This window comes from Geotrypetes seraphini, chromosome 11 (genome assembly GCF_902459505.1).
Source record: "Geotrypetes seraphini chromosome 11, aGeoSer1.1, whole genome shotgun sequence".
NCBI lineage: Eukaryota > Metazoa > Chordata > Amphibia > Gymnophiona > Dermophiidae > Geotrypetes > Geotrypetes seraphini.
The window spans coordinates 38,656,140-38,778,035 of NC_047094.1; the positions used below are offsets into that span (position 1 = coordinate 38,656,140).

The 121,896-nt window shown below is 43.9% G+C and overlaps 1 protein-coding gene across 1 annotated transcript; it reads right to left on the reverse strand.

Moving 5' to 3' along the window:
• Positions 1-30,585: 30,585 nt before the first annotated feature.
• Positions 30,586-98,896, reverse strand: C11H16orf72 (chromosome 11 C16orf72 homolog). The gene is made up of 4 exons (XM_033963190.1): positions 98,669-98,896; positions 97,555-97,635; positions 86,826-87,101; positions 30,586-31,722 (listed from the first exon to the last, which is right to left on the reverse strand). The coding sequence occupies exons 1-4, from the start codon at positions 98,862-98,864 to the stop codon at positions 31,478-31,480; spliced, it is 798 nt and encodes a 265-aa protein (XP_033819081.1). The 5' UTR covers positions 98,865-98,896; the 3' UTR covers positions 30,586-31,477.
• Between the last annotated feature and the right edge of the window lie 23,000 nt (positions 98,897-121,896).

Sequence of the window (121,896 nt, forward strand, 5' to 3'; positions counted from 1 at the left end):
CAGACACTATGCAAGATGCCTGTAATTCCAACACCCTTCTAGATGAAGTGATAGCGACAAAGACAGTCTTCACGGTAAGATCCCTAAAAGAAGCATCTGACAGTGGCTCATAACACAATGTTGAGATTCCACATAGGGACTAGCTGTACTAAAGGGCAGAGCCTGAGAGCACCCTTCAAGAACCTAGAAACATCTGGGTGAGAGGCCAAAGACTTTGACCACTGAAGCTCTAACGCAAAAGCTCAGCTATTTGCACCTTTAAAGATGCTACCGCCAGATCCTTCTTCAAACCTTCTTGTAGGAATGACTGCACCTCAGACATAAGGGGTCTGCTTCTACTTACACTACTGCTGAGTTTCCACACTTTGACACAGGCCACTGTCACAGGTGATCTTGTCAGTCTATGTCTCCTCTCAGTCAGGGGCATCTGTACAAAGGTACTTCACTGGTGACACCAAGTCACAGTTTAAAGGCTCTAACCGGGCTTTGTGACCCAAATCTTGACTTTCTGCCCTTCCTAACCCAAGGAGTGACCAGAAGGGGCTAAGCTCATGACTTCTGGCCTCATGTACCCTGTGCACACAGAACATGGACACTCCACAGCTGACCATCCAGGTAAAACTGCCATGATGTGTTCTAAACCACCTGAGGGGTCCATAACAATAGATTTCCACTAAAAATGAGGCAATTTGAAACAGGAGGCAGCTTTTAAAATAGAATCAAGAAATCTCATGTTTTGGTGCCAAAATTGGTCAATGGGAGCAAAACAAAGTTCAGAATTACTCAAAATAGAATTTTTGAGGTGAGAAACCCTTGGGACAACCTCAGAAACCCTAGATCAGACCCACCCAGATTTTCCCCTAGACACAAGATAATGGTTACTGCGGATGATCTTTATCTGCCATCATGTTTCTATGAATGCACAATGAGCTCTACTCACAGACCTGCCATGTGCTGTGCCTGCATCAGCTTCTCACTGCAGTAGAGAAAGACACGGTGACAAAATTAATCACTGTTCCCGTCACCGAGGATAACCGCAGGAAACCATCTCCATGTCATTCTTTAAGGAGAGAGGGTAGAATCAGAGAATGAATGGGCCCAAAAGCCTTGCATTGAAGAATGCTGGTGTAGAAGGACTGCAGTTGAGAGACACTAAAGAATGACACGGGATTGTTTCCTGCAGGGACAGGAACGGTATTGAATTTTGTTACCGTGTTATTCTCTACACTGCAGCTGGAAATGGAGAAGGAATTTCTTCCTCAGCAAGGGTGACTTCAGCAGTTTGTCTCTTCCAAAACCTTGACCCCTCACAGTCCCACACAATTCTTCCGGGGGGGGGGGGGGGGGGGGGGGGTTTGCAGCTGACCTCCACCAAGCCTCCCAACCAATCACGGGGTCAAATCAGCCTGTGCTCAAGCTCCTGGTTCTGCAGGGGCGAGTACTGCTCCAAGGGGACTTAACCCCAAGCTCCTAAGTGTTAAAAAGAGCACCTGCCTTGCTTCACCGTAAAATAGAAAATATTGAGAATTTTAATCGTCGACTAAGAGTATTGAATTTTCCTAAATCCTCTGGAATTTCTCCATATGATATGTTTAAAAAGTACTTGGTGGAAGTCATGAGTTATTCTGTAAAATTTATACCTCCATTAAATAAAATTTATTACCTTCCACTACCTACAACAAAAATCCAGGGGAATATGGAAGCAGGAAAAAATGTTCATTCTTTAAAAATATTTCTGCAATCCTCAAGGAATCTACTACGGAGTCAGCTATAAGAACAACATTATTGATATCTTTTGTTTTCCAACAGGATTTGGACTCATTTATGAAACAAGTTTTCAAAACTTAATTTTATGGTAAAAGAATATGGGCATACTTAGATGTCACTAAGGTGACTCAGGAAAGGAGAAAGCAGTTCTTGCTCTTGAGACAAGATGTAATTTCTTTAGGGGCCACTTTCCTATTAGCTTACCCTTGTAAGTGTGTTATAAAGTATGCTCAAATTAAATGTCTTTTTTCTTCCTGACCAATTGAAGACCTTCTTGGAGATGAAAAAGAGAGCCTGAAGCTGGACGCAGTGTTTAGTTAGATAGTAAACTGGCATTATTGCCTTACCTTTTGATTTCTTAAGTTGTATTAATAATGTACTTCTCTTACTTTTGAGCCAACACCCCCTTTTACTTGGGGGGGGGGTCTAAGGAAGGGTTTTTCAGTTATACCTTGTACCTTGTGAGATGCCTATTTAGAATATTTTCCTGTATTTCTGTAACAAGAAATTTGTTTTCTTGTAAGCTTTTTTGAAAAATTATAAAGAAAAAACAAAACAAAACACACCTGCCTGGCTGGCTTGCATTAAGTGTTGCCCTCCCGGCTACAAACCCTGGCTTCTGACCCTTCTCCCAGGCAGAGATGTCCCAGTAACTCACTTTACCTGTCTCATCCCAAGTTTTGTCACTGTCCCATTCCTGTAAGCTCTGCCTTAACTGCACAAGCCTCAAACACTTATGATTTTAAAGTGTTTGAGGCTTCTGCAGATGAAGTCAAGAGCTTGTAGGAATGGGGCAGGAATAGGAAAAGAACTTGCCGGGACGGGAAAATGAGCTCCTGAGCGGACATGGAAAATTTGTCCCCATGTCATTCGCTAACAGATAAGCCTCGAAGACTGGATTAAATAAAAAAAATTTAAAAATCCAGTGCACAGCAGAGCAAATGATATCTTCTCAACTTGCTTGCAGAGTTTAAACAGAGGACACTGCCAGAGCAACAAGGGGGTGAAGAAAATTACTGATGTCTTCTACAAGCAACTCTCAAGTTGGGGTACTTAACACATCCATAAGGAATTGTTTGCTGTTTGCATAGGAATTTCCTTTATATGCATGACTAGCTGCACATTCTCCTAAAAAAAATCTCACTATACATTCATCCACATCACAATATTCATTGAGAAAGTGTTACTTAGCACAGTACAACTGTTGGTGGCAGTTTCTGCCACAGGCCAACACTATCATGAAACAGGACTTCTCATGCCCTGTGGTTTTAATGGTAACAGCACTTTCTCCTGTTTGGGTGACAATTCTTCCTAATTGAATGTCAAATGTTGATGGCACTTCATCCATATTGATGAAGTCCAGTGCTACTGCATATTTTTAAAAGTTTTTGTTTAAAAAAGTTCCCTAAAATTCTGAATTTTCTGCAAATAATTTTTGGTAGCTGCTAGCCAGATACTTAATTTATTCCTCATCATGAAATGATAGCACCAAGTAGTGCCATTCTTGAAGTCTTCTAAAATTTGTTCTTTGGCAATGGCAACAGCTTTTAGCCACACCTGTACAGTAGACCAAGTTCCTATGCCCTCTGCTCTACTACAAATTTAAGTAGGCTTTCCCAAAATTCAGGTCACCTTGCTTTGCAGCCACGATTTGCATTCTTGTTGTGTTTCATTAGAGCTATAGTACGAGGTCCGACAAGTTTGCAAACTCATCCTAGAAAGCACAGTTACTTACCGTAACAGGTGTTATCCAGGGACAGCAGGCATATATTCTCACATGTGGGTGACGTCATCTACGGAGCCCCGATGCGGAAGCATTTTCAAGCAAACTTGATTGAAGATTTAAGTTTGCTCTGCTGCTCCACGCATGCGTGCCTTCCTGCTCCACTAGGGGGTGCATCCCCTCGTGGTCTCCAGTTCACTTAACTAGCCAAGAAGCCAACCTCGGGGAGGTGGGTGGGTTGTGAGAATATATGCCTGCTGTCCCTGGATAACACCTGTTACGGTAAGTAACTGTGCTTTATCCCAGGACAAGCAGGCATGATATTCTCACATGTGGGTGACCTCCAAGCTTACTGAAGAGGGATGGAGGGAAGTTGGCAATTTAAGCAAATAGATTTCGCAGCACCGATTGGCCGAACCGGCCATCGCTTCTGGACAGGGAGTCCAGACAGTAGTGGGAGGTGAAGGTATGAACCGAAGACCATGTGGCAGCCTTGCAGATTTCCTCAATAGGTGTTGACCTGAGGAAGGCTACGGAGGCTGCCATCGCTCGGACTTTGTGTCCCGTTACTCGACCATGCAGCGCGAGACCAGCCTGAGCGTAGCAAAAGGAGATGCAATCGGCCAACCAGTTAGACAAGGTGCGTTTGGAAACTGGGTGACCTAACCGGTTTGGGTCGAAGGACAAAAACAGTTGTGGGACTTTCCGGTGTGGCTGAGTGCGTTGGAGGTAAAAGGCCAACGCTCTTTTGCAGTCAAGAGTGTGGAGCGCCACTTCTCCGGGGTGAGAGTGGGGCTTGGGAAAAAACACAGGTAAGACAATGGACTGATTGAGATGGAAATCAGACACTACTTTAGGTAGGAACTTTGGATGGGTGCGGAGTACCACCTTGTCGTGATGGAATACCGTGAAGGGTGGGTCCGCTACCAGAGCTTGTAGCTCACTAACCCGCCGTGCGGACGTGAGTGCAAGTAGGAAAATTACCTTCCAAGTGAGGAATTTTGGATGGCATTTGTCTAGGGGCTCAAATGGAGGTTTCATTAGTTGAGCCAGAACCACGTTAAGGTCCCAAACCACCGGGGGAGGTTTGAGAGGGGGGTGGACGTTCAGCAGGCCCTTCATGAAGCGAGTGACTAAGGGATGGAGCGAGAGGGCTTTCCCTTCCAGGGGCTGATGAAAGGCCGCAATCGCACTGAGGTGTACTCGAATGGAGTTGGTCTTTAGGCCGGAATGAGATAGTTGAAGTAGATAGTCCAGGACCAGGGGGACGGGGACCGACACCGGGTCCTGGCTGTGGGAGGAGCACCAGGTTGAGAATCTGGTCCACTTTTGGGAGTAGCAGGTTCTCGTCGAGGTTTTTCTGGAGGCCTCCAATATCTCCTTGACTGATTGAGACACGGGGAGGGCAGTCAGGGGGAGAGAAACCAAGCATTCAGATGAAGAGATTGAAGATTGGGATGTAACAGTGAACCCTGACCCTGTGACAGTAGAGAGGGAAACAGAGGCAGTGGATCTCTGACACTGAGTTGAAGTAGAAGGGAAAACCACGGCTGGCGTGGCCAGCGAGGGGCAATCAGGATCAGGGTGGCTTGTACTGTTTTCAGGTGGACAAGCGTCCGCAGTATTAGAGGGAACGGCGGGAACGCATACAGGAACCTTCCCTCCCAATCGAGGAGGAAGGCGTCGGCCTCGAGCCGGTCCGGGGAGTATATCCGGGAGCAGAAGAGAGGCAGCTTGTGATTGTGAGGGGATGCGAACAGGTCTATTTGAGGCGTCCCCCACCGTTCGAACACTCCTCGTAGGGCCTGAGAGTGTAGTGACCACTCGTGTGGCTGGAGGAGGCGGCTGAGTCTGTCCGCCAGGCAGTTTTGTTCTCCTTGTATGTACACCGCCCGAAGGAAGGTGTTGTTGGAGATTGCCCATTTCCAGAGGCGCAGGGCTTCCCGGCAAAGGGGCCAAGATCCTGTGCCCCCTTGTTTGTTTACGTAGTACATCGCTACTTGATTGTCGGTTCGGATGAGAACCACTCGGTCGCGGAGCAGATGTTGGAAGGCTACTGCTGCGAGGTAGATGGCCCGAAGTTCTAGCACGTTGATGTGGCAACGGCGGTCTTGTGCTGACCACATTCCTTGGGTGCGCAGGCCGTCCAGATGGGCTCCCCAAGCGTACTCCGACGAGTCCGTGGTGAGTACCTTGCTGTGGGGTGGGGTGAGGAAGAGCAAACCTTTGGAAAGATTTGAAGAGTCGGCCCACCAGCGGAGCGATCGTTGCAATGAAGGAGTCACTGTCACGGAGCGGTCGATCGGGTCTCGGTCTTGACGCCATTGAGACGCCAGGGTCCATTGAGGGATTCTCAGGTGGAGGCGGGCGAAAGGTGTGACATGGACGGTGGAGGCCATGTGGCCCAGGAGGGTCATCATCTGTCGGGCTGATACTGAGGTCAGCCGAGAGATCCTTCGGCTCAGACTTACTAACGCCTCCAGGCGCGGAGGGGGGAGGAAGGAACGGAGGCGAACCGTGTCCAGCGTGGCCCCGATGAACTGTAGGGATTGTGAGGGGCGTAGTTGAGATTTTGGGAAGTTTATTTCGAACCCCAGACTTTGTAGATAGGTAATAGTCTGTTGGGTCGCTGAGATAGCCCCTTCTTTGGACGGGGCTTTGATTAGCCAGTCGTCCAGGTAGGGGAATACCTGGAGGCCCTGGGAGCGTAAGGTTGCTGCTACCACCACAAGGCACTTGGTGAAGACTCGAGGTGATGATGCTAGTCCGAAGGGGAGGACTCGGTATTGTAGGTGCCAGTCCCCTACTTGGAAACGCAAAAACTTGCGGTGAGCGGGGTGCACTGGGACATGTGTGTACGCCTCCTTGAGATCGAGGGAGCAGAGCCAGTCGCCCTCGTCGATCAGGGGGTAGAGTGTTGGTAGTGAGAGCATCCGAAACTTTTCCCGTACCAGGAATTTGTTGAGGCGTCTCAAGTCTAGTATTGGGCGTAGGTCTCCCGTTTTTTTCGGTACCAGAAAGTAACGGGAGTAGAAGCCCTTCCCCCGTTGGTCGGGGTGGACCTTCTCCACTGCTCTCAGGCGAAGCAGGTCTCGAGCTTCGGAGAGGAGTAGAGGTAGCTGAGTCCTGTTGGGAGGGCAATTCCTTGGGGGGTTGTCCGGGGGAATGGCCCGAAAGTTGAGAGAGTACCCTGATGAGATCACGCCAAGGACCCATGCGTCCGTCGTGAGTTGTTCCCAGCGAGGGTAAAAGGCTTTGAGTCGACCTCCGATGGGAAGGCGGCCTGGGACTATGGCGGAGGGGGCCCGCCCCCTTCCGCGTGTCCCGTCAAAAGGACAGGGATGGTTTGGTGGTCGCGGGCGGTTGGGACTTGGGCATGGCCCTGTGATGGGCTTGCGGACGTCTGGGTGGGGGCCGCGAGAAAGCAGGGGTGGACTTTTGTGGGTAGCGGCGCGGAGGGGCCCTGTATGGCCTGGGCGCTGGCGGTTTGGGCTTTTGCCGGACAAGGGAGGCAAATGAGCGTTCATGTTCGGAGAGGCGTTTTGTCGCCGCCTCGATAGTGTCATCGAACAATTCCTTTCCCACGCAGGGGAGGTTAGCTAACCGGTCCTGTAAGTTGGGGTCCATGTCGACCAGGCGCAGCCAAGCTAGTCGGCGCATGGCGATAGCGAAGGCTGCTTCTCTGGAGGAGAGTTCGAAGCCATCGTAGGCCGCGTGGAATAGATGAAGGCGCAGGTTGGAGAGGGATTCTAAAAGCAGGCCGAACGTTTCCTGCCGGGAGGCCGGTAGGTCAGTCTCAAAGGCTCTCAATAGTCCAATGAGGTGTTTGAGGTATGATGTGAAGGTGAAAGTGTAGCTTTGCACCCTAGAGGCCATCATTGCGTTTTGGTATAGTCTCCTGCCGAACTTGTCCAGGGTTCGGCCTTCCCGGCCTGGGGGTACCGCTGCTGAGACCCGGGACGGGTGAGCCTTTTTCAAGGAGGATTCCACTAGCAGCGATTGGTGGGAGAGCTGTGGTTGCTCGAATCCCGGATAAGGTACTGTGCGGTACTTGGCCTCCATTTTGGAGGGTACGGCCGTGACCATTTAGGGGGTCTCCAGGTTCCTGAAGAAGGCCTGTTGGAGTACCGGGTTAGGTGGTAAGCGAAGGGACTCTCTGGGCAGTGATGGCATATCCAGCTCCGCCAGGTACTCCTTAGAGTATCTGGAGTCGGACTGGAGATCTAAGTCCAATGCGTGGCCCATGTCTTGGACAAAGCGAGTGAAGGATGGGCGAGATGTCCCCGGAGCCCCGTGCGGGGTCAGGGAACGAGACCTTCGTCGGGTGGAGAAGGATAAGGAGGCTTCCCTCGAGTATCGAGGTTCATGCTCTGATCCATGCTCCGAGGTTGGGGAAGCACTGTGAGAGTGTTCCGGGGTTGTCGATCTTCGGCGTCTCGAGGAGCCCCTCGGAGACGATGCCGGGGTTAGGGGTACCGATCGATGTCGGATTGGTGACCTCGATCCGGACTCCCTCGGAGAATGCGTCCGAGGGGGAGTTCGGAGGATACGCGGGTTGGAGAGTGATAACTCAGCCACCCTTAGTGGTCCTGTACGAGGTGTGGGAGAACGGCCTCGTAGGGTTGGTGAACCTCGGGCCTTCTTGGAGGTACGGCGGTTCGAGGTTTCTGTCGTTCTAGCCCGACGTTTTGCCCCTCGGCGGTCCGCAGAGGGGGAACGTCTCGGGCGTCTCGGCGAGGAGTCCGAGGAGGATGGGATGTGGCGAGGATTGCGCACCTTTCCTCGAGGTTGTTCGGTGTGAGGCTCAGGTTGGTCTGGCACATTCGAGGTCGAGGCCGATTGAAACTGGGCCATTGCAGCGGACAGCTCCGACGTGATCATCGCTCGGAGTAGGTCCTGGAAGACGGGCACGGACAGCATCGAAGGCATGTCCTCTGCCTCTGTGCGCTCCACCGGGGGCGACCTCGTATCAGAGTATTCCCGTGTGGTGGAGGCACGGCCCGAAGGCTTGGAGGGCTTAGACGGGGCTGTAAGCATGGGGCTTCCGCCATGCGTCGCCGTTGTCCCCGAGGCTGGCTTCTTCGCTGTTACAGAACCTGAAGAGGGAAGAGGGGACTTACCCGGAGCCGAGGCTTTCTGTTGTCCCGAGGACTTCGGGGTCGAGTCTCGAGGCGATGCCGAGGTTTCCGGGGCCGAGGTCAAGGCCGGGGCCGAGGCCAGGGCCGACCTCGAGGCCGAAGTGGAGGGTTGGTCCGGGGTGAAGAGATCCGCCATGCGGGCTTTTCTTCGGCGGAGGGCCCGGTTTTGGAAAATAGCGCACTGGGGGCAGGAGTCGGTTGGATGAGTCGCCCCCAGACAAAGGATGCACCGGCGATGCGGGTCTGTGAGAGAAAGAAGCCGCTCGCACCGGGTGCACTTTTTAAAGCCGGTCAAAGGCCGGGACATTAAATCGAAAGTAGCCGCGGCTCGATTAGCCACGCGGCCACGGGGACCCGGAAGCCTCCGGGTCGTTGAAACGAAGCAGGAATCAAGTAAAAAGGTAAGGAATTCGCGCACAGCGACTTAATCGTGAAAAAACAAGAAAAAAATCGCGGTGCTAGAAGGCAGTTGGGGCAGAGCCTGAAAAACACGTCTTCTAGGCTCGCGGAAAATTTTGAACTGGAGACCACGAGGGGATGCACCCCCTAGTGGAGCAGGAAGGCACGCATGCGTGGAGCAGCAGAGCAAACTTAAATCTTCAATCAAGTTTGCTTGAAAATGCTTCCGCATCGGGGCTCCGTAGATGACGTCACCCACATGTGAGAATATCATGCCTGCTTGTCCTGGGATAAAAAGTGCTACATACCTCATTACTGAATATCACTACAGGTCACCTTCTAAATACTCCCCTTGAGAAGCCATGCACCAACACCAGCACCTAATCCACCCTTCAAAGCAATTTTGGAACTCTTTCTGGAATGCCCATCAGAGCTGTCGTATTATCCTTGATGTCCTAAATGTCATCAAAATGTCTTCAATATTTCCTTTATATTCAGGTAAAGAAAAAAGTCATTGGGGGCCAGATCAGGTGAGTAGCGAGGGTGTTCCAATACAGTTGTTTTCTGGCTAAAACTCCCTCATAGACAGTGCTGTGTGAGTTGGTGCATTGTCATGATGCAAGAGCCATGAGTTGTTGGCAAAATGTTCATGTCATTTTTGTATAACTTTCATGCAATCTTTTCAGCACTTCTAAATATCCAGTTGGTACAAATTCATAATGAACAATCCCTCTGATATCAAAAGGTTAGCAACATCGTTGTGGAGAATTGGCTGACTCCATTGTGCACTTTGATGCTTTGTTTCAGGATCGTATTGATACACTCATGTTTCAACACCAGTGATAACATGGCCCAAACCATTGTCTTGCCAAACTTTGACTCTCCTTTGCTTTTGTACACCAGTGAGCTTCCTTTGGGAACTTTTTTGCACACATCTTTTTCATGCCAAGATTTTCCTGTTTCTCAATCAATGTTTACTTGGTCTGTTATGCTTCTCCATGCTACACCATTTTACAAATTTTTTGCAATGTTTTCATCAGTTCCGCTCATTACTGACCACCCTGACCTTTCTTCATTTGTACACTGCCATTTTCGTCATGGCATTGTCCCCAATTTCACTTCCACTCATACCAAGTTTAACAAGAAATTTAATGTTTGTTCATTGCTCTAATTCAAAATGACACTCACGATGGCACACAAAAACACACAATGAACGCCACACTGCCACACGTTAACACAAATTCACATGTGAGACACTGATATACCAAGGTTATGAAACGTTCAACTTCAAGAAAGGGAACTATGATGCTATGAGAGCGATGGTAAGGAAAAAACTCAGAAACAGCTCAAGGAAAACAGAAACTGTAGAGCAAGCCTGGTCTCTATTCAAGGGCACAGTGCAAGAAGCACAACATATGTACATCCCCAGATTTAGAAAAGGGTGCAAAAAAAACCGAACAAAAGACCCCGCATGGATAAACAATGAGGTGAAGAAAGCGATAGGAGACAAGAAAAAATCATTCCGGAAATGGAAAAAGGACCAAACTGGGGAAAACTGGAATGAACACAGGAAACGCCAAAGAGAATGTCATCAAGTGGTTAGGAGAGCGAAAAGAGAATACGAAGAGAGGCTGGCCAGGGAGGCAAAAAACTTCAAATCATTCTTCAGATATGTTAAGGGGAAGAAACCGGCGAGGGAGGAAGTAGGACCGTTGGATGATGGAGACAAAAAGGGAGTGATAAAGGAGCAAAAAGAGGTAGCCGACAGGTTAAACAAATTCTTCTCATCAGTCTTCACAAGCGAGGACACATCCAGTGTACCAGAACCCGACGTGATCTTCCATGGTGATCAAGAAGAAAAACTGTCAACAATAGAGGTGAGCCATGAGGATGTCCTCCAACAGATAGATAGATTGAAAAGCAACAAATCACCAGGCCCGGACGGAATCCACCCTAGGGTACTAAAAGAACTAAGAAATGAGATAGCGGGAATACTCCAACGAGTTTGCAACCTATCCTTGAAAACTGGAGAGATCCCGGAGGACTGGAAGATAGCAAATGTTACACCTATCTTTAAAAAGGGGTCAAGAGGAGACCCGGGAAACTATAGGCCGGTAAGTTTGACATCGGTTCCAGGCAAGATGGTAGAAGCACTGATAAAGGACAGCATCTGTGAGCACATCGAAAAAAATGGGCTGATGAAAGCGAGCCAACATGGCTTCTGCAAGGGAAGATCGTGCCAAACAAACTTACTGCACTTCTTTGAGGGGGTGAACAGCCAGTTGGACAAAGGGGAACCCATAGACATCATTTACCTTGACTTCCAAAAGGCCTTTGACAAGGTACCCCATGAGTGGCTACTTAGGAAGCTGTGGAACCACGGGGTGGAAGGGGACGTACACAGATGGGTCAAACACTGGTTGGCAGGCAGAAGACAGAGGGTTGGAGTGAAGGGTCACTACTCGGGCTGGAGGAAGGTCACGAGCGGAGTTCCGCAGGGGTCTGTTCTCGGACCGCTGCTGTTCAATGTATTTATTAATGACCTGAAAACGGGGACGAAATGTGAAGTTATAAAATTCGCAGATGACACTAAACTCTGTAGAAGGGTTAGAACTACGGAAGAGTGCGAGGACCTACAAAGGGACCTAACAAACTGGAGGAGTGGGCGAATAAATGGCAGATGAACTTCAATGTAGGGAAATGCAAGGTCATGCATATAGGGAGAAAGAACCTGATGTTCAGCTACCAAATGGGGGATTAGTATTAGAGGGAAGTAACCTTGAAAGAGATTTGGGTATACTGGTGGATACAACAATGAAGTCAACGGCACAATGTGCAGCAGCCGCGAAGAAGGCAAACAGAATGTTGGGTATTATTAAGAAGGGTATTACAACCAGAACAAAAGAAGTCATCCTGCCGTTGTATCGGGCAATGGTGCGCCCGCACCTGGAGTACTGTGTTCAGTATTGGTCACCGTACCTTAAGAAGGATATGGCAATACTTGAGAGGGTCCAGAGGAGAGCGACACGAATGATTAAGGGCATGGAAAACCTTTCATACACTGAAAGATTGGAGAGGCTGGGGCTCTTCTCCCTGGAAAAGCGGAGACTCAGAGGAGACATGATAGAGACCTACAAGATCATGAAGGGCATAGAGAAAGTAGAGAGTGATAGAGTCTTCAAACTTTCAAAACATATAAGAACAAGAGGGCATTCGGAGAAATTGGAAGGGGATAGATTCAAAACAAATGCTAGGAAGTTTTTCTTTACCCAGCATGTGGTGGACACCTGGAATGCACTTCCAGAGGACGTAATAGGACAGAGTACGGTACTGGAGTTCAAGAAAGGATTGGACAATTTCCTGCTGAAGAAAGGGATAGAGGGGTATAGATAGGGGGCTATTGCGCAGGTCCTGGACCTGTTGGGCTGCCGCATGAGCGGACTGCTGGGCATGATGGACCTCGGGTCTGACCCAGTGGAAGCATTACTTATGTTCTTAGAGTTGTTTGTACAGTGCTGCCAATGTAAGCACATGGAGACAAGCTTGAGAACTTATAGGACCTCATTCTGTGACTGTCTCTAATCTCAAATGTTTCACTAATCCCAAAATTTCATTCTGTGGTCCTATTTCCATATTCTTCAGTGTATGTAATTGTCTTAAAGTTTGATATAATAAGCCGAGAGCAACTTCAACATTGGTCTACAGTTCCTAGAAGCTTCAACTAAACAAGAGGTAGGGTCTACTTTTTTGCTGTTTGTATATAATCTTCACTGTGTAGTTGATGATCATTTTGCCTACTAAATAAGCTCACTATTTTGGATACAGCTTATTCTTGTTTCTGCAGTTCATCTGTATGACTATTGTATGCATCTATACCTGTTTATAGTGAATTGTTGATGCCAGAGGCAAGTGCTTCTAAGCTAACACAGATCTGCATCGGGGTCTTTTTTAAATTCTTGTGCTAGAATTTGTCTAGGCTACCTCTACTCTTCTGTTTTTCCAAGGTTGCCATAAGAGGAGGATTGTCTCTTTTTCTTTCAAGATGCTGTTGCAGAATATTTTCCTTCTTTAGTTTGGAAGGATTTGGAGTTTTATTTGTATTTTATTATTAGCCCTGGCTAAATTCTAAAATCCGTTACATAGGCTCCTGTGCTAGGACTGAACGGCTCTGGCTCAAATCCCGTGCTCATGCCAACTTCCTTCCAATCTGATCTCTCATGTGCCAAACAAGATTACAACACCCACTTGACTCAGTTCCAACCCTTGTCACCTCTTTGCCACACTGAACTCCTTACTCAAGGTCCCCTCACCTCCAACCCCCCCCATCATTCTCCCCCAAGACTATGGCTGAGTACTTCAACAAGGTTCACAAAATTAACCTTGAGTTCTAATTGAGCTACCTCCTCCAACTTCCTCTACCAATCCCTGAGCCCTTGCTATCTTATCTTCCTTTCCTGAAATTTCTGAGGAGGAAACTGCACATTTTCTTTCCTCCTCCAAACTCACCACCTGTTCCTCTAATCCCATCCTCACCACTCTCTCCTATTGTCATCCCCTCTATTTGCCATATCCTCAACCTATCACTCTCCACTGCAACTGTGCCCAATGCCTTCAAACATGCTGGTTACACCACTCCTCAAAATAGCCCTCACTGGGCCCTACCTGCTTTTCCAACTATCATCCAGTCTTCCTCCTCACCTTCTTATCCAAGCTACTTGAACATGCTGTTCACCACCATTATCTTGACCTGCTTCAATCAGGCTTTCGCCTTCTTCATTCTACAGAAACTACCCTTACAAAAGTCTCCAATGACCCGCTCCAAAGGCCTCTACTCGGTCCTCATCCTTCTTGATCTATCAGCAGCTTTTGACACAGTAAATTACCACCTACTCATTGATACACTATCTTCACTTGGATTTAAGGGCTTTGTTATCTCATGATTTTCTTCCTATCTTTCCCATCACACCTTTAGCGAATATTGTGGTAGATCCTCCTCCACCACCACCATCCTGTTGTTGATGTATCTCAGGGCTCTGTCCTGGGGCCACTTTTTCCATCAACAGTTCTCCCCTTGGTGCTCTAATCTCCTCTCATGGCTTTCAGTATCACCCCTATGGAAACATTTCACAGATCTCTCTACACCTGAAATCTCAACATTAAATCCTGGGTTTAAAAAGCACAGTTACTTACCGTAACAGGTGTTATCCAGGGACAGCAGGCAGATATTCTTAACGTATGGGTGACGTCGCCGACGGAGCCCCGGTACGGACCTTTTTAACTAGAAAGTTCTAGTTGGCCGCACCGCGCATGCGCGAGTGCCTTCCCGCCCGACGGAGGAGTGCGTGGTCTCCAGTTAAGATAAGCCAGCTAAGAAGCCAACCCGGGGAGGTGGGAGGGTCGTAAGAATATCTGCCTGCTGTCCCTGGATAACACCTGTTACGGTAAGTAACTGTGCTTTATCCCAGGACAAGCAGGCAGCATATTCTTAACGTATGGGTGACCTCTAAGCTAACAGAGAGGGAGGAGGGATGGTTGGCCATTAGGAAAATAAATTTTGTAACACAGATTGACCAAAGTGTCCATCCCGTCTGGAGAAGGCATCCAGACAGTAGTGAGTAGTGAATGTGTGAACTGAAGACCAAGTGGCCGCCTTGCAGATTTCCTCAATAGGGGTGGAACGGAGGAAAGCCACAGAAGCAGCCATAGCTCTGACCCTGTGGGCCGTGACAGGTCCTTCCAGTGACAGGCCGGCCCGAGCATAACAGAACGCAATACAGGCAGCAAGCCAATTGGACAGCGTTCGTTTAGATACAGGATGACCCAAACGATTAGGATCGAAGGTCAGAAAGAGTTGAGGAGAGGAGCGGTGAGCCCTGGTACGGTCGAGGTAGTACGCCAGGGCACGCTTACAATCCAGCGTGTGAAGAGCCTGTTCCCCAGGATGAGAATGGGGTTTAGGGAAGAAAACAGGCAGCACTATGGACTGGTTGAGGTGAAAGGCTGAAATCACCTTAGGAAGGAATTTAGGATGGGTACGCAGAACCACCTTGTCATGGTGAAAAACAGTGAACGGTGGGTCGGCGACCAGTGCATGCAGCTCGCTAACCCTCCTGGCAGAGGTGATGGCAATGAGGAAAAGCACCTTCCATGTGAGAAGTTTGAGCGAGGTAGAAGCCAGAGGCTCAAAAGGAGGTTTCATGAGGGCTGACAAAACCACGTTGAGGTCCCAGACGACTGGGGGAGGCTGAAGAGGTGGTTTGATATTGAAGAGGCCCCTCATGAACCGGGAAACCAGGGGATGAGCCGTGAGGGGTTTTCCAAGGATAGGCTCATGAAACGCAGTGATGGCACTGAGGTGGACTCTGATTGAGGTCGATTTGAGGCCAGCGTCGGAGAGAGAGAGCAAATAGTCCAGTACGGTTTCCACCGCCAGAGAGGTGGGATTGTGATGATGAAGGAGACACCAAGTGGAGAACCGGGTCCACTTCTGATGGTAACATTGGAGTGTGGAGGGTTTCCTGGAGGCATCCAAAATGCGACGGACTGGCTGAGACAGGTTTTCTGGGGAGGTCAGCCCGAGAGAAACCAAGCTGTCAGGTGGAGCGAAGACAGATTGGGATGTAGTAGAGACTGCTGTTGCTGTGTAAGAAGAGTAGGAAACACAGGTAGAGGAATGGGATCCCTGGAGCTGAGCTGAAGCAGGAGGGAGAACCAATGTTGTCTGGGCCACCGAGGGGCGATGAGAATCATGGCGGCCCTGTCCTTGCGGAGCTTGAACAGAGTCCGCAACATCAAAGGAAGTGGAGGGAAGGCATAGAGGAACCGATCCGTCCAGTCGAGTAGGAAGGCATCCGGGGTCAGACGGTGTGGAGAGTAGAGTCTGGAGCAGAACTGGGGCAGCTGATGGTTGTGAGGAGCTGCAAAGAGGTCCACCTGAGGAGTGCCCCATCGAGCAAAGATGGAGTGGAGAGTGGGAGGATCCAGGGTCCACTCGTGAGGTTGAAGGATGCGGCTGAGTTGGTCGGCCAGGGAGTTCTGTTCGCCCTGGATATAGACCGCTTTGAGAAAAAGATTGTGGGCTGTGGCCCAGGTCCAGATTCTGAGGGCCTCCTGACAGAGGAGACGAGATCCAGTGCCGCCCTGCTTGTTGATGTAGTACATGGCGACCTGGTTGTCCGTGCATAGGAGGAGAACCTGAGGGCAGAGAAGGTGTTGGAAGGCCTTGAGAGCATAGAACATGGCTCTGAGCTCCAGGAAATTGATGTGATGTTGACGCTCCTGAGGGGTCCAAAGTCCCTGGGTGCGCAGATCCCCAATGTGAGCCCCCCATGCATAGGGGGAGGCGTCCGTGGTGATGATCATGGAATGAGGAGGTGGATGCAAAAGGAGGCCCCTGGAAAGATTTGCAGAGTTCAACCACCATTGAAGAGATTGCTGAAGAGATGATGTCACAGAGATGGGATGAGAAAGAGGGTCCCTGGTCTGTGACCATTGGTTGGCGAGGGTCCATTGCGGTATCCTGAGGTGGAGTCGCGCCAGAGGAACCACATGGACTGTGGAGGCCATGTGACCCAGAAGAATCATCATCTGGCGAGCTGGGATGGATGGTCGGAGGAGCACCTGCCGACAAAGGTGAAGCAGTGTCTGGTGCCGATCGGCTGGAAGGAACGCTCTCATGGAGTTGGTATCGAGAAGTGCCCCGATGAACTGAAGGCGTTGTGTGGGAAGCAGATGCGACTTGGGATAATTGATCTCGAACCCCAAGAGATGGAGGAGAGAGATGGTGTGGTGAGTTGATTGTAGCACAAGAGGAGATGTTGCTGCTGTCACCAACCAGTCGTCTAAGTAGGGGAACACTTGTAGGTTGTGGGACCTGAGACAGGCCGCTACCACAATCAGGCACTTGGTGAACACCCTGGGTGATGATGCGAGACCAAAGGGTAGCACTTTGTACTGATAGTGGAGATTCAGTATCTGGAATCGGAGGTAGCGACGTGAAGCCTGATGTATTGGAATGTGAGTGTAGGCCTCCTTGAGGTCCAGGGAACATAGCCAGTCGTGTTGAGACAGAAGAGGATAAAGCGTGGCAAGGGAGAGCATCCTGAACTTTTCCTTGACCAAACACTTGTTGAGGTTCCTGAGGTCGAGGATAGGGCGAAGATCCCCCGTTTTCTTGGGTACCAGGAAGTAGCGGGAGTAAAATCCCTGACCTCTTTGGTCTGGTGGAACTTCTTCGATGGCATTGAGTAGGAGGAGGGATTGGACCTCCCTGAGGAGGAGTGGAGTTTGGGAGGAGTGAAAAGCAGACTCTACGGGAGGATGATCTGCAGGAAGAGTCTGGAACCTTAGTGAGTATCCGTGACGGATGATGTTTAGAACCCACAGGTCTGAAGTGATGGCCTCCCAGCGTGGTAGGAAGATGGTGAGGCGGCCTCCTATAGGTTGAGGCAGAGGCAGCGAGGGTTGGAGACTGGCTATGCCCTGGAGAAAGGAGTCAAAAGGGCTGGGGAGGCTTGGTTTGAGGGAGAGGCTTAGCTGTCTGATGAGATTGTGAGCGAGCCTGGGAGTGTTGTTGTTGCTGTTGGCGAGGCCGACGAGATTGCTGTTGAGGCGGGTTAAGTGGCCTAGCAGAGAAACGACGCTGATAAGAAGACTGGGGTCTGTATGGGCGGGACGGCGGAGTCTTCTTTTTAGGCTTAATGAGGGTGTCCCATCTTGTCTCATGAGCCGAAAGTTTTTGGGTGGTGGTATCTAGAGACTCCCCAAAAAGTTCATCACCAAGACAGGGTGCGTTGGCAAGGCGGTCTTGGTGGTTCACATCCAGATCAGATACCCTCAGCCAGGCCAGGCGTCGCATGGCAATTGCCAGAGCAGAGGCTCGAGAAGAGAGCTCGAAGGAGTCATAGATAGAGCGCACCATGAACTTCCTAAGCTGAAGGAGAGTGGAAATTTGTTGCTGAAACAACGGAACCTTGCGTTCAGGAATGTACTTCTGCAGAGCTGAGAGTTGTTGTACCAGATGTTTCATGTAAAAGGAGAAATGAAAAGAGTAGTTGTTGGCTCTGCTAGCCAGCATGGCATTCTGGTACAGGCGTTTTCCAAATTTATCCATTGTCTTACCTTCTCTGCCAGGAGGGGTGGAGGCATAGACACTGGAACCATGAGATTTTTTGAGAGTGGACTCTACCAGTAGGCTCTCATGTGGCAACTGGGGTTTATCGAATCCCGGGATAGGGATAACCCGGTATAAACTGTCCAGTTTCTTAGGGGCACCTGGCACAGTAAGGGGGTTCTCTAAGTTCTTATAAAATGTCTCCCGTAGAATATCATGAACGGGGAGTTTGAGAAATTCCTTGGGAGGTTGATCGAAGTCCAAGGCTTCTAAAAAGGCCTGGGACTTCTTGGAGTCGGACTCAAGTGGGATGGAAAGAGCCCCAGACATCTCCCTAAGGAATTTTGTAAATGAGGACTGCTCTGGTTTGGCGGTGGATTCAGCCATAGAGGGTTCCTCATCAGTGGAAGAGGCATCCTCCTCGGTACCGAGAGGGGATTGCTCCCATAGGTCAGGGTCTCTGACAGCCGGTTCCGCATGACGGGTCTTAGACAGGGATTTACCAGATCTCATGGATACGGTGCCGGGGGATGAAGACCGGTGCCGATCTCCATCCCTGGAGGAGTGGTGCCGATCCCGGTCCCGAGACGATCGGTGTCGATCCTGGGGTCGGGATGGGTCCTCAGCCGCGCAGGTTTGGAGCGTAGGCTGTGCCGATAAGACCGGCATCGAAGTATTCATCGGTACCGAGGGGGTGGCCACTGGCGTAGTGGTGCGGGGCTCGGGCCGGACCGGTACCGGAAGGAGCGGTGCCAGCAGGGTTGGAAGCAGTTCCTTAAGTTGGTGCTGGAGCTGTTCGTGTAATTTAGTTTGGAGGATGGCCGAGATACGGTCCTCCAATGGGGGCACCGGTACCGTTTTACTTTTCTTCGGTACCATCGGTGCTGCTCTACGCTCCGGTGATGAGGAGGCCGATGAAGAGGCACTCACCGATATCGGAGCGGAGCGCTTTCGGGACTTGCGGGACACCGGAAGGACTGGTGTCACTGCTGTAGCTGGAGGGCGCTCGAGGGAAGTGGGAGGCTTCTTAGCCGGCTTACCTGGCGCCATCGACTCCGTAGAAAGGTCAGGAGGTGTTGATGTTGACGGTGCCGATTTCGGCGGTGCCGTTGACGCCGGGGTCGGGTCCATAGCGGAAGCGGTGCCGAAGAGGAGATTCTGCTGTATTTGTCTGTTTTTAAGGGTGCGTTTTTTAAGAGTCGCGCAGCGGGTGCAGGTGTCAGCCCGATGTTCCGGACCCAAGCACTGTAGGCACCAATTGTGCGGGTCCGAAAGGGAAATCGGGCGTGCACACCGCTGGCACTTCTTAAAACCCGGCTGAGGGGGCATGAAGGGAAATACGGCCTCAGCGAAATCAAAGCCGGAGGCTTGTATGATGGCAACAGGCCCCGCCGGGGCCTGCTGAAAAATAAAGGAAAAAAGAAAGTTTTTTTTTTTTTTTTTTTTTGGATTAGAAAGAAAACAACAAACCCGAAGGAAAAAATGAGATAAAATTAGAAATAACGCGAGCGGGAAGGCAAAAAAAAGGAGTTTTCAACAGCCGTTGAAACCACATGCGTCTTCTTCGCTCCGCGGAAACGAAAAAGCTGGAGACCACGCACTCCTCCGTCGGGCGGGAAGGCACTCGCGCATGCGCGGTGCGGCCAACTAGAACTTTCTAGTTAAAAAGGTCCGTACCGGGGCTCCGTCGGCGACGTCACCCATACGTTAAGAATATGCTGCCTGCTTGTCCTGGGATAACCTGCTTGTCTGACATTGTTACCTGGATGTCTCACTGCCATCTAAAATTAAACATGGCCAAGACAGAGCTCCTTATCTTTTCACCTAAGCCCATCTCTCTTCCCTCATTCTCTATTTCTGTGAACACCGCTCTCCCTGTGTCATCAATTTGCAAACTCGGGATAATCTGACTCATCTCTCTCCTCTTTACCTATCCAACAAACTGTCAAAACCTGTTTCTTTTTCTACAATATCGCTAAAATCAGACCCCATCTTTGAGCGCACTGCTAAGATGCTCATCCATATTCTCATCACCTCTTGCCTAGACTACTGCAACCTGCTTCTCACTGGCCTTCTGCTAAATCATCTCTCTCCTTCAATCTGTTCACTCTGCTGTACATCTCATATTCTACCAATATCATGCCATTACCCCTCTCAAGTCACCTCATTGGTTCTCTGCTTCTGCAAACTCCTCATACTAACCTACAAGTGTATTCACTTCACAGCTCCTCAGTATCTCGCCTCTCATTTCTTCCCACATTCCCCTCCCCCCCAAGGCACTCTTGTTAATCAGGCGAGTCTCTCATCTGCACCCTTCTCTACTGCCAACTACAGACTCCGTCCCTTCTACTTTGCAGCACTGTATGCCTGGAACTACCTGACTTGGCACATCAAGCTCCGTCTGTTAGTATTAAAATCAGACTCAAAGCCCACTTGTTTGAAGCTTCTTTCAATTCCAAACTCCAACCCACCTAAGCACCAATATCTGTCTTATTCCCTCTGTAAGTCCCCCACTTGAGCACTGTGGATAGATGCAACTTCTTGTCCAGTCTGTCTGTCTTGACTAGATTGTAAGCTCTTTTGAGCAGGGATTCTCTATGTTTTGATGTACAGCACTGCGTATGCCTAGTAGTGCTATAGAAAAGATAAGTAGTAGTAGTAGATATTAGGCTTGTCAATGTATGTTTCTGAATTACTTGTTCTCTCATATGCAAGCCCATATTATGGGCTTAAGATTTTTGTTTATGGCATGATTTTTCTAGAATTATTGTATTTACTTTTTTCTTTGTAAATAAACGTAATAAAAATTGCAAGTGGCACATGCAAGAGCTATGTTTTTATATTTGATAAAGTAGATAACAAAACTATGTGAATACTGGCATAAAATGCACATCTGTCTTTGTACTTCCCCAAAACTAATTGCATGCACAGAACTTTACACACATCTGAGCTCTAATAGATCTATTATGTCATAGCATGCCACAAGAATGAACCACCAGTTATATGCTTATTTAATTCTGCTTGTTGAGTTCAACTATTTTTACCAGGCAAGCAGCACTCATGTGGAATGGATCTGAAAGAAATAAGCATGATAGGTACAAACTCATCCAATATAAACTAGAGAGAAAACTTCTGGAAAATGAAGCGTTATTCTACATATAAGAAATGTATGAAACCCTATTCATAAAATCTTTAGATAACACTTTGTAATAGCATAGCTTATCCACTAATTTGAGAGTTCATCTTTCCTTTGAATACCTTAAAAGAAACCACCACAAAAAAGTCCTGTTTGCTGTGTTTGTTTATTAGATTGATGGCTTTAAATGTACCAAGTTAAGTATGCCATAATTAAAATTAATAAAAGGTTGTATAGACTTTTCTGTGTAAGTCAAAAACACTTACTTAAACTATACAGCTAAAAATCATGTTTCAAAGAAAAGGTTGGAAAATGGACATTGATATTGCCCAGTTTACCAACAAAGAGGACATGAGCAACAACATGAAAGAGACAAGGTCTATAAACAAAAATTTTTTGGAGCCATAACAAATTTATAACTTACAGAACTGCACTCACCCACCCATTTCGAAAAGAACTGCATTCTATAAAGTTAGCCTTAGCACAGAATAAGTTTGCTTACATTTTATGTTTAAATGTAGGCAATGATTGTTGTGTGACCATCTCCATGCCCCAAAATAAAAACTGGTTTAGTTTTCTAGCTGTACTTTAATGTGATAGCAATCTAATGTATTTTGGAATTTTACTCTAAGAGGGTAAAACCAACTGGTGTGAAAACCTAGAAATAAGTTGATAGATAGATAGAGAAAGAGAGAAAAAGAGAGACAGAGAGAAAAAGAGAGAAAAAGAGAGACAGAGAGAGAGAGAAAAAGAGAGTTTTTTTTTTTAAATTCTCTAGGTTTTCACAGCAGCACTATCACTTTAAGACCCAACTAGAGAAGTTGGATCATTCCACAAAACTTAAATACAAAGCACTGAAAAACCTGAAGTGCTATTATATAATTCTGTATTGAAAATACTAAAAATATTCCCGTTTTACAATGAATTATGCTCTTGGCACAGAAAGTGATACTTGAAACCTGAGCTTTACTTTCAATATGCACCCTATAACCAAATATTCTGCTTTAATTTTCATTTCTACTTTAGGAGGAAGCCACAGTATATTAGAAAATATCAGGAGTTTAACACTAACAAAACAAGTAGCCAAGTACAAGAAGCCTTCTTTACAATCCCATGGTACACACAAGAAAACTGTTGCAAAAGATCTCAGTCCCAGAACAGGAGGGCTCTCAAATTGCAGTGTGTAGGGGACAAAGATAAAATTAACCAAAAAATAAAGTGAGGCCTGCAGAGGAAACAACATGAAAATCAAAAGGAAATGTCAGAACTCATGAGATCTGCAGTCGTTTACAAGTCTAAATAGATAGTTTCCAACCCCTGACTGAAGCATAGTTCGAGTATTTATGTAAGCTTGCCCAAAAAATGGTGCAGTCTCAGCAAAGTTTTTGAATCTGGAACTGAATTACCAGTTGTAAAGGATTTATGCTAGTTTACTACTCCATGTAGCCAGTTTTGCTTAGATTGAGTGATGTGGAGTCCTGATGGCAGTTACAGAAATGTTACTGAGAAACAAAGTTCAAAAGATTCACAAATGCATCCCAAATTGATGAACGAAGTTTTTTATATATACAGTGGTACCTCAGTTTGCGAATAACCCGGTTTGCGAGTGTTTTGCAAGACGAGCAAAACACTCAGCAAACTTTTGACTCGCACACCGAGCACTGCCCCAATCAATGAGCACTTACAGGGGATTCCTCTTCCGTCTTCCGCACAGCGTCAATCATCGGCGTTGTGTGTGTCGTGCAGGTGGGGCGGCGCTCGGCTGCATGGGCTCGGGTGGGGGCTCTCCAGCATGCGAGGGGCATCCGACGTGGAGGGCTGGCCGGCGGATGGAGGAAGCATCCCTCTGAAGGCACTGCGAGGTTCTCTGGCGGCTGGCATCCCCCCCCCCCCCCCCGAAGCGGCACTGTGGGGTTCTCTGGTGGCTGGCATCCCCCTCCCCCCCGAAGCGGCACTGTGGGGTTCTTCTTCAGATGACCCACGGAGGAGGCAGACAGAGGAGATGGCGCTGCAGCACCCGGCACCCAACAGGTATAGACCCCGGGTTCTAGAACGAATCGTTGCCGTTGCCACTATTTTCTATGGGGAACTTTGTTTTGATAAACGAGCATTTTGGATTACGAGCATGCTCCTGGAACTGATTATGCTCGTAATCCAAGGTACCACTGTATGTATGTGTGTGTGTGTATATATCTATATATATATCTATATATATATAGATATATATATATATATATATATATATCTATATATATATATATATATATATATATAGATATAGATATATATATAGATATATATATAGATATATAGATATATCTATATCTATATATATATATCTATATATATATAGATGTATCTATATATATATAGATATATCTATATATATATCTATATATACACATACACACAAACGTGTGTGTGTAATCAGCACCTACATACAAATTCTTTATATGAATTCTAAAGTCACTGTTGCAGTGTTAAATGCCCTTTTGCTAAAGTGCAGTTTGTTTTTGCCAAGGCAGTGCAGTAACTGTTGGGGATATGCCCATCATATCCCCTGTACTTGAACAGAAAAAGTTCTTTACTGTGTTATGATTATATCCAATTAATGCAATGTGCTTGCCATCTTCTTTTGAGGAAACAAATGCATCTCTGCTAACTGCACTAGTGACAACATTCTCTGTTCAGTTACTTACTACCCCTTAACACAAGGAGCCGTTAATAGTGCATGAGTTCACATGCTGATTAACACACTTTAGTAAAAGAGCATCTTAGTCCTTTATTCAACTCTGCCATAGTAATTTCTCTATTAGTGGGTCCATGTGCTAATGAATAGTACTGTTACAAAGATGGTCTTAAAGTTCTAAAACTACAAGTTAACCTTCAGAAATGTACAGCTTTAAAAAACTTGAAATTTTGTTATGCTTGCATGCTTTATGACTGATCTCAAAAGGTGTGTGGTCATTCCTATTCTAGCCCCCACTTCTATTAAACTGCGCTAGCAGTTTTTAGCGCAGAGAGCCGTGCTGAATGGCCCGCGCTGCTCCCGACGCTCATAGGAACTCTGAGCTTCGGGAGCATAGCGGGCCATTCAGCGTGGCTCCCCACGCTAGAAAACTGCTAGCGCAGTTTAATAGAAGAGGCCCTAAATTTTGACTGGTGGTATAAAAGAAAATAATGAAATACTTTCACCTACTGAACCAACTCTAGTCAAAAAAATGAAGAAGTGGATCTTAAAAACAAAAAAAGAGATTATGTACTTACTCTTTTCCAATAGATAGGTGAGACACTCTAGACAGATGGGTAGTGTCCCCAGGGCCACATGCCATCTGCAGAAGGAATCCACTCTATTTTTCCCTGTGCCCCTGCTGTACTTCACTGGGCTCCTTAGTACCCAATCACTAAGGGCCACCAAAACAATGTGAAGTAGAAACACACATGGCAATTTAGTTCAGCAACAACCGTTCTGCTCAAGAATTAACATTAGATATGAACTGCAAACAACCAACCAACCAACAAAGGTCTCACAGGAGCTCAGAAACTACTTTCGCAGAAAAAAATAACATATATACAGTATTCTTCCCAGCCCCCAAGGTCTGACAGGCACCTAAGAAACAACTTTGAGAAGCAAACAGACTGAGATAGTAGGCAGGCGCATGAAGGATATGGCAGGAGTTTAGAATGTCTTACTTATCTTCTGAAAAAAAGAGCTTACCAGAGTAAGTGCATAATCTTTTTCCAGTGCAATAAGTAAGACATTCTACAGCGGGCTTGCTGCACCAGCCCTTAAGACCTAGGATCCAAAGGCAGAGTCCTGTCTCGCCGCCACATTCACTCTGTAAAACATGGCAAATGTGTGTAGAGAGGGCCACATTGCCACTCTGCAGATCTCCTCAGGGGAGATAGCTCTAGTGTCAGCTCATGAAGCATCCATACTCCTGGTACAATGTGTATCGACAGAAAAGGGAGTTTACCAGAAAGAATATAGGCTAGCAATATGGCCCTACAGATTCATCTGAAAACCATGGCCTTTGAAGCAGGAGCACCCCGCTTAACAGAATGAGTCAGCAAACAGATGTCAGAGATAAAATTTGTTACGGACCTCCAGGTAGCAAAGAAGTACTCTACACACATCCAGTTTCTTCAAAAAACAATCTAGTGTCCTGGAACTAGTAAGCTGAAAAGCTGCAAACGCTTCCTGATTAACATGGAAAGTAGAAACCAATTTTGGCAAGAAAGGAGGAACCGTATGCAGGGAAATCCCAGCCTCCAAGATGCGGACGAATGGTTTCCTAGAAGGAAGAGCCAAGAGTTCCGAGACACACTGCACTGAGGTAATAGCAACCACAAACACGGTCTTGATCATCAAGTCCAAGAGGGAAGCATTCCGAAGGGGCTCAAAGGGAGCCTTGGTGAGACTAGACAGCACCAAGTTGAGGTCCCAGGAAGGGAACGGCTGCTTGACTGGTGGTCTGATACAAAGAGCCTCTTTCAAAAATCTAGTGACATTAGGATGAGATGCCAAAGAGGAACAATGATCCTAGGCTCTAAAACAAAAGAGTAAGGCTACCTTGACTCAGTCTCACTGTGGCGTTTCTTCATCAAGTCCAGCTTGCAGAAAGGCAAGAATCACCAAGATAAGAGTGGAATAAAGGTCTACCTGGTCCTGAGTGCAGCAACGTTGGAAAGTCTTCCATGCTTTAGTGTAAGCAGAAACTGTGGACGACTTCTTAGACTTGAGAGGAGTGTCAACAACCATAGCAGAATAGCCTTTGTGTTCTAAGGCTGCTAGCTCAAGAGTCATGCCATAAGAGCAAGGCGACTTGGATCCTCCATTGAGACCGGATCCTGCGTAAGCAGGTCTGGATGGGAGCTCAGCCGAAGACCACGACCCTTGTGAAGACACATAAGATCTGTGAGGCCAGTCTGGAGCCACCTGAATGACACAGTCTGGATGGAACTCGGCCTATCATGGACCAGAGAGGAAAGAAATACAGAGAATCTCCTGAGACAACAGCATCTATACCCTCGCTTCCGGGCTCAGATCTTCAACTGAAGAAATGGTCCGCTTTCTTTCTTCCCCATGGTCATGAGGTCGAAGCAGGGCCAGCCCCAGCTCCGCACTATGACTCAGAAAACCGTTGTGGACAGGGCCCACTCGCCTGGATCCAGTCTGTCTGCTGAGAAAGTTGGCTTTAACATTGTCGACTCCCACTATATGTGCTGCTGATGGCGCCTGGGAGGTGATATTCCTCCCATAGGAACAGAAGATGGGCTTTCTGAGCCAGGGGGGTGCTCTTAATCCCTCTCTGGCGATTGACATAAGCTACTGCTGTCGCATTGTTAGAGAAGACCCTGACTGCTTGGCTCTCCAAAGTCTGTAATCTCATCAGCACCAGCCGAATGGCTCTCAGGTCCAACTGGTTAATTGACCATTGCCTATGAGAGCATCCAATTCCCCTGGATGGGACAACGATTTCAGTAGGCTACCCAGTCCCAAAGGCTGGCATCTGTCATCACCATGACCCAGGAGGCAATCTGCAGCGGAACGCCCCTGCAAAGCAACTGCAGGAGAAGCCCGAGCCTCCAAAGTCCAGGGAAGACAGAACTGTAAAGCATCCCTGTGTGGAGCCCAGCGAGAGGCTTGCTGGAGAGGACACATGCGCCCTCGCCAAAGCACTACATCTATTGTGGCCGCCATGGACCCCAGGACTTGAAAATAGTCTCACGCCAAAAGAGCTGGCAGCTCCAAAAGGGAAGAAATCTAGGTACACAGTTTTCAGACTGTGCATCTCTGAAGATACACAGCCTACAGCCACATCAAAGAGAACTCCCAGATATTCCAGAAACTGCATGGGCATCCGTGTGCTTTTTATGTAGTCCACAATCCAAACAGTGGATCAGGTAATTCAGCACCTTTAGCCAATGAGAGCGCTCTGATCAGCCAGCCGTCCAAGTAAATGTGAACCTGCAGACCCATTTTTCGCAGGTAAGCTGCTATGACCACCATCACCTTGATGAAAGTATGGGGAGCTGTTGCCAGTCCAAAGGGCAGAGCTGAGAATTGGTAATGCTGTTTCAGGACATGAAACCGCAAGAATTTGAAACGTAAATGTAGACTTCCGTGCTATCCAGAGAGACAAAGAACTCTCCCGGGGCCACCGGTGCAATGACCAAATGCACCGTCTCCATGTGAAAGCATGTGAGAGCCGCATTCACTTGCTGAAGATCCAGAATAGGCCTCCAATCTTCGGAGCCTCATTCAAGAAAAACCTGAAGACTCACCTCTATGACAACTAACTGTTTCAGCTTCTGTCTATCTCCTCTCCCTCCAACTAGGTCCCTCCTCTTGCATTTTCTTGCCCCCTTCCTTCCTCTTCCTATTCCCTCTTCCTCTCTGATCCGTCACCTTGAGTTTGTATAGGTTTATGCGACTCACAAATGGAAGATTAGATTAAAGTAGATAGAGTATCAGCCTGAGCCCGAAAGTTTGGGGGGCACCGGCTCTTTAGCTTGAATATCCAGCAAGAATTTAACAGTGGAATGAACCCCAAACGCCTTGTCCAGCCACCCCATTAGAAAGTCCACAAATCAGTCCGTCAGAGGTCAAGCAAATTGAAGCCTGACTGAATAATGTCCAAGACCCACTGATCAGACGAAATGCACCTTTTTGGCAGAGGGTGTAGGACGGACACGGAAGGCTGGGTGGCCTGTAGCTAGCATACCTGGGACAGGAGCCCTGGGAAAATCTCCGCAACGTGGCACTTGTACACAGTTGGGATCGCCAGGAGAGACAAAAATTAGAGCAACCAGAATCTCTAGAGGATCTGGGACTCTGATAGACAGGGTCTTAGAGCGACAGTCCACCACAGAATTCATGAGGTTGTCCAGACCCTTGCCAAACAATAACTTCCCCTTAAAGGGAAGTCTAGCCAAAGTAGCCTTGGAAGTGGAATCACCAGCCCATTGCTTGATCATCCTGCAGGCAGAAATGGAGTACCCAGACACATTTGTCAAAACTCACATAAGGCCATACAATGCATCAGCAACATAATCTGACTCAGCCATAAGAAGTTGAGGAGGATCCACAGCATCATTCTCCAGCATGTGCAGATGAGCGAGACTGGCATGTGCGACAAAGGATGCCGCCAAAGAAGCCTTTATGCCTAAAGTAGTTGCATCAAAAAATCTCCGAAGGACCACATCCACACTGTGGTCTTGCATATCTTTAAATACCACACCATCTCCATTGAAAGGCACGTTAGTCACCTGCACAATCAAAGAATCCAACCTAGGCTGACCCAGAAGCTGTTGGCACTCCTGTGCCAGAGGATACAAGCGAGAAAATTGCCCTCGCTATCTTAAGAGCACCTTCTGGAGAATCAAATTACTCTAAATTAGAATGCTCATATCAGGGTGCCAGGGAAAGGTGGAAGACTGAGCGCACACCACAAAGCCAGGAAGAAGTGGATGGAGCTGGCTGAATGACTAAATTCGACTCGTATGAAGGACTCTAAAATAAGATCCGGCAAAGCCGCAGACTTAAACGCAGAACCATGGGATCATCCCCAGGTTCCAAAATCCCAGAAGGATCCGCAGATCCAGCACACAATTCCCGAGTTCCCATCCCAGGAAGCGCAGCACCTGTAAATAAGGGGTCAGCAAATGGATCATCATTAACAGGATCCTCCAGATCAGGTTCAGGCAGCGCAGGAACAGTGGTTGACAGAGAAGGACATATCCATAGAAGTTACGCCATTAAGAAGCATCTGAGGTGGAGCAGGACTGCGTAGGGGAAGAATGCCAGCTATGAAACTCATTCCACAAATGTTTCATAAATTCAGAGAAAGCTTAAACTCCTGGGGTGTAGAGTCCAAGCCCCAAATATAAAGAAGGCCATCCCACCGGGCTAGCCGAGCATATGTCACCTGCTTCAATATGGGGGAGGCTAAGCTGGATGCTGCCGCCTCTCCTGGGTGCACCACACAGCACAAGAATGCTTTTGATGCACTAAATCAGCACAATCCTGGCAATAATTCACAACAGGAGAGCCCAAGGACTCCATCCCAATAAGTTTTGATACAAAAATTGCAGTTTTGGAGAAGCAGGGAGCTTTTGGAAAAAATAAATCGCTAAAAATGTAAGATGGTCGCAGTTTAAAAATAAATAAATCACACCACAAATATTTTTTTTTACATTATATTAAACTAACTTAAAAAATGGCGATTTTAGGATTTTCAGAAGGGGGTACACACAGGGTAACATGCAGAAACCCTCAAAACTTCTCATTTTAAACCTCCCCCAATTCACCTCACAGGTTGTTACAGCCTTTACTTACTGTGACCTGTGCTGAAAATGTGCTGCAGCCTGCCTCAGCTTTCTTTCAGTAGCTGGAATCAGACAATCACTGCCTTATGCTGGGAATGCCTCTGCAAGGCTGATCTTCAGGCTGCCAGTCAGACCTTATGCCTGACTGTACCTCCACCTCTGCAGACCGACAGAAGCACTCAGGGATGGCCGGAGGTGAGAAGACAGCCAGCAATCTGCAAGACACCGAGTTTCCAACAGATGCCAGTCTACACTCAAACCCTCGTTTGGCAAAAGGAGAAAGATGGGGATGGCCCAGAGCTCCTATGAAGTAAATACAGACTGGCTGACAGATACCATCAGGTATTGACCTGTCAGCTGCAGACTGAAGTCTATGAAGTCTTAAAGCAGGCAGAGCTGAATAATCGCTCCAAGCATCAGAAACCCTAAAAAAGGGATGAAAAGTACACCAAATAAAATAAATTGTGGAGAGCAGAAGTACAATCTTGAAGGCACATGTGCAGAAGGGAAAACCTGTAGGTGGAGCTAAGGAGCCCAGTGAAGTACTGCAGAGGCACAAAGAAAAAAATCCAGTATGGATTTCCTTCAACAGATGGCATGCAGCCACAGGGATACTATCCATCTGTCTAGAATGTCTCACCTATTGCACTATAAAATACAGTTAGTTAACAATCTTTATGTCACAAGTTTTTCACCACAGATAGCATACCATTATCAAGACAGCAGCAGCTGAATAAATCTTCAAATTGTATATGCTTGGAAAACACAATCTAGGTTTCTCTAACTTCAGCACAACTTGCATGTTTTATTGGAGGGGGTTGTGGGGGGGAAGAGGGACAGGGCATGAGAAGGATAATACAGCATTTTAAAAAATGCACCTTGATCAGAAATCTTAGTCTTAGCAAAATGTATACTTTCAACAAAAAAGTGTGCTTACCTCCAAAAAGAATGAAGAATTACAAGTCATGTATAAAAGGGATAACTGCATATAAATATCTACTATACAATGAAAATGAAAACAAAATGATAATTTAACTAGAGATTATTTTTTTTTAAAGATCAAGTAGTATCTAGTGCAGTCTGTACTGTTTACATTTATAACCACAAGGACACCAGCACATACATGGGTGCATACACATTCTTAGACTGACAAAAATTTAAAGCCTACAAAGTTAATTGGGGAGAAATTTAATATTACTTTAGAGCACTAAAACACACAAAGTGAATCCAATAAAGATCCTTGTATTGATTCAATATTAAGTATTAATTGCATGACCATCATAGCACCTCTCTACATTATCACACAATCACCAGAATCATAAACTGCTTTTTAAAAATAAAAAAGGGTACAGTCCAATATTTATATCTTGCACACTGTTACTAGAAACTAGGTGCATTGTAGTACAGTGCTGCGAAAATGGAAGCCTACTGATTTGACAAAAATGCCAAGTCATGTTTTAGACAATTTCAGTCAAATTGGCAATACTGTTGAAGCAAATACTCAACACAGCGGGAAATAAATGACGGGAAAAAAAAGCATTCTATAAACCAAATAAACATCCAATATTTCCTGTCCCTTTAAGGATATAAGGTCACTTTAGCATTGGAACAGATAAATGTTCGCCTATGATGATCTTGCTACCTACTACACAATATCCGACGTCCTCTGCCATGAATATAGTTTAAAGAAAGCCATAGCTACAAAAAGGCATCTATTGTAATACCTAGAACTTCCTTTATCGCAATCATTATTGAATTCACTAGTTTTCAACAGTGAAAAAGGGAAGATGGCCTCATGTTTCCTTTTCAATAGTATGTTGAGGATCAAGTGGCTTTCAAGCAGCATGGTGAGTTTTGAGATTTTGTGCAGTTTAGATCATTCGGTTCCGTTTATGGGTTGGTGAGTCTGTAATGACATCGCCACACTGGGCAGAGGTACGCTTTCTAGTTCCACCATTGTCCAAGTGGAGTGCCATTTCTTCCGATATGAAAGTGTTCAAATCAACATCATGAAGTCCATTTCTCCTACGACTAGCATTAGAACCACCGCTAACATGAGTAGGAGAGCCTGGGGTACTTGAGCGGACGCTTATACTAGCCATTGCACCACTGAGACCTGTAAAAAAAAGGAGAAAGAAAATATTTAAACCCTCATTACCTTGTTAACAGTTACAAAACAAAATTCAGTTATCAATTGAATACAGTTTTGACCCTTACTTCACCTCATCATTGCAAGTTTACAAGGACTCCTACTTATTTATACCACTAAAAATAAATTTAAAAGAAAAGTCAGGGTACTGGGTTCACATCAGATGGGCCCCAACTGTTTCCATAAGTTCTGCCTTTTCCAGTTGGCTTAGACCACCACCATCCCACGACTAGAGAGACACCTCCTTAGAAGCATAATCACCAGTGCTGCTGGTTGGTGAGTAAAACCTATTGTAAAAGAAACATTCTAGATCCAAGTGTGCCATCAATTCTGAAACAGAAGCTATGCACTGGGACCCTAAGCAGCATTAGGCAGCTAACAAGTTTTACTGCACAATAGACATTTTAGCATGAACCTATGCTTTCTTCTGCCCCCCCCCCCAAAAAAAAAAAATTAAAAAAAAAAAATATATATATATATATAAGTTGGGCATGACATATGTAGGCAGAGGAATGGCTGTGACAGCTAATGCACAGGCCATTATTGCATACTAGTTGTCAATAGTGCAAAAGGAAGAGTAAGTGCAGCTGCATTACTGCTAGTCCATTAGTACAGCTGCTACAATCATAGGAGCATTACGATGGTCACTTTGGATCCCAGTACAGTACTGTATAGGGCAGCAAAAGGTGGGTGGCTCAGCTGCCATCTAGGTCCCAGGAGACAGTAAATATCAAAGGTGAGGGATATCACTGCAGCAATAGCACTTTTTTCTCAAACCCATACCACTAGCCGATAGGAGTATCCATGCTATGCTGCCACTGAATTTAACAGTGCCTACTGTACAGCAGTATCTACCCTGTGTGGTAAATGCAGGGCAGAAGCTGGACACACCATCAGCATCTACTACAAAAGCTTTGCACTTACTGCACCTTTATATTTGCTGTTAACATGTGGTTATGGTCAAAACAACATTTACCCCACCATGTACTTGCAAGGAAAAGATCTACATACATACCCTCCCCCTTAAGGGTAACTTCCAAGGCCCTTAACAGCAAGGAAGGAAAGGTAAAGCTGCAAGTCAAAATAGTATCTGCAGTACTTCAAAAAGAAAAGTAAAATGGGCAGAATATATGGTTCCTCCCTGAACTCTCAGGCCTTGAGCGTGAACTCTCAGGCCTTGAGCATGCGCACATGCTCAAGGCCCAGCACAGGAGGCAGATCTTCAGGCCCCGGCACCAGCACAGGACATGCTGGTGCCGGTGCGGAGGCTACATCAAAGTATGAAGAGGGTTCGGGTGGGTTGGGGGGACCTCAGGTCACGGCGGGGGGGAGGGTGCCAGTTCGCGGGGGGGGGGGGGCGCTCGCAAATCGAGGCGCGCTCGGTTTACGAGGCACCAAGTTTGCAAATGTTTTGCTCGTCTTGCAAAACACTCGCAAACCGGTGCACTCGTAAACCGAGGTACCACTGTAGTTCTAGTTTATCCCTCCACTTTTGAATCTTTCTAAACTATACACTATTCTTTATAGTAGAATAGTAAAATGAAAAGCAATGTGATTGGGGGTAAACAGGCCTATCAGGAGGAGCCAAAGACAATAGAAACATGACAGCAGATAAAGGTCAAATGGCCCATCTAGTCTGCCCATCCACAGTAACCATCATCTCTTTCTCTCTCCGAGAGATCCCATGTACCTCTTGAATTCAGACAGAGTCTCTGTTTCCGCCACCTCTTCCGGGAGATTGCTACATGCATCTACCACCCTTTCTATAAAAAAGTATTTCCTCAGATTACTCTGGAGCCTATCAGCTCTTAACTTCATCCTATGCCCTCTCATTGCAGAGTTTCCTTTCAAATGAAAGACTCAACTCATGCACATTTATATTGCGTAGGTATTTAAATGACTATCGTATCTCCCCTCTCCCACCTTTCCTCCAAAGTATACAAATTGAGATCTTTAAGTCTGTCCCCATACACCTTATCATGAAGGCCACACACCATTTTAGTAGCCTTCCTCTGGACCAACTGAATCCTTTTTATATCTTTTTGAAGATGAGGCCTCCAGAATTGTACACAATATTCTAAATGAGGTCTCACCAGAGTCTTATTCAGAGGCACTGATGCAGAAACCCACAGAGAATGACATGGTGACAGAATTTATCACCATCCCTGTCCCCGCAGATAACCACGGAAAACTATCCCGTGTCATTCTGTAGTGTCTATCTCAACCTCAGTCCTTCTACACCAGCATTCTTCAATGCAAGGTTTGAGGGTCAGTGGTTGTGCCCATTCATACTCTGATTCTACCCTCTCTCCTTAAAGATTGATATAGGGATGGTTTCATATGGTTATCCACGGAGACGGAGACACATTCTGTCTGTCATTATTGCTAAAAGAAACGAGCAACACAATGTAACTTTACTGGTACAGATATTTGCAGTGAAACTACTGTCAAAGCCATATACAGTAATTTCATATATAGTCTCCATATTTTTCTGACTTGCTTCATAGAATCCCTTGCATCCAGCATCCAACATCCCAATCAGGGATGTGACATCAGTAGGTAAAAATGTACCAACTCCAGCTTCAAAATAATAACAAACATAATGGCAGATGGAAGGATAATGAACCACCCAGTCTGCCTATCCATCCAAAGCAGCTACTGCCCATCCAGTCTGCCTATCCATCCAAAGCAGCTACTATCTCCTCCTTTTCTCGATATCTGAAGTGCCTATCCCATGCTTTCTTGAATTCAGTATCTCCATCACCTCTAATGGGAAATTACTCAATGCATCTACCACCCTTTCTGTAAAAAGTGTTTCCTTAGATTACTCCTGAGCCCATCTCTTAACTTCATTCTATGCCCTCATTCCACAGCTTCCTTTCAAATGAGATTCACCTTATGTGCATTTATGCCACATAGGTATTTAAACATATCTATCAGATCTCCCCTCTCCTCCCACCTTTCCTCCAAAGTATACATATTGAGATCTTTAAGTCTATCTCCATTTTAGTAGCCTTCCTATGGACAGACTCCATCCTGTTTAAATCTTTTTAAAGGTGCAGTCTCCAGAATTGTACACAATATTCGTAATGAGGCCTCACCAGAGTCTTAAACAGGGGCATCAATACCTCCTTTTTCCTACTGGCCATACCTACCCCTATGCACCTTAGTATCCTTCTAGCTTTTGCAGTCACTTTTTCAACCATTTGGAGAACCATGGTAAATAATGCACACTGCACCTTAGTAAATAGATTCCCTACAATTGATATATTAAATTTTGGTCTAGGTGTCGTCAATAGAAGGGATTGGATGATTTCCCTATGAGGAAAGGCTAAAGCGGTTACAACTCTTCATCTTGAAGAAGAGACTTCTCAGGAGAGATATGATGGAGGTCTATAAAATACTGAGTAGAAAAGATATATGTGAATCACTTGTTCACTCTTTCCATGAGACATGTGATGAAGCTACTAAGTAGTAGATTTAAAACAAACTGGAGAAAATATTTCATTATTCAACATGTAATTAAATGCTGAAATTTGTTGCCGGAGAATGTGGTGAATTAAGTTAGCTTAGCACAGTTTAAAAAAAGGTTTGGATAATTTCCTAAAAGTCCATAGACCATTATTAAGATAGCATGGGGAAATCTACTGCTTATTCTTAGGATAAGCAGCATAAATCTGTTTTTCTCCTTGGGATCTTGCCAGATATTTATGACCTGGGTTGGTCACTGTTGGAAAAAGGATACTGGGCTCGTTAGGACCTTCAGTCTGTCTCAGTATGGCAACTCTTATGTTCTGCTTCAAACAATCACCTGACTTGGTCCACATTTTAGCTAATATTGGGCTGCTTCAGAGGTATAACACTAAAAACAATCAAAATAGTATAAACAGACAATATAAAAATTTTCAATACATTACATTAAAAGTGAGCAGGATCCAGGAACAACATGTGTACTAACAAAGTTAAGACCACCAGCTATAAACTACAAACCTAAATCTTGCAAATCATCATCATAAATGATCAAACAGCAAAACAAGCAAATAGCCTTTTAAAACATTTATACCATACTCTGCCAATTAAGCTACAAAATAAACTCAGTAATATACCTTTAAAAGGACAAACAAAAGTTACCATGCTCAAAAATGCTATTTGCCTTGAATATACAGTAGTTTGTGATAAAGCTGCTACAAAGCACTAGTAGTTTTTGTAACTGCTCCTTTGGAATCTGGAGTTTAATGGTTGTAAGTTATGTCTGAAGAATGGATATTCTGTTTTAGAGCATGAGCATGGGATAGGAAATAGATATAAGATTTTATAGGGGGGGTTAAGAGAATGTTCTCAAATAGACACCCATCCTTTTTTTCACGAGCACATTAGGAAGGAAAAATTATGTTCTTACCTGTTAATTTTCTTTCCCTTAGACGCAGCAGATGAATCCAGAGACCAATGGGATAGCTCACATCTACCAGCATGCGGAGATAGAGAAACTGATTAACAGGTGGTCCTATTGGCTGGCACTCCTCCTGTTTATCTAGTATAGCTCCTTGCCCAAGCATCCGTAACCATCAATAGGCATAGCATGTAAAAAACTTCTTTCCATTAACAAATCTCAAAATGCAATAATACAGAAAACAACCTGCCATAATAACAAACTGCGAAAGTTGCAAAAGAAAAAACTGAGAGACAATATCCAGAAAGGGTGGGGCTCTGGATTCATCTGCTGCATCTAAGGGAAAGAAAATTAACAGGTAAGAACATAATTTTTCCTTCCCTAGCAACAGCAGCAGATGAATCCAGAGACCAATGGGATGTAGCAAAGCAATCCTCAATCTGGGTGGGAAGCAAACGCCGCCTCCGCAACAACCGAAACACAAAACACCCCTACCACATGCGCCCCCACATCCAAGCAGAAATGCGGAGAAAAAGCACTCTCGGAAGACCAATTAGCCGCGAGACAAATCTCCTCCAAGGAAAAAAACCTCTGGGCCGAGCCCAAGAAGTAGCCATCGCTCCGGCGGAATGGTCATGAAGTTCTTTCGCCACCCGCTTCCCTGCCAGCAAGCAAGCATAAAGAATGTCCTCCTGGACCCATTGAGCGATGGAGGCTTCGGACGCCGCCATACGTTTGAGGCGTCCCTTGAGGAATACAAAAAGGAGATATAAACAACTAAAAGTCGTTAGAAACCGAGCTCGCGGAGAACGCTACGTACGTATCAAAAAATGCAGTGAATAAAAGCACTGCTCCAATTTCTCCTCCCAGGAAGAAGGAAGGAAAAGCGAGCATGACATAAAAGAAAGGATGACACCCCCCTAGAAAGAAATAGTGGTACCATCCGAACTGATATCCCATATTTCAGAAATCAGAAATAGGAATCCCCGTTGCACAAGGCCTGCAACATAGAAAACTGCAGAGCTGAAGCCATGGCCACAAGAAACCCCATGTTCAACGGCACAGCCCTTTAGAGTCCCAAAAGACAAGGATGAAATGAAGCCTTCGGTAAACTTAGAAGAAGTACGTGAAGATTGTACTTTCTAAGAGGCGTATGAATATACCACACTCTGTTTAGGAACTGAACTACATGAAGCTGAGAAGTAAGCGAAGAGCAATATACCTAGCCCTTGTAACAAGCCAAGAATGGCACCAGAAGCTGAAGGGAATTGAACGCTAAGCCCTCGGCAATACACTTGTGCCAAAAAGGAACTCTGGAGTGGTTCAAACGTTAAGAAGTACCCAAGAAAGGAAAAACCTCCAAAAGGAAGCAGAAGCCACAGGAGAAGACATCCGTAGCACCTGGATAAGAGAAGAAACAACCTGCTTCGCATAACCCTTACACGTCAGCCAAGATTTTTCAAAAAACTAGGTCGTAATACTAAAGTAGTACAAATATCCATGTTGATCGGACCCTAGGCGAGCAAAGCCAGAGATACCAGGAAACTTCTTAGTCCGGCTGTCGAAAGACTCATCAAATCCGCATAGTAAGGATGGCGCCGCCAATCCAGAGATTCTACAAATACTGTGCCCGGAAAGCGAGCTCGAGATGTCAAATCCAAGCCATCATCAGCCAGCGGAAAACACTGAAAAAGAGAAGGCAGAGGCGAGAAAGGAGCCATGCAGCTACCCCCTCTAACTCCCACTCCCTGGGCCCACCGAAGAAGCTAAGAAGCTTAGAATTGAGAGACGAGACCATGAGGTCTAGGTCAAGGAGATCTCACGTTCATAAAAGGAGCTAGAACGCCTGAGCCACAAATCTCAATATCCAGGATGCAGAAGATTACACTATTACTAACAAGCACACTTTCCAGAGCGTACACAGCGCTGTACACTAACATACAAGAAATGGGCCATGCTCAGATTTCGCCGAGAGAAAGTCTATCCAAACTCTTATCCTGATCCATAAAAGGATCTGCCAACAGAAGACGAAGATGAGAGTCCACCCATTGAAGCAGACCAACTTCACCTGCCAACTGAGTACAACACCTACTGCCCAAGCTGTAGAGAAATACCCCCATCCTAATACTGACCAAAAGGACCCTCAGCGGCAATCCGGAAGAATGATCTGAAGCTCCAGAAAGGTAGCCTGACCCTGCTCAAGAGTATACTCCCTTTTCTAACTTACCCTTTCCACCTAATCCATTTCAACTTATCTTTACACTATCTTCTTTCTTCATCTTGATTCAACACGATTTCGAATTTGTGGCATCTGTTCCTTCATCTTCTACTTCAAATACAATGTCCTCCATTCCAGTCATCCTGGGCCGCCGACTTCCCGAATCTTTAGGTTACAAAACTAAATCCACTAATCAACCCAGACATTACATTTCGATCCCAACACTTCCCACCCCCAATCTTCACCCCAATCAAGCCTACTCTTCTTTTTCACTTAAATCTGGTTTATTAAATGTACGTTCTATAAAAAATAAACATCATTTAGTTCATGACACCATTACCCAACATAATCTACAAATTTTATGTCTTACAGAAATATGGTTAACTCAGGGAGAGGAAGCCTATCTTACTCAAGCCTGTCCACCTAACTATAAAACCACATTTCTACCCCGCCCAAACAAAAAAGGGGGCGGTCTTGCTATTATATATCATTCCTCTATCCCCTTACAGGTAAATACCTCTAATTCTTTTTCTCAGGCTCCTATCGAATCACTTCATTTCTCTATTAAATCTTCCTCCACCCTTAATAATTCTCTGAACTTTCTTCTCATCTATCTACCTCCACCAATAACTAAAACCTCTCTCCTATCCCTTATTTCCACTATATCTGACTTCAATATTACCTATCCTGACTCTATAATCTTAGGAGATTTCAATATCTATTTTAATCTCCCTAAACATTATAATACTCTAGAACTATTAACTTCAATAACTGATTTATCACTATCACCTCTCATTCACTCACCCACTCATTCTGCTGGAAACACTCTAGATATGATCTTCTGTCCAACTAATTCGGTTCATCTTTTCCATAATTTCTATTACATTTCTATACCATGGTCCGATCATTCTTTGATCACTTGGCAATTTGATTATCCTATTCACTCAAATTACTCTCAACAATTAAGTAATTCCCCTTCCACACGCAATTTAAATAATATAACTCTTCCCGCTATTCAATCTTCATTCGATCTAAATATCAATGATTTTTCTTCTCTTTCTATTTCAGATCAATTTTCTAATTGGGAAATGTCTACAAAATCCCTATTAGACTTACTTGCGCCCAAACTATCTATACTAAATAAACCAACTCACAATTCTCCCTTCAAAAAAAAAAGCCAACCCTGGTTTAATGATAATTTGATCCTTCTTCGTCGACAGGTCCGTTCTGCCGAAAACAAATGGCGCAAAACTCATCATAACAATCATCTTCTATCTTTCAGAGAAAAAGCCCTTTATTATAAAATAACTATTCAGCAGACAAAAAAAGATTATTATTCCAAACTTATTTCTTCAACCCGAAATACATCCACACTCTTTCGCATAGCGCAGTCTCTATCAAAATATTCAAAAAAAAAACTCTCCCCTCCCGAATCAACTTTACCATCAGCCGATCAACTTTCCAATTTTTTTGACTCCAAAGTCAAAACAATTAGAACAAATCTAGGACCTTCTCTACCTACGTTCTCATCCCCAACTAACGATAATCTTACTTCTCTATCTTTTAGTACTTTTTCCAATTTCAAAGTCCCTTCATTAACTCATCTTCACACTATTCTTCAAACTATTAACTCCCCTAACAATATTATGGAATGCATTCCCCCACTATTGCTTAAAAAACATTTTTCTTTCTTTGGTCCCTTTCTACGAGAAATGATTTCCAAATCTTTCTCGGAATGCCTTGTTCCTATCGCATGGAAAACATCTTTAGTTTTTCCAAAACTCAAACAATATAATACAGATCCCTCCCTCCCTAACAACTACCGTCCTATTGCTAACTTACCATTAATTACTAAACTTACTGAAAAAATTATTCATTCCCAACTATCAGAATTTTTTGATCAAACTCATGCCCTACATCCATATCAAACCGGTTTTCGCACCTCTCATTCTACTGAACTATCACTACTTGGTCTTACTACAACCATACAATACTTTCATGATCACTTAAAATCCGTTATATTAATTTCTCTCGATTTATCAGCAGCCTTCGATACCATAGATCATTCCCTACTCTTGGCTAGACTTTCGGATTGTAATATCACAGGTCATGCTCTCCAATGGTTTATATCCTACTTTCACGACCGAAACTTTATAGTTTCTTCAAATAATCAAACTTCTTCTTCGGTAACTCAAACGTTTGGAGTACCCCAAGGTTCAATTCTGTCTCCTTTACTTTTTAACATCTTCTTATCCCCTCTTCTCTCTCTAGCCCAATCAATAGGATTTTCAATTTTCGCCTACGCAGACGATATACAGCTGCTCTATCCAATCAATACATCAAATCCTTCAGATATTATAGATCTAAATATCAAATTAGATATTCTAAGTGATTGGCTCCTTTCCAACAAACTCTCACTCAATATTGAAAAATCCTGTGGTCTTTTTCTCCCGATTAAAACTTCAGAATCACTACCAGGAACTATCTACATTAAATCTATCCCATTACTTATGAAAAATCATATAAAATTATTAGGTGTCATTTTTGACAGTACGCTTTCTTATCATGACCACATAAGTTCTGTCGTTAAAACCTGCTTCTTCAAATTACGTATCATCCGCTCTCTCAGTACTATTCTAAATACAGATTCAATTAACATTCTAATCCACTCATTAGTCATCTCACATTTAGACTATTGTAATTCCCTTCTTAATGGTCTGCCTCAAAAAGAAATTCGACGCTTACAACTCATACAACACACAGCAATCAAATTAATAAATAAAAAAGGCAAATTCGAACATGTCACTCCTCTCCTTAAGGAGGCTCATTGGCTCCCGATCACTCACCGTATAACTTATAAAATTATTCTCCTCTCTTTCAAAATTAAAAAAACTCTCACCTACCTTCATTTCTTGATAAATTATTAATACCCCAAAGTTCACCTCGTTCTTTAAGATCTACTGATCAAAAACTTCTCTATATACCATCCTTAAAAGAATCCTATTACACTAGAAAAACTAATTTCGCAATAACAGCACCCACCTTATGGAACTCTCTCCCTCAATATCTTCGCGATGAACTACAACTACCAAAATTTAAGGTCAATCTCAAAACTTTCCTTTTTCAAGATGCGTACGATAAATCCTAATCATAAAACAATAATATATTTTTATTTTTTTTTTATTTTAGAGCAGTCCACCTTCTTTTTTATTATACCCCCACCCCTTATGTGTCGTCCCCTTTTCCCTCTATATCCTTTTTTCCTTCTACAATTATGTAACTTTTTCCCACCTCCCCATTTTTCCTCACTTTCTAGTTTGTCTGTAAATGTCATACGTGTTCATTCTAAATACTCTTTTACACTCTTTTTATTTCTCTCTATTCTATATTAAATTCTTTTTTAATTTTTAATTATTATATAATTGTAAACCGGTCAGATATTCATTTTATGATCGGGTTATTAAAAACTAATAAACTTGGAAACTTGGAAACTAGAAGAATGAACAAGCACTGAGTCGCCTCTGAAGACCAGAATCCTGGAGCTGAGGATGGAAGCCACCGAGCCCCCCAACCCGACAGCCCGGGATGGTCGGTGGTCATGAGCTAGTCCAGCAAAGACCGAGGCATGCCTTGAAAAGAGAAATCGCACTGAGCCACCAAATCATACAGAGCGATGCAGGAGGAGCATACCAAATAATTGGAGCCCTGAGATACCGGGAACCACCGGAACAAAAGCGACTGCTGTAGCGTAAGAAGGGGAAAGCAAGCCGAAGTTCCCAGTGGAGTCAGCAATATGGATCCCAGAAACTGTACAGAATCCCATACTCTTGGTCATGGTAAGCAAAGAAGAATACCAATCTGAGAACGAGACCCCACGCCCCAGTCTCCGGAAAGAAACACATGTCTCTCCTATATGAATAAAAACATTACCCCGATATACCTATAAATAGTACAGGAGAAAAGAGCGCTGTGCAAATTCGAAGATGCACGTGTAAAGAACTGAGGAAAAGATACCACCCTTTTCGTGTCAGTCAAATGGCCCGACTGGAAATCATCCGAATCAAGCAGGCAGTCAAGAAGAAATTAGATGAATTGCCTGGTAGCGCCAAAACGGTACCACCGCCCACATCACCTAAAATGTTTGTGAAGCCTTGGGTAGACGAAATGGCATGTGCCAAAACCGAAAGCGCTGCTCCAAGAGAGGCAGGCAAACCAAGTGCCGATTCAGAGTCCATAGAGAAAATGTAAATATACTCCCAGGTTGTCTGCAGAAATGTGTAACCCCGAGAAACTAATTCAGCAGAATGGGATCCAGTCTGCCCAATGCCCCCGTCTCGGGCACCATGCAGTAAGTGGAACAACGTCCCTTAGTTCCCGAAGAACTACAAGAACTGTCCTGAGGATCAGTAACACTGAAAAGGGAAACACAAAACATAGAGACTCCAAGAACGAACTGGAAAACCTGAGGAGAATGCAAAGATGCAAGCATCCTGAAAAATCTACACCGCTCTCTGACCTGACATTATAGTGCCTTCTCCCTCATGAGAAAGCCTGAAGAGTCATTGGAAGAAGTCAAGATCCCCTCAGAATGAAGTGCAGAAGGTCAGGGAATGGCAGGATGAGACTGTAGGATCTGCAAGAAGATTCTCCTAGGAAAAATCAAGTTTCACAATGTAAAGAGGAATATACTGGAACCATGAAAACAGTACTAACCCCATGCAACATGAGCGAAATACGTATTAAAGTGAATACGTACTAGACTCAATCAAGATGCTGCATCTACCGCCCCGTGGAAAACAACAACATCCTTACAGGTATCAGACAAAGCTCACATCGTTAATGAGAGCTTCAGGATGAGGCTAACAGCCACATAGTGCGTGATCCTCCGTGGGTTTGATAGAATAGGTAACTGGCTCCTGGTTAAAAGGAGCTGTATAGCCCTTTCTGTCTGGTCGGGGGGCCCGTCTAGCATGTGCCATGAGAAAATGGTGACAGGAGAAACCAGCGTGATAAGCATGGAAATCTGAAGTCCAGGCCCCCTCAGAAATAGAGAAAGAGAGTCCTGGCCGCAGGAATATGCGCAGTGTCATTAGGCCCATAGAGACAGTCCGAACTTGGAAACTGTACTACCTTTAGGCATAAATATCCTGTGCCACTACTAGACACATGCAGCTCAGCACAGAGGCCCAAATAAGGACAGTTACCAATAGACAAAGGCTCAATCTGCAGGGACCCCAAGAGAGACAATGAGATACCTGTGTGAAATACAGAGTCTCTCTGGTAAACCCCCTGAGTTCTAACCCCAGAGTCCGATTAAACAAGCAGCTTCCTTCAAGGGAGTACAGCAGGAACACAGACATAGACATATAAAGCTGCCCAAGCTTGTCCCAAAGCTGGTGAAACACATACAACTTGTCTGAACCGGAAAGGAGAGAAGCCCCGGCATATCCTGATCAAAGTCAGCTGGAAACAAACTACCGGAACGCTGCAGCTCTCCCGCCATCGCCGGAGACCCATGCGCACGCCTGATTCTCGCTGACACGTGGCCGCTGCATCAATGCTCCTAGAAACATAGTCGGATTCGAGCCTCGCAAAATTTACCCTGCCGCGGCTTGCATAGAAAGAAAATCAGACTCAGGGAATAACCAGAAGAACGGCCCACAGCGCCGGAAAAAACCTGTCCCATCTCATGCTGCTATAAACCGGCACCTGCACAATCAGCTGCACATGGCCGTGACAAACACTGATGAAAGAGAGCCTCAGAATAAACAGGACTACTGCTGCACTGAAACCCAACAATGAGAACAAGTACGAGCATGAAATCGCATCACTACTGCTGTGCTGTAACCAACAAGGAAACCAAGCGCGTGCATGCAAAGGGCGGGAAGTCCCAGCTCCCTCCACGGATTTCTAGTCATAAAACTTAGCCTCAATAAAATATCCATACCTTAAATGTACGATGACCGAACCCACAGTACTAAGACTCCCAAACAGAACTTGAAGTTCAAACAACCGTAAAAGCCAGACATACTCACAAGCTAGTTGTTAAGGCCAGTTGAAGTCAGTTTGCAGCAAAAGCATGGCAGAATGTAACAACTGTGGTCTCTTTTTTTTTTTTTTACAGAGAAGGGAAAGAAGAAAAAAATTGAGATCCAGTCAGACCCTCTAGCAATGGAGGGAGGGTGAGGCAGGGACAAGGGGGGGCCCAAGTGTAACCTCTAAAGCCAGCACCGTTCAGCCGGACACCCCTGTCTCACTGAAGAGAAAATCTCAACAGGTGAAATAGCATTGCCAGCTCACTGAAGAGAAACCTCAACAGGAGAACCAGAATGGCAGTCTCACTGAAGAGAAAACCTCAACAGGAGAAACAGAATGGCAGTCTCACTGAAGAGAAAACCTCAACAGGAGAAACAGAATGGCAGTCTCACTGAAGAGAAACCTCAACAGGAGAAAATAAAGTTCCAGCCACAGCCAGAATTCAGGAGCTAGTTGAATAGCGATCTTTTCCTGCTGGGAGATAGAGAATACTAGATAAACAGGAGGAGTGCCAGCCAATAGGACTACCTGTTAATCAGTTTCTCTATCTCCGCCTGCTGGTAGATGTGAGCTATCCCATTGGTCTCTGGATTCATCTGCTGCTGTTGCTAGGGAAGTGTTAGATAAAACTTCCCATCATACACAGCTTGTTCATCGTTTGTATTGAGAACATTGTGTCCATGATGCTGTTAGCACTGTTAAGTTCTATTGTCAAGTTTTAAATGATTAGGGTTTTTTTTGAGTTGACAGCATAATATGAGGAACCATTTCTTTCTTGTTTAGACTTATTAAATATGGTCTATGTTGAATGTCACTATAGGTATTAGCAATTTGTATATAACTTTTATAGATTTCACATATATGGTCATAAAGGGTCACTAAGCGCTGGTAAGGCCTGTGTCATTTAAAGGTATATTCTTAATTTTCAAATGTAGAATATATTACAACTAGTAGAGCATAGTATGAAGCATGATTTTTAGAGGCAGGCTTTATTGAATATAGTCTCATCTGTTGCAAATACTAGCAGTTCTTGTAAGTGCCCATTTGGTTTTAAGTAATGTTTTGAGGAATTGAGATATTTTAATATTATTTTATTTTGCTTTTTAAGAGTATTGCCAAGCATTTTTGTACATTTTAGTTGGCATCACAAATCTGTTAACCTGACCACTTCTGGGTATGTTTTTTATTATTTTGTAGAATTTGCCCCATAGTGTTAAAATGACACAAACTCAGGCCTAATTTAAATTAAGAAACACCATTTAAAACGTCAAAAATAAAAATGCCTACAAAATTTAAAAATAAAAAAATTGGAGCCAGAATCGCACCTCCTAACACCAATGTGGACAAGGCAAACACCAGAAGTGGCATTAGGCAGCCTATAGTGCCTAAGGAGGTGCGATTCACGACAAAGATAGGTGCAGAAATGAAGGCCTAGAAAACGCTGGCCTACATTCCTGGCACACCTTTCCCATGTGATTGACATGCAATTGCCGGCCGCTGATATCGGCACTATATAGAGAATCCCAGCCTATATGTCTAAATATTTGACTGATGATTAGCACACACGGCACACTCCTTTATGTCCTTTGAGGCCTGATTTTACAGTTATTGTTCACAAAAGCCATAAGTTTTAATGTAATAATGCACTAAAGACTTGTCCTCATGTTTTGTTATTTTTGATTTCTGATTGGTTGTGTGTTTTTGTGTTTGTAATTGGTGGTCTTATCTTTGTTAGTGCACAATGTTATTCCTGAATCCCATACACTTAAGTTTGTGTTATGCATTGAAAAATTTTATATTGTATTTATATTTTGATTTAGTATTATATCCCTGAAGCAGCCCAAGAGTGGGCAAAAAAAATCATGGACCATGTCATACGATTGTTTTGAAGCAGTCCATCTGGGATCTGTTTCTTTTGAATATCCACAATGAATAAAGAGATTCGCATACAATAGGGGTAGTATATGTAAATCAGTTTCATGCATTCATTGTGGACATCCTGAAAAGCTGACTAGCAAAGGGGTACTCTGAGATCGACTTAGGAACACTTTTAGAACACTAGGAAAAAAAGGAGCACTCTTACCAGTTAAAATACACTACATCGGGGTGCACTCGGGTGTCCCGCAGTAGTTTTCAGATCTGCATGCACTTCCCATTAGCAATGGGAGCATATTTTGGATGGACAGTAAGCATGCCAAATGTTAGTCAGCACAGCTGCATTGCCACAAACTAACCAATTAATGCATGATTAGCATACGAGTCCTTACCCTCTAGAAAATGGGTATTAAGGGCTCCCAGGCCAATGGTCAAGTTAATTGAGAAATTAGCACATGGCAATTGAAGTAAAGGAAAATACAGCCAATTTACAGCTGTGCTAAAGTGGCCTCAGCGCATAGGAGACCCATATAAAATACAGGACACTAGCACAACTTAGTTAAAAGGGCCCTTGTTTTTCACAACTTTAATTACATTTAAGCTGCACTTTAAACCAGGGACCATAAACACCAGACCTTGAATGTCAAACAGATCTTATCAGACTCTCTTAATTAACTGATAATCATCATAAGATTAGCCATACTGGGTCAGACCAATGATCCATCTTGCCTAGTATCCTGTTTCTACAGTGGCCAATACAGGTCACAAGTATCTGGCAAAAACCCAATGAACAAAATATAAGAACCAGAATCCATTCTCTCTGCTTAGACTAATGTTTCCTAAAATATGGATTGACTTATGATTAATTGCTGTAAGAAAATGAATATAGGATAAGCATCATCTATCAGCTCCAACTGTATTAACTTTTCTAAGGAGTTGTAGTTTTGAGTACATTTTAACAAATCACTATATATCTTCACAAAAAAATTTAAAAAATAAATTAAAAAAGCACCCCAGACACACACACTTTTGGCACAAAGATTAACATTCCTGAAATACCCAAGTTTTAAATTTTTTTGTGGATTTTATACTACTAGCACAGAAGGGTAGCTGATTTGGAAGAACAGGCCAGAGAATTGACAGTTCTCACAACTGGGTATACAGTATTGCTTTGCTTTTATCTGGGTTTCTCATTTGAAATTTAACATTTGTTTTTAAAAACAAAGATTAAAAATGTTAAAGTAGCAAAAATGTTAATGGCAACATTTTTTCCATGACAGCAGGCAAAACATCTGATCCTACATGAAATGGTGCCATAAGGTAAACATGTTATTTCCTAGAGATGAAAATTCCACATTAAGCCACATGGCTTATAGTGCTGCCCAATTCGAATTGATTCACTATGCAAAAAACCAAAAATTGGGACTCACCGATTCAGTGACCCCCCTCCCCCCAGTGAGACCCGACACACCTCAGGCCTCCTACAGTAGCAGCTGTGGCTAATCAGCAGAGAAAATGCTCTCAATGGGTTGCTCATGGCCTGCCCCACCGGGCCTTCCTTCTGCCACGTCATTGCAGCACAGGGAAGCCCTGGCGGGGCAGGCTGCAAACAGCCTGTTCATAGTGCTGCCTCTTCAAGTCCAGCCATTGCAACTGTTGCTGCTTTGGGAGGCATGTCAAGTCTCACGGTGGGAGGGCCGATGGAAAGTTGCACAGGGGGATGGGTGGGAAGAGAGGAAAGCTGCCGCACATGGGAGGAGAGAGGAAGAATTGTTGGGGTGGAGGATAGGAAGGGAGAAATGAAACAAAGGTAGAAAGGAGCGAGGGAGAAATCCTGCATGTGATGGGAGGAAGACATGCATGGAGAAGAGGGAGAAATGTTGGACATAGGGTGGAGGGCAGGAAGAGATGGTTAATGGGAAGAGAGAAGAAAAAAAAAAAGTGTTGCACATGATAATGGAGGGGAGGAAAGGAAAGATGCTGCATGGAGGGAAATATAGAGGTTTGACCCAGGGCATAAGGCAGGGAGAGAGAGACAGATATGGGAAAAACAAATGTTGGATACGGTTGTAGAAAAAAAAAATAGAAAATGATTTTTCTGTGATTGTCAGATTTTTTCTGTGATCTCAGATTTGACATGTGTATCCTGCCAAAGCTGGTGTTAGACAGCAAGCATGAACTAGGACCTAACAGAGGAAAAGTTATTTAGTTTATGCCACATTAGGACTAGAGAGGGCAAAGGGGAGTGGGATGGGTGAAAAGACTACAAAATAAACCCGCTAGGACGTTTGGAAAAAAAACACAAAAACCAACAACCCAAAAACAAGCCTGATTGAGCAGGAAAAGCAAAATGAATTTAAAAAAAAAATTCAATAGGCCAAATCGAGTTTTCCCTGTATTAGGAGTACTATTATGCATACACTATTTTTGAACAACTACATTAGCATAAAATAAACGATGGGCCTCAATGCAATGAGCATCTATAACCAAACTAAACAGATTATATACCAAGTAGTGTAGCTGAGAATGCATGACTATTCATTTTGCATAATTTTTCTACTTATGCAAAAGACCCAGGTAGAAAAATTGCATCTTGACTTTATGCACTAACAGTTAATGACCTGCTTTGCATCAAGCAGCTCACCGATTTGAATCAAAATTCTGCACAAGAAAAATTATATCCAAACTTTTATTGCCTGCTAAGACAACAGTTTGCAATTTAAAATACATTTTATACTACTTGACCAGTTGATCCAAGTGGTTTACAAAGAATGAGCACCATCTGTTAACACAAAATAATGTATATCTTCACAAGCAGGCACCACTTTGTGATTTTAGTGCATGAAATGCCATTTCTACAGTTTCAAGATTTTGCATATCATCCTCTAGACCAGTGGTTCCCAAACCTGTCCTGGGAGACCCCCAGCCAGTCAGGTTTTCAAGATATCCCTAATGAATATGCATGAGAGAGATTTGCATACCTGTCACTTCCATCATATGCAAATCTCTCTCATGCATATTCATTAGGGATATCTTGAAAACCTGACTGGCTGGGGGTCCCACAGGACAGGTTTGGGAACCACTGCTCTAGACCTAGGTATAGCTCCTACTTACTTGTCTCTATGCTTTGAACGATACAAACCTAATAGAATTACTCAAGGGCAATATTTATTTGTTTTCCCGACTATCAAGCCTTGATGCTATAACAGATTTTTCAATAGATTGCTCCATTTTCAGGCAGGTAAATTGAATCAATGTAAGTACTATTATTTCTCAAGCCCACTCATATATGTCTTTTAGGAAATTATTGAAAACTGATTTATTCGATAAATTTGTAAACTGATGTTCCAGAATATTGACTGGCAAACTGCATATCGATCTTATAGCTAGAACATTCTTGTGGATTTCTATAGTATTTTAGTAAATCATATTTTATTCATTTATTGTATAATTTTAGTACTATTTAGAGTATTATATTTTTATTTAATCGATTGTATAATTCTTAGCAATGTATGTGAACTGCCTAGAACTTGTGGTAGGGCGGTATATAAAAATAAAATTATTATTAGAATACACAAATAAGGTACAGCAATACATACATACTGTATATATATGTTTTTAGGACAAAAGCCCACCTTTGTCAGGACAGCAGAAGTGAAAGGTGACCATTTGGTCTTACCTGCAATCTAATTTCCTCAATTCCTATTGGACCAGTCCAGACTAATGGATAATGTCATCCTACCGTGAGATGAAGGCAGAGAAGCTGAACTCTGTGATATCACCAGTACAGTATAAGGATTGGTACAGTCCAGAACTTGTCAAATGCCAAAGAAAAAAAAAAATCAGCATACACTCAAATTCCTTAGAAGAACCCTCTTCAGATTAGGAAGACTCAAAGTGAGATACTTAACACCTTAAGACAGCAATTCCCAAACATTTTAATATGGTGGAACATCTAAAATATTTCTTACATAAAAGGAATCCTTAATTTATGTAAAATGTTCATACAAACAGATTCTATAATCTCTATCTCTATAGAGAAGATGCGGTATATAAGTTTAAGGTTTAGTTTAATTTCTTAAGGAACCCCTGAAGAGAATTTGAAAAACCTAGTTTGGGAATCACTGCTTTAACAACTCAAAGGGCATAGAGACCATGAAAAAGTCCTAAGAATCACGGTCTTGCTAATGAGATCAAGGACTGGTCTAGAGGAATCAAATAAGACCAAAACTACACCTTTTTTCATCCTGCTAAGAGAGTTCAGACTAACAGGATGTATGTACAAAGCTTTACCCCTCAACGTAGAAGGGAAACAAAGTCTTTTGCAATACAGTTCTGCCAAAGGCACCATCACTTCTGACCTATTTATCAGTCTTATAAAACCTCACAAAGAATCCAGCGATGACCAATTTTCCAACCTGCAAGTATTGTCTGTCATGACCACCTGTGTATACACCCAAGTGGTCACCAGCTCTTGCTGAATAAGCTTGCAGTCTGACCAAAAGCTCTCTCAAGCTGAGGATATGAGCTACTTCTATCACCATTTAACTCCAGTGACGCAGTGGTTAAAGCTACAGCCTCAGGACCCTGAGGATGTAGGTTCAAACCCACGCTGCTTCTTGTGACCCTGGGTAAGTCACTTAATCCCCCCACTGCCCCAGGTACATTAGATAGATTTGTGAGCCCACTGGGAGACAGGGAAAAATGCTTGAGTACCTGATAAATTCATGTAAACCATTCTGAGTTCCCTTGGGAGAACAGTATAAAAAAACTGCATACATACAATAAATAAAATAAGTGTGCTACAGAGGATTTTGAGGCTGCCTCCGTTACACAGCTCATAAAACAAAATGAGTTGATCGGACTTCTGGAAAGTTTGTCGCTTCCAAACAGCTCAAGACTAGGCGCATGACCAACTTGTGTAGCATTTTCTCAAACACCACAGGAAGCAAGACCACTTGACTAACATGAAAAGTTACCTTGGGAAATAGTCGGCTATAAAAGTATCAAGGGTATATATATATATATATATATATATATATATATATATATATATATATATATATATATATATATATATATGAGAGCACCTACAACTCAAGACTCAAACATAGCTAATAGAAAAATTGCCTTCAAATGAAAGGATCTTTCAGAAATGTCTGTGTTAATGGCTTTAAAAAAAAAAGTGGGGGGGTGATTAGCCAAGGTACAAAGGATCAAGTCAAGATCACACTGCAAAACTCTTCCTTGCAGCAACAAATATGACTAACTGAATACATGAAATGCTCAACATTTGCTTATGTTACCAAATGGGAAAAACAAGAGCTCTCACCTCAACTAAGGGAATAGAGAGCCAAAACCTGAGCAAGTCTGCAGAATTGAGGGCAGTTCTAAAATGTTTTAGATTTTTGATACCATCTTCCAGTGGTACCACTAGTTTACATACAGGTACTCTTGTTTCTAGTGGGCACAAAATCTAAATTTTGTTCCATGGAGATTCTCTGAACACCAGTGCTGAGAGACCTACCACATACAAACATACACTAAGATACAAAACTCCTACAGCAAAGTCCCAGTGGCTGATGCCAAATAACTTTGGTACCTCAACCAGTCTCTCAAGAGCCAAATCATAAGACAAAAGAAACCCTGATCTTCCACCACTTATGGCCCTTAGAAACAGACCTAGGAGGTTTTCCAACAAAGGAATCAGAACCATGCATGTACCACAGTGGGGCCCAGTCCAGAGGCACTATGATCAGTAGATCAGGTGTTTTGCTGTCTTTCAAAGATGCCTGAGATATTCCAGTTCCTCCAATAGAATAAGCTCATCCTTAGTGTACTTAACAACCCAACCTGTTCTCCAACAGGAGACTTACATCGAGAGTTGCTGCCTACATCTGCCATTGCCACTGAAGAAGCTCAAATTAGCCGTCTAAATACAAATGACTTTAAAATTCCCTGCTTGCAAAAACATGGCAGCATTATTAAAAAAGCCTTAAAAGATAATCCTCAGGGTTGTCCCTAGACCAAAGGGCAGTACTCCAAATTGGAAATGCAGAAATGTAGAATATGAAAGTAGGTCTCTGCAAGTTCCAGTGATAGAAGAAACCTCTCTAGCTTGACAAATTATCATCGTTAGTGTCTGTATATGAAAATATAGGGCTCTAAGGGAGAAACTAACCCTTTCAAGTCCAGAATGAGACAGAGATACTCTTTTTCTTGGGAACTACAAAGACATATGGAATAATGGTCTCTCTCCTAGTCTTGCTACAGTATGAACTCTTTCCCCAAAATGAAGCAAGCAATGCAACATGCTCTCTACTGTTTTTGCCTCGAAAGGAACTGAAAGATGCCATAACACTTCTGGAGCAGGTTCTGACAACTTTAGGGAGTACCCTTACTAAACAACCTCTGACACCAAAACCCACTGGCTTGAATGATAAGTCTATTCCTGATAGACCAGCAACTGACACCAAAACCCACTGGCTTGAATGATAAAAGTCTATTCCTGATAGACCAGCAAAGACTAACACCAAGAGTCCTCTAGAGGTGTAGTAGAAAAGCAAGCGTCAATCTAAACCTTCTAATCCCCTAGAAGGGCAACCTATTCTGACATCAGTCCTCTTTTGAACAGTCTCCCAAAAGAGGTGGTGGAAACAGACAGCACAGTTACTTACCGTAACAGGTGTTATCCAGGGACAGCAGGCAGATATTCTCTACATATGGGTGATGTCACCGACAGAGCCCTCTAGCGGACGTTTTTGTAAGCAGACTGGCTTGAAGACCTTCAAGTTTGCAAATGTACTACGCATGCGCAAGTGCCCCTCCCGTCTGACTCAGGGCATGCGTCTCCTCAGCATGTCCTCAGTTCAGATAGCAAGCAAAGAAGCCAACCTCGGCGAGGTGGGTGGGTTGCGAGAATATCTGCCTGTTGTCCCTGGATAACACCTGTTACGGTAAGTAATTGTGCTTTATCCCAGGACAAGCAGGCAGCATATTCGCTACATGTGGGTGACCTCCAAGCTCACGAGATAGGGAAGGTGGGAGAGATGGAAACTAGGAGAATAGATGTTGCAAAACGGACTGGCCAAAATGGCTGTCACACCTGGAGAAAGCATCCAGACAGTAATGAGAGGTGAAGGTATGAACCGAGGACCAAGTGGCAACCTTGCAGATATCCTCCACTGGGGTCGACCGGAGGAAAGCAACAGACATCGCCATCGACATCGCCATCTGACCTTGTGCCCCGTAACTCGACCCGGCAGGGAGAGACCAGCCTGAGCTTAACAGAAGGAGATACAAGCGGCCAACCAGTTAGAAATGGTCCACTTTGAAACAGGGCGCCCCAAACGATTGGGGTCAAAAGAGATGAAAAGCTGGGGAGCAGACCTATGAGGAGCAGTGCACTTCAAGTAAAAGGCCAGCGCACGCTTGCAGTCAAGAGTATGCAAAGCCACTTCTCCAGGGCTTCGGAAAAAAACACTGGAAGAATCACGGACTGGTTAATATGAAAGTCCAAAACAACCTTAGGCAAGAATTTAGGATGTGTACGGAGAACCACCTTATCATGATGGAAAATAGTGAAAGGCAGGTCCGACACCAAAGCCTGGAGCTCACTGACCCTGCGAGCAGAAGTGAGCACAATGAGAAACACAACTTTCCAAGTGAGATACTTCAAGTGAGCCCGAGCAAGCGGCTCAAACGGAGGCTTCATCAAAAGAGAAAGAACCACGTTAAGGTCCCAAACCACCGGAGGAGGTTAAGGGGAGGACGAATGTGGAAAAGACCTTTCACAAATCGGGAAACCACAGGATGAATAGAGAGAGATTTCCCGACAATCGGCTGATGAAAAGCAGCAATGGCACTGAGGTAGACTTGAATAGATGTGAATTTGAGACCAGCCCCAGACAAGTGAAACAGGTAATCCAGCATAGAAGACAAGGAGGCAGAGTGCGGCTCCTGACGCTGTGTAGCACACCAAGACGAAAAACGGGTCCACTTTTGATGGTAACATTGACGAGTGGACTCCTTCCGAGACGCCTCGAGAACATCCAGGACCGACTGAGACAACTGGAAAGAGGCCATCAAGTCTCAAGGAACCAAGCTGTTAAGTGAAGAGACTGCAGGTTGGGATGAAGTAGAGACCCCTGACTCTGCGAAAGCAGAGAAGGAAAAACAGGCAGAAGTAGCTCCCTGACACAGAGTTGCAGCAGAAGGGAGAACCACGGTTGTCTGGACCACTGAGGAGCAATCAGAATCATGGTGGCGTGATTGGACTTGAGCATGACGAGAGTCTTCAAGATCAGAGGGAACGCATACAGAAAAAGGTTTGTCCAGTCCAGAAGGAAGGCATCTGCCTCGCTCAGGTGCGGGGTGTAGACCCTGGAGCAGAAGCGAGGCAACTTGTGATTGAGGGGGGGACGCAAACAGATTGACATCCGGAGTCCCCACTGAGCGAACACCTGCTGCAGAGTCAATGAATGGAGAGACCATTTGTGAGGCTGCAGAAGGCGGCTCAACTTGTCCGCCAGACAGTTCTGGTGGCCCTGAATGTAGACCGCCCTGAGAAAGATGTTGCAGCGGATCGCCCAATCCCAGAGCCGCATCACCTCCTGGCATAGGGAGAGAGATCGCGTGCCCCCCTGTTTGTTGATATAATACATGGCGACCTGGTTGTCCATGCGGACCAGCACAACACTGTCGCAAAGAAGATGACAGAAAGCCTTCAGAGCGTTGAACACCACTGAGCTCCAGCAGATTGATGCGACATAGACGGTCCGCACTGGACCAAAGTCCCTGGGTTCGAAGACCATCCAGATGTGCCCCCTAAGCATAGGCCGATGAGTCCGTCGTGAAAATCCTCTGCGCATAAGGAGCACGAAACAGAAAACCTCTGGAAAGATTGGTAGAGAGCATCCACCAACGGAGAGACTGTTTCAACAAAGGAGTCACCACAATGTGCTAGACACCGGATCCCGATCCTGGCTCCACTGAGACGGCAGAGTCTACTGAGGAATGTGGCGATGAAGTCTGGCAAAAGAAGTCATGTGAACCGTGGAGGCCATGTGCCCGAGCTGGACCATCATGAGGCGGGCCGGGACTGAGAACAGGCGAGCCACCTTTCGACAAAGATGTATAAGGGCCTCCTGACAAGGTCGAGACAAGAAGGAGCAAAGACGACACGTGTCCAGTACCACCCCGATAAATTCGAGGGACTGAGACGGACACAGCTGGGACTTTGGAAAGTTCACCTCGAAGCCGAGACTCTGAAGGAGCGAAATAGTTTGATTCATCGCCTTCAGAACCACCTGGTAGGACGAGGCTTTGATGAGCCAATCATTGAGGTAGGGAAACACCTGAAGCCTCTGCAGACGAAGGGCCGCAGCCACCACTACCAGCCACTTCGTGAACACCCTTGGGGAGGCAGCCAGACTGAAGGGAAGAACACGGTATTGGAGGTGGAGATCCCCCACCCAGAATCTCAGATACCGGCGAGAAGCTGGATGAATCGGCACGTGCGTATAGGCCTCCTTGAAATCCAACGAGCACAGCCAGTCCCCATCGTCCATCAGGGGATACAACATAGGAAGAGTGAGCATCCAGAACTTTTCCTTGACCAGAAATTTGTTCAGAGCACTGAGGTCCAGGATCGGACTCAGGTCTCTCGTCTTCTTGGGGACCAGAAAGAACCGGGAGTAAAACCCCGTGTTGAGCTGATCTGGAGGAACCTCCTCGACCGTCCTGAGGCGAAGGAGGGCCTGCGCTTCCCACAGAAGAAGCGGAAGGTGCGACCGGGGAGAAGAAAACTCTCCAGGCGGAAGATCCGGGGATACCCGACTGAAGCGAAGGGAGTACCCCTCCTGGACGATGGAAAGGACCAACAGGTCTGTGGTAAGTTTATCCCACTGAGGATAGAAATGATGGAGGCATCCCCCGATGGGAATGGGGGAGGGCTCCAGGAGGAAGGGAGCCAGCAGGCTCAGACAGGAATTGTCAAAAAGATGGCCCAGGCTTCGACAGAGCGGGCGGCTGATTCTTAGGAGGACGCTGCTGCTGTTGCTGTAGGCATTTCTGGGGCGGGCGAGAGAATGCAGGAGTGGACTTCTGCGGATATCGCCGAAGAGAAATCTTGTACTGATGAGCCGGCTGAGTTTTTGACTTGACCCTCACCAAGGAGGTGAAAGACCGCTCATGCTCCGACAGGCGCTTAGTGGCAGCCTCGATGGAGTCAAACAGCTCGTTCCCCACACAAGGGAGGTTAGCCAGACGATCCTGGAGGTTGGGGTCCATGTCCACAATCCAGAGCCAGGCAAGGCGACCGCAAAGGCCGTGACCCTCGAGGACAGCTCAAAGGCTTCGTAAGCCGCCTGAAACATATAGAGATGGAGCTGAGAAAGAGACGGAAGCAGACGGAACTCCTGCCTACGAGGGGCAGACACTTCAGACTGGAACGAGAGTAGAGCATCCACATAGTACCTGAGATAGGACATGAAGGTGAAATTATAATTGAGAACCCAGTTCGCCATCATCGAGTTCCGATAGAGGCGGCGACCAAATTTGTCCATCGTATGCCCTTCTCTGCCCGGAGGGACAGCCGCGTAGACCTTGGACAGGTTAGATTTCTTCAAGGAGGACTTGACCACCAGAAACTGATGGGAAAGCTGTGCACTTTCGAAGCCCTTGACCGGCACCGTCCGGTAACGGGACTCCATCTTGGAGGGAATGGCAGTGATAACATAAGGAGTCTCCAGATTCCGAAGGAGAGTTTGCCAGAGCACCTGATGCAAGGGCAAGCGCAAAGCTTCCCGAGGCGGATGAGGAAGCCCCATCTCCGCCAAATACTCTTGAGTATACTGGGACTCGGACTGGAGATCAAGCTTAAGAGCCTGGCCCATGTCCGAAACAAACCGGGTAAAGGAGGAGGTATGAGAAGAAGACTCATCCTCATGGCAAGGAAGACCTAGATCTTGGGGCAGCCGAGAAAGAGGGGGAGACTTCCCTGGAATAATAAGCGGGGCTTCCGAGTTCTGAGCTCGGGACACCGAAGAGGCTCTGCTATACTCCCACGGGGGCAAAGAACGGCCCCGCTGCAGACGAATTGGGGAGGACCCCCAGCGTCCGAGGAACCACTATCCGAAGCTTCAGAGATGTAGGCATGCAGAAGGAGTCCCCGTGCAGACAAGGGTCGGTGCCCCCAGGCGAGACCACAAGGGGCCCCGAGGAACGAGCAAATGGGGACCTGCCACGATGAGGCGGAGAAGTCCTCTGCCACTTTGAAGGGATAGGCTTTGAAGAAGAGGAAGGCACAGTGCGGGATCCCGCCCGGGTCACCCGTAAAGTCTCAGGCCTCGAATCAGGCGAAGAAGAATCGCTCGAGGACAACCTGCGAGACTTGAGACTGACCCCAAGCAACCGCAGTGGAACGCCCAAACTAGTCAGACGGAGGCCAGACCAAGGCCAGAGCTAGTTGACCCAGAACCGAGGAAATCTGCATCGTAAGGATAGCCTTAAGCATGTCCTCGAACATAGGCACCGAGCAGGAGGGGCACTCACACATGCGCAGTACATTCGCAAGCTTGAAGGTCTTCAAGCAAGTCTGCTTGCGAAAATGTCTGCTAGGGGGCTCTGTCGGTGATGTCAACCACTTGTAGAGAATAGGCTGCCTGCTTATCCTGGGATAATGTTTGAATTCAAGAAAGCCTGGGATAGGCACGTGGGATCTTGGAGAGAGGAAGAGATAATGAATATCGAGGATGGGTAGAATGTATGGGCCATTTGGCCTTCATGTTTCTGTTTAAGTAGTCAAAGTCCACTCTGTCAATACCATTTCTAATACTTGATCTGAGACCTAGAATCCAACTGCAGCTCTTGCCTTACCCTACGTCCTTAAACTTCTCCAGGGCCTCTCTTCATTTGAAGAGATAAGGTGATGAATTGGCTTTATGGGACCAACAGGCATGGTGAATGTGATTGAATACCTTGAAAGATTACACTGTGTAAACAATCTTGAAATTTAAGAAACACAGTATATACCAATAACCAGTAATACAGATAAAATGGAGAAAACGATCTAATTTAGTACTCAGTCGACTGCTAATGCTAAAGAAAAGAGACAAAGAAAGATTGTGGTCATCATCAAAGCTTTCACCTCGGAGATGAATTTTAAATCTTTGAGGGGGTAGAAGAAGGAGGTTTACCCATGAGCTCGATAACCCCCAATAATCCCAACTCAGTAAAAACCATCTGAGGACCCTCTGAAACAAAGTTGAGGATTTGTGCAGTCCCCATTTGAAGCCTCCTCTTGCACCACAACAGATTCATAGAAATATTGCCAAAGATGACAACCTTTTTGAAAAGAATCTGACCACAAAAGAATCGGTGTCATCTTCAAAAGAAAGTTCACTTCCATCCACAAGGGTGTCTTTCCAACCCCTCTTCCATGTCTTCCCTAAACAAGGATGCAGGTAGGATTAGGGCCCTTCCACATCTAAGCCCTCAAACTACAGTCTGCCCAATTTCTCCCAACTTGCTTTACATCTTCAGGACAACTATTTTGTCTATAGTGTCAATTGTTGGCTGAAGGCTGTATGCCTAGTAGACTGAAGAAAGTAGTAATTCATCCCTTGTTAAAGAATCAGCCGAGTGGTCAGGAAAGAGAGCATTACTGCACAATTTCATCTTTAAACTTCCTTGCTTTAAAGGAAGGTTGTGCTGTCCAGGCTTCAAGATTTTCTTCATATGTATAGTGTTCTTATTTCCAGTTTGGATTTCATCCTAAACACTCCAGAGTTGTTGCTGTTGTCCACTTTTGATTTTATACATATTGGCCTTGATCATTGTGATTGACTATCAAATGCAGAAGAAATATCCATTAAAATAATGGGAAAAAAAAGAAGATTTTATTGTCGAGGGCGAGATCTTTGGGCATTGAAGGTAGGGTTTTAGATTGGGTTTGTTCTTTTTTGACCGATAGGACTTGTCATGTTGAAGTCTTATCAGGATTGTTCCAACTGGTTTGCTTCACAAGTGCCTCAAGGGTCTACCTTAACAGCTGCTTTTTAACATCATTTGTTGTTTCCATCAGGAATTTAGAAAATTAGGTATAAATTTTCAGCTATATGCCGATGATATACAGATTTTGATTTAAGTTCAGTGATCTCTGGCCAATGATTTTAGTATTAGACAATTGTTTGCAAGTGGTCAGAGATTGGTGGTCTCTGAATCATCTTATTAAGCTCAATGTAACACTCATATTTAATGTTTCGGATGTAGTAATCAGATACATTTCCAACTGAGTGCTCTTGATGTGAAGATGTCTGTACTTAGCCAATGCAAATACTTGGGTGTCATTCTTGATTCAGCCTTATATTTTAAGTCACAAATAAAGGTTGTGGTGTCAAAGGCTTTTTTAAGCTACATTTAAGGTTAAGAGTTTCTCTCATTGCATATTTTCACACTGTTATCACTGCAGTGTTGACACCTGTTTAACCATTGTAATTTGCTTTACCGTGGTTTGCCAAAATATATAATTCATGCACTACAATTGGCACAAAATGCTGCTGCACGATTATGCATTCGTCCAAATTTGACTACATTATGCCTATTTTGCGTGATTTATATTGGCTACCCATTTAATTTCAAATTGATTTTAAAGTACTATTGATCTTTAAGGTCCTAAGGCACAGTGATCCTGTTTGTCTTAAGTTATTTCTTAAATACCATCCTACATATTTACTATGCTCCGAGAACCAAATGTTGCTTGAAATTCCATCATTTAAATCTGTAACCCGTTTGACTTTTCGGCACTCTATGATATCAATACAGGGTGCCTGTAGAGGTTAAGGGAACTTTAAGGGCTCCTTTTTCCTAAGGTGCGCTAGTGTTTTTAGTGCATGCAGGATATTACCATGCGCTATGCGGCTAGAACTAATGCCAGCTCAATGCCAGCGCGTGCAGCAATATAGCATGCGCTATTCCGCACATTAATGCCCTAACGCAGCTTCGGAAAAGGAGCCCTAAGTGTTTTGCAGAATAGGAAACATATGAAGACAATTCTGTTTAAGCAAGCTTTTCCCTGAAAATCATTCTTTGATTTCATGATTGTTATTGTGATTGTATGTTTGATTTTATTGTGTATGTTTTATTGTACCCCACACAGAATCACAGGATGCTGAGTAATACTTTTTAAATAAATAAACTTAGAGACAGCACAACTCCAGAAATCCAATTCAAAGTGAACGATTAAAATATCCACATTCTACAATCCAACAAACAAAAGGAAATCTAATTTATTTTTTTTTTAATACTTAAAGAGTTTTCAGATATTTATGAAATAAAAACACAAGTAAGTTGCTGTTTAAGAGAATATTAGAGTTCCTGTTACCTTTGAACAGTTTAAGAAAAAGCAAAATCTTTGTGATTGGAAGATTTTTTTCTTATATGATGGTGTAGATATGAAGTCCATCAAGTACAATTGCTGAAGGGACCACAGTGTAAAGCACTGCCATACTGGAGCCTTTGGCTATAGCTTGGGGTTGCCAAGTAGTGCTGCCCGATTCAGAAAAAGTTTGGAAAAAGCAGAAAAAGCAGGGAAAAAGTTTGATTCGATTCAGCCTATTGATTTTTCAATTTGTTTTCTTTTTTTCCCCCCCAAACATCCTGGTGGGTTTTGTAGCCTTTTCACACACACACACGTGTGCCTTCTCCAACCCCATGCCAGCACTGTGGTGTAAACAAAACAAATACTTTTCCTCTCTCTGTTAGGTCTTAGCTCACGCTTCCTAACACCAGCTCTGGCAGGATACACATTTCAAATCTGACATCATATAATCACAAAACAGAAAATAAAATATTTTTTCTACCTTTTGTTATTTGGTCAAATTATTCAAATCATGTTGGTCCCAGGTTCTAGTTTCTGTTTGTCTAATGTTAACTTGCTCATCAGGCTATCTCCTTACTCACCATCCATCTTCCATCTCTGTGCCACCACTTCCACTGCCATATCCAACATATCTTTCCCACTGTCTATCATCTCTCTTTTTTCTCTGTCTCTCTCTCCCCACCCCACCCCCCTGTGCTCTGGGTCAAACCTCTCTATTCTCTTCCATGCAGCATCTCTCCCTTCCTTGCCCCCCATTATCATGAACATTTCTTACTCTCCCCAGGCACCATCTCTCCCTGTCCTCCACCCTATGGTCCAACATTTCTCCCTCTTTCTCCATGCATGTATCCCTCCCCTCCACCATATGCAAGATTTCTCCCTTACCCCTTTCTGCCTCTGTTGCATGTCTCCCTTCCTCTCCTCCCATCCCTCTATGCAGCAGCTTCCCAATAGACACCTCCCCCAGTGTGATCTAACATATCAACAGGCTTCCTAAAGCAGCAGCAGCAGCAGCAGCGGTGGCTGGCTATGAACAGGCTGTTCACAGCCAACCTCACCAGGGATTCCCTCTGCCACATCACGAGGGAAGGCTCCGGCAGGGCAAGCCAAACGTAACTTGTCGTCCACTGTCACTGCTGCTGGCTTAGGAGGCCCGGAGGTATGTCAAGTCTCACCGGGGGAGGGAGAGTTGGTTACTGAATCTGAGTGATTTGTGGGGGAAACAAATCTATTCACCAAAGTGAATCGGTGAAGTAATTCAAATCAGTGAATCAGGCAGCACTACTGCCAAGACAAGCAACCCCAGGCTATGGGCTGATTTCAAGGAAGTCAGGCATAAGGAAGGGACCTACTGTACCAGATCAGACCTATGCCATCTGCTGGAGACAAATGCAGGAGAATTTTAGTCTGCAGCAGCCCTTGTATTACCACTTTCTGAGCAGGGAGACACAACCCAATGGTTTGGACTGGTCTAACTGAACAGAGGGAAAAAAGAACACACACCTACCTCTGAGATAACTGCAGAGGACATGCTGGCCATACCCTCTCCCACCACCAAAGAGTTAGCACAAAGCCTTTGCATTTTTTTATAGATGTTATACAGAAAGATGACAGTGAACACAAAGTAGTACAAAATATCCAATATATAGCAGATCCATCCCCTCCCAGTCCAAGCAATCCATATAACCCCTTTCTTCAGCAGAAGCATACCACAATGGGGAAAAAAAAAACAATTCCTCTGTTCTGTTACCATGTGAACATTCATCAATCGGACTAGATATCCCAGAGCAACTAAAGAAAAAAAAAAAAAAAAAGGGAGAAAGGCCAAAACAGAATAGACTCAGGAAGAGAAGAGACAATAAATCCAGTAAAGTTGTACTTAGATAAATATAGCCTAACTATCCCAGAACATTCACCCTCCCAAACCTACCCCTTAACAAATTAATTAAGTGCCCCTGTTGGCTTGAATTCTTAAAGCTATTACAGAACAAACCAATCCTAGGGCCCCCCCTCCCGCAATAGAAAGCCCACCACAATGCTGACATTGTTCCAATGTTGATAACTGCTGTTTCGGACCATTTGGTGACAAGGGCAACAAATTCAAAATACCATTACAGGCCTGGGATGTCAAAGACTTTAAGGATCCCAAATTTGAAAACACTTTTTGCATTTAGGACTACCCTATGCTCAAGTAACAATAGCATGAAGGCAATTCCGCCATGTCCAATAAAATGGGGCATCCCCACAGACCCAAGCAGATAAATCACTTCCCTTCCCCCCACTACCTTCCTCTTAAAAAGATGTCCTCGTTGAGAAAGGCAGAAAGCCTCATATTTATCAAGCAGAAGGCCTGTCACCAATAACAGGACTGGATGTGGAAAAAGTTATTCAACTTAATATTCTCCAAAACTCATCTTCGGACAATACCAAAACACATGAAAAAATGGAGTTGACCTGTTGGGAGCATTTCTGGCAGATAGGAGATACAATATATCCTGACTGATGAACCAGACTGTGTAAAATATATGCACAACTGAGTACCCGAAATTGACATTCTTGGAGGTCTGCACTTATGGAAATCTCCGGGATCTGCTTAATTAACACGGTTAGATCCAGAGTCCTTTGATAGGCCTAACTCTTGGCACAATCGAGAACACAATGCATCCCTAGTCACAGGTGGAGAGTCTCTAAAGACCTTTATATAGGCCGGAAACCCTAAATCCATTTTCCAAATAGGGCTCTATGATCTCATGAACCTTAACATCTATTGGAAATAGTAAATCAGTAGTACCTAGAGAGCCTACATAATAGTGAAGCTGTTAATAAGTTAAGATCTCTCACTTAATTGACAGATTGTGAAAGGGTAGGCCCAAGACATCAAGGTACCATTACCTTGCAAGACATGACCCAACAACTTAATACCATGTGAAGCTAGCCACCTGGTTACCAACAAGAGCTATTTACTAGACCTAGGGTTCCCATGCCAAATCCCTAGTAATGTCGACTAAGTTATCTGTAAGAAACAAAACAGCAAACTAGACTTTATAGACAAAAGGTGACTACAGCAAAGATGGAATATTCCAAAGCTTTTGGGGTAAAGTCTTGACAGTCAGAAAACCAGTCCCCCAAATATCACAGCAAGTTTGCTAGATTATATAAATGCCGATTAGGAAGCCCCAAGCCTCCCTGCCTCCAGGCACACTGAATGAATTTGAGTGCCACTTTGGGCTTCCTGCCCATCCTACAGAAGCGTGCTAATAAAGAATTCAATTTGCTAATATCCTGCTTTAACAGCCATATAGGTAAGAGCTGTAACATATAACCAGTTGGGAAAAATGTATCATACTAAATAGCTGCACTCTGCCATGTAAGGAAAGAGGCAATGGAGGCCAACATGCCTAACAATCAGTAGAATAGTAATGTAAGAGGTCCACGTTGCTACGATACAAAGTAGAGGTCTTAGAAGAATGCCTAAATACCATTCTTAGCAGACTCAACTTTTGAACTACAGACAAGCTAGTAATCTATCCTAGAAAGGGATGCATGCACCCTCGAGGTGTATAAAATCCTTCTCTCCAGGATGTAATGTTCTCCAAATATTAATAACCTCCAATGCAGAACAAATCAAAAGTATTCTATTATGTATGCACTTGGTTTTCAAAGGCTTTGACTTATCTATGGAGGGATTATGGACACGAAGTCTACTCCCCATAATTATAGGGACATCAAGATGCTTAGCCAAGAGAAATATTAGAAAATAATTCTGATCGCATATATTAGGAGCATAAATATTACACAGAATTAAAAACTGCTGATTCAAGGTAATTTTAGCAATAAAGTAGCAACCCTCAGGGTCTACCCATTGTTGATGTACTGTAATAGAGATTCATCCCTTTGTGAATCAATCTCAGTACCTCAGCCTTTCGAAGAAGTGCAGGGGCTTCTAAAAGGTGTTCCACCCACCATGTATGGAACTTAGCATGCTCATTAGAAGATAAATGGTCTCCTAAAGGAAAGCCACCTTTGCTTTTTGATGATTTAAAAAGACTAATATTTTTCTTCTCTTAACAGGGATTTGACCCTGTTGACATTCCAAGAAAAGAATGAATCACCATTATGTAATCAGTTAAAAAAAAAAAAAAGATTAAAAATGAGAAAAAAGAATCTCAGAGTAAAGCAGTCCCAGCCTCTAGCCCCCCCTCCCCCATCCCCAACCCACAGGGGCCAGCACCAACCAACACATTTCCACACAGTGTACATAGAACATCAGCTGTGGCACAAAGAAAACCCCACCCACTAATGATTTCAAGAGGAAAAAAAAAAAAACACTCTTCCATCTCAAAGAAGGTCCTCCCTCCTATCTCCTCTCATATTCCCCAAAGCACAAGACCTGCTACAGGTCCAAGGGTCCCATCCCGTGGAGTTCCCCCGCACCCCCTCTCTTATCAACAGAGTATGAGCCTGCCGGGACAGATAGGGAAAAATGCTTGAGTACCTGAATGTAAACCACTTAGACTATAAGTGGTATATAAATGCTTAAATAAATAAAATTAAAAATATCAACCAGCTAGTCATAAGTTTAATACTCATAGCATCATCATGATCACTCCCAAAAAAACTGTAAAGAACAGATCTCCAGCGAGACTCTAGATATTCAAAGTGAACAAATCATTCAGGATCAATCACAGCCCCTCCGGGGAGGGGGGGAGGAGTCTTACATACACACACATCTGAACATATACCACTAAAAGCCATACTGAAGTTAAGCTTTAAGAGCCCAATGCTTTCATTTCAGACTCCTATAATTCACTAAATAGGAGGCGGCCCATCTAAGTTGGAAATAGATACATCTAGTAAGGGTACCAAGAGCATCCATCTCAAGACTTCAGGCAACAATATCTATTTATACTAGAGGTCCCTGAGAGAGAAAATCAGGCCCACCGAACTACACCTCATTCAACTCATAACACACACATTCAAAGTTACTATCCATATAAATACAAAAGAACAGTCTTCTCCATTAAAACTACATTAACACTTCAAACCATACCAGGAAGACAAATCTGTAAATGTCCATCCAAAATGGCTGAAACAGTTGGTGGTTTCTCAGAAAACAAAGGCCTAGATTCACTAACCTTCCGATCCGTGTCCAATCCGCGAGCGATTGGAGGCAGGCCGACCAATTCACCAACCATCTTCATGCAAGTGGTGGCGATTGGAGGCACACCCCCAACCGACTGCATGGATCGGATTGAGTCAGAGAGAGCCCTGACAGTAGTGACAGCAGAAGCATCCTCTGTCACTGCTGTCAGGACTTCTGCCAACTTTTTTTTTTTTTTTTTTAAATGGGCCGCAAAATATCAGGCCTATTAAAAAAAAAGGATCCCCCCTACCCAAAAGCGCCCCCGACACCCCAGCTGCTGCCTATCCGCCCACGCAAATATGGCAAGAGGGATGCCAACTCCCTCCTGCCGAACTGCAACCGGCCAAACCGGTCCACCCCTGGCCCGGCATCTCCCTTGCACCTAAGAGTTGGGAGCAAGAGGGGTGCTCAGTCCTTCTTTCTCCTTGGCGCCTGAGACAATCAGGGCCTCAGGCTCCTCCCCATGCATCACATGATGGGGCAGGGCCTGAGGCCCACATTCATGTTGCGTCATGGAGGAGGAGCAGGACGACTTTGCAGTTCCTCCTGCTCCCGAAGACAGCGCTGGAGGCTTAAGGAGCAGGAGGAACTGAGCACCCCTCCTGCCATATTTGCGTGGGCGGGTAGGGCAGCACCGGGTGGAGCGGCTGGTGGCAGGAGGGAGTGGGTATTCCTCCTGCCATTTGTGGGTTGCCAGGGGAGGGGTTTAACAGGTCTGTCTTTTTTTTTTCTTTTGGGAGGGCAGATATTTTGCGTGTGTAACACGTAAAATATTTGTGCCATGGAAAAAAAATGAAAAAAAGACAGGCAGACCTGTCAAACGCACCCCCCCCCACACACACACACACACACACAAACGCTGGAGATTTCAGGGCGGCAACGGAGCAGGAGTGTCGGCAGGGACTTGTGCAAATGATCCCCAGCAGTCGCTTCTGTTGATCAGCCAGCCCAGTCGGTGTCCCAGATTTGTTTTATGAATCGCGTCCCTGCCTACTTTGCATGCCATTTCACCTTATTTGCATGCACGGATTGGAATTGGATCGGAGAGATTAGTGAATCAGCTCGGAGGGAAATCAGGTCACAAACTAATCAGTACATGATCGGTTTGTTTTGTGAATCTAGCCCATAATCAACCAGTTGCAGGTGCACAAAAAGTGTGGTGAGGCACAGTCAGAAAAACTATATTTGGCCAAAGAATGCAAAACAACTGTCCTTCAAGCTCCAAAACTAGAATTTGGGCCATCAGTAAAGCCATTGACTCCTACAGATGTCCCAAGAGGCTGGGGCTTCATAAATTGGTTTGGTTTAATATAATGGCTAAAGTGGAGCGCGGCCGCACGATACTTAAAAGTCCTAGATTTCAAACGTACAGACTTTAATGCAATGGGAGAGTACCTGAAGAAAGAGCTGTTAGGATGGGAGGACATAAGAGAGGTGGAAAGACAGTGGCTTAAGCTGAAAGGAGCGATAAAGCACAGTTACTTACCGTAACAGGTGTTATCCAGGGACAGCAGGCAGATATTCTTTACGCATGGGTGACGTCACCGACGGAGCCCACGGTACGGACCTTTTTACTAGAAAGTTCTAGTTGGCCGCACCGCGCGTGCGCGAGTGCCTTCCCGCCCGACGGAGGAGAGCGTGGTCCCCAGTTAGTATAAACCAGCTAAGAAGCCAACCCGGGGAGGAGGGTGGGACGTAAGAATATCTGCCTGCTGTCCCTGGATAACACCTGTTACGGTAAGTAACTGTGCTTTATCCCAGGACAAGCAGGCAGCATATTCTTTACGCATGGGTGACCTCCAAGCTAACAAAGAGGGAGGAGGGATGGTTGGCCATTAGGAAAATAAATTCTGAAGTACAGATTGGCCGAAGTGCCCATCCCGTCTGGAGAAAGCATCCAGACAGTAGTGAGTAGTGAATGTGTGAACTGAGGACCAGGTGGCCGCCTTGCAGATTTCCTCAATGGGTGTGGAACGGAGGAAAGCAACAGAAGCGGCCATAGCTCTTACCCTGTGGGCCGTGACAGCACCGTCTAGTGACAGACCGGCCCGAGCGTAACAGAACGCGATGCAAGCTGCAAGCCAGTTGGATAGCGTCCGTTTAGAGACCGGTCGACCCAAACGATTCGGGTCGAAGGTCAGGAAGAGCTGAGGGGACAAGCGGTGAGCCCTTGTACGATCAAGATAGTAAGCCAGGACACGCTTGCAGTCAAGACTGTGCAATGCCTGTTCTCCGGGATGTGAATGAGGTTTCGGGAAGAAAACAGGCAACACAATGGACTGGTTGAGGTGAAAAGCTGAGACCACCTTTGGAAGGAATTTTGGATGGGTGCGCAGAACCACCTTGTCATGGTGAAAAATAGTGAACGGTGGATCGGCAACCAGTGCATGAAGCTCACTAACCCTCCTGGCAGAGGTGATGGCAATGAGGAAAAGAACCTTCCATGTCAGAAATTTGAGCGAAGTTGTGGCAAGTGGCTCAAAGGGAGGTTTCATGAGGGCAGATAAAACCACATTCAGGTCCCAGACGACCGGAGGAGGCTTCAGAGGTGGTTTGATGTTGAAGAGGCCCCTCATGAATCGGGAAACCAGAGGGTGAGCCGTGAGAGGTTTTCCAAAGACCGGCTCATGAAACGCCGTGATGGCACTGAGATGGACTCTGATAGAGGTAGACTTGAGGCCTGCGTTGGACAGGGAGAGCAAGTAGTCCAGAACAGTTTCCACCGCTAAAGAGGTGGGATTGTGATGATGACGGAGGCACCAAGAGGAGAACCTGGTCCACTTCTGATGGTAACATTGGAGGGTGGCCGGTTTCCTGGAGGCGTCCAAAATGAGACGGACAGGCTGGGACAGATTTCCTGAAGAGGTCAGCCCGAGAGAAACCAAGCTGTCAGGTGGAGCGAAGACAGATTGGGATGTAGTAGAGACTGATGTTGCTGTGTAAGTAGAGTAGGAAACACAGGTAGAGGAATGGGATCCCTGGAGCTGAGTTGAAGCAGGAGGGAGAACCAGTGTTGACGAGGCCACCGGGGAGCTATGAGGATCATGGTGGCTCCGTTCCTGCGGAGTTTGGATAAAGTCCGCAACATCAGAGGTAGAGGAGGAAAGGCATAGAGGAACCGATCCGTCCAGTCGAGAAGGAATGCATCCGGGGCCAGACGATGAGGAGAGAAGAGTCTGGAGCAGTACTGGGGCAGCTGATGGTTGTGAGGAGCTGCGAATAGGTCCACCTGCGGAGTGCCCCAGCGAGCAAAGATGGAGTGGAGCGTGGGAGGATCCAAAGTCCACTCGTGAGGTTGAAGGATGCGGCTGAGATTGTCGGCCAGGGAGTTCTGTTCGCCCTGGATGTAGACAGCCTTGAGGAAGAGACTGCGGGCCGTGGCCCAGGTCCAAATGCGAAGAGCCTCCTGACAAAGGAGGCGAGATCCGGTGCCGCCCTGTTTGTTGATGTAGTACATGGCAACTTGGTTGTCCGTGCACAGGAGCAGAACCTGAGGGCAAAGAAGGTGCTGGAAGGCCTTGAGAGCATAGAACATGGCTCGTAGTTCCAGGAAATTGATGTGATGAAGACGCTCCTGCGGGGTCCAAAGACCTTGGGTGCGTAGGTCTCCCAGGTGAGCTCCCCATGCATAAGGGGAGGCATCCGTGGTGATGGTCATGGAATGCGGGGGCAGATGAAAAAGAAGGCCCCTGGAAAGATTTGAGGAGTTCAACCACCATTGTAGAGATTGCTGAAGAGACGATGTCACAGAGATGGGATGAGAAAGAAGATTCGAGGTCTGCGACCATTGGTTGGCCAGAGTCCATTGAGGTGTCCTGAGGTGGAGTCGTGCCAGGGGAAGCACATGCACCGTCGAGGCCATGTGGCCCAGGAGGACCATCATCTGTCTGGCAGAGATGGAGTGATGAAGGAGCACCTGACGACACAGGCGGAGCAGGTTCCGCTGACGGTCGGAGGGGAGAAACGCCCTCATTAGTGTGGTGTCGAGAACTGCTCCAATGAACTGAAGGCGCTGTGTGGGAAGCAGATGCGACTTGGGGTAGTTGATCTCGAACCCCAGGAGGTGGAGGAGAGAGATGGTATGATGAGTGGCTTGTAGCACAAGTGGAGACGTAGGTGCTTTCACCAACCAATCGTCCAAGTAGGGAAACACCTGGAGGTTGTGAGACCTGAGGAAGGCCGCCGCCACAATGAGGCATTTGGTGAACACCCTGGGTGATGAAGCGAGGCCAAATGGTAGCACTTTGTACTGATAATGGCGATGGTGCACCTGGAATCTTAGGTAGCGACGTGAGGCTGGATTGATTGGTATGTGAGTGTAGGCCTCTTTGAGGTCCAGGGAACATAGCCAGTCGTTCTGAGAGAGATGAGGGTAAAGCGTGGCAAGGGAGAGCATTCTGAACTTCTCCTTGACAAGACATTTGTTGAGGTCCCTGAGATCGAGAATGGGACGTAGGTCTCCTGTCTTTTTTGGAACCAGAAAGTAACGGGAGTAGAATCCCCGGCCCCTTTGTTCCAGAGGTACTTCTTCGATGGCATTGAGGAGAAGGAGGGATTGGACCTCCCTCAGGAGGAGGGGGGTTTGAGTTGAAAGAGAAGCAGACTCTACGGGAGGATTGTCTGGTGGAAGAGTCTGGAAGTTGAGAGAGTAGCCGTAGCGGATGATGTTGAGGACCCACTGGTCTGATGTGATGACCTCCCAACGGCTGAGAAAAATGTGGAGCCTGCCTCCGATTGGTTGAGGGAGAGGCAATGAGGGTGGAAGACTGGCTAAGCCCTGGAGAGAGGAGTCAAAAGGGCTGAGAAGGTTTGGCAGGAGGAAGAGGCTTGGCAGGCTGATTAGACTGTGCACGAGCCTGGTTGTGTTGGTGTTGGCGAGCCCGCCTAGGTTGCTGTGAAGGTGGGTTAAGCGGCCTAGCGGAGAATCTGCGCTGGTATGAAGACTGTGGTTTGTAAGGCCGAGCAGGAGGGGCCTTCTTCTTTGGTTTAATGAGAGTATCCCATCTGGTCTCATGGGCGGAGAGTTTTTGTGTGGTGGTATCCAGAGACTCTCCGAACAATTCGTCTCCCATACATGGGGCGTTGGCTAGTCGGTCCTGATGGTTGACATCCAGATCAGAGACCCTGAGCCAGGCCAGTCGGCGCATGGCCACAGCGATGGCAGATGCACGAGAGGTGAGCTCAAAGGAATCATAGATGGAGCGCACCATAAATTTTCTAAGTTGAAGCAGGCTGGAGATGTGCTGCTGGAATAGTGGAACCTTGTGCTCCGGCATGTACTTTTGCATGGCGGAGAGTTGCATTACCAGATGTTTCAGGTAGAATGAAAAGTGGAAAGAGTAATTGTTTGCTCTGTTGGCAAGCATGGCATTCTGGTAGAGCCGCTTGCCAAACTTGTCCATAGTTTTGCCCTCCCTGCCAGGAGGGGTAGAGGCATATACACTGGAGCCTTGAGTCTTTTTTAAAGTGGACTCAACCAGGAGAGATTCATGGGGCAGCTGGGGTTTATCAAATCCCGGGATTGGAATAACCCTGTAAAGGCTATCCAGTTTACGGGGTGCCCCAGGGACAGTTAATGGATTTTCCCAATTTTTATAAAAAGTTTCCCGTAGGATGTCATGCACGGGTAACTTCAGGAACTCCTTAGGAGGTTGGTCGAAATCTAATGCCTCCAGGAAAGCTTGTGACTTCTTGGAGTCAGATTCCAGAGGCAAAGATAAGGCCCCCGATAATTCCCTGAGGAATTTTGAAAAAGAAGATTGCTCAGGTTTAGATGTGGTATCGGGGGCCGAGGGCTCTTCGTCCGACGACGATGCATCCTCCTCGGTACCGAGGGGAGATTCTTCCCAGAGGTCCGGGTCTCTGACATCGGTGTGTGCGTGCCGAGAGACTGGAGTGGAAGGCTCGGTATGATGAGCTTTAGACCGAGACTTGCCTGAGCGTACCGAGACGGTACCGGGGGATGAAGACCTGTGTCTGTCTCGGTCCCGGGAAGAACGGTGCCGGTCAGGTTCGCGGGAAGACCGGTGTTCCGCTCGGTCCCGAGGAGGATCGGATGTCGTCAGAGCGACGGCCTCGGCATGGGCATGGATATGCGGTGCCGAGAGAATGGGCATGGAGGGGTCCATAGGTACCGATGGCGTGGATACCGGTTGGACGGTGTGGGGCTCGGGCCGGTCTGGTACCGAAAGCAGCGGTGCCAGGATAGAGGGCAAGAGCTGTTTAAGTTGCTGTTGGAGTTGTTCCTGCAACTTATCCTGGAGGATGGCCGCAATGCGGTCATCCAGGGGTGGCACCGGAACCACTTTTTTCTGCTTTGGTTCCATGGGTGCCGCTCTACGCTCCGGCGATGAGGAGGCCGATGACGAGGCACTCACCGATATCGGAGCGGAGCGCTTTTTAGTTCGGCGTGGAGCCGAAAGAGCCGGTGTCGCCACCGAGGTGGGAGGGCGCTCAAGGGTGGAAGGCTTCTTAGCCGGCTTACCTGGCGCCGGTGGCGCCGATGTAATGTCAGGCGGTGTCGAGGTGGTCGGTGCCGACTTCGATGGTGCCGCAGTTGAAGAAGTCGAGTCCATAGTCGGGCCGGTGCCGAACAGCAGACTTTGCTGGATTTGGCGATTCTTCAAAGTGCGTTTTTTAAGAGTGGCACAGCGGGTGCACGAGTCCGCCCGATGCTCCGGTCCCAAGCACTGTAAACACCAATTGTGTGGGTCAGTGAGGGAGATCGGGCGTGCACACCGCTGGCACTTCTTAAAACCGGGCTGCGGGGGCATGAATGGAAACACGGCCTCCGCAAAATCAAACCCCGAGGCCTGGATCGTGACAACAGGCCCCGCCGGGGCAAGGACAAAAAACGAAACAAAAAGAAATATTTTTTTTTTTTTTTTTTGGAAATGAAAGAAAAAAGAACCCGAAGGTAAATAAAACGAAAAAAGAACGCGAGCGGGAAGGCAAAAAGAGGATTTCAATCGGAGTTGAAAAACGCACGTCTTCTTCGCTCCGCGGAAACGAAGAAACTGGGGACCACGCTCTCCTCCGTCGGGCGGGAAGGCACTCGCGCGGTGCGGCCAACTAGAACTTTCTAGTAAAAAGGTCCGTACCGTGGGCTCCGTCGGTGACGTCACCCATGCGTAAAGAATATGCTGCCTGCTTGTCCTGGGATAAAAATGGCTACGGACCTTTATGTGAAGAAAATCAATAACAACAAGAGAAAAAGGAAGCTGATATGGTTCTCCAAACTAGTGGCGGAGAAAATAAAGGCGAAAGAGTTGGCGTTCGTGAAATATTTAAAAAACCAAGAGAAGTGCAAAAAGGACTACAGGATGAAACTGAAAGAAGCCAAGAGAGAGATATGTCTGGCGAAAGCACAGGCGGAAGAACAAATGGCTAAAAATGTAAAAAAGGGAGACAAAAATTTTTTCAGATATTAGTGAAAGGAGGAAGATGAAAAATGGAATTGCTAAACTAAAAGATGCTGGGAACCGATATGTGGAGAGTGATGAGGAAAAAGCAAATGTGCTAAACAAATACTTTTGTTCTGTGTTCACAGAAGAAAATCCTGGAGAAGGACCGAGATTGTCTGGCAAAGTTGCACGAGAAAATGGAGTGGATTCTGCGCCGTTCACAGAGGAGAGTGTTTATGAGAAACTTGAAAAACTGAAGGTGGACAAGGCAATGGGACCAGACGGGATCCATCCCAGGATACTACGGGAGCTCAGAGAGGTTCTGGCGAGTCCTATTAAAGACTTGTTCAACAAATTTCTAGAGACGGGAGTGGTTCCTGGAGATTGGAGGAGAGAGGATGTGGTCCCTATTCACAAAAGTGGTCACAGGGATGAAGCAGGAAACTACAGGCCGGTGAGCCTTACTTCAATTGTTGGAAAAATAATGGAAGTGTTGCTGAAAGAAAGGATAGTGTACTTCCTTGAATCTAATGGGTTACAGGATCCGAGTCAACATGGCTTTACAAAAGGTAAATCGTGCCAAACGAAACCGATTGAATTTTTTGATTGGGTGACCAGAGAGCTGGATCAAGGACATATGCTAGATGTAATTTACTTAGATTTCATTAAAGCCATACAGTTCCTCATAGGAGGCTGTTGAACAAACTTGAAGTTAGGACCCAAAGTGGTGAACTGGGTTAGAAACTGGCTGTCGGACAGACGCCAGAGGGTGGTGGTTAATGGAAGTCGCTCGGAGTAAGGAAAGGTGAGTAGTGGAGTCCCTCAGGGTTCGGTGCTGGGGCCGATCCTGTTCAATATGTTTGTGAGTACATTACTGAAGGGTTAGAAGGAAAAGTGTGCCTTTTTGCAGATGATACCAAGATCTGTAACAGAGTAGACACCGAAGAGGGAGTGGAAAATATGAAAAAGGATCTGCAAAAGTTAGAGGAATGGTCTAATACCTGGCAACTAAAATTCAATGCAAAGAAATGCAGAGTAATGCATTTGGGGATTAATAATCGGAAGGAACCATATATGCTGGGAGGTGAGAAGCTGATATGCACGGACGGGGAGAGGGACCTTGGGGTGATAGTGTCTGAAGATCTAAAGACGAAAAAATAGTGTGACAAGGCAGTGGCTGCTGCCAGAAGGATGCTGGGTTGTATAAAGAGAGGCGTAGCCAGTAGAAGGAAGAAGGTGTTGATGCCCCTGTACAGGTCATTGGTAAGGCCCCACTTGGAGTATTGTGTTCAGTTTTGGAGACCGTATCTGGCGAAGGACATAAGAAGACTTGAAGCGGTCCAGAGGAGGGCGACGAAAATGATAGGAGGCTTGCGCCAGAAGACGTATGAGGAGAGACTGGAAGCCCTGAATATGTATACCCTAGAGGAAAGGCGGGATAGGGGAGATATGATTCAGACATTCAAATATGTGAAGGGTATTAACATAGAACAAAATCTTTTCCAGAGAAAGGAAAATGGTAAAACCAGAGGACATAATTTGAGGTTGAGGGGTGGTAGATTCAAAGGCAATGTTAGGAAATTCTACTTTACGGAGAAGGTGGTGGATGCCTGGAATGCACTCCCGAGAGAGGTGGTGGAGAGTAAAACTGTGACTGAGTTCAAAGAAGCATGGGTTGAACACAGAGGATCTAGAATCAGAAAATAATATTAAATATTGAACTAAGGCCAGTACTGGGCAGACTTGCATGGTCTGTGTCTGTGTATGGCCGTTTGGTGGGGGATGGGCTGGGGAGGGCTTCAGTGGCTGGGAGGGTGTAGATGGGCTGGAGTAGGTTTTAACAGAGATTTCGGCAGTTGGAACCCAAGCACAGTACTGGAGAGCTTTGGATTCTTGCCCAGAAATAGCTAAGAAAAAAATTAAAAAATTTAAATTGAATCAGGTTGGGCAGACTGGATGGATCATTCAGGTATTTATCTGCTGTCATCTACTATGTTACTATATTGTGGCATGCACTTAAACTAATGGGCACCTGCGAAGAGCAAGAGTCCATTACAACCCAAAGACGAAGATATCAATTCTGTTGTTTCAGCGCAGGTAGTTTCTGTGCAAATTGCATGGCCACAGAGGCAGTAGAAATAAATTGTCTTTTTCCTTCATGCCGGATCCTAAGTCATGCAGGATATAAGAGCGCAAATTGCACTTTCTTCTGGTTCAGCAATGAACAGGCAGGAGCAAACTCCTTTCGCTTAGCCACTACCACTGACGAATAAGCCTGAAAACAAAGTACTTTATTATTATAGGCCAGTGGACCAGATACAATGCTTAGATGCAATTGGTATTAGATGCAATTGGTATTAGATGCAATTGGTATTAGATGCAATTGGTATTAGATGCAATGTTCTCCCCAGAAATTTTTTCCAGCCGGGTGGCATGAAAAAGTAGCTGGGTGGGGCGGGATGGAGAAATTTGGTAGTGGGGGAAATTAAATGTGTAATATTTTTATTAGTTCATTGTTATTAATTATTTTTCAATGCTCAATATGACTTTCTTTAAGGTTTGACACTTAGGCAGTGTTCCAGTAATATTTAAGCTATCCTTGAAAAAAAAGTAATGTAGATCCTCTTATACCAAATAACTACTGGCCAGTATAAAACTTTCCATTTCTTTCAAAACTACCGTACTTGAGTGGTATTCAACCAACTTCAAACTCATGTTGAATCAGTTAAAGCTTTGCATCCCCAGCAATCTGGTTTTTGTTTAAGACATAGCACAGAGATAGTAGTTCCTGCCTTAGGGCTCCTTATTCAAAGCTGCGATAGCAATTCTGCCACAGCATATGCACTGAAGCCCATAGGAATTGGATGGACTTCAGTGCATTTGCCATGGGAGAATCGCTACTGTGGCTTTGTAAAATGAGCACCTAGACCACTGTTTCTCAACTTCATCAAGCCAAGTACTCCCCAAGTCTAACAAATACCAACTGAGTACCCAACCCAAGCTCCGCCCCTGACCCCACCTCCATTAATTTTTCATGTACACACAATATCTTATTAACTCATAAGGACAACCACAAAATTAAAACCCCACAAAGCACACTGTACGCAGAAAAAATGTTAATTATCATTTATATTTGTTTTATTTTTCAGAGTTCAAAGGCAAATGACTTAATATGCAATGTGACCTCAGTAACAACTAAAGAAAAATATAGTGCAAAATAAACAGCAAATTATAAATTCTCAAAACTGACACATTTTGATCACTAAATTGAAAATAAAATCATTTGTCAGATGATTTAATTAGTATTTAGTTGGGACTTCCTTCTGACTGTGCATCCAATATTTTCTTTCTTTCTGCCTCCTACATGCTTCTCCTCCCAAACTCATTCCCTTCCGCAACCTACATCTCTTTTCTGTCCCTCCATGAGTCCAACTTTTCTTCCTCTCTGCTCAACCCCTATTGGCAATATATTTCCCCCTCTCTCCCTCCTCTGTTATGATCTTGAATCTCTGTTCTTCCTCAGTCTCTCTCCCTCTGTCTCTTCTATCTGCACCTTCTATAGTCCAGCATCTGCATCCTGTCTTTCTCCTTTGGTCCAGCCCCCCCATCTCTCTCTCTCTCTTTTTCTTCTGCTTACAATACCCCCACCCCCCACCTATGTCTAGCATTTGTTCTCCTTTCTTCCAGGTCTTTCTCTACCTCTCTCGCTCTTCTTCCTTCCCGCTCCCTGGTCCAGAATCTTTCCACCTCTCTGCGGTTTCTCTCCAAGTTCAACATCTACCCCTCTCTCTTCTGCCTTCCCTTTGTTTCAGGTTTCTCCCTCTATCTTCCTTCTGTTAACATTTTGAGTCCTCCCACCTTTGCTCCAGGTCTTTGTCTCTCACTCTCTTTGTTTTCCCCTTCCCTAGGGCCTGGCATCTCTCTCCCCTCGGTTCAGGGTGTTTCCCCTATCTGTCCCCTCTAGTCCAGCAACTTCCTTGTCTTCCCCCTCCCATTTGATTTAAGTCTGCTTTCCCGCCCCTCCTCGAGGTCCTTTTCTGTCTCTGTCCAGATCCAGGGTTCTAACAACCACAAAGAAAGGAGATTGGGCAGTTTAAGTAGCAACCACTTCTAAATGTGCCCTAAATGGAACAACCAGGGGTCTTTGGCACACTGCAAGGCCACACAAACACCACTTACTCAACTACAATCTGAAAGAAAAGAGACAGAAAAAAAAGTGGAGAAAAAGCCTGTTAAGCTTCATATGACAAAAAAAAAAACAACCTCCACTTTTATGTCTCAAGTGTGGTAAATATTCAGTGGTGGAAAAAATAAGGCACAATAGCAGCCCCCAAAAAACCACCTCACAAAAAGCACGCCAAGAATTTCACAAATCATTGTATTGAAAAGTCTGCACACCAGAGAAAAAAATCATAAACATTGCAACTTGAGCAAAGGAAGCACAAAAAGACTTAGCTGCCAATGAAGTCCCAGCTGTCTCGAATCGTGCTCACAATCAAGCACCACTGCCCGGACTTCGTAGCCAGTCGACCCACCCGACAGGGAAATCTCCGTTTCACTCTTGCTGCGTCAGGGGTGTAATACTTCCTGCATCATAGGCAATCCAGCACGACCCTCCATGCAAAACTCACACACTCCACAATCTATGTACTACTTAGGTGATTTGGAGCAGTTTTTAAATAGCTCATTTACCCCACCCCACATGTAAAGCCTATATTGTAACACTAAATATAAACTGTAACCCGTTCTGAGCTCTTTTGGGAGGAAGGGATATAAATCTAAATAAATATTATTTTGGTAAGTGTTTAGATGTGATTATGACTGTTAAGGGGGCCAAGAGGCCTTAAGACAAAGGGGGGGGGGGTCCAAGGATGATAGTTTTTGCCTCGGTCACCTAATACATTTGTACAATCCCATTTCACAATGGCCATTGGTGCAAACATTTCAAAATGATTAGAGTACCAAAACACAATACAAGGAGCTTGCTCAATATTGGATGATCAGCACCCATTGGCACCTTTGAGCTGGCTCCTATGAAAATGGTAACTCATATGAGAGTTTTGCTCTCAGTGCCTTCAAAATGCGTAGACCTAACTAGCCCCTGAAAACTCGACTGGTTAAGAGTGCTCCAAGGATTGGGCTGAGAACCACTATGTTCTGTTACAACATTTCCCAGGCACAGCCCATGAGAATACCTATTACCAGTGGCGTACCTAGCACATGTGACACCTGGGGCTCATCATTTTTTGACACCCCCTCCCCTCATCTATATGAAAAGCTTGATTTTTAGAAACAAGCCACATATCGCACAAGAAGGAAAAGGCAACATCTTATATACTGCAGTGAGCAGTACAACATCAATACACCCATTGTAAATCTAAATAAGCCAGACTAGTACAGATTGATTCTACACAGTCAATGCTAACAGAGAACCATGTCTTTTGTACACACAGAACACAGAAAACACCTCCACCCATTATGAAATATGTAATCACAAACTACCCCCCCCCCTTTTTTACAAAATCGTAGCACAGTTTTTAGCACTCGCCACAGTGTAACAGCTCCTATAATATACATGATACGCTGCCTTGTTGCCATTTCCCAGCTAGGCCACATACTGCTTTGTGTTTTCAGCCTCACTTCTTTACCGGACATGCCTGCCCTGTTCTGGCTAAGTCCCAGTCCTAACTTCCAGTGGCCCAAAACTATCATCTGGATGCTTGCTTATCTGGACTCCGGTGGCTCTGCAGCTGTGACCCAGTGAAGCTATGCAAGTGCAAACCCAAGTGCAAAACTCAAAAGTACAGCAGATTTAAAAATAAATAATCAAATTAATATCATTTAGAAAAAGCAGCAAGGTTGGAGCAATAATGATACAACAATTTAAAAGACATCTATATAATAAAACCGTAGGCGGCGCATGCGCAGTCTTATCAGCGTGCTTCCATGATCCGTATGTCCGTGGCCGCCAAGACTGCAGCATGCCCCGCGCTTACTACGGCCCCACGCGCAGCTCAGTTTGGCACGGCGGTTTCCCCAGATAGGGGAAGCCGAAAAACTCAATCCCGCCTCATGGTCCTGCCGCCGCTCACGAATTCCCCCTCCCCAATCCTCCTGCAACAGCCGCTACCGCTCCTGTTCAAAGCGGCCTGCTGAGGTTCGCGGCCGCTGTAACGAACCTCGCAGGCCGCTCTCCACTTGGTAGCACGTTCCCTCTGACGCAATCGCGTCAGAGGGAACATGCTACCGAGTTGGAGAGCGGCCTGCGAGGTTCGTTACAGCGGCCGCGAACCTCAGCAGGCCGCTTTGAACAGGAGCGGTTGCGGGAGGGGGGGGGGGAGTTTTAACAGGAGGAGTCGCCGAAAAAAACCTTCAGCCGCAGCAGGCCAGCACACGGGAAGGGAAGGGGGAGGGGCCGAACGGAGCAGGGCAGCTCAAGGTAAGAAGGGAATGGGGGGGTGGGGGAAAATGTTTCTACTACTCAGCAGGGACCTGGAGGGGAAGGGAAAACCGCTGCTGCTTCTGCAAAGGAAAGGGGGGGGGGGGAGACACAGAAAGAAATACAGACAGACAAAGGAGGCTAGGGAGAGAGACAGACAGAAATAAAGACAGACAGGGGACCAGAGAGACACAGAAATAAAGACAGACAGGCAAAGGGTGCCAGGGAGAGAGAGAAAAAAATTGCAGGAGGGAGAAAGACAGAAAGAAACAGGAGCAGGGAGAGAGACATAAAGAAAGAAAGACAGACAGCCATATATTCTAGCACCCGTTAATGTAACGGGCTTAAACACTAGTTAATAATAAAAGAAAGACATCATATGAGATGAGAAAATGTCTGTGGGAAGAAAAGTGTAACGGTAAACATTCCATCGGAACTGAACCAGGTTGCATAGGATGAAAAAGTGATTAAGAGACATTGGTAAAAACATAAGTGACAAACATGAAATCTTGAAAAAGAAATTGAAAGACTGGACGATAGGACAGCTACCACTGTGTACACATCAGATAGAGCCAAAAACTATTTAAGGGCAACTAAAATAAACGGAAGCAAACAAGAGGGGAAAGGCGGCACAAAAAAAGATCAAAACCGAAGAGAAGGGGCACACTGAGGAGAAAAGCGATACATGGTGCTGTAAGCTTAAATGCACGGTAGACATCACAGGACTTTGTTGTACCTCCTCGCGGCTTCAAGCTCTGCTCCAACAAGGAAGTGACGTCGGAGGGGGGTGGAATGGCAGCCCTGGGAAGGTGCGAAAAGGTCCCACGATGACTCAATTTACAATTTACTGTCGCTGCTGCTGGTTCTGGAAAGCAGCAGCGGCAGAGCAGGGAGGGTTGTTCCGGACCTGGTGAGCTGGCTGTAAATCCTCTTAAGGCGTGCACCCACGTGGACGCCCCCCCCCCTCCCGTTGGGATGCCACTGCCTATTACAACACTAAAGAGACACGAGTCAAAAATAAAATATACAAAACCCGGAGTCACTGCATATTTCGTCCCTCGCCGGCTCCCCAGTCAGTCAGGTCACTCACCTCACCTTGCTCTGAACCTCGCCACCAGCATCACCCACCTCTTGCTAGGAATTTGAAACCATGCGTTTTGCTGAGCTCCGCTCCTTCTCCTACCCTCCTCAAGTCGTTCTCAAAGTCTTGCTATCTTGCGAGACCAGCCCAAAAGCCACAGGCCGCGAAAACAGAGTGAGCGCGAGCATGGCTAGTGACAGGGAAGGGGTACGAGCGAGGAATGAATTTTCAGGTTATGGGCCTCTGCATGCCAGTGGCTAGACTAGGACATTAGGACAGCCCCCCCCCCCCCCGCCTTGTGATTCCTCCTTCCTCCCATCTGATAGCTGCGTGCTTTGTGGCATGTAACAAAACAAAATTAGACAAGGGGGAAACTATTACTCCTGTGATGACTCAGGCATGTCATTGGAGGAAGACAGCCAGGCGGTCACCTAAATTAACCAGGCCCGGCTAAAACACGCTAGGGAGAACACCGAATTGGTATCAGATACAATGCTTAGATGCAATTGGTATCAGAGAAGAGGTGCTAGACTGGTTTTGAGGTTTCCTGATGTCTCGCACCTATCAAGTACGTTTCAATTACGATCTCTCCGATACCTGGAGCAATCCATCTGGCGTGCCGCAAGGGTCACCACTATCCCCATTGCTTTTCAATGTCTACATGTCTTCATTAGGTGCGCAATTGTCCCAGCTGGGGTTAAAATTATTTAGCTACGCAGATGACTTCACGATCATTATCCCATTCACTAACTCTCTCGGAAGTCACTCCCAAAGCAACAGAAGTACTAAATTTGATGGAGCAATGGACAGAATTCAAACTGAAACTTAACTCAGAAAAAACAAAATTTTTTGTTGCTTCACCACACCCGCTTGATACCAAAACATCACTATTCATTAATAAACTCAGTTATCCTATTCAATCTACTAAGAAGATAATGGGTGTAACACTGGACCAGAGCCTAACTATGAAAGACCAGGTGGACTCCATAATCAGAAAGGGTTTCTTCACTCTCTGGAAGCTTCGGTCCATTAGAGTATATTTTGATGTGTCATCATTCAGAATTCTGGTACAATCCCTCATACTGAGTCAACTTGATTACTGTAACATCGCCTACTTGGCAATTTCCCTAAAGAATACACGGCAACTACAATTATTGCAAAATACAGCGATCAGACTGATCCTCAGGTTGAAGAAGTTCGACCATGTAACGCCTTCCTACCGACTTCTGCACTGGCTGCCAATGGAGGCACGTGTGAAGTTCAAGTTTGGTTGTTTCTATCACAAGGTACTATTCGGTTTAGCCCCTAAATACACAACTGACCTTTTCTGTTTCTCAGACAACAGACATAAGAGAAGCTCACACTTAAATTTTGTTTCCCCACCGGTTAGAGGATATAAATTCAAAAGACATCATAAACATCTCCTCTCACACCAGGCAGCATTATGGCATAAAGATCTAGAATAATTGCTTACGTCTACTACTTATGGGGAATTTAGGAAACGCCTAAAAACATATCTGTTCCTAAAGTACTTAGGCAACTAACCTCATCCCACAATAACTGATCCTTAAAGTTGTTAATCACTCGTTTCTAACTTTGCTAATTCCACTCAACTTGTAGCATCTTTCTATCAATGTTAACCGGCAGAACATAGCTAAATCCATTCAAACTGTAACATCTATTGTAAACCACATAGAACTTCACGGTCCTGCGGTATATAAACTATTATATTATTATTATATCAACAAGGCCTATCTTGTTTGTAAACAAAGTTGAGCAATTAAAAAAATAAATAAATAAAATCACTGTACAAGCCCTAGAGCCCAGTGCTTCCATTGGGAACAATCTGTGAACACGTTTGCATCATCCAAGTCTCTAGGAATGTTCTCAGCTCATCATCCTTAATAGTTTCTGGCAGTCCAATCAGCTGAAGATTGCCTTGATGAGGATGATTTTCTAAATTATCTATTTTCTCTTCAAGATCTGCAAGCCTGGTACAGATATGAGAAAGTCTTCCCCTTCTTGCTGTAAGTGTTCATGGTTTCCAATTTGTCCACTATAAGCTATAATTGCTATTTAATGAGCTGTTCAGGACAGTTTTCACCTCTACCTCCTGCACAACTTCGGCTACCCATGCCAAGCTAATAGAGATCAGAGATTTTTCCTTCCACCATTTTCTGCTCTCTGTCGCAGCGAGGCAGTCTGGTTGTCATCAAGCACGGGGAGTGACTCAAAGCAGATGTTCAAGATCTAAACTCACGGCAGGTCCACTTCACTGATAGCGAAAACAAATTACGGAGAAGAAATAAAGTAATATCGGAGATGGGGTGTGGGAGCTTGTTCCACGGACATCCAATCAGCGGCTTGACATCACGTGACCCCTCCGCATTACCACACTTTAATAAAAGTTATCAGCCAAAAAGTAAACAGATCCCATAACCATTTAAGAAGCATCTGTATGATCCCTACATGTTAGCCTACCAGGTGGCAGTAGCTGGAGAACTAGGGGAACCAGGTTAGATTCTCATTGCAGCTTCTTATGACTCTAGGCAAGTCACTTAACTCTCTCAATTGCCCATGGATAAAATGTGCATGTATATAATATGTAAAAACACTTTGATTGTAACCACAGAAAGGACAGGCAATCTCACCCCCTTTCCCTTTGTTGGTCCTAAAGCAACATTAATGATATTTTAAATGGCTTAGTGGTTTTCTTTTTACTTTGACTTGTAAGTAAAAATATTTAGTCAGGATTGATGCTGTTGTTATGGCTTTGCCACGCCTGAATAAGTGGGATTGACTTTCCTATCAAAATTCAAATCTGTGACCAATGAACTTTCCCACTGAAATCCCCTTCCTATCTGAAGAAACATACCCACCTCAAAACCCTAGCCAATCCAGGTTTGAGAACCCACTGTAGACTTCTCAGCATATGCTGAAGAAAACCACAGCATGATGGCTGACATGTCACTTGCACTTTAGACGTGGCAAGACTCAGACAACTGCAACAATCATAATCATGACAGCCGCAGAAGCCTAAGAACTTTAACAAGAGATTTTCATCTAGAATTTATGCTAGTAATCTTGATGTAGGTAAAATTTTAAGACATAACATAGAATGTTGCTTTAGGACCAACAAAGAGAAAGGGAAAGGGGGTGAGATTGCCTGTCTTTCTGTGGTTACAATCAAAGTGTTTTTACATATTATATACATGCACATTTTATCCATGGGCAATTTAGAGAGTTAAGTGACTTGCCTAGAGTCATAAGAAGCTGCAATGAGAATCTAACCTGGTTCCCCTAGTTCTCCAGCTACTGCATTAACCATTAGGCTACCCTTTCTATTATCAGAGGCTCAAATAAATCTAAGCAGCACTGCCTTTTATCATAACTACATTCTAATAAGAACTTTTATCAATACATTATAGAAAACAGATTCTCTAACATTTTCTTTAATGAAACTGAAATAATTTCAAATTGTTTAAAGTCTGCGAACTGTCATAGTGCTCAGCAAAATTACCCTTTCCCCCTCTAAATTTATTCACAACTGCTTTATTTATACTAGATATGGTAAGGAAGCATAAGTTCAAATCCAATTGCTAATTTTATCACCTTTAAATCACCTCTCTCTTGACAACAAACATATGGAAAATGTCTAGCCAATACAACTTTGTAATTAAAATGGACAAAAATATGAAAGTACGACTCCAAAATGCTCTTCAGTCCTCCACTAAATCAATAATGTTTGATATTTTTATTATTGTACACCGTTCAAAAGTCAGATTGAGCTGTATAAGAAATTTTTAATAAACTTGGAATAAATAATCCATTTAAATTTAATGCTGAAATTATATTCTTAGAAACCATTTTAAAATCACTACCAAGTGGGAAAAAAAAGTTATTTGACCAAGAAATGGATATTTAGGTTTCAGATATTTCAATTTCCAACACTCTTTACAACAGAGCAACTACACCGACTTGTAAATTTTTGCTCATGTTCAATTACTTAAAAACTTATTTAAATACTGCATATAAAATCACTAAGTATCATAAGGTTTTATAGAAAATGCTCCTAAACTTATTCATAATAGAATCTAGATGCCACTAAAATTTCACAGCTCATATGTTCCCATTTCAAAAACTGTTCAAAAACTTTACTACCTTGTTTTTTGGTGTGAAACATTAAGGGCTTCTTTTATGAAGCCGCGTTAGCGGTTTAACGTGCGCTAATTTGCTGACCGCACTAGCTGCTACCGCCTCCTCTTGAGCAGGCGGTAGTTTTTCGGCTAGTGCGGGGATTAGCGCGTGCTAAAAATGTGCGTGCAATAAAGCCACTAATGTGGCTTTGTAAAAGGAGCCCTATAACAGATAAGTATGGTAAACTCATTTTGAAGCATTATAGTCTCTTACCACTTAAAAGGATGAGCCTTATTCAATCTGAGTTTATAAATCAAAGCTTCTCTCCTACCTCCCTACCTCAAAAGGCAGGAGAAAAAAAAAAAAAGAAGTGATAAATCATGTTAAGAAAGGCAGATATTTAAAAAAAAAAAAAAAACCCAAAAACCAGTGATTTAAAAATAAAGTTAGTTTTTCATTTAAATTGGATTTTTTTATATACATTGCTTTTTTGAGGAAAAAAAATCTTGTCTTAAGACAGAATTGAAATAAGGATTATTTTTCAATTATGTAGCATGAGCATGGAATGTTTATTTGCTAAGTGAATTCCATTAATCCATTCATAACATCATAAGCATGATTTAAATCAAGTCTTTTTGACTACTGATTTAAATTACGATTCAAACAAATTTGATTTTAATCAAATCCACCCTGATGTTAAGTATGGTTTATGTCTGAGATAACGAATTAGATTTTGTGCAACACAAAACTGATCCAATTTTCAGTAAAAATATACAAAATTCTCTTAAAGTTGGTTCAACAGTATACAAATCATTCTCAGTATTCACTGAAGTTATTTTGCAAACCAAACCTGGTTGTAGTATATATGGTCATGTTTTTTCATCCTTAATGTAAAATGTCTCACTTAAACCTTTAATATTAGTTCCAATACTTTTCATTTTCTGCAACCTTCATAAAACAACTCCATACAAAGTTATTCAGCACCGACACAGTATCCATACTATTATATGCAAACTGTGTAGCAATTTGTGAGAAATGTGAACAAGCAATAAGTGCTCCTACTTCAAACTAGATGCAAATTTACACACCTGTTTAGATTTTTTCAGAACACAAAAGCGTACTGCCCAATTGACATACAAATTACAATAGAAGGAAACACTAAAATTACAAGGAAGCACATGCAGAATTACTGCCTTTCCCACAAACCACTATAAACAAATCTCTTGACTATTACTGTTAAAGCTAACAGTCAAATTATTTCAAAGAAAAACCAACAGTATGGGCAAAGATGGTATTTATTAAGCCACTTAATACCGCCAAACTGATTTTTGAGTAGAAGAAATCCTATCTTATAATCAAAGTGAGCAATGATAGATATGCTATTCCAAAAAGAAACTTATTGGAAATAGTGGAAGGCGTTTAATGTACCAAGATAGATTTTGTTGGAACATTTGCATTTCAATTCATGTACGAGTCTATAAAATATGAACCATTTTAAATGCCCATTATTGCATTAGCACAGTAAAAATGTATGTGTGCTAAATCTCTGGCAATTTACAAAGTCAATACAAGATTGAGAAATGCAAGAGACAAAAAAGGCCAAGTATATTCTTTACATATACTAAGTGCAAAAACTATGCAGCTAGGCTGATGCAGTGAAATTTTGTTAACTGATTACTTAATCAGCAATATTCCAGATATTTCACAACATAGAAATTTAAAGTCCAGTATGCATATACAAAAAAAAAAAAAAGCACAAATCTATTTCTGTAGCAATGCAGTCCCTGTTTAATTGGAAAAACACTAAGCATACTAAAATTAAATCTTTACAGGGGTTAAGAATTAATACTGCTACATACAACAGTAAAATAATTTTCAGTCTTAACCATGTTATTTAAGAGCATGACATTCTGATGAAATTATGATTTTAGGTTTACATTTAGTAGTATCAAAAAGGATGACAGTTACCATGGAGAGCTATGGCTTCACGGAAAGGCTGCAAATCAGTCTCTACTGATGAGCTAGTCTCTGTTGAAGTAGCTCGGTTAGGCGATACTACAGTCAGTCTTGGGGGAGCTCTAGAATTTCGTGGAGGAGGAACTTTTCCACACAGAAAGCTGATCAGATCTTCCCGTCTAATAGTTCTTCTACGTTTTTTTACCCATGCTAAAACATCCTTGTTGCGGCGCTGATAACCAATTTGAATTCCTAGATCAAAACTTCTTTGATGAGCATCCACACTTTCTGCATTGAAATAAAAATACAAAATCAGTAGTTATATTTAGCAAGCAGCCACATTTATTTAAAAAAATTAACACCCCCCCCCCCCCCCACAGGAGCACAAGAACAAGGGATTATATTACAATGTTTTTTTCTGTGAAAACCCCACTGACTAAAGCAACAGCTCTCTTAAAACATAAGGTAATCAACTCAAATCAAGACTGTTGTGATAATCTGTTTTTTTGAAAGAAGGTTATACAACAAGATATTGCAACTCTACATCTTGTATTCCAATTGTATTCCAGCTGAAATGTTTAAGATAAAAGATGACTAAAGGACTGTTCCTCCAGGACAAGGTTCAGAAACATTGGCTTAGTCCAACACCTAACCAAATAGATTTTCAATACCATAATCCCTCCTGCCACCAGATGTCCCCCGGCACCCATCCACCCCCATACCCATACAGAAAGATGACAGCAAGAGGGATGCCCAGTCCCTCCTGTTTGCAGCCCACCCCTTCCTGCTGCATCATGGGATGGATGGGGAGGGGCCTAAGGCCCTGAGTGAGTCTCTCCTGCTGATTTTTATTTAAGTATGTGGAGGGGGGTCCTGGGGGAGCAGTTCAGCTCAGCAGGGGGAAGGGGTTCTGCAGAGGCAGGAGGGAGTAGGCATCCCTCCTGCCTCTACTTTTCTTCTGGCAGTCGTCAGAGGTGGAGCAGGGGGCAGCTATATATATATATATATATATATATATATATATATATATATATATATATATATATATATATATATATATATATATATATATATATATATATATATATATAGTGTGTGTGTTATACACACCCATCTGTGCCCATAGGAAAATTTTTTTTAAAAAGCCTGGCAGACCCATCATTATTTTTCAGGGCGGCATTAGTGATCAAATTATGACAATGTTAGGCCATTGATCAGATGACTCATTTTATTATTATCAACCTTATTTTATTAGTAATGAGATCATTTGCATGCCAGAATCAATCAGTACTCAATCAAAGCATTTAGTGCATCTAGCCCTAAGGCTTTTCTTCTTGTATTGCTGGGTTGGGGGGGGGGAAATAATGCCATAAGCTGGCAATCATATTGTGTGTTAAAGACCTGATAATGGCTTTTACATAATACTGTTGTGAAGCTGGAAATTTTAAACTACAATATAAGGGGTGTGCTGAAAAGTTAACAGCCTAACTAACTTCCTAAATTCTGTGCATTATTTTGCCATGGTAGCCAAACAAGTGTTATTTTATTTTGCAAAATGCCAATTTGCAGAATCTTAATGCAGTTTTGACAGTGTTTCAGATCGCTGATTGAACCATGTGAACAAAATGTGGAATTTTTGAATGGGCAACTCCAAGTTGTGATTAAGTTACTATTCCTGCAGAAGAAAACACCAAAAGATATCCTTGAATGTATGATGCAAACATTGATTGACAAATGTCGATCATACTCCACAGTGAAGAAGTGGTGTGCAAACTTTCAGCATGCAGACTGAAGATGCAGCAAGGTCTGGGAGGCCTCATACGATGTCAACTCCTGAAAAATTGACTATGTCCATAACCTGATTTTGGCAGACTGGCAAATAAACAATTGCTGAGACATTACAGATATCCAGTGAACATGTTGAGTGTATAATCCATGAGCAGCTGGGTATGCAGAAGCTGTCAGCTGAGTGGGTGCCCAAATGTTTGCATGCCGACAAGAAACGACATCGAATAGATGCTTCAAGTTGATTTTTCAGCAAACTGGTGCCAACTTTTTGGAACTAGTTACTGTTTGTGAAACATGGTTACATTACCATGATACCGAGACAAAATAGTCCATGCAATGGCAGCACTCAGGTTCTCCAAGGCCAAGGAAATTCAAGACTGAAAAGTCTTCAGGAAAGATCATGGCCACATCAGGAAGGTGCTGTAATGACTATCTTCCAAGGGGCCAAATAGGTAATGCAGAATACTACTGCAGCTTGTTGTGCCAATTAAAAGGAGGCATTTGAAAGAAAAAAAAAAAAAAAGGAGAGGGAAGCTATAGAAAGGAGTTCTCTTTTGCAAGACAAGGCTAGTAAAACAATGGATGTTTTGACACAGTTGGGGTTTCAATGCATAGACCATCCACCCTACTCACCAGATCTTACTCCATCTGACTATTTTATGTTTCCAAACCTTAAAAGAGTTTGAAAGGACAACAATTTTTGAGTGATTTGGAGACGATTGCAAAAGCAGAGCAGTATTTCAGTGACCAGAGTATTTTCTGGAAGGGTTACAAAAACTTCAAACATGATGTGCCAAGTGTGTTGAACTTAGGGGTGAAAAATGCAGAATAGCTTGTAAATTTCATGGTTCATTCCCTTCTTGGTTAGGCTCAGAACTTTTCAGCTCTCCCTCCTATTTTATCTGCCATCAAATTATAGTAGAATCTCAGTTATCTGGCACCCACGAAGAATGGTGGATACCGGATAACATTTTCTGGTTAACTGAGTGTTAGAAACCTTGTCTAACATACTCTCAATTTCCTCACCCTCAAGGCACCAGCGGTCCTGAGCCGCAAAGCCCTCCTCCCTGAAGCCCCAAAATGGCAGAAGCAGGCAGTGGTCCTGAGCCACAAACCCCCTTGCTCCCTCTTAGCCAAAGAGTAGTGATCAGCAAGAGGCAGCTTCAAAACAGGCTGCTCATAGCCACCCCTGGCAGTATCTTTCCTCTGATGCATCAAGAAGTGACGCGTCAGAGGAAAAGCACTGCCAGGACTGGCCATGAGCAGCCTGTGCTTCTTGCTAACCACTGCACTTTGAGTAAGGAAAAGAGCGCGTGCAAGAAAAAAAAACAAGAGAAGAGGGAGGGAGCTCACAGCTCAAGATTACTGCCTGCTTCTGCCACTTCGGGGCTTGAGGGAGGGACTTTGCAGCTCAGGACTGTTGCCACGCTAGTGCTTCAGGGACTCGTAACTGCTTCAGGTCTTGGGGGAGAAAGGATTTGTCTCAGGAAGCTGCTGCTAGTGCTTCAAGGGACTTTCCCTACTGCCAATTTTTTGCCGGTTGTGTGAGAGTCCCGATTAACCAAGTTTCTACTGTATGTTACTATGTTATATTATAGTATACATTAATGCTCAGTCATATGTTTACATGGTATGTATAAAATGTATTACTGTGCTAAACATTCACACTGAAAAAGTTACAAATTCACTGTGTCATCTCTCACAAAAGATATAAAAAATTTCTAGGTGTTCCAAAATACATTTGTTTAAAAAAAAAAAATATATATATATATATATATATATATATATATATATATATATATATCAGGAAAAGAAAATTCCAGTTTATAAGTCAGGCAGAAGAAAATCAAGTTTGCTCCTCACCACACTAGTATAAAACATGTTTTTCTTCAATTTACAGGTTTAACCCCCCCTCTCCCCCCCCCACTTGTAACATCTTTAGAAGTCACTGCACTTAGCTACCAATAGCTATATACAAACCCATTACAAATTTATTTTGTTATGGGGCCATTTACTTTACAAGCTAATGAGCTTAGTTATTAACATAGGCTACACCATTAAGGTTTATTTTACTACAAAATTTTAGCAGATTCCATTTTATGCAATAAAACCTAGCCACTAATAACTGGGTTGAAGATTTTTTTTAATAATCATTTTGAGGGAGGGGATAGGTTAAACTTTATTGGCTAGGTTAAACTTTATTTGCTGTAAGGTTCCAAAATACCTTTTAAGTGTTTCTAATTTGACTGACTATTCAGCAACATAAATCATCCTAGTATAAATGGAGATAAACCATCCTGAGTCTCATGTGGAAGGTAGAGGCAGACCTCAATGAGCTCCGCTTTTTTTTTTTTTTTTTTAATCCACAGAAAAAAGTTAGAATTGACCTGTAGTCAGCCTACAACATGACATTTAAAAATTCTAGGACTAGTGATTCTCAAACATGTCTTGTGGAAATCCCAGCCAGTCAGGTTTTCAGGATATCCACAATAAATGTATTTCAATTTGCATACAAAGGAAGCAGTATATATAAATTCATCTCATCCATATTCATTGCAGATATCCTGAAAACCTAACTGGCTGGTTTCCCCCACGACAGTTTGGGGACCACTGCACTAGACTAATTGTAATAGCAACAAGCAACAATAAAACTTAGCACAGAACTGATTGAAAATTAAAAAAAAAAAAACAACTTTTAAAAGTATAATATTTCAGTATGGCTTTCTCTAATCTAAAAATTTAATTTTTACATAATACATTCTGTCAATATGATGCCTCTAAAGGAGAAATCAACACACCATAGTGATTCCAAACCTAATCCTGAAAGCACCTGGTCAGGTTTTCAGGATATCCATATTCATGCAAGAGATTTGCATGCCGTAGAGGTGGTGCCTTCAAAATCTCAAATGAATATTCACTACTAATATCCTGAAAAGCTTACTGGCTGGAGCGCCTCTAGGACCCACTGTCCTTGAAACAAACATACAAATAAGAGCAACCTATTTTTTGTATCTACTAAGCTGTTTCATAACAGATTGGCACACAAGGTCCATTATATTTTGATCAATGGAAAGTACAAAATTAAAATCAAGTCTCAAGTCCTTAACTTAAAAAAAACCCCAAAAATGTGTCAGCAGATGTGGTAGGGAAGGGGAGACCACAAAACACAGAAAAGAAAACTGATGAAGCATCTAGTAAACTAGTCCTTTTTGCACTTTGCCACTCAAAGTAAAACCTGTTTTAAGATGCTTCTTAACCCCTAGTCATTTCACCATTTTGGATATAGAGCAGGGATCTCAAAGTCCCTCCTTGAGGGCTGCAATCCAGTCGGGTTTTCAGGATTTCCCCAATGAATATGCATGAGATGGGAAAAAAATCAAACGGGGTGCAGAGATGGATCCTGAATTCAAAGGCATTTTATTGAAACTTTCTAGACAGAGTGAAGACAGTAGTGTAACTATTACTGCAAATTTACCAAAATGTAAGCAGTTAACAGCTAACAGCTTCATATGTAGTTGTCAGAAATCATTAGTGGACACATGGTTTAGGAAAGATTTGACAATTTCATTGATCAGTTAAGAGTATGGGAGCCCAAAAGAGATTAAGAACCCCTGCACTACCCTCAATGTACAGTCCATGCACATCTCATTGATCAGTTAAGAGTATGGGAGCCCAAAAGAGATTAAGAACCCCTGCACTACCCTCAATGTACAGTCCATGCACATCTGCCCATGTCACGCAGATACCATACATGCAAGAGGACTATATTCATGCACTAATACATGAAAAATAGACATGGTGGTCATTCATTCAAAATCAGAAACCGAACATCTGTAGTATTTTCCTATCTATTAGTATTTTGCAAGCGAGAACAGGCCGTGATCTACAGTTTATAAGGTTTTCATGGTACAAATGTCTTTTCACTTCTTGACAATTACTGTAAATCGCCTATCGTATATACTCAAATATATGCTGAGATTTTTTGCCTCCTCCCCTCAAAATGGCCTAAAAATGGGGATATCGGTTTATATCCAGGTCAGCGCCCACCCACCCCCCTCCTGAACCTGTTGCAGGCCTTCGCCAAGCCTACCATTAAGACCTAGTGGTCCAACAGTGGGCTGGGACAGGAGGGATCCCTCCCGCCTCCTATCCTGGCCAACTGTAACAATTTTTACCTCCCTCCCGCCTCCCCTGTGTAACTTTCAATTCCCTGGTGGTCCAGTATTGAACCAAGAGCAATCTTCTGGCGCTCCTGCTCAGTTCAGCGCCACTAGCTGAATAACTGCCATCAGTTTTCGCGCTGGAAGATCGCTCCTGCTCGGTTCACCACTGGATCACCAGGTCTTATGACAGGCCCAGTGGAGGCCTGCAAGACATCGGGAGGGAAAGGGTACAGGGTGCAGAGCCTGGCAAGGCAGGATGTGAGGGAGGATGGGTGCAGAGCCTGATAGGACGGGGGAAGGAGGTGGCTGGGTGCAGAGCCAAACAGTGCACTTGAATATTAACCACCTGGTTATATTAGAGTCAATCCTTTTACCTCTTTCTTTTGGGGAGGGGGGAGGCTACCTCTGCTTATAGTCGTGTCGACTTATATTCAGATATATATACAATAAGCAAGCAAATATTGCTCTCTCTGAAGGGCATCTTTACAATTTAACTTTCTAGTCAAAAGTCTTACAAATCATTTTAAAGTATCTTTATAGCATAATTTAATCATCTCATGGACTAATTTTCAAAGCAACATCTATGGATGTGGATGAAACAGTCTATTCTCATAATGCAGGTCTGGATAGGTAGGTCTTCCATAATAAAACATTTTGCACCTTCAACAAGGAAACCATCTTCCTAATAATGGCAAATGTGGCCAAAAGTAAAAATTAGAACAAAGTGCTGCATAATTCCTGAATTTTAAGCAAATTTAAATCTCTAGGTTCTAAGATTGATAGTAATTGATCAGACAAAGAAAAGTGTTTCCAGAAAAATTAACTTAAGGTCAGTAAAATAGTTGCACCATCTTCAGGGTCTTGGACCGTGTGCTGAAAGGTTGCAATACTTGGACGTCAAGGATGATATACAAAGGGGTTTTAAGTGCAGTTATTTCAACTATACACAAAATCATGGGAAAGTCAATAAGTTAAACCATAAAAGTAGAAAAAAAACAAGTAAAATTTGAATTGACAACACTGATTCATGAAGACTAAAAGGGCCCTTTTACTGAGGTACATTAGGCATGTAATATATGAATTGGCCTGCGTTATCCACCACTACAAATGTGGTAACTGCTTATGCATTATTTTTACAATTGGATCATATTAAGGGCATTTTGTGATAGGGGGCATAACTAAGCAGGGCTTGTGCAGGGAATGGGCATGGATATACTGCAGTTAGCATGTGGCAACTACTGCTCTGCAATTAACATCAATTTGGGCTACAACTAAATTACTGTGCACTAGAGACAAATTTGTCCACGTGGGATCTAGCCCCACAAGTTCTGTCCTCATCTGCACAAGCCTTGAGCACATGATTTTAAAGTGTTCAAGGCTTGTGCAGATAAGGACAGAGTTTGCAGGGATGGAGATAGATCCTGCAGGGACAAATTTGTCCCCATTTCATTTTCTACTGTGCACTAATGGACACCAATGTGTGAACTGCAAAAGAACTGCTGTCACGCCCCTTAATAGGTGCCACATTAAATATGCGCTTCCAGTATATTAATCTCTTACATTACAGTACGGGAACTGCAAAACGTAATATACTTTACTAAAGGAACCCCAAGTGAGCAATAAGATAAAAATTATAAACATAGCCACCTAATAAGATCTATGCTGCACCAAAACATGCAATAAGATAGACCAGGGGTAGGCAATTCCGGTCCTCGAGAGCCAGACACAGGTCAGGTTTTCAGGATATCCACAATAAATGTGCATGTGATAGATTTACATCTCAAGGAAGCAGTGCATGCAAATCCATCTCATACATATTCATTGTGGATATCCTGAAAACCTGACTTGGCTCCGGCTCTCAAGGACCAGAATCGCCTACCCCTGGGGTAGACACCCCAAAAGGGGTGCTTAATATAAGAAGGGATCTAATTAAACAAAGAATGGTCCAGAATTCGGCAGCTAAAATGTAAAACTTTGATAAAATGCAGAGTTATGCCTTTGGGCTGAAATAATGCAAAGAAACAGCACAGTATAAGGGGTGAAGTACTTCTGTTCATTAAAAAGCAGCAAGACTTGGGGAGAGTGATTGTAAAAGACTAAACAGAACCCAGAAGGATGCTGGGATGAATAAAGTAGAGAATGGCCAGCAAGGAAAATGGAAATACAGTGGTGCCTCACACAACGAACTTAATTCGTTCCAGGAGCAAGTTTGTTATGCGAAAAGTTCATTATGTGAAACTCGTTAAGCGCAGTGACTAACGACTGCCTGCAGTGCCTGCGCGGAAGGATGCAATACATCGGCAGCGATCGTGGAAGCTCGGGCGACTTCGTTGTGTGAAACGAAGTTCGTTGTATGAATCATGACATGAAGTTCGTTGTGTGCAGCGTTCGCTGTGCGAGGCGTTCTTTATGCGAGGCACCACTGTATTGTTAACCGTGTCGAGCTCCACTTCCGTGGAGATGATGCGGTATATAAACTTAAGGCTTAGTTTAGTTTAGTCTCTGGCGAGATCTTATTTAATGTGTTGTGTCCAATTCTGGAGACAGAACTTTCAAAAAGATATCAATAGCATGGAATTAATCCAGAGGCTAGCTACTAAAGTGGTCACTGGTCTTTACTACAGTATATGTATACTTTGGAAGAAAGGCAATAGAGAATAAATCTAACAGATACTTCAACAACTCCTCAGAATAAGTGTTCAGGAGACAGGCCTCTCTCAACAAACTAACCTCTAGAACAAAAGGGGGAGGGGCCTACAGTTTAAAAGTGAAAGGAGACAATCAGGAATAATGTAGAGAGATTCTTCTTTATAAGAAAAGGTAGTGAATGCATGAACAATCTCCCAGTGGACATGAAAACACCTTACCAAACTATGAAAGCATGGAGTAGCATAAAGGATCTCTATGGGAGAGAAAGGATAGTAGAACTTAATAGCTGGTATGGTTAGGCAGACTGGATAGAAAAATGACAGCAGATAAAGAGCATATGGTCTATGTTATTCCATTGCAACAATTCAGCTCACTTTGAGCCCCCTTTATCAAGCTGCGCTAGAGGCTTTTAGTGCGAGCTAGCGCAGTAAATACTCCGACGTTCACAGAATTCTTATGAGCATTGAAGTACTTACCTCACTGGCCCGTGCTAAAAAAATCTCTAGCGCAGCTTGATAAAAGGAAGGAAAAGGGGGCTTAATGGCAATTTTCAAAATCTTCTAGCGCTTGATAAAGTGGGGGGTTCCAATAGCAATTGTAAGAAAAATCAACTTACATAGTATTTGAACATCAGAAACATGCTACAACATTTGCAACATGTGTTCTAACAAATATGAAATGTTATAGCATCTTGAAATATCATTTGGCTGTAAGCACTAAATGAAGTTAAAATGATGACTCTGGTGAAATTAAATGATCAAATTCCTTGGCCAATCAACTGGTTCAAATACTCCAAGCTAGCTACATAGTTTTTGTTTGTTTGTTTTCATTATAAATCTATCTAGTGAAAAAGAGGCAACTTCTGCAACTACTTAATGTAATGTACTTCTACATACAGTTAATGCTTAATAGCACACACTAAACTGTAAAACATAAGGGTAAATGTGTTCATCCTATGCTTAACACTTGATAAACTTATCCATTTAGTTTTTGCATAGGAATGTAAATATGCTACAACAGGTGTGAAAATGTAATAAAATAAATTAACAACCACAAATACCTTCATAAAATGGAGATTTGCACCTATGTATGAGACACCTAAATAAAAGAAATAAATCTGATACTACCAGAAGTACCATTACAAGACCAATATAGGTCTGTTAGATCAAAAATAAAGACAATGACCTGAAGTTCTTCTACAGATGCTGCATAAAATAGTAATTTTGAATTATTCTGTATTAACATCTGTGAAAAAGCATTTAAAATGTATGGCACTGAATATGGCTTGCATTCCTACAGCAATCACAGTACAAATATACTGTAAATTGGTACACAATGTAAATAGAAAAATTAGATACAGATACTATATATATCTATTTAAATTCTAAAAAGATCACATACCATACCAACAAAACAAGAATATAAAACTTAACTGAGAAAAGTATTTCACATCTTAACAGCTGGCAACTCCAAAGGGAAGTTAGTCTGACCTACACACACATTTCTGTTTCATACCTAAAGCTACTAAAGAGTAGGAATTGCACTATTTGCTAAGGAATTCTCATTACCACCATTACACAAGACTATGTAATTATACATATGCAATTTTCCTAGCACACTACCATATAGACAATAGCTAAAAAGTACAAAAGATTTATCAACTATCTTATGCAAGGCCCATAGTACCTTGTATTTTATATTTTGTTTTACATAAAAGCCATAAAAATGCTTCCTAACATTAAAAATTACATTTTAAAAAGACCTAAAACAGGACAACCTGTGAAACTAAGGAATAAAAACCTCCAACACAAATCCAAGCTGTTGACAAATATCAAGATACAAGATTAAGCAGTTAAATCGAGCAACACTATTAACATCTGACCAAAAGCCCTACTCTGCATTCCCTCTTTACCACAAAATGCACGACTGATGTCCCAATAGCCCTTGAAACGGCAGTAGTGGAGAATGTATTTTATTAATAGCAGTCCCTGAAAAGTTACAGTAAAGTTACTACAATATATAAGTGTCTAAAAACAGTCCAGGGATTATAAAATTCTCAGGCCAGTAAAGCTTTGTATTAATACCCTTGATTTGTCAAAGGTTCAAGAATACCCTCCACCATTAGCAAACTTTATAGTTACCTTTATACAGGTTTGTAACAGCTGTTGCTGCGTTTTGAAAGGGTACCCAAAGTGAAAGCCCTTGTTGTTGACATACGCGATCTGCAAAAAAAATAAAATAAATAAACAAAATGATACATAACAAATGTATTTTGGAGCATATTCAGAACGGCCATGTTTGATTTCGCCATTTTGTTCATTCCTTTTCTTCTCGAAAGAGACACATTTTAAATATAAAACCTCTACAGACATTTTTTTTTTCCACCCAACTCACACTTTTATTTTCTTAAGCTAAACGTTAAAAATATGTTCACGAACTTTAAGAGGCATTTATTTTTAAAAAAAGACTCCTCACAATGGAGTCCCACTTCGCCATTTTGTTTTTAAAAAATTGTTAGATACGTCCAGTTTTGCAGCAGCAACAACAAAGGTGGTGGGAGGGGAGAGGAATGGAGGGAGACCGGACTTCCTTAGCTCCGAGCGCTTGCTTTGGCTTTAACAATCGTTCCCATCATCCCACTGCCTACAAATCAGGGTGGAAGTGACGGGGGTCGCACTGCAGCAACCCTAAAATATCACCCGTCCAAGCCCCCACCCCACCCCATCGACACTGCCCGGTTGCAGATGCCTTCTCCTAGCCGAGATTTCTCTTAGCCACGGAAGCGTTTTCGGGTTCCTTATCCCACCCGAACGCCAGGCACACACAAACTCATCAGTCTGCCGGTGCCTTCACCGAGCCTTCGCCATTTTTTTTTTCTAAGTCCTTTAAATTCCCAGGACCCTTTCACTGCCAAGGCTACCTTCAACTGGCCAGTTACAAGAAAGCGCTCTTGGGCTTGGTTAGTCTTTCGGGAAAAGGAGTGCTGGGAGGTTTCTTAACGTTTTGACTCAGTAGCAATAGACCGGGTCGCGGCTTTGCTATTATTTCCAGGGCAGGTCCTTTCGCCATTTTGTTTTATGCCCGTCTACATTCTGTCACCGCTCGTCTTTACTCCTCGCGGTCTCCGCTGGGGAAGGGATTTTTTTTTTGTTTGTTTATTTTGTGCGTTTTATGTTTATTTTCGGCACTACTTTGCTTTTATTTAAAGCATCAGCCTTCCGCGTCCCCGCCGCCCCCAGTGCCCCCGCCCCTGACCTTTGTAGAGCTGGGCGACGGCGGTGGCAGAGTTTTGAAACAGATGCCAGAGTTTCTGCTGACTCTGGTCGGCCTCCTCCTCGGTCTGCTCTTCCTGCTCGGCCTCGGCCAAGCACTGCCGCTCCCATTTGGTGAACCAATGCTCTGGCCCGTGTTCCTGGATCTCCGCCTCTCCTTCCTCCTTTTTATCTTCCATTCTATCGCACGCACAGGCGAAGCTTCTCCCCCCCACCCTCGTTCCCCCCCACCCCCCGAAAAAAAAAAAAAAAAAAAGACAGACGCTACCGATGGCCCCCTGTTCTCAAGCGTCGTCTGTTAATAGGTTTGAACGTCCCAGCTGGAATCTTCTTCATGGGAAAAAAGGCTACTACGTTTTCTACCTCACCCCCATCTTCTCCCTTCGGCGACTCCAAACAAATTGAACCTATTACGCCACTGACCCAACACTAAGTCTAGGAACGTCAAAACTTGCTTGCGATGAAGCTCCGCCCCCTCCGCCTCCAACAGCAACTGTCACTCGCTGAACTGTAGCTTTAGAACTAGTTTGAACTCCAGACTGCTCAGCAATTGGAGCATGGAGCTGTCAGTCATATGATATCATAAAAGGATGGGTTGGGTCAAGTTAGGTTGGCTAAGCAAGAAAAAAAAGGTTTTGCTGTACTGTGCGCCTGCGTGCTTATTTCAGCTGTTTTTGCTGTAATGGGCGGCCGCGGTCTCTTGGTCGTGAGTGACGTTTCGAGGCAGGGCACTGGCTCCTCCCATTGTCTAGTTGGTAACAAACAAATCACGTGATTGCTTTTAATCCAGTTTACCAGATGGGAATAGGTTTGGGAAGCCACTTTCTGTCTGTGAAAAGTAACCGGATTTCTTAGATAATCAACTTTTCTCTTCTGTTAACTTTGTCTAATCAGTAAGGAAGTTTGTAGCAACTTGAAAAAGTATACAAATTAATACTGTGTAAGAGTAGCATGCAGAGACTGAGGGAGTTAAACATGATCTCGCCTACATTTTAGGGAGGAGAAGCATAATTCAATATACCTGTCATATTACCTTTGTGCGTTCTAATACAGCTCTTAACAGCAGTTGCAGAAAACAAGATGTGATGAGTAAATACCTAATGTATGAGAGGCTATACCTAAAGGAATGTCAGTACATGTTTTGGGTGCTGAAGCTAAAGACTAAGAGGTTGGTTTAGTATGAAGTCATAAAGATTGGAGGGTAGCCAATGTTACACCGATTTTTTTTTAAAGGGTTACAGGGGAGATCTGGGAAATTACAGACCAGTATGCCAGACTTCGGTGCAAAATGGTGGAAACAATTATAAAAAATAAAATAGTGGAACACATAGACAAACATGAATTAATGAAACAGAGTCAACATGGGTTCAGCCTCACCAATTTGCTTCACTTCTATGAAGGTGTGAATAAACATTAGGTAAAGGTGAGCTGGTTGATATAGTATCTAGATTTTTAGAAAGCTTTTGATAAAGTTCTTCATGAGAGGCTCCTGAGAAAATCAGAGTCAATGGATAGGTGACAGAGTTCAGTAGTGGATTAGGAATTGGTTATCGGATAGAAAACAAAGAGCAGGGTTAAATGGTCATTTTTCTCAATGGAGGAGAGTAAAAGGTGGAGTGCTGCAGGGATCTGTACTGGGATCGATGCTATTTAACTTATTTATAAACGATCTGGTAATTGGAACGAGTGAGGTGATTAAATTTGCAGATGACACTAAACTGTTCAAAGTTGTTAAAATGCATTCAGATTGTGAAAAACTGCTGGCAGACCTTAGGAAATTGGAAGACTGGGCGTCCAAGTGGCAGATGAAATTTAATGTGGACAAATACAAAGTGATGCACATTGGGAAGAATAACCCAAATCACAGTTACCGGATGTTTGAAGGTTAGCGCCCAAGAAAAGGATCTGGGTGTCATTGTAGATAATACGATGAAACCTTCCACCCAATGTGTGCCAGCAGCCAAAAAAGCAAACAAGATGCTAGGAATTATTTATTATTATTATTTTTTTTTTTAAAGGGATGGTTAACAAGACTAAGAATGTTATAATGCTTCTGTATCGCTCCATGGTGCAACCTCACCTGGAGTATTGCATTTAATTCTGGTCTCCTTATCTCAATAAAGATATAATGGCACTAGAAAAGGTTCAAAGAAGAGCAACCAAGACGATAAAGGGGATAGAACTCTCATATGAAGAAAGACTAAAAAGGTTAGGGCTCTTTATCTTGGATAAGAGACAGCTGAGGGGATATATGATTGACGTCTACAAAATCCTGTGTGGAGTAGAACCGGTACAAGTGGATCAATTTTTCACTCCATCAAAAATTACAAAGACTAGGGAACACTCATAGTTACAGGGAAATACTTTTAGAACCAATAGGAGGATATATTTTTTTCACTTAGAAAATAGTTAAGCTCTGGAATGCATTGCCAGAGGTTGTGGTAAGAGTGGATATCATAGCTGGTTTTAAGAAGGGTTTGGACAATTTCCTGGAGGAAAAGTTCATAGTCTGTTAATGAGAAAGACATGGGACAAGCCACTGCTTGCCCTGGTTGGTAGCATAGAATGTTGCTACTCTTTGGATTTTGGCCATGTACTAGCGACCTGGATTGGCCACCATGAGAGTGGGCTACTGGACTTGATGGACCTTTGGTTTGACCCAGTAAGGCTATTCTTATGTTCATTCTCTTTTCTTCCCTATCCCAGCTCTTCCCTCTCTTCTCATCTCTTCCCCTTCCCTCCCCTCCATCCATGTGCACCATGTCTTCCCTCCCTTTTCCCTCCGTGTGTATCATCTCTTCCCGCCTCTTCCACTTCCCTCCATTAATGTGCTCCATCTCTTCCCATCCATTCCATCCATGTGCACCATCTCTGTCCTCTCTTCTCTTCTCTCCCACTTCCCTCCATTCATGTGCACCATCTCTTCTCTCCACTTCCCTCCATCCATGTGCACCATCTCTTCCCTCCTCTTCCATGTACACCATCTCTTTCCCCACCACTCTTGCTTTTTCCTCTCCTCCATCCATGTGCTCACATTCTTCTCCTTTCTGCCCCCTTCCATTCAGCATCTCTTCCTTCTTCCTTACCCCTCCCCACCACCCCCAGTTCCACCAAATGTCCTTCCCACCCAGTTCTAAAACCCTTTCTGACCTAGTGCTACCCATGGCCTCTTCCTTTGCTGCAGTCTGCCCAAGCGGAAACAAGAATTTGCTTCAGAGGGGGCTGGACCACAGCAGAAGAACAGTGCAGAGGAAGCTATCAACAGCACTGGAGCATCACTGCTGCAACAGTGTCCTTCATGTAGTTTTTGAGGTGAGGGGGGCTTTGGAACTGGATGGGGAGCTGTGGGCCGCACAAGAGGTTCCTATGGGCTGCCATTGGCTTGTGGGCCTTGCAATAAAGAACAGAGCCCTATAGTGTAGTAAGCCTAACAAAAAGAAGGTCTGCAAATTAATCTGCTTTTTGTTAGCTAAACTAACTAAAGAGACCCATCAAAAATGATGGACTGAGACAGTGTCCCTATCTGCTCTCTTATTTCCATGTTAGGCCCCAGGCAGCATAATTTGCTTGCCCTCACACAAGCAGCCTCACCATCATGTTCTTTGAAAAGGAACAATGGTGTTTCTGCTGCAGCCAGGAGAGCTTTGAATCTACATTAATCTCCTCATTCACCCTGGGCTATTAATGCATGCCATTTGCAAGCCCACCCTTTAGGAGGAAGGGGGGGGCTTTTGATATTTGGGGGGAAAGAAAGAGTTAGGGGATCCAGCATAAAAATTTGGTTCCAGACAAAAATATAATAGCATGTTTGGCCAAAACCGAAAGAAGGCTGAACACAAATTTCAGGCCAGTTTTGGCATCAAAACCAAAACTGGAATTTGGTCAGTCTCCAGTGGATGAGTATCATGGGTATGAGTGTGCTTTTGTCAGGGTGAGTACATGTGGGTTGTGCAGTGGGGTATATAGCAGTATGTGGGGAAGTGTCTGCTGAGGGTGTATGTGGGGGTATAGTATGTGTGGGAGTGCAGTTAGGGTTGCCAGATTTCCTCTTTAAAAAAAAAAAGAGGACTTCTGGTCCCGCCCTGTCCCGCATCCAGCTCCATCCTCAGCCCCGCCCCGGTTCAAACCTCCTGTCTCCTTCCCCAAGGTCTGAAGGGCTTCTGCACTTGCGCGGACATCAACACAATGACACGAAGCATGTGTGCACATCTGACATCATTGCGTTGACATCTGTGCATGCGCAGAGGGCCTCCAGAAGTGGCCCTGAGCGCGTGGACTTCCAAACCAAAAACAAATTGCCCGGTTTTGGAAATTCCTCCAGGCACCCGGACCATCTTCTAAAAAGAAGACATGTTTGGGTTTTCCTGGATGTCTGGTAACCCTAGATGTAGGCTGTGTATGTGGGGGTGTAGTAAGGGGTGTGGTGTGTCAGCATATGACATGTTAGTTTAGGGTGAGTGGACCTGTCGTATAGAGGGGGGGTGAGTCAGGGTATGTCTATACTATGGAGTCCTTTTATCAAGCTGCGGTAGGGGTTTAACACACGTAATACCGCATGTTAAACCGCCTGCTGCACTAGCCGCTAATGCCTGCATTGAGCAGGTGTTACTTTTTTAGCCGGCTGCATGGGTTAGCGCATGATGAAATGTCTGACGCGCTAACCCCGCTAGCGCGGCTTGATAAAAGGACCCCTATATGTGTATAAGGGACCAAGGAGAGGGCTGTCAGGTGCACATTGAGGGTATGGAGGAACTGCCATCAGTGAGTTGAGGTGTCTAAGTTGAGTCTGCAGGGGGGTATTAGGGATGAGTGGAGGGGGAGTCGCCAGCAGAAATGGTATGGGGGAGAGTGAAGTAGAGTGCCACGAGTAGAGTGAAGATATATGAGGTCTGCAGGAAGGATGTATAGTAGAAGGTTCAAGGAACACTCCTCACCTCCTCCCCTTTCCTGTGAGGTATAAAAATAATTTTCAAATACTGAGGCCTGGAAGAAAATAAGTGCAGTTTACACACTGCAGTCTTCTATATCTGTGCTGCTTTATCCAAGCCACTGACCATTACCATCAAACTTATGTTTTTCATTTTGGTCTGCCGCAAGTCCAAAAACTGATGGTATGAGCCAGAAGACAGGATGAGGGCCACATAGAGTTTGAAGATGGGATCAGGAGGCCGCATGGCAGCACAGCTACTGGTGAATGCAGTATGTACCACTCTTGCCTCCTTGCATTGCCAAGGGCCAGGAACAAGATGGAATCCACCCACCACAAAAAAAAAAAAAAGTATCCAAAACGGACATCCCATCAGAAGTCTGATTAGGAAGGAGGTGAAGGAAGGTCCCCTTATGCAGAACACTGGCCAGGTGGTTGCCCTAAGATAAAAAGAATAGCATAAGAACCTAAGGGTTGCCTTACTGCATAAGACCAAAGGTCTATCTAGTCCAGTATCCTGTCCAGGTTACAGATACCTAGTGGAGTCCCAATAAAGTGACCCAATTCATGCTACGTAATCCCAATGATGAGCAGGAACAATCCCTGGATCTATCTTAATAACGATTTATGGAGTTTTACTCCAGGAGTTTTTTTCCCCAGACATTTGTACCACTTCCAGAAAGTTGTACCACTTGCTCCAGCAATGAGTTCCAGAGCTTAACTACACACTGAGTAAAAACAAAAACAAAAAAAACCACATTTTCTCCATTTTGTTTGGAATGTCCCTCTAGCCTTTGCACATTTTGAAAGTGTAAACAATTGATTCATGCTTACCCATTCCACGCCATTCAGGATTTTATAGCTCTCTATCATATCTCTGCTTAGCTGTCTCTTCTCCAGGCCAAAGAGCCCTAACCTCTGTAGCCTTTCCTTATATGGGAGTTCTTCCATTCCCTTAATCACTTTGGTCTCCCTTCTCTGTACCTTTTCAAGTTTCATTATATCTTTTTTTTTATATGTATTTGACCAGAATTGCACACCATACTCAAGGTCTGGTCTCACCACAGAAGCATCCCAAGTTTTCCCTATGTTTTTATTAATGTACGTGTAATTTAATTTATTATTATGTATTAGTAGTTATGAAACTTGTCGTTTATGTTTGTAATTTTATTTACTACAATGTAGTAATAATTATAGTACATCTTTTATGTTTGTCTTCCTATATTTTGTAATTTTATCACTTTGTACATCGCTTAGAATTCGGAATAAGCGATTAATCAAATGTTATAATAAACTTGAAACTTGAATAAACTTGATGATATTCTTTGATTTATTTTGTATTCCTTGCCTAGTAATTCATAACACTCTAGTTGCTTTTTTTTGGCTGCCTCTACATTACACACTGACAGAAGATCAATATGTATTGTCCACAATGACGCCTTAATCCTCTTCCTCAGTGATACTCCTAATGTGGAACCTAGCGTTATATAGCTGCAATTTGGGTTGTTCTTCTCTTGTGCATCACTTTATACTTGTCCGTATTAAAAGTCATCTTCCATTGGATGCCCATTTTTCCAGCTTCCTGAGATCCTCCTGCAATTTCATGCAGTCCACAAGTGATTTTACAGCTTTGAATAGTTTCATGTCATCTGCAAATATGATCACTCCACTCATTGTGCCCATTTCCAGATCATTTATAAATATATGAAAAAAGCACTGGTTCTAGTATAGATTCTTGTGACATTCCACTATTCACTTTTCTCCATTCAACCCTGCTTTATCTCATGGCTTTTTAATTTTCTCAAAATTTTCTCATGAAAGTTTTTGTCAAAAACTTTCTGAAAATGCACCTTGTATTCCCCGTCTATATATTAAGAAATTAAAACTTTGCAATCACTGGTTCTACTTAGAAAAAAATTGTAACTATCGACAGATGCTGCACCATGCAACCGCAAATCAATAAAACAATACAAAAGTCATTCTTAGTCATGAGAAACTTAAGACAAGTTCGGAAATTCTTCGAGAAAACTCAATTCCAGCTCATAGTTCAGTCCTTAATACTAGGCCTACTTGACTACTTTAATATCCTCTACCTCCCATGCCCTACAACCATAACAAAACAACTACAAACTATCCAAAACACAGCACTAAGACTCATCTACTCATTAAAGAAACATGATCACATTACAGAAGCATATCTCCAATCGCACTGGCTTCCGATCCCAGCAAGAATACAATTTAAATTCTACTGCCTACTATTTAAGACTTTATACGGAGACAGTCCAAACTACTTGAATAACCGCCTCATCCACAACACCGCAACCAGACATAGGAAAACTCACACCCCATTCTCATACCCCCCAATTAAGGAGGTCAAACAGAAAAAACTATATGATGGCCTACTTGCCACTCAAGCAGCCAAACTAGACAACCAAATCGCCAATCTACTGATGGCATCCCTCGACTACAAGACTTTTAGAAAAGAAATAAAGACCATACTCTTCAAGAAAACTCTGAAAAAATAAATAATACCGCAAGTCTCAAACTTAACCTCTCACTAAAGCCAACTACCCCAAACAAATAACCTTACCCATTTCTCACTCTTTTTGTTGTAATACATCTTGGATAATTCTTTTGTAATCCGCCTTGAACTGCAAGGTAATGGCGGAATAGAAATCCCTAATGTAATGTAACAGTTAAATTATGTAGCCTAAGATGAAGTACCCTCTGACACCTAATGATGCCTACAGTATACCCCCGCGAAGTTGCGGTTCAAAGTTCACAGCCCCAGTCATTCGCGGTTTTTCTCTCCGCCATTACAATTAGAAAAATATCCTCCATCCGCCTCTTCTGCGACCCGGGACCCCGCCGTGTGCATCCTCCAGCCCCGCAACATCACCGATCTGGTCTGCCTGACCTGTGAGCCAAGCAGTGGTCCTGGCCCAGGTCGGAGCCACAAGCACCACCACCCGCATCGGCCCTCGCAGCAGCCGCCACCACCACCCCTGCAGCCCTCTCCCATCTCCGATCCCTGCTCCTCTTCCGCATCCAATAATTACAGTTTTTCACAATTTGCGATCACTCTAAGAACATAACCTCTGTGAATTTGGAGGGCGTACTGTGCCTGAAAAGTAGGCGTGGTTAGGGGGCGAAGAATAGGAATGGTTGTTTTGTGTTTTGTTTTGTTTTTATTTAACATTTTAAACTAAGGCCCATCCTGGCCACAAATTCCCCTTCTACCGAAAAAAATCCATCCCAGGCTGCTTCCTCAACACCCAGGCATACCCACAGCCTCTTGCCATGTCAGTTGTGTCTTTTTAGTCTTCATGAGGGCAGAAGCAATTCTCAGTCATTCCTGCCCCCTGAACTAAAGGTACAGCTTGTCACAGCAACTTATAATCTTTAAAATATATTTATTGAGAACCAAAACCCAATAAGGTCATGGTTCACGCTCAGGTTGTGTCAGACATGCACTATCAATTACTAAAACACATGAGAACTTGTATATCCACTTCATCCCTGTGGCTATATGCACAGGACTGCCACTCTAAGAAGTAGGCACCCTTTTCTCACCTCAGTGCTTAAAATGATTTTATGGCACCCTAAGTTAGATGCCATTTTGAAAGAAGTAGTCTGAAAGTGTCCAAAATGTATCCAAACAAACCTGAGGGACTCCTACCCCATTGGGAGCTATCCCCATTCCGGAAGGACCTTGTAGAAAGTGGTATATTGATTATACAGACATGATCTTTGAAAATCAAGGGAAAAGATATTTGTTGGTATGTGTATGCCCATTTTCACAATGGATAGAGGCATATCCTTTACATCAGAAACTGGTAAAGAGGCTGCTCATAAAATTAGCACTGAAATTGTAAGCAGATATGGCATTCCTGAAGCTATAGTCTCTGATAACGGAAGTCACTTCAGAAATGAGCTTTTGCAAGAACTATGCAACTCATTGGGTATTGAACAGAAATTCGTTACCAGCGAATGGGTATGCTGAGAAATCCCATGATTTGATTAAGGTAGCTTTGAAAAATGTTATGCCTTGGAATCAAAGAATTGGCTTAAATATTTGCCAGCAGCCCTGTATGCTGTTCACAATCGAACACTGCAGTTTAAAGATCTCATTACCAGTCCATTCCAGCTATGTACTGGAAGACTTCCTTATTTTCCACCATTCCAACAGCCAGGCCAAAGAGCTTTGCCTCAAGCTATATCAGAATTTGTTTTCTCATTACAGACAGTGCTGCAGCTGCTAGAAGAAAAGAGAAAATCGTCTGCCAGGGCCCCAACACCGTGGTTGTACAAATATCACACAGGACAGCAGGTGTATAAGCGCACCTTCCGGAGAAACAACTGGAAACAATTGGCTTTCTACGGACTTTATACCATTGAGGAATTTTACCCTTTTGCAGTTAAATTACGAGGACAAAGTAGTCTTGTGCACAATAGAGACATTAAGCCAGCTACTACATAAATTCTTAATGAATATAAAAATAGGGCAAAAAAAAAAAGGTAAATTAGATGGATAAATGAGTGAATGGTTTAAATGAAAAAAAATATGCAGATGTATCTATAACTAAAAATTAATGGGAGATACACATATAGGGCTCCTTTTATCAAGCCGCACTAGCGGGGTTAATGCGCATGACTTTTCATCACACGCTAACCCCTGCGCTGGCCAAAAACTACCGCCTGCTCAAGAGGAGGTGGTTGTGGCTAGCGCAGCCAGTGATTTAGCACGCGCTATTATGCGCGTTAAACCACTAGCGCAGCTTCATAAAAGGAGCCCATAGTATGAAAACTTTCTTCTGTGTAACATAAGCCAAAATGGCAGGTTAAACGAGTTAAATAAATAAGAGGCTTGTTTTATTAAGCTGCAGTAAGTACTGATACATGCTTACCATAAGTTAAAATCTACTACTGTGAAGTGCGCTCAGGCATCCTGCGGAAATTTTGGCATCTGCATACACTTCCCATGCGCTAAAAAATATATTTTTAGTGTGTTTTGGGGGCTTGGAATAGACATGCCCAGAGCTAATTGGCTGGCGTAGCTACATCACACTCATGTCGTGTCACCATTTAAGGCCAGCACAGTGGACCCCAGCTTCCCAGTGGTCTCAGGCCACAGGAAACCTAGATTACCATTGTTTTCATTCTTTCTCTCAAGAAGTCTCTGTCTTGATAGATAATTTGAGGCAATTTCTAATCTAATCTAAACCTTAGGTTTGTATACTGCATCCTCTCTACATTCGTAAAGCTCGACACGGTTAACAAGAGTTAGGGTAGAAAGGAACTCCAGAGGGGGCAAAAGAGGAGAAGAGAATTAGAGGACTAAAATGATTAGAGAGGAGAAGAGAATTAGAGGACTAAAATGATTAGAGAGGGAGGAGGAGTTACGTTTTTGAGAATAACCAGGTTTTCAGATGTTTACGGAAGAGTTGGAGAGAGCTTTGAAAAGTCTCTGTCATGATGGATAATTCAAAGCAAGTTGACCATGGGACTACAATTCCAAATTTCTTCACCTCACAAGGCGTCAACAACAGATTCATTTAACCAGAGATGGGGAGCTCAAGTAGACGGGCTACACATCATGGGTCAATAGTCCCCCAAGGAGGCTCAACATCATATCAATCTGGAACTGTGGGCCATTTGAAAAGCACAAAAGGCTTTCAGAGATCAGCTGATGCACCATATTATTCTTATTCAAGCAGATAATCAAAGTGCAATGTATTATGTCAACAAACAGGGAGGCTTGAGATCATACCCATGTGCCAGGAAGCGGTGTTAGGCAACCAGCAAAGGCATAATGCTCAGAGCCACTTATCTGGCAGAGAAGACCAATTGTTGGCTAACAGGCTGAGCAGGATAATGCAATTAAACAAGAGGTCTTTCGGCATATTCACAGCCTGAATATTTTTTTGAGAGTGGGGCATCCCTCCATAGATCTCTTTACCACTCACCTGAATGACATAGATTCCTTAGTTCTGCTCCAGACTGGGATCACCTGTCAGACTAGCCTTGGATGCTTTTCTCCTTCAACCTTTCAGTTCTAGGTGGATTACAATAAGAGGTATCTGGACATTTCCAGGGAATTACATTTCAAAGCTTATTATTAGGCAGACATTGGATTAGCATTGCAAGACTTATTTCCTAAATAAAATATTTTTTACATGTATACACATATATATTAATGTATGCTAAAATTATTTTTTAAAATTCATTTGCATATTATTTCTAGGGTATACAATATGGTATAACTTATTAACAAGGGGCCTTAAAGCTTTATATAGCTTAGGACCTTGGAAACAAATTAAAAATAATGATTTAGAATATTTAGAATTAAAATTAAGACTAAAGTGAAGATTTTAACACACGCGCTTGAACATGAAAGAGTAAATTAATTATTTGCGCTTGCACTGCGTAATTTTTAAACAACACCATTGTCAGATAAGTCAAGGAAAATCCTGAGGCTATCAAACTGTGCTAGCAGTTTTTAGTGCAGAGAGCCACGCTGAATGGCCAGCGCTGTTCCCGACGTTAGCGCAGATTGATAGAAGAGGCCCAAAGTTTTATATTACAATAATTTTTGCGCTGATTGTGTTTTGAACTTTATAGTTTCTAAGTTTAATTTTTAAATTACATTTCATGCAGAAATCTTGAAGAATCAATTTAGTAATCCACATAAAACCTCTAGGACCCAGTGGCGTACTAAGGGGGGAGGGGGGGGAAATCCGCCCCGGGTGCAAGCCCTGAGGGGATGCTCCCGGTCTGGTTCCCCCCCTGCGCCGGGTGTCGCATCTGGAAACAGCCTGCACAAGATCGCGATGCCAGTGATCTTTGCCTGCTTTGGCTGTTTCCTCCGCCGCGGTTCTGACCCTCCTCTGACATCAGAGGAGGGGCGGGACCACGGCAGAGGAAACAGCCGAAGCAGGCAAAGATCGCTGGCATTGCGATCTTGTGCAGGCTGTTTCCCCAGGTAAATGGTGCGGGGAGGCCGGGGGGATGGTGGGGGCGAGTGGTCCTTTGGGGGGGGGGCAGCAGGCCTTCAGGATGGGGCGGGCAGGCAGGCCTTGTGGGGGGGGAGACAGCCTTCAGGGAGACAGGCCTTCGGGGGAGACAGGCCTTCAAGGGGGGTGCAGGCCTTCGGGGGGGTGCAGGCCTTCGGGGGGACAGGCCTTCAAGGGGGACAGGCAGGCAGGCCTTCAAGAAGGGAGACAGGCCTTCAGGGGGGGTGCAGGCCTTCGGGGGGGGGACAGGCCTTCAAGGGGGACAGGCAGGCAGGCCTTCAAGGGGGGGGACAGGCAGGCAGGCCTTCGAGAGGGGAAAAGGCCTTCAAGGGAGGGGACAGGCCTTCAAGGGGAACAGGCAGGCAGGCCTTCAAGGGGGGGACAGGCCTTTGGGGGGTGCAGGCCTTCAAGGGGGGGACAGGCCTTCAGGGGAGGGGGGGCCCTGGTGTAGAAGTACACAGAGGGAAAGGGGAGGGGTTCAAAGAGACGTGCATATGCCAGACTTTGGGTGGGAAGAAATAATGGGTCTGAAAATAGAGGAGAGGGAGAGAGATGATGGACCATGGGTTTTAGGGAGGGAAGGAACAGAAAGGGAGAGAAGTTAGACACAAGGGATGGTGTGGAGGGGGGGGATAGAGATACTGGTTAGGAGGGTAGTTGGGAAAAGAAAGGGGAGAGATGGTGGACCCTGGGGTTGTGGGGAAGGAGGGAGAGCTGCTGGATGAAAGGGTAGTTAAGAAAAGGTGGATCTGTGGAGGGAGACGAAAAAAAGGAAAGATGCCAGACATCCAGGGGAGGGAAGGGAAATGGAAGGGGAGGACAGAGATGGCAGATGGATGGTTAGCACGGAGAAAGAAGGAGACCCTGGCAAGCAAGTTATCAGAAGACAACCAGAGCCTTGGACCAACAAGATTTGAAAATTAACCAGACAACAAAAGGTAGAAAAACTAATTTTATTTTCTGTTTTGTGATTACAATATGTCAGATTTGAAATGTGTATCCTGCCAGAGCTGGTGTTAGACCGCAAACGTGAGCTAGGATTTAACAGAGAGAGGAAAAGTCCTTTTTGTTTCTTTATTTTATTTACACCACAGCGCCAGTGTGGTTAGGAGAAGCCAAAGGGGGATGAAAAAGCTATAAAATAAACCCACCAGGATGTTTGAAAAAACCACCCAATTGGGCAGGAAAATGGAATCGATAAACCAATTCAATAGGCTGAATCGAATCGAAATTTTTTTTTCCTGAATCTGGCAGCACCAGTTTGCGCTACTGTCTTAGACTTTAGGACCTGGGATTGGGGAGAGATGGCATCCTCGGTACTTTATAAAGCAAGTGAAACGAGGATTTGGTCAGACTTTTGAAGGGTCTGCAGAAGAAAAATATTGTATAGGGACATGAGACAGCAGGAAATGGGAACTTTTCTTCCTTCTATTTTTGTGAATGGAAAGGCTGAGGATGTCAGAGAGTTCAGTTAAAATATGTGCTTTATAAGAAAATATAATAATGTGTTTTATAAAGTTTATAGCATTGCTAGCCTACCCGGTAAGGTGTTCCTAGTGGTGGTGGTGGCAGCGTGTCAATGTGTTGAGAGGAAGAGGTGGTCTGGGAAATTCTGCTAAGCAAACTCCGGGCCCATTTCCACCCCCCAGTTAGTCCACTCCACTCAACTGGATCACACACTGAGTGGGTTTTTGGGTGTTGTGCCTGGGTAGTTGTTTTCGGATCTCTTCCAGTGGTTTGTCAATATCTCCTTCTGGTCCAAGGAAGGAAACTTTGTTAACCTTAGCATTGACCTACAGAATATGTTTGTAATAGCGCTGCTTGTGTGGCATTAGGCTATGTAGTGATCGAAAGAAAAAAACCAGACTTTTGCACATTTTTGCACTATATGGTGGGTGTATGAGGAGATTCACATTTCCTGCACAGCTAAGTCCGTGTGAAGTTACCTTGTGCTGTATTTGACATCTAGCAAGGTCTCTGTTTGGAAGGAAAGATCTAAACTTAAAAATGAAGTGGCCAGAAGTTATGGTAAAAGCAGATAGTGTAGCTGGTTTTAAGAAAGATTTGGACAAATTCCTGGATGAAAAGTCCATAATCTGTTATTAAGATATGGGGGATGTGTCTGCTTGCCCTGGATCGGTAGCATGGAATGTTGCTACTCTTTGGGTTTTGACCAGGTATTAGTGACCTGTTGGCTACCATGAGAATGGGCTACTGGGCATGATGGACCATTGGTCTGACCTAGTTAGGCTATTCTTATGTTATGTTCTCAACTGTAGGGGCCTTTGTTTTCACTTCTTATTTTAATGTAATTTTTTTCTGGGGAACTTATCAGTGTTTTTTATAATGGGAACAAAAATGGAAGAGAATTAATGTGTGTGGAATGGGGGGGTAACTAATTTCTTCAGCTAAATAATTCAATCCACCTCAACCAGACATAGGAGAACTTACGCACCATTCACACACCCTCCAACCAAAAACGTCAAAAGAAAAAAACTGTTCGACAACCTCCTAGCCATTCGAGCTGCAACACTCGACCCCCAACTCTACAACCTATTGACCTCAACCACAGACTACAAAACCTTCAAAAAGAAATAAAAACCCTTCTATTAAAAAAAACACATAAAACCGAACTAACACAATCAGAACTGTCCCAAGCATCACCTGCAACTACTCCATATGTACTTCTGATGTCATGACAATTCAGACATAATTTATGTTATGTTATGTTTGGAATAATGGTTACATATATGAGGTTCAATTAAAAAAAAAAAAAGTTTCACTGCCTGTTTCTATTCTGACCATTTATTCCGTTTCATGGTCATTACAAAAAATACTTTTTTACATGGGGGGGGGGTGCTAAAAAATGTTGGGCCCCGGGTGCCACATACCCTAGGTACGCCACTGCTAGGACCCAGTCCGCTGGGAGTAATAGACCCAACCCAGTCTGTGTTTCAACAACAATGTCTTCCTCAGGGGTCCTATGAATGACAATGTAATAATGTAATGTAATGTAATTTATTTCTTATATACCGCTACATCCGTATATAATGTATATCTTGTTGAAACAACATATGTGTTTGTGAATCTTAAGGTGCATGTGATAACATGCGTGGGTGTGGTATTGTTCAAAACTTCGGTGAATATATGAGTGACTGGTGTTGAAGCTTGCATAGGTGAATAGAGCTGTGAAGAGGTGATCTATGATTGATAGAACAGAACTAGAAATATATTGGAAAAGTGCTCCGGCAGAGTCTTAGCATGGAGCGGCTTGGTTTTATTTCCCTCGCTTGTGTGAAACCAGTTTAGCCACTACCTGCAAATTTAAGCTAAGTGGTTTTACTATTTTGTAGCAGTTCAGATGTTGCATTAAGGAAGTTATCTGTTACATTTTTACTGAAGAATGCCTGTTAGTTTATTTTGAAGTTTCAAGTTTATTAAAATTTTGATATAAACTCAATATCAAATATTTTCAATGCATATAACAATTAAAAAAAAGTTTTTTGGGGGGGACAAAATAAAACAATTTATACAGGTAAACATACAATCGATTTACACAATTAATTAGTGATACATAGGGAAAGAGAAGTGAACTACAATTGTTAAAGAAAGTAGAAGAACATTTAAGGAAAAACAACATCAGGAGGGTAACTGAAAATGTTTTACAAATAAAGCTAGGTCTAAACGTGAAAGGGAGAAGTTGTGACCTATATATAGATCTGGTTAGGTTTAAGTATTTGAGCCTGAGATTGTTGATAAAAGAGTTATCCTGTTTATGACTCGAATGCATCTTTGTATAGGTGGCTTTTTAATGTGTTTTTAAATTTTTCTAAAGAAGTTTCATCACGCAGATAAATTGGTAACTTGTTCCATAGCTGGGGTGCTATGATTGAAAAAATTGTAGCTCTTCTGGTGCCTACCGCTCTGAACTGTTTTGTGGTATTGCGGTATACAAAAATAAAGTTATTATTATTATTATTTTTTTTTTTTTTTTTTTCAGAGACGGGATGGTCAGCAAATGCTGATCTGTTAATCTTAGAGATCTGGCTGGGGAATATGGTATCAAATAACGATGTAAAAATATTGGTGTGTTGGTTTGTTGAATTTTGAAGGTTAATAGTGCAATTTTATAGATTATTCTATGTGAAATTGGTAGCCAGTGTGCTTTTTGTAACAGGAGTGACATGATCATATTTTTTGGAGTTAGTAATACTACATCATTACTATGATATAGGTTTTCTCTAAGATTTTGTTTCTGCTATTTTTCTGTATAGCTTTTCTGATGTTTGCATATAACAGGCACAGCAGTTGATTTTTTAGCCTAAGGGGCTCATAATTTTTTTTAAAAAGTCCAAAAAGTGGATTAAATCAGTACTTGGATGATCAAAAAGACAGATCATCCAAGTACTGATAACCAAAGCTGGTTTTAGACATATCAAAAACCAGCTTAGGCCTTTCCCCTGCCTCTGAACGCCTAGAGTGAAAAGAGGCATTTTTGGAGGAGGAGAAAGGGTGGGAGGTGGGCGGGAGGTGAACCGACCTAGATTTAGTTGTACAGCAAGTATAACCAAAAGTTTAACGAGGTTGCCCAGTCGGAACTTATATGTTTTGACTTAGACCAAGTCAAAACAGGTATAAGTTCCGAATAGGGGCCACTGAGCTGATCGCCCCTCTCCCCCAACCACAACAATCGCGGCAGAAGAGTTGCCTAATCTCTCCTGCCGCGATTGTGTCCCCCTGAACTGCCACAAACCATCAAGAGAGATGCCCAATCTCTCCTGCCGGCACCCCCAACAAACCCAATAACAGCAGGAGAGATGCCCCCCGAATACCAGCATGAGGGATCCCAAGCTCTCCTGCCGAGGTGCACCCACACCCCAAACAACCCCCTGAACACCCCCCCAAACTGGCAGGAAGTAGCCCAAGCCCTCCTGCCAGAAGGTGAACCCCCAAATCCTACCCCACCCCCATACTGGTAGGAGGGATCCCAAGCCCTCCTGCCAGAAGGCAAACCCCCAAACCCCACCACCCCTCTGAACCAGCAGGAGGGATCCCAAGCCCTCCTGCCAGAAGGCAAACACCTGAACCCCACCAACCCCCCGGATCCCCCCCCCCCACACCCCCTGCCCCCCCCCACACACACACACACTGTACTTTAATGTTGGCTGGCCAGCCTGCCATCCTCGGAATGGCAGGCCTGCCCCTTCCCAGTGCATTGTGGAATGCACCGGGGAGGGGCCTAGGGCCTGATTGGCCCAGTCGCCTAAGGCCCTGCCCATAGAAGGGGCCTTAGGCAACTGGGCCAACCGGAATTGACCCAGTTGCCTTAGGCCCCTCCAATGCAACAGGAAGGGGCAGGCCTGCCATTCCAAGAATGACGGGCCTGCCGGCCAGCTGTACCAGAAACCCAGCTGGCTGGCTAATGTTAAAGCTTAGTGGGGGGGGGGGTTCCAGGGGGTGGGGGGCCACTATCATCTTCAGCAGGAGGGCTTGATCCCTCCTGCCAGTTTGGGGGTTGTGGTGGGGTTCGCCTTCCAGCAGGAAGGCTTGGAATCCCTCCTGCCAGTTTGTGGGGGTGTTTGGGGGGGTTATTCGGGGGTGCGCCTCAGCAGGAGGGCTTGGGATCCCTCCTGGCGATATTCAAGGGGGAGGGGATGTACTGCGTCTTTGGTAGGGGAGATTTGGCATCCCTCCTGCCAGTATTGGGTTTGTCGAGGGGGGGCAGTGCCAGCAGTAGAGATTGGGCATCTCTCCTGCTGGTTTGCGGCAGTTCGGGGGCATCACGATCCTGGCAGGAGAGATTAGGTATCTTTCCTGCCGCAATTGTTGTGGGGGGGGGGGAGGTCTGTAACCGGTGTTGTTTTTGACAGATGACAATTACAGAATCCAGCTTTTAGGCGAAGGATTGGCCCCTCCTTTACCTAAAAGGTCTGGGTTTGGGCGTTTGGGACTTGGGCGATTTTTTGATCGGGAATGTGGTATAGGGATAGACTTAGTGGCAGTCTGGCCCAGTACATTGGGGAACGTGCCGATAGGCCATTCTCATAAAAAACCTCAATTTGGACTTTTTTTTTGAGAATGGACTTTTCCTGCTGCCAACTTCAGCGTCTACTGACTTAGGCCAAAAGGGGACTTAGACTTTTTTTATGCCCTTCTATGGCTTTGTAACATTGATTTCATCAAGAAATTATTTATTGCATTGAAGATTAAAACAATTTATTACATACATGAAAAAATTTTACTAAAATTTGATAAAAATTAAAATAAAGGGTTTTTTTTTAGGATTGATGAAAGATACCATCATCCAAATATTGCCAACTGACCTTTGATTTGTCTTTGGTATGGATGTCTGAGATCCTTTTTTTCCTTATCAAAAAAACTATATTTTGATTATAATGCTTTAACCGGCTTACATTTTTGCTTTTTGGAATATTGTTTTAATGAATAATCCCCCATCTTTTTCCCACTGGAGATCTGCTATAATCAACTTGGTAATGATAGAGTGGCAAAAAAATTATCATTTGTATTCGGTTCTGGGAAGGAAGTTTAGTGAACAGTGAATAGCTGTATAAATCTGAGAAAAGCACCAGGTTAAAAAAAACAAAAAAAAAACCTGAAATACTTATCACCCTCTCTCAGTTCCACTGGTAGTGTATTCCAGAGACTTCTCCCTATATAACCAAAAAAATCATCCATTGTAAAGACCAGGAGAGCAACTGACAAACAAGGCAAATTCAAGAGCCCTAATTGAGAGTAACACAATGATTGCTATAGCACGTGTTGTTGGGTTTTTTTAATGACACTCCATGATATATCTTGAGGTCCACAGTGGTTTTTAAAGTTGGTTCTAGCCTCCACTGTGGGGCTCATTTTCAAAAAATAAAAATGTCCAAAAAGTGGCATAAAGGGGCAGATGAACGTTTTTCTTGCCAAACCCTTCTAATTCGCTGTTTTCAAAACCTATATTCTAGATCAGGGGTGGGCAACTCTAGTTCTCGAGGACCAGAATCCTGTCGAGTTTTCAGGATTTCTGCAATGAATATGCATGAGATCTATTTATATGCACTGCTTTCAATGCATATTCATTGGGGAAATCCTGAAAACCCGACTGGATTCCGGCCCTTGAGGACCAGAGTTGCCCACCCCTGTTCTAGATGGATATCAATGCTGTTGATCAGTAGTTTGTCTAAATTTCAAGATGTGCTTCTAACTTGGATATTTTTCTGCCAAAATAAAACATTTAAGAATATGTCCAGGGCACAATTTGGGCATCTGAGGCTAGACCCATTTTAATAATGAATAAGTACCAAAAAGATGCCCAAACAGATGACTGCTGGAGGGATGTAAACATGACCCCCTCCCCCCTCATTCCCCCAGTGGTCACTTACCCCCCTCCCGCCTCTCCACCCCCAAAGATGTGAATGAAACAGTACATACTAGCCTGTATGTGAGCTTCATAGGTTATGGCCAGTCCTAGTAGAGTAGCAAGCAGGTTCCTCGGGTAGTCTAGTGGGTGGAGTAGTCAACCATAGAGATTGGGACTCAGGCCCATATCCCATTTTGACTACTACACCTATGGTGAAATATATGAGCCTTCCAAAATCCAACCAAATCTCACCATGCCTATATACGGGTGACACCAGCAGGCATAAGAGCTATTAGCGTAGTGTACGGTTGGATCCAGTAGGTTTTGGGTGAGTTTTGAAGAGTTCACCATAAGGGAGTTATGGTGAGATGTGTGCCTGGCACCTTTTATGTGAAGTTCACTGCAGTGCTCCACTACTCTGCTGGGATGTCTAAGTGTCCAGTCTACTACAAATGCTGTCCCCTTCTACATCCTAATGGCTTGTTCTGTGTGCCTTTCACACTGAGCACGAACATATCCATTTTTTGAAAAAACAAGACAGACATTTCTTAGTTTTGAAAATGTTTGGTACTAGATTTTTGTGCATGTGGTGCAGTGGTTAGAGCTACAGCCTTGGCTCCCTGAGGTTGTGAGTTGTGGGTTTAAATCCCACACTGCTCCTTGTGATCCTGGGCAAGTCACTTAGGGGTTCCTTTTACTAAGGCGCGCTAAATCGATTAGCGCAGACTATATGCTAACGCGTCCATAGAATATAATGGGTGCCTTAGGATTTAGGGCACGCCAAATCGGTTAGAGCGCTTTAGTAAAAGGACCCCTTAATCCCCATTGCCCCAGGTACATTAGATAGTGGGAGCCCGCTAGGACAGTTAGGGAAAAATGCTTGAGTACCTGAATAATTTGTAATCCGCATAGAATTGTAGGATATGCAGAATATAAATTATTAAAATTAATAAATTATTATTATTAAAATAAAATGTCTAAATTCAAATTTAGATGTCCTATTGAAATGGCCCTCCACCTAAACTTGGTGTAAATGTGTCATACTTCTTTCAACCTGTCAAGTTCTCTCTAACATTTTTGAGCCTCAACACATCTTAGAAAGAGTCAGAAAGGAGAAGAACGAATGAGAGTCAACATAAGCTCATCACCCTCCTTAAAAAGATCCCTCCCATCGAGGAGCATCTACTCAATACAACATTCACAGTGTCTGTATATTATACATAGTAAGAGACCTATTTGGGCACACTTACAAATACATAGAAAATAATAACAGATTAAAAAAATCATACAATGAGATGATTAAAGAGAAAATATAGGGAAAAAAAGAAGAACATTTTTACCTTTTTCCCACATCAATTTTTCTCTCTTCTCTGCTTTCCTTTTATGACTTCTTACTCCTTTCATTATTTTTCTTCCTATGTTACTTTTCTTTCCATGTAATTTAATAGCTATATTCACTTTCCACCCCCACTTTTGCAAAACCGCAGACGTGGTTTTTAGCACATGCTGGTGTGATGAATGCTTTGTACTGCTCCCAACACTCAGAGCTCCTATGAGCGTTGGGAGCAGCGCAGAGCAATTAGCGTGCCGGCCAGCACTAAAAACCACTTCTGCGGTTTTGTAAAAGGGAAGGGGGGGTTACTGATTTAGTCAATAGCTTGGAAATGAACATCATTACACTCATTATGACATCAGTTGAAAGCAATAGGAGCGTCATGAGCATCAAACATGTTTTAGCGAGATGCCACGGCACCATTTTTAACCAGCTACTTATTGACAAGAAAACAAAGATTTATGCAGAATAGAAAGAAAAACTAAACTTTGTACAAGTAGGTATGAGATCTCATTAATAATCTTGGTATTTAAGGTCATTACAGAATGCCGATCATTCTGTGCAATAAAATCAATTTTTGACCCTTTATTTTCACATCTGATTTTTAGGGCTCCTTTTATCAAGGTGCAGTAGGGGTTTAACGCACGGAATACCGCGCGTTAAACCACCTGCCGCGCTAGTCACTAAAGCTTCCATTGACGAGGAGTTAGTATTTTGGCTTGCCGCGGGGGTTAGCGTGTGATGAAATGTCTAACGCGCTAACCCCCGTAGCGCACCTTGATAAAAGGAGCCCTTAGTCTTTGGATTTAAGGGCAGTCAGCTCCTGACGAAGTGTGAAAGTGAAACGGAGAAACTCCATAGAGCATAATGTGCAACACCTAGATTCAGCTAAGTATTCTTGGATTCAAATTTTTCCTTTTTGAAGGCCCACTTGTGAACATTACACATTATTATTATATATTGCTAAACTGGACATTGAAGGAGGTTTTTATGACTAGTGATAGTTCTACTATTATTAATTATTTCTATAGCACTGTACAGAGTCACATAGAAAAAGACAGTCCCTACTCAAAAGAGCTTACAATCTAAACAGACAGGACAGACAAACAGGATGTCATGGATACAGTTAAGGGAATGGTTAATCAGCTGGCAAGAAAAATGTCTAAACTCAGCTCTATAAGTACTTGAAGTCTTTTCTTCCTTTTAATTACCAAGCTATTGACTAAATCAGTAAGTGAATATAGTCTCTATTAAATTTATGGTATATGGTAATATTATTATTATTGCTTTTTGTGTTGTATATATTTTGTGGCTACCAATTATTCTTTCCATGTGTCTCCTTTCTCCAGCATTCTCTCCTCTCCCTATTACTGCTCCCATCTCTGTTTTCTACTTGTACCATTCATTATTACTTCTTTCATTATCACATCTTTCAAGCTTTTTGCTTTTCATCCATTTATATTGTTGCCTCTCTGTCCCCATTTTGTTTCTCATCGTGCTATTCCAGCCATCTATTTCTCGCATCTCACTTCCAACCAGCCATCTTTCTCGTACTCTCCAGCTCTCACCCTTTCCCTTACCCTCTTCCAGTCTTCCATCTTCTGTCTCTCTCATGCCACCCTTGGCTTTCTCTTCACCCTCCTCATACCATAGTCCTCTCCTTCCATGAAGCACGGTTAAAATTTTTACCAAACTTTTCATAGTAAAAGAGTACCTGTTAAAATGGAAATAGTGCATGCACTTCTGCTCATTTGAGCAGACTGGGTTTTGTATCATGCTTATTTGTATTTACCCTTGTTTTCAGTAGGCAAACAGGATAGTTTAGCTGAAATCCAATGGAAGAGTGAGCACATTGTGATGTCACGCAAACACACACACAGAGTCTTGAAACACTCAGATCATTGTAACCATTGAAGTACTGAGAGGATGCTAAAAAAATAAAAAATAAAAAGCACCAGCTACATTCAAACCAACAGGTTCCTTAAGATCCTGGTAGTTTTCTGAATGGTACATGGCAATGGCTGGTTTCTCACCCACAGCCCTGAACCAGGAGATAGGTGGTATCCTTCACCCTGATTTACCTATGTAAATGTAAGACATTAGCATATGAAATTTAAAGCAATTCTACAGGTAAGCCGCATTGACTATTAATATATAAAAATGTTGTTTGCAAATATTTAATTGAAATATCTCCTTGGTTCCATAACTAAAGTGTGCCAACAAAGACACACCAACAATTGCAAACTGGGCGTATGTGCACTGCCAGTCCTACCACTTTAAACCAATAACGTTACTGCTGTGAGGGGGATAGGGAGGGAAGCCCCCCAATACATGTAGTAGTTCTTGCGCTCCCATTGGGGGGGTGTGGAGGGGTGAACCCCCCAAGTACACTTATTGGTAGCATGGAATATTGCTTCTCCTTGGGTTTTCACCAGGTACTAGTGATCTGGATTGGCCACCGTGAGAATGGGCTACTGGGCTTGATGGACCATTGGTCTGACCCAGTAAGGCTATTCTTATGTTCCTATGTTCTTAAGTTTTCGGAGTTCTGGAGTTTTTCAGTGTAGTGGGA

Excerpts from the sequence above, each read along its gene's own strand:
- C11H16orf72 (XM_033963190.1), bottom strand. The coding sequence starts at position 98,864 with ATGGAAGATAAAAAGGAGGAAGGAGAGGCGGAGATCCAGGAACACGGG. Across the intron at positions 97,636-98,668 it reads CGTCGCCCAGCTCTACAAAG|ATCGCGTATGTCAACAACAA; the intron begins GTCAGGGGCGGG and ends TTTTTTTTGCAG. Across the intron at positions 31,723-86,825 it reads TGAAGCCATAGCTCTCCATG|GTCTCAGTGGTGCAATGGCT; the intron begins GTAACTGTCATC and ends TTTTTTTTACAG.